The sequence below is a fragment of the Hermetia illucens genome, chromosome 1 (genome assembly GCF_905115235.1).
Source record: "Hermetia illucens chromosome 1, iHerIll2.2.curated.20191125, whole genome shotgun sequence".
NCBI lineage: Eukaryota > Metazoa > Arthropoda > Insecta > Diptera > Stratiomyidae > Hermetia > Hermetia illucens.
The window spans coordinates 65,282,025-65,407,242 of NC_051849.1; the positions used below are offsets into that span (position 1 = coordinate 65,282,025).

Consider the following 125,218-nt stretch of genomic DNA (forward strand, 5'->3'; position numbering starts at 1 on the left):
GCCCAGCATCCGGACTCACGTATTCTAACGGCACTGCACGCTGCAACATATTTAATGTGGAGGTCTAGGGGGAGGAGATGCAAGAGCACATTGAGAGCATCTGCCGGGCAGGACTGCAGCCGCAGTAGCACCTGCACACGCGGTTCTTTGAATCCTATTACGTACGTTGTACGTTGTCTTCTTCACATTTGCTAATAATATTAAACAATACATTACTTCCCAGTACAAACCAGCTCTTTCAGAAATAGAGGACAAGGAATTGTTAACTATGTAAACACTGAACTGTCATGAACCCATCGTTCCCTACATAGGGAAACGCAAAACTTTTTATACCTGAAGCGTATAGCTGCCAGTTTCCTGACTTGTTATGTATAGGACAGATAACCCCGTGTTTGCCAATCATCTCCTTTTTATGTATGGGGCAGATAATTTGATGACCCGCTTCGTGTAGTTGGTCGCCTCCATATTTAACCAGTTCGGCTGAAATTCCATCTGTTAGTGGCGACTTATTTTAAAGCCGATGAATTGCATAGACTATTTCCTCCATGCTTGGTGGTGGCAGCATTTATCCGTCGTCCACAGTTAGCGGAGCCTCCAACTCGTCGATATTTTGGTCGTTGTACAATTCATCAAAGTACTCAACCTATCGCTCCAATATGCCCATTCTGCCGGAAATCAGGTTTCACTCTCTGCTTCGGTAGGATGTGCATCGAGATGTGCAAGATTTCATCCTGCTGACTTGTTGGCAAAACTTCCGCGCCTAGTACGGTTGCTCCCTCCACATTTCGCGTTCGTTGCCTCCTAGACTTCTTTTTTCTTTCTGTGAAGTCGATTGTCCACTGGACGAAATTCATGATAAGTCTCCGCGGGTGTCCGCCTTCTTTGAGAATGAAACATTACCTTGTATGCAGCATTCTTCCGGTCCTTTGCTAGCTTACATTCACCGTCGAATCAATCGTTCGGTCTTTTTTTACGACTGGGGTATGTTTATAGCCGTACCACTGATAACGTTCTTCAGGTGGTTGTGAAGATTATTTGTTAATGCTTGATCTCCAGGACCTCTGTTAGTTGCACTTATTGCGGCATCCATTTCCCCCTTAAGACTCTTAAGACTTCTTTCCCCCAGAAGATTCTGTTATGGATGGATTCAGTATTCACTCTCACCTGATTGTCAGAGGAGACTCGAGGTAATATTGTTATTGGACCACATAGCACTATACCAAAGAGATAGTGGTCTGAGTCTATATTAGCCCCCTATATATTTTGACATTCATCAAGGCTGACGTTTTGATCGCTTACCGTCGACTTCGATGTTCATCTTGGCAAGTGAATTCTCGTTAGTGCGAATCACGTAACCATACCATCGAACACGTCTCGGTGCAACCCCATAACAATCGCGGATATCCTCATTTCGGATGTGGTCAAAACGTGCCACACCACTAGTCCAACGCAACATCTTCGTCTCCATTACCACAAGACGCCGTTCATTTTATTTTATAGTCGGCCAACACTCAGAACTATAGAGGGCGACAGAATTGACGACATTGCGTCGTCGTTCGTTGATACGTCAATCACAAAGAACACCAGTTGTAGAGCTGCACTTTATCCAGGTTGCGCTAATGCGTGAAACAATTTCACAATGCAGTTTTCCATTGGCTGATAGCATTAACCTGAGATGTTTAAATCGCTCAGTTCTGGGCAGACCACTGCCGCCGAATTGATTGATTGAGTGTGCCTGTTTGATAGGGATCGGTCGTCAAAAATTTAGTTTTATTTGTTGATTGTTGCATGTGGCTATTATTCCATTTTTGAACAAGTTGCTCGAGATCATTTTTGCTATTAGAAGCTAGGAAAACATTATCTGTATAAAGCAGTGTATAGGGCGCTGGATGTTGTTAAACCCAGCGCACGAAATCCTCTGGAACTAAGTGTTGTCGTAGAACATACCAGATAAGTTCGCGTGGCACAGGGTCAAACGCTTTCTTTAGAACCAGAAATGCAATGTAAAGAGAGCGATGCGTAGCGTGTATTGCGTCAGTAGTTCCGCAGTTCTTGACAAATCCGGCTTGATTCATGGTTACTTCAACGATTTCGCGAATACGGTTGTCAAGAATGCATTCAAAAATCTTCATGGTATGGGAAAGTAACCGGATCGGACGGTAATTTGAACTTTCTGGAGTACCTTTTTTTCTCCATTTTGGAATGTGGTACCTTCTTGCCAGTCAGATGGTGTTCTACCTTCCTGAATAACCCAGTTAAAGAATTCACTGAGTCACAGTATTGGGTCCTGTTGCTCTCCCGGATTTCATTCGTTTTATTCCTTCCTCGACTTCAGTTGCGCTGACATGAATCCTTGCTCCGCTTCCAAGTTCAACGTTAATCGCAATCACAATAACCACATTCGCGATTTGATATTGACCAACGTTCCTGACAATCGGTTCATGTTACTTCCTAACGATACGCCTTAAATTATAATTGATGCTCACCATCGGCTTTTCGAAGTTGATTTCTATGTTAATCGGTCCAACAAACTGCCGCCTCGTAAGGCTGAATGATTTTCTAGAAGCAGTTGACTAGAATACTGCGTTAGAAAATTTGTCATCCAACCGGGCAGTTTTAGTATTTCATGACTTTTTGGAAAACCTTTTTCTCTTTTTCGTCCCCATCTCTTATCCTAGTTTGCGCAAATACCCTGCCTGGTTTACTATAGAGATCTGTCATACTCTTCGTGAGAAACACAAAGCACGTCTGAGGTTCCAACGTTCCAGTAATGCCCAAGATAGGGCAAAGTTTATAACTCTACGTTCATCTGTGAATATTCTGATCAAAAATGTGCATTCCTAATATTTAAATGGCATCGAAGGCTCACTCGAGCGATGGGAATTCAAAATCTTTTGGTCTTTGCCCACTTCTCCATGTGTTAATATAAAATTGGATGATCATATTTATTATTCTTCTAAATCAGCTACTATAATATACGGTGCAAGGCATCTTAAGCAACGTTGTTGCATCAGCCGTATATTGGGACAGGGTATCGGCTCTTTCCTAATAGTATGGTCTGCACAGGGAGCGTGCATTCTGTCCTTTTACGTTGCTGAATTGTAAAATCCATCCAGACCGAGGTTCTTTTTGGGACTTCATAACAAATTGTTTTTCATGTAGGGTTGTCAGCCCTACCCAAGCTCCAACCCGGAGGACCAGTTGATACAATTTGTCCCGTTTTCAGGCGCAGGACACTCTCCTTCATCCTTCTCCGTCTTCAGTTTTTCATTAGGAAAGAACTCCCCCAGAGCTATTGGTTCAGCAGGCGTTTCCCAGGTTTTATGCTCCATCATGTGTACCAATCCCGATAGGATCATGCTCTTTATTATAGCCTTTATTGCTGCAAATGATATTTCATAATTCTAATATAAACTTTATTATAGTAATTATAGCAATATTTTGTTATTAACTTTGTTTGAACAAATATGGGTATGGAGGGTGTTTAGGAGCCTAGGCACCGTATAATAACAACTTGATGACTTTTTTTCAGATTTCTCGGTTGGTTAGGACCTGAGAATGGGTCCGTGAAATAAATGACCACTTTTTAGCCCCTGCCTTGCGCATTAACTGTCAAAATTGAGTTTTGAAAAGTACTAATCCAGACCTTTCATGACTAGATTCGGTGAAAAATAATGTACACCCCGTTTGCATGTATGGAGACCCCCCCCCCTTAAATTCTATAATTACATATAGGATTGGCGATGGTCAGAAGACCATCCTAAGTGGCCTGAGAGGGAGAGCTATCCTAGAAATCTGAGAAGATGTCGAAATTGACCGCGAAACTCCGCCAGAAAATATTGAAGCTACATCGAAGCGCTCCGTCGGCACGTGCATGCACGCCCGTTATAGACAAGCTCGGGAATGTGGGGGAGTGGGTCCTTTGAGTACTTCGATCCCTCACATGCCCTTTCACAAAAATTCACGTGTCCTTTCCGGTACGTGGGTCCGGATCCTAAAAAACAAGCACAAAGGGGATTCCCGTGAGCCTATCGAATGACCAACACTCAAGCTAAACCTGAAAATGAAAAAAAAATAATGGCTCGACCGCGTGAAGCCGTAAAAACTGCAGACCCGAGCGCCGCAATCGAAAGGGATAATCTATGACGGATCGCATCCCTGATGAATGTTGGCCCTGCCTTAGATGTATAATGATGCGTCGCTTTTGAGGTTCCCATCCTGCCTTGGCTTCCGAAGGCCATTCTAACGTTAGGTGTCTTTTAAAAAAGGAGATGTTTGCGGGACTAGAGAAGAGGGGGGAAGAGGAAGTCCTCAAATCAGAAAGGATTAGCTAAATTTCATGGCAATATATTCAAACCATAAAAAATGAAGAAAACAAATAAAAAAATAACTAAATCAAAACTAAGATTTGGATTGATCAAGTGTCGAATCCAAGCCATCTGCAAAGGTCATCACGAGCCGCATGCCGGAGATAGTATTGTTGACCTCTACATCCAAAATATAACCGAGACAGACTTCTACAAGTACCTAGCAATTCTGCAAGGAACCCAAGCTAGAGTTGGTGATCTGTAGGGTACCCTGCTGTCCGAATTCCTGCGACGTGTAAAGCTGGTACTCTCGGGAAAGAATAAATTAAGTGCATTGAATATATTAACTATCCCATCATTGACTTATGCATTTGGAATAATACCGTGGACGAAGAGCAATCTGGAAAACGTCCAGCGGCGGATACGGACTACTATGTCCAAATTCCGAATGCATCGTCCAAAATCTGTCGTGGAGCGGATGAACCTGCCTCGTGACATCGGAGGCAGAGTCGTGGTTGACGTGGTTGCACCGCGCTTATTTTTATAGCAAAGCGCAGGCGAGTCTCTTGCATGCGGCTGTCTGTAAGGCAGGCTGTGGGTTGACTCCACTTCGATCACCTCTGAGTGGGGTGAAGTTGGACGGTAAACACGTGAATTGACTTTGGCAGTCATTTATCAATTTGCATTTATCGAACTGCTGGCTATGTGCCGGGAAACTCTTTGCTGAGACGGAAGGATTCATGTGTGCCATTCAGGATGGCGTGGTTGCTTATGAAAAGCTCATACTGGAAGAGCGGGTGGAGAACGACTAGTGTAGAATGTGTAGTTCGGCGTTAGAGACATTGGACCATCTCATTTATGGCTATACTGTTAAGGCACCGGTGCAATACAGCAGGCATAATGGTGTATGTAAAGTGAATCATCAAAACCTTGCATACAAGCATGGGTTGATCACGGGACCACATCCAGTTTACCAAAATGAGCCACAAACAGTACTTGATCGTTCTGCTTACAGCATATATTGGAACCGACAAATTCGAACTGATCGCCACATACCAAACAAGAAGCCGGGCATGCTGTTAATTGACAAGACGCTACGTGTATATTATTGATGTTGCTATCCCTCATAATAGCAATATTGAACGGAGATACGTGGAGAAGAAGGTGAACTATGAGCCACTGGCTCGGGAAATCAAAGAAATTTGGCGAGGAGACGAGGAAGCGAACTGTTAGTTCATTAAATTATATGCACCTCCACCGATCGAGCTCTATTTTCTTCATAACAAGAAGAATCTGAACTGAAGGTGTAGTCGCCGTCGTAAGACTGAATACCTCCGTGCCGCTCAGAAAGCCATGGATTCCGATTAAGCAGGAAAGTGTGCTGAAAATTATATTTTTAAAATTTTCATTTGCCGACAGTGTATTTTTTATTCAATTTTTAAAGACTGATATTTTGAGATGTGATCTCTTCCTCTGACCCTCTAGCGTCTCATAGGGCAGGAGCGGTTCCTCAGATAATCTCTCAATATCCGTAAGAGGTAGTTCGGCACGTGGGAAGTATTGTCTTGTGTACCTAAAATGTCTTTCCATCTTACAGAATGCAACGCATTTCTGACGTCAAGCGTTACAAGGAGCACCACTCGTCGAGCTCCGCGGCTATGTGCTCACGCTTGATGAACGACATCCACGACTTGCATGACAGTATCGCCTGTGGATCTCCTCACTCTAAAGCCGAACTGCCGTTGGGATAAGTCTCCAATAGCACGTATCGCTTCAGCGACACTTCTGGGAAGTTTTGCGGCAGGGTTCAGTATACAAAGTGGTCAATATGAAGACGGTAACTGAAGATCGTTTTGCCCTTTGCTGATCAGCGCAAGCGCCGCGACCATCCAACGAGAAGGGAATGGGGATGTTAGAGTACCATTGTGTATACCTTTGCCGGGGTCCCATTGGATCCTAACGCCTTCTTATTTTTCATAAAGAGGACTGCTCCTTCATACTCTTTTTTAGTGAACAGTGGGCAGTCATTATCCCGTACGGAGTGCACGGGGAATAGTGCCCGTACAATGCGGTTCATCTGCTTGGCTTTAAGTGACCAGGTTTTCCGCAGAGCCCCGATTTCTCGGGTTACCAGTTTGTAGCCGAATTCCCACGGGTCCCTTCACCTCGTCGACCAGGTTTTGACAGTAGCGAGATTTGCCCCGATTTATTGCGCTACGGAGTCTGCTTTTAATTGATGTGTACTTTGTTATTATGATAATACTTCCTCCCGGTCATTTAGACGTTATGTCAAGCGGCGGAGTTTGTGATGCTCTTTCCGGAGCTCTGCAATTTGCGCCGTCCACCAATTTATAGAAGGTTTATCACGCCTCGATGCCCTCTTGGGCTTGGAAACTCCGCAGGCCGTGGTTATCGGGTTAATAACTGAATTTACGACCGTGTCAGCTTCAGTGCCACCACCCCGAGGAGTGCCCTTCAGCGCGGCTCAACTTGCTCAGAGAGTTTCGACAAACTTCCCGGTGTTCACTTTTGGGACGTTCCACGCACAGAAAGAGTGCCAAGGTGGCGCACACAGAGAACATGTATCAAACACTTCAAAGGCAATGTATTGACGATCGTTTGCTGAAAAATCTTCTAGAACTCGCCAACCGTCCACCAGCTTCAACAGTGATTCCGACGCGAAAGTTCCTTTGGGAATACTTTCCTCGCAGCCTCGCAAGTTACTGGCATTGAAGTCACCCTCTACCAGGATCTATCTCTGTGTGCTCAAGATGGCCTCCTTCAAAGCATCAAGCCTGCGTCGAAAATCCGTCACCGTCTGATTTGGTGTTACATAGAAGATGGAAAAACCGTTCTCTCGGCCTTGGGCAAAAACGCTAAGGTGGCTGCAATCCGGAACCCTGATGGCAGCGGTACCTGATATGTCGGTGTGCCATGAAGATGGGTTTTTTTTCGATACTGTTCGCTGATGAGCAATAAATCAGCTTTGGTCTTCACGGCAAACCGCGCTAACAACTCGTGAGCAGTTGCACTCGGATGACCAGGTCCTAGCTCTTTCCAGTTCTGCTCTGAAGACTGCATACCGCCCTGAGTCCGCAGTATGCGTAACACTATTGTCAGAAGCGCCATGATTCCTGCATAGAACACAACACTCCTTTTCGTTGCAACAATTCATATTCGATCAGGGCCTTGAAGTGTGTTAGAGCACTTTATTCAAGACCGTAACAGTACACTACAGTAGTACGATGTAGAATGCAATGTGGTCAGCATTCCGCTCGCCCGAGATTATTTGCCTGATTTGACTCTGGCACTCATTCACAGCTGAGTCGACTGGTATCCGACGTGGCCTCTTCTACCCCAGTCTTTTCTGTGAGGCAGTCAACGTCTCAGATTTCCTGAGAGCACGTGGGTTCCAGGGTAGAAACCAAAGCATTCTCTCCCAGAAGCCCTTTGGCTGCTTCACAGAAAGTATCTTTATCTGGTGTCGTCGGGTCTCATTCGGATAGGACTTCACCACTTTTCGTTTTCGGAATGGAAGACACTTCTGCTTCTGGTTTTCGCGCATCTTCTCTTACTCTCCATGTGCGCTTGTAGTACGAAATTCTATCCAGGAGCTACTCCAGCTTAATCAAGCCGTTTTCACCCCTTTACTGCCGTTTTTCTAAAGGATGATAAGCCTTTCCTTTTCGGCTTTCGCAAGAGTAGAGGACAGCGCTTTCACTCGGCTTATATTCGAAGCATTTTAGTCAGTTTCAGCAGTTTCCACTGTGCCTATCTCCGCAACAATAGCACCGCGTGGTACTGTCTGCGGTGCCATCTCGGTCACAGGTACCGCATCACTTGGCAAATCTTCTTCTCTGTTTGCGTATCCTGATGTCCGTTGGGTATTTCAGACATTGCTGTGTCTTTCATTGGGCGCCAGCCAACTCATTCTCCATTCCCACTATCTCCTCCTTCCAGTTTTTACTTTTACTTCGAGGCTTAAAGCTGGGGGGATGGTTTTATCTGAATTCGAAGTTCAGGGAAGCTAATGCCGAATGAGACAATGCCGGAGTTTCGACGCAAGCTGTGGAGGACAACGTTCCAGCACTTAAGTTCAGAAGGAAGCATTTCCGGCGTAACCTTTGCCCCGGGATTAATTGTGTTGCCAATAGATAGGTGGGGAACTCTGGAAGGCTTTTTGGCAAGCAACCACCAAGACGTGAACCAGTCCGGCGTTCTCCCTGTGCGTGGAATGCTGCGACGGTGGTCATCGGGGGCCGAAGTTTTTGAGACATATCGAGTCGCACCACCTCCTGAAGTAAAGGACACTTCAGGAGGTGATGGCGCCGCAGTTAAAACTGCCGTAAATTCAGTTATGAATCTGATAACGACAACCTGCCACGCTTCCATGCCCCAGTGGGGACCAAGCCGTCGTAAATATGCTATATATTGATGGACAGCGGAAATTGCCGACCTACCGAAAGAGTGTTACAGGCTCCACTGTTTGGCGCAACGTTTAAACGCCTGGGAGGAGGACACTTCGACCCTACTTTGGAGGACACTTATAATAGATGGACTGACTTCCATTAGCCAAGAGTTCATACGAAAAACCTGAATTCATATAAGTGCAGCTCAGCCGAAGTATCCCGTCGGTCGCGCTTACTATCATATTATACTTTTACACTAATCAGGCTTGGGAATGTGGGTGTGGTGCTTTGAATACTTGAGCGATGAACCTCAAATCCATATTTTGGGGGAAAATTCTAAAACTGCAACCGAGTGAATAAAATGTGCTCAAACGAGCACAATGAGCCGAATTCTTGTAAATCTGGAGATCGAAGGAAAGATTCTTCAAATCTTAGGGGCTATGAGGTATAACTGTGCCAGCTCCTCGGGAAGTCCTGGAACGACCTGACACACATTCCAGGAAACAGGATGGCGCGGGGATAAACGGAAACCAATGTAAAGTATGTAGGCAGGAAAGAAATTATAATTATAATCCAAATAAGAAGTGCAAATGTTGCCCTCTTGATTGTTGTCGAATTAAAAATCCCCAACTGAAATCTGAATGGGAAAAGATATTCCTGTATGATTGGTTATTGTCTCCACTACCCCTTCATTCACTCGACAATAGATGTCGTCCAACTCATTTTGCAGAATTTGCACTGGCTGAATGAACAGCTGAATCAAAATGTCGTCCGCGAGCGTAGTAAAAATACGAAATTCACCCGTCACAGTCGCAGTCAACTCTAGTCGGAAGGGGTCGAGGCAGATTTGTTTACGGAATTTTTTGTCACTGCGCCTCCGGGCGGCGAATTTCTCTTAATATTTTTTGTGTTTTCGCGACAGAAAGTGACCGAGATACTCGCGGCCACCGAACAAGTTCGAAATTTGAGAGCGCGCGTGGTAAATCTGCGAATTTTCAAGTGCTCAAGAGAAAGTGTCAGAGCGCGGAGACCTTCAGCTGACTGAGGTCTGGCATTTGTCTCGCACGACCGGAAATTCCACAGCAAAGCCTTGAGGCGTCAAAACAAAGCCGCGGCCGATGGCAAGTGCCGGAAAATCTCAGGAATTAAGCGAAAATCGCTGGAAATCGTCCTGAATTGGGCGCTTTTGACACTTCACGTTGCCGTGATTGTGACGTAACCGCGCGCGGAGGGCTGAGTGGTGGACGGCGACTGACAGTCGCGAAGGACGCGTAAGTGTCAAATCGGCGGCGCTTTCTGTTTTGGTTTCACGTCGAGTTGCGCGCGGGTCGCCGGGCGTGGATAAATGAATTTTTGTTTACAAAAAGGCTGAAAAGACCACGTGGGGCTGGCGGTGTGTAGGTGGTTGTGGCGATAGTGAGTGAACGTGTGTGGGTGCGCCTCGCCGCGATGTTTTTGTTGACTTCCGCGTTCTAATGCGTTGACGGTTGGGCCGAGCGATTCCAATTGGGAAGTGCAGTGTCAACTTGGAGCCTGAAAGTGGTTTTGTTTATCGCTGAATCGAGTGCGCTTTGTTGTGTTTATGTGGATTATGGCTCCCAAGTGCGTTAGCCCAGAGATGGGGGAATGAGGGGGCGGCGGATCAATGAAAGATTCAGATAATCGCGTGTGGATATATCGAAGCAATTTTGGATACCGCCGGGCGAGAAGGAAGCGCGGACGACATGCCGTCGTCTATCACGGGCTGCGACGATGCACCGGGTAAGTGATTGATATCGGTCCCCGCCTTGGCTAGAGCAGCCGCTCAAGGCCCACTAGCTCTAAAAATAAGTCTCGGGCTGTTCATTGCCACTGCACGCAGGGTGGCGAGATATCGCTTTGATTTGGTTCTATAAAAGTCTTCGACTTTTTTTGGCTGGGAGCAGCTGAGACTGCGGAGTTTCAACGGCGGAGATAACGAGGGCCACGATTGGATAAGTGGGTGATCCATCACTTGAAATGTCAACCGAAAATTGAATCTTGTTTGGTAATTTTTTGGTTGTCGAAGGCCTTTGGTCGTTCCAGCATGAACTGTAGAAACCCCTCAGTGATTGTGGGCAATTTTTTTCATTTGTTGGGGATTGGGGCATTGTCTATTGTTTAAATGGTTGGTTGTAATCGACAAACCACGCCAGAATAATAGCAATCGCGAATTCACATTTCAATCTTGCCCAAAATTTGATGGAAATCAACGTTTTGAAAAATAAAGTTACCAGTGGAAATCGTCTGCAATAAAGGGCTATCATCATAATCATCAACGGCGCAACAAACGGTATCCGATCTAGGCCTGCGGCCGTCACTCTCTTTAAAAAGTTATGGCCTTTGCCGTTTTTAAGGTTTTGTGCAAAACAAAACCTTATTAAAATCGGTTTACTGTCTGTCCGTCACACGCATTTATTTCGAATACGGTTATACCGATTGACACCAAAATTGGTGGAAAGGTGGGAACTGTGAACGCTCATGCATGCAGTGAGTTACATCCTTTTACGACAAATTAAAGAGGAGGTCCCCATACATGCAAAAGGAGGGTGTACATTTTTTTAACCAAATACGGTCATGTGAGGCATCAAATGAAAGATCTCGGTTAGTACTTACCGAAACTGGTGTTAGTTTTAAGATTTGCTGGGGGGTTCAAAGTGATCAATTCTTCTCAGAACCTACCCAACAGAAAAATCAAGAGGCTACCACTATATGGTGCCTTGGCTTTACATACTGATATATGTTTAGATAAGGTTAATAATAGTACATTACTATAATTTTTAATAATTAGCAGGAATGCCCCCTTTAAGTTCATCCCAGAATCAGGAAATTGCAGCAATGTTTGCATGTAGAGCATGATCCTACCAAATTTGGTGAAAATTGCACTATTACTAACAAAGTTATAATAGGTCAAAGCTGTCGCTTCTGTGCAAATTGAAGACTTTGAATGTCAGTATCACTTGGAAGTGGATATTCTCACATAATATTGGGTTAGGGAAAAAGTAATGTCGTATTTGTGATCGAATTTTAACGCTTCATTTAACATACTTAGAATCATCCGATTTAAGTCAAATATGCGCCGTTTTGTTCGCAAACTTTTTGCCATTTAGAAGGCAACTCCATTATCCCCCTCTTATAAAACCCTCCCTCCTTATTTACAAAAAACTTAGACAACCAGTTTTCGCAAGCCAAGAGCGTTTTGCATGGACCGGAAGGGATGGTAATCACTTGGTGCCAGGTCCGGACTATACGGTGGGTGCGATAGGACATCCCGAGCCCGAGCGTTGTCCTGGTGGAACAGAACACCAATCCTATTGACCAATTCTGGCCGCTTCTGGTCAATCGCCTGCTTCAAACAGTCGAGTTGCTGACAGTAAAAGACCGAATTGAGGGTCTGGCCACAGTTGAGCAACTCATAGTGGATGGTTCCCTTCCAATCCCACCAAACACAAAGCAAAACCTTCCTGGTCGCCAATCCGGGCTTGACGGTGGTTTGGGCCGTTTCGCTGCGTTTCGACCAGGATCTTTTTCGCTTGAGATTGTCGTACCTGATCCACTTTTCATCACCAGTCACCATCCGCTTCAAAAATGGGTCGAATTCGTTCCGTTTCAGCTGTGCATCGCAGGTGTTGATTCGGTTCAAGAGATTTGCTGGCCAATCGAGCCAGGGTAAAACTGTACACGGCCTTGAAAGAATTCAGTATCCCAACGAAATTGATAAGACTGACTAGGCTGACCCTGATCATTGTGCCAGACCAGATAAAAGCAGCAGGATCACTTTCGAGCCAATTCAACAACGGTATAAGACAAGGGGATGCCCTATCATGCGTCCTCCGCGATGCAGATGTAAATGCGGGGCACCATCTTCTTCAAATTCATCCAACTACTGCCCTACGCTGACGATATTGACATTATGGGAAGAATAGCTCGAGATGTACAGTCTACTTTTATCCAGATCGAGCAGGCGGCGCGGAATCTTGGGCTCCACATTAATGAAGGCAAGTCGGAGTACATGGTGGCAACGTCAGCGCCAAAAAGCAAAGAATCGCACTGGTCAAACGAAAACAATAAAGATAGGAGACTACAACTTTGAGACCGTTGAACATTTCTCCTATCTAGGGGCGAAAATCACAACCGATAACAGTTATGACGATGAAATCCGCGCCCGGTTGTTGGCCTATTTCAGCTTACAAAAATTGTTTCGCTGGAAACGTCTCACCATAGGGTCTCTTACTGTACAAGACTACTGTACTCTTACTGTACAAGACTATGATCAGCCACTTACTGTACAAGACTATGACTAGCTTACAGTGGGCGGGTTACTTAATCCGTATGGATAATGTTCGAGAAACGCTTTAAAAACAATAACAACAAGTCTATAAGGGCAATAGCTATGGCAGAAAAAGAAGACGAGGCAGACCCTGCCTGAGATGGAACGATGGCGTACGTCAGGACGCCAGACAGCTTTTAGGGATATCGAGTTGGTGGACCTTGGTGCAAATCCGCGATGTCTAGAGTTCCTTATTAAGGCAGGCCTAAACCGGATAGCGGTTGTTGCGCCAATGATGATCAATTGTCTACTCTTCTTCTTCTTTTTCTTTAGACTTTGTCTTGTTCACAAGCGGGGTCGTCTCGTTGTGATCGGCTGCGCCATCTGTTTCTATCAAAGACCTGATCTGGATGTTGTCGCGAGGCTTTCAAATTACCATCTAGCGTATCAAGCCATCGTTGTTTCGGCCGGTCTTTTGGTAGTTTACCATCAACTTCAATCTGCATACCAATCTTGGAAGTGAATATAATGTTTGGATTTCGTGTTTCCATTTGTTTCTCTGTTGCTGAATCTTGCCAATATATTCAATATGCTACCATACACCTTTCAATTCTGATTTGAGTTAGGTCTAGCACGGCCTAGACTTCAAGAATCCTTCTATCTGGATTAACAGAATGAACAGAAAGAATGATACTGTTTGGTTCTACGAAGTTCACACTGTTGTTACTGTACAGTTGGTCTATTGCTCCATGTCTCTTAACTATGCATGCTACTGAGTTTAGTTAAATGTAAATTGCCGTAGTTGACAAGCAGGCAATCGCTATGTAAGCTTTATGCCATTTTACGTTTTGAACTTGTGAACTTCGTATGCTGATTGGTCCTGCACAACCAATGGGTAAATGGCCGGGTGAATCTCATCCTTGCAATGGGTAGTAGATTCATAAGTTGCTGTTCCGTCTTGGAATGCTAATTCACGTCCAAATGATCCAAAACTTTTGTAGCAGCACGTTAATTTTACCCCAGCGTGTTTTAAATCTAAATGCGCCTGGTTAATTATCATTTTAGTAATGAGGCACGTCAATTAGAAAATCATCGGGTTCCTTTGGATTGGAGGCATATGTTTTGTGTATGCCTATGAGGTGGGGAAGAGGTGAAGCCTTTAAGCACTCAGACCGTAGTGGCCCATATTGTTCGCTTCTCCTATCTAATGGAATATCCTGGATTCGTTTGTCTATTGCAGGATTTCCGTTCGTGCCCGGCTGCAATTGAAGCACATCAGCACCAAGAATCTGATGCCTGTAATCCGGGACACTCACATAAAAAATGTTCCAGGGATTCCGCTTCTTCATTACAGGATGGGCACGTATCATGTTGAAGTACATCTATCATGAACATATAACATACATAGTGAATTATGGTTAGTCAGAATGTCCACAAAATAGTTCTGCAAGTCTTTCTGCTATTAGATACGATGAACTTTCCAGTATGTTTGTTTGGTTCTGAGAGGAAAAATTTGGTGTGTTCAGCAGCATTGAGACTCTGCCACCAGTCATTATGGGGAACTTGTTTCCGGTTTTTGATAGCAGCATTAGCCAATGTTGCTGATACCACAAACGCTGGTTTCGGTTCTGGCCTAAGGGAAATTGAACCCATTTTTGCTAAGGCATCCCAGATTTTATTTCCCTCTAGACCACAATGACAAGGTACCCAGAGTATTTCCACCGTATTCAATCAGAAATGGCATTCAATCGTTTTATACATTCCTGAACCATTGTTGTGGTGGTCAAAGGATTACTCAACATCGTCGATGCAGCTTGACTATCGCTGTAAATTGCGATGCGGGTGCCCTTTACCCGCTTCTGAATCACCCAGGTTGCTGCCCTTTGGATTGCGCACATCTTAGCTACTATTCGACAGATAGGCTCCTGACCCAGAATCCTGCTCTGTTTTTGAGTAGTTTCAGAACATTACAAAAACTGGATTCAGTTCCTCCAATGCTCTATGCCTCTTACGTCCCTTATTTCCTCATAGATCTAAACGAATAAGGTGATGTCCATTCAGTGCTTTGTATATATATATCCAAGGGCCGCAAATTGAGCAATGTTTTTGGAGCTGCACGGATGTGCTCATAACGCCAGTAATATCCAGAAAGCAAAAGTTCTTTTGTTTCACCTTAACCCACTACAGTACGGATGCATAAGCGAACATTTGCCTACTAATTGCAACATACATCCACATTACTACATCAGAACTAAGTCGCCATATCAAGACCAAGGTCCGCCAGGACAGTCTTCCCCTCAGGCTGTAAGAGCTCGTTTCATCTTTACCTCTACCTATTTGTTCCTAAGAAATTTCTTGTCTAGAATAAATCCCGGATATTTAACTTCTTCAGGAATAAAGGGTTGAAAGGCAAAGACCATTCAGTTTCCTCCTTGTAGTAAATAATACTTCTTCTTTTTCTCGTCGTGATCGGTTTCGCTACTTTGTTTTATCAGAAGCCTGATCTGGATGCAATCGCGAGGTTTTCAAATCCTCATTTAGCATATCTAGCAACCGTTGTTTTCGACCGGTCTTTTGCTCGCTTACCATCGACTTTAATGAGTGAATTCCCGTTAGTGCGAATTACGCTGACCGTACCATCGAAGACGCATCTCGCAATTTTTTCACTAGTCCAATGCAACATTTTCGTCTCCATTACCGCAAGAGGCCGCTCATTGTTTTTTATAGCCAACACGCAGAGTCATAGAAGACGACAGGGCAGACGACACTGCGGTAAATTTTAAATTTGAGACGTTCGTTGATAAGTCGATCACAAAGGACGCCAGTTGGGGAACGCTACTTCATCCAGGTTGCGCTAATGGGTGAAGCAATTTCACAACGTTGTTCTCCATTGGAGATGTTTAAATCGCTCAGTTCTGGGCAGAGCATTGCATGTTGCATGAGTCGTCCATTCCATTTTTGGACAAGTTGCTCGAGATCAAGTTTGCTTGCATAAACCAGTGTATAGGCTCTGGACGTTGGATGTCCCACGTGACAATGTCCATAACAAGAACAAAGAGGAGTGGTGAAAGGGCGCTTCTTTGCCATGCTTTCAACTTTACTTTTCGGATCGTGGTAGAGTAATTGGACCCACCGTACGAGTTCCTCTGGCACTAAGTGTTGTCGTAGAGCATACCAGATGGGTTCATTTGGCACACACACGGACACGCTTTCTCTAGACCCAGAAATGTAATGTTAAGAGGGCGATGCTGCTCACGATGTTTCTCCATGAATAACCGCGCAGCGTGTACTGTGTCAGTAGTTCCACAGTTCTTGATAAATCCGACATGACCCACGGTTATTTCACCGATTTCGCGAATACGGTTGTCAAGAATGCGATGAAAAATCTTTATGATATGGGAAAGTAACCGGATCGGATGGTAATGTGAATATGAATATTCTGCTGGATTATCTTTCTTTTTCCATATCGGAACTGTGGTACTTTTTCGCCAGTCAGATGCTGTTTTACCTTCCTCAATGATCCGATTGAAGAATTCACTGAGCCAGTGTTGGGTTCCAGCTCTTCAATTTACAGAGCACAGATATGAAGTCGTCAGTTTCTGTGACTCTCCCCGATTCCATTCGTTTTATTGCTTCCTTAACTTCAGTTGCGCTTACAGTTAGGTCACCGGGTTTTACGTGGCTACCTATCTCGTGGACTTAATTCCACGGTCTTCTTAAGACCCGGATTGATTTTGTGACCACAATCAGAGCCCCGCCGCAGTAAGCTACGACGGTACCAGTCTATAGCCAGTGCATGGCTCAGTTCATACTGGTGGGTGCGAGACTTGCCAAAATCTCTACCGAACTAAGGAGTACGGCACCCGTGTTGAAACGCAACACTACGCTGAGATCCGAAGGTCTCTGTCCACTTGAACGCAACCATTACCCCTACGAAGCGCCCATTAGGGGGACAACCGCAAACAACCGAGGTGAACGCACATACAACAGGAATTATGTGAATCCAGGGGCTATCCCGGTTCCCATGGTACCAGTATACCCCTGGTAAGGTTTCGTGATTATTGCCACTTCAGATGAGTCCCCGTGCAGACTCGGGTCGGTCGGTAAGCAAAGTATCGTTCTTGTCATTAACACAACAGAAGTATTCGATATCCTATGGGCAGATTTCTCTCGCCATTCCGAGTGTCCAGTTTATCGTAAAGATCTTTCGCCCGCTCGGGTGATAGGGATCGCTTTCTTTGCTTCCCAGTTGACATTCTTATAAATTTGCCACTTGGCGATCGTTTCATCGGCGACAAACTTGTGGTAGAGGCGTTTCTTTTCACGGACCTTCATTTCAACATCGTCATTCCAAAGCCAAGTATCTCGATTGATGAACCGCTTATCTGGGTTGGTGACGTCGAGGGTTGCAGAGGCGGCTTTGGGGATCATGTCTTTAATTTGTTTCCACGATTCTTCCACATTCGTAACGGTTGGTAACCGCGTAAGTGAAGTAATTTCTTGTTTCGCCACCATTTAATGCGCTGCGGGTCAGTGTTTATATATCGTTGGCTTAATTGGTGAGGTGCAATGATCTCATAGGGAATGGCTTTGCAATCAGTGACGGTGGTAAATTGTCGGTGTTTTATGAGAATATAGTCGATTTGCGTTTTACTATTCCCACTTGATGAGACAATCGTTTGATGAACCATGTATTCATAAATACAAGGTCATGGGTAATCCGCTCTAAACCCGTTTTCCTCATGGCACCTGTTATCGTCTGCCTTTTCACTCACATGGCCATTAAGGTCGCCTGCAATGATGATATAGTCATCATCAGGTACGTTGGAGGTCTTTGCATCGAGAAGTTGCCAAAAGGCATCTTTCTTGGCATCAGGTCGACCTGTTTGTGGTGCATTCGCGAGGAAGAAGTGAATAGTGCGTGCGATCAACTGATATAATGGTGAGCTTCATCATCACCTCTGAGATGGCAATGCCAACACCATATTCAGTGTATGGGCTACCAGAATACAGAAGTTGATAGCTATTTCTAACACGTTTGCGTTCTTTGTCGCAGCTTTTAGCACTAGACCATCGGGTTTCTTGTAGAGTGTAGATATCAATGCGTCTTTTCCGCAGGGCTCTAGCGAGTTCCTTGGTGTTTCCTGTAGGGGTACCAATATTTGCAGACACGTACATGTTTAGACTAACTTACGTCCTGACGCGGTTCATGCGTCAAGAACCCTTGCTCATTTCTCGACAGGACCGGGGCCCGTCCTGCCGCGATGACTGAGGTGGACGCCCTAGCATTTCTCTTAGATTCATTGTTATTTAAACGGATCGCTTTGTTTTTAACGATGTCGGATGCATTTTCTTGATCGGCCTGTCGGCAATAGAGATCGGGTAGGACTTAGCATAGTGGAATAACTCCAACTATACTTTATTTTTCTCTTTCCCTGATCTCAGCATTTGATTTTTGTCTTACTGAGAATAGTACAGTATGTGGCCTCAAACCCTCCTTCTTTACTTGGGCTTTTGGAGCATGCTATGTAGATAACATGGCGGAGTTTTTTTGGTAAATAATGATATTGTGGTTTTATCGGGATTTACTGGAAGCTCGTGCGTGATCTATATTTCTATACATTATTACGAGGTCTCGACAACGAATACAGCGAAGTTATCCAGACAAGCTTTGGAGTGTATTGGCGTATTCTGCAGTTGCTTCTCGCTCACACTTAATTATAATTTTATCGAGAGCGTGGTCCTTGGCGGCACCACAAAATTTTTGGAAAAATGCACAGTTGAATGCCCCTTCAATGTTCACGTGCACCTCCGGTCGCGTACTCGCCTTTCAGAGTTGCGTTCTCTATCATTGAAACCAAAGAGTGAGGAGCAGACTCACATGACTTTCTACGTTGGTAAGCATGCTGGTTTTCGATAATTGAGTGCGATCTTAGCGTATTTCCGCGAATGGCTTAGGCTCAGGTCTGACGACTACCTTAACCTTCTGCCACCAGATAGCCACATAGCCAGAGCAAATATTTCTTAGAAGTCGCTAATTCTCTCCTTTCGACTTTGGTCTTGTTACTTACAAGAGAGTTTTTACAGACTGATTACTGGAGTTCTTGGAAGTTCCATTCGTCTCTCCTCATAGTATGTCTGAAGGAGTCTCGTTTCGAGCCTCTTATATTCACGCTGTGAGTTCCAGAAGTTTAACCAGTGTTCCTTCTTATTGCTTCTACAGGTATGAGTCAAAAATCGTCTGGTTGATTTCCTGAGTTTTTGCAGTTCTCGGTTTCACCAGGGAACCGTTCTACCCGGCGGATCTTATACCGTCAAAGAAGTCCTTAGTCACTTGGGGAGCTGCACTTCATTGTTAAGAAGTTTATTGAACTTTTTCCAGTTTCTTTTCCTAGGATTTTATCTCTACACTACAGTCTGTTCGGCCGCAATAGTGAAAATAAATTCTATGTAACGGTGGTCTACGCCTAGCACCCACGCCCCGGTTGTAAGACCTGGCTGACTGCAGAATCGTGGAAGTGGATTGATGAACAGAAGGGATTGAAGTATCTATTGTCCGCTGTGAGTGATGGCGGACGTGACGGGTTCGAACTCTGATACCGCGCCAAATTCCGGGAAGTTCAGAATAGTGTGTGCCGTGACAAAAGGAAATTTCTTATTGCGCTGGTCAGGGAAGCGGAAGATGCCGCAAAACACAATGATTCCTGAATTATATACCACATCACGAAAGAACCTGCATATAGTCGGAAATCTTTCGATGGTCCTGTGTAGGAAGTTAATGGTTGACTCTTTATCCAGCTGAAGGGGTGGAAAAACATTGCACCACGATTCTTGCTCGTACCACATCGGGTGAGGTTGCTCCTCTTGTGGATGAAATGCCTAGTCCCCGTAATATGCGGATACGGACTATTCTAAACAGAAGAGAAGTCATCTCGGCCATCGATGTGCTAAAAAGGAGCTGAGACTTGCTGGGGTTGGCGGTCTGGATCCTGCAGAGTTATTTATTGCTACGTGTACAGTTACTGAAGACCTGCTACTTTCGTTTGTACGGGAATGCTGGGAATCTGAAATCTTTCCCAGGGTGCAGAAGAGGGGAATGATTGTTAAGATACGAAAGAAGGGCACTCTTTTTAAGTATGACAATTGGAGGGGTGCATGCTCCCAAATTCCATAAACTGCAGCGGACCGGTCATGTAGACTGGAGGCACAAAGATCGAATCTCTAAACGAGTTTTTAAAGATAGAACTGCAGAAAACTGATCGCAGGGACAGCCACCGAAGACTTAATTGACGTAGATTGCAGATCATTCATTATTCTGAGGTTTGCGAGATGTATGAATTTGGGGACGCTGGAGACGGGGCTTGATATGAGCTGTACGGGTATCGCACTAGCAGGTTGGAAATATATGTAGAGCTTGATAAAGGCAATTGAGCAGCTCTGTTCGGCACTGCGTAACTCCATAGTTGTGCATCAGTATGGTACAAGGTTGACATATTCCCGGTTAATGAAATGTATAATTTGGATTGGTGGATTCTAATTGTGTAGCTATAGAGTGGCAGGGATGGAGGGAGACGCTTTGCCTGCACATGGCATGGTTATTTTAACAAGAAATTACTGCTTAACACTAAGAACAATCAAGATCATTAAACTCAATTTTGAATGTCATCTTACCTACACACATGCCTTAATTCGATGTAAGAAATTTTGTTTACTTTCTATTCTTAATGTTAAACGTATTCTCAGTAAACCAAAGTTGCTAATTGAAAATTATTGAATATCAATTCCCGAGAATAGAATATTGTCTTCTCATATTAACGGGCGGGGGTAATGGTAGACGTTCTAAGTGAATGTCATTTGTAAGTCATCAAAAAAGTTATCTGAATTCAAATGTTTTGCAATAAAAATCGATTGGGATTTATTAAGCTAAATTGGTTGAAATGGTGGGACATGAAAATCTGACCCCCCAATTCAGATTTTTTTCTGGTTGAAGGAGAAATTCAAAATCTATTTCAGAATATAGGGATTTGAGGGAGGATTGGTTGCCCATTAGCTCGGCAAGGCTCTTTGTCCTCATTGTCCCCATTTCAATTTCCAGCAGGAGGAGTGATATTTCCTTTCATTCAAAGTGTTCCGACTGCTTCCAATTACCAACAACAATTGTGTCAAATAAGAATGATCGCTCATAAAAAAATTCATCTAATTTCTGGCATAAACTCCAGTTGCCTTTCTTTAATGAATTTCCCGCCCACGACATATGGGTCTGCAACGAGCTCATTACCTAGCAAATGGGAATCTCGCCAGAATTGGAAACAATCATTTGAGACGCATTCACACGATGTGATTCCATTGAAACATTTAGCATTCTCGTGTAGGTGGAGGAGTTTTTAACTGAATTTACGCCTGCGGAGCTGGGTGCAGATGGGGCCCAGCAACGCCAGGGACACTCAACGCTTCGAGGCAACCACCTATGGATGTAATTCGCGTAACCATTTATTGTCGTTTTCATTGTTTGTCGGAATATGAGAAAGACTTCATTTGGTCCATTAGCGTTAAGAATGTGGGTCGAACTTCGAGGTTACTGGCAACAAGCGAGTTCTTCATTACATCTCCAATTGTTGGGGGTGTATAGGGTGATGTTTAAAATTAAACCGTTTTCTTGAATACTTGACTTAAAAAGTATCTAATTACGGACAGTGATGCTTACAGGTCTGCAGCACCTCAAATATTCTTGCCAAATTCTTGGAAAATCCGTTTGTGCAATATCATAAAGTAACGTACTTTTGAGAGGTGGACCTTGAGTCTTTATTAAAGCTTTGTCTATTATTTCCCACGTCGTTATTGATGATATTCTACAACATAGAGTCGAACATGACTAAACCACTCAGCCGAGCTCGAGTACTAAATTTTAAGCTCCATATGAAACCCAAGGACTTCTATTATATTTTCCATTAATCTGTGTAGACACATTCGGTTCCGCATATTTAACTCCACCCTGTGACTTGAAACAATCAATTTGGTTGGTTTCATGAATGAATTTTTACTTTTTTATTCAAAAGAGTTGGTCGGTGAATGGCGTCTGGCTTGAAAATTTAAAGACAGCTAAAATTTTTAACTTCGGCACCATCAATAAACAACGTGTTCCATAAGCATACAGCCAGGCCATTAAACGACCGATAAATTCACGGTTGTCGGAAGAAAAAAACCAATAAATAAAATGGTTTTTGCGATTCATCTGAAGCACAAAGATACAGAGAAGAAGCTGCGCTACCAGCGTTAATTATCGATTTGAATTTATTGCTATTTTTGTATTTATCGACAACGTGTGGTGTGCTTTTGAATATTTACGAGTTTCAACAATGTTTATTCAATAGGAAGTCGACACGCAATATATCTGTTACTAATAGACATGTATGAAGATAGTGTTTCTGTGTGAACGGAATCTCCTTGGAAATGTGAGAAATGGAAATTCATTTTTCTTCATTTTGGTTCCTTATATGGAAATTGGGCGACGATACGAAATGAATGGTCCTATTTACCAGGTTTCACTATTCTCGTTATCTAACGTCAAGACATCAATATTTCCGTTTTGCATAACTGTCTCGTGGATGAACTGGAATTTGAATTAACAACCCACTTTAAGAATTTCCGTGCGCTATTCATATGATAAAGGAGAAATAGTAGGCACCTTAGATTTTTCTGAAGAAGTAGTAGAAATAAAAGGTCGTAGTCATTATTTAGAAATAACCTATGAATGATTGGTAGATAGTTGGCTTCATCGGCGACTGCTCCTTCCGCTTTGACAGCCGTCGGTGTATCAGATAATCAGTTGCTTGTTTAAGCCGTAGTTAGATGTCATACTCCCCCTGTCTTTTAAATATCTATTAGAAATGAAACTCGATTGTCATGCTATCCCTTGATATCAGTAATTTAATGCCAATCTTCCTTCGATTTAGGCAGATCTCCGCCTTGTTTAAATCCGCAGAGATTGCCCTCTTTGCCTGCATCTGTATGTAAAGATGAAGAGGAATCAATCTCAGAAGGATCTCCAAAGATATCGTTAGGCATGTCCTCATTGCCCCAGTGTGTGTTCAATTCGGTGCTATCTGTCTATTAAGTAGTCATTGACCTTACTATTGAAGCAGTATTTTCAGGGTGCATTCCCATCTGCCATAGAACTGCAAATCATCAAGTGATCAAGCTTTTTAGTGAATTGGTGGCCTTGGCTGAATTGATGCGCGGCCCCGCCCTGGGTGCTAGTAATTCTTAATTCAAGTGGTCCAAGTACCAATCGAGCCCTTTCATTTGATACTCCACATGATCATATTCTGTGAAAAAAAATGTGCAAGATGTTATCCACTCGGGATGATTTCAGTGCTTTGCAAGTTTCAACTGCCCATCTTCCTCTTGCTTCCGAGCAATCGTCTTCGATCACAAAGAAGACTAGTTGTGATCGCAATTTCATCTAGGTTACGCTAATGCGTGAAACAATTTCATAACGCAGTTCTCCATTGGCTGAAAGCAGTGACTCGAGGTATTTAAATCGCTCAGTTCTGGGCAGAGACACGAAACGGTTTTGATATATTCGCCACAATTCGGATGGAGATATCAATGCGTCTTTTCCGAAGGGCTTTTGTGAGTTCCTCGGTCTTTCCTGTGGGGGTATCAATATTTAGCGTGAAGAAATACATTTGATTAGCTCTGATAATTTACTTACTTTTTGACGCCGTCCATACGCCAAGAACCCATTTTTCGACAACTGTTCTAATATGCATCAATGAAGAATTTGTCTGTCTCCAGTTCCAGTAGTAGCCTGATACCACCTCTACCTCTCCACTTCTCCCATCGGCTTTCAATGGAATTTGGACAGCCACGGGATTTCTGGTGAGGAACTCTGAAAGAAATATATATATTAGGTTGGGGAAAAAGTAATTTCGAATTTGTAATCGAATTTTAACACTTTATTTAGCATACATAGAATTATCCGATTTAAGTCAAGTATGCGCCGTTTTGTTCGCAAACTTGTTGCCATTTAGAAGGCAACTCCATTATCCCTCTCATATAAATCCCCCTCCCTTATTTGCAAAAAACTCAGACAGCAAGTTTTCGCAAGCTTCTTTTGAGGGGAACTTAGCAGCACCAAGACCGTTTTGCATGGACCGGAAGAGATGGTAATCTCTTGGTGCCAGGCCCGGACTATACGGTGGGTGCGGTAAGGCATCCCATCCGAGCTCCCGTAGCTTCTGACGGGTCGTCAAACATGTGTGAGGCCGAGCGTTGTCCTGGTGGAACAGAACACCATTCAAATGGTTCCAAACGGTTTTATGGTCCTTACCCAGTTTCTGGCCAATCGAGCGAATGCTTACATGCCGGTCTACTTGGATGATTTCGACGATTTTATCGGGGCCTACCAGTACGGGGAGTATCTTCGACTGCACCAGAACGAAATCGATCGAACCAACGCTGTGCTGTGCGAATCGTTACAGTATTGGACCCATAAACTTCACAAACTTTTTTGGTCGCCTTCGTTGCATTACCTCTCAGGTAGTAAAAATGTAAAATATGATGAATTTCTTCCTTGGTGGACTCCATCTTTGACGCGCTATAACTTGAGACTGAAACGTATGATCATAAAACTGTCAAAGAGACACCTGTAGTCTAGATTGTGGTCTTCAAATTGCCGTATAGTATGACTCGATGCGATAAGTACAAGACAAGATATGTTTAGGTGTCGCCATCTATTGACAAAATACGGTATTACTTTTCCCCCAACCTAATATTAAATTGGATTTAAGAATGACGTAAGCTATAGGTTTTCTATAAAATGAATCTCAAATGTCTGCATACTTCTTCCTTGCAGACCACGAATCGCTCTATTTCCTAATCTAACACTATATCAATATTGGCATTGGAAGTTGCTCTTGCAATTACTGTAGACGCAGTTTTGCATATTGGAAGTTTGCCTAGGTTGGCTTAGTGCTCTTCTCCAATATCGTAGCACCATCCTTTTCCTCCGCCAAAGCACTTTTCTGTCATTCGCTGTCTGCCTTGAGCTTTACTAGATCCAAATCTAGGGCATCCACTTTCTCCTCAATGGGTAGTAGATCCGCTTGCTGACTCGGTCTATGTGTCCTTCTACCTAGCAATTCCATCGTGCCGTTCGTTGCACAGTTTTACAGTCCAAGACCTGATCGAAAGCATATGTCAATAAATACCAGCTATTCCTTCCCCATCTGCCTGATGATGAAGTCTTCAGTGATTTTTTTAAATGCTTGGGTGCCATGCCCCAAACGAGGGATCCGTGGACTAAAAAGATGTGAGAGGAAGTTGCTCTCAATTTGGTCCGGTCCAACATCAAGTGGATGTGGACTTAGGATCCCTCACTTATCCTAAACAATGATTTCGTGTTCCTCACTAGTAGTTGCTCCGCAAATGATTTTAATAGTATGGCTCGTCGGATGCTCTTCAGTACACTATCACAGCTAACGCCGAATCTCCTGGCTCCTACCCCTAACCTACCCGTGATCTCTTTCTTGGGTTTCTTTGGAAAATCCCTCTCTTCTCAGCTGATTTCTGCTTTCCCCTCCTCCTCGGTTCCGTTGTTAAAGGTTTGGGTTTATCCTGGGGCTACTTAAAGAAAGCCCTTTTTTGGTTGCAGGTGTTTTTTCAGCTAGCACAGATACCATTTAGCGCCTGCGTCACTGAGGCTTGCTTCTTTCTTTCCTTGGTTGCTCTTCGCAGCAGGCCAATATTGAGCTTGACTCTATTGTCTGACTTCCCGAGTTTTCCCTCCTTGGGGATAATCACCTGATTATCAGTATTACGGAGATGTGCCTCTGCCTGATGGACTAGTTTGTGGCGCTGTATGTGTTTACCCACTAATGCGGCCAGGTACCAGTGAGGCTCCGTTCGAATACTGTCTGTTACGTCCGACTGCAAACCATCCAATGGACACGTTTCGCATAAGCCCTTAAATTGGAGGAAGTGTCTAGATTCGTATCGCTTTTTTAATAGGAGAGACGAGTCTACAGGGTGGCTATTATCATCCACTAATGATCTTGGTAGACGAGAAGCTATTATATATTCCGTATCAGTCTATCCCTCAGGCCATTGCTTGGTCCCAAGGGAAACTTTAACAACTAACTTAATTTAGAATTTTACGTACGGAACTTAAGCTGGAAAATTAGTTGTTGCGGAAGAAGTTTTCCTCAGCGATTAAGGGATTGGGATATGATAATTTGTAATAAATTCACCACGTACAATATCTTTCGTTGAGGAGGTATAGACGGTGAGGCCGGAATGTGGAAAGCTTTTGATTGGATCATAGTAGGTAGCGGGATTAGGGATTTTTGCTGTAAATAGCTAGAAGGGTGTTGAAGAAAGGATGAATTCCATGAGGAATAATATATGGTGAAGGCAACTGTTGCTGAACTTTAGTCTGGGATTCCCGCCATCTAGAGGGCTAAGGATAATCTTTTAAAGGTGCAGATGGCAATCGGGGATGTTTTTCAGTCGAATTACCCTACGGAGGGAGAATACCAGGATATTGATATATCTCAAAAATTCCTGAAGAAGTCCTTTTGACGCATCTGTTTTTTTGTGGATTGGAACGTTACAAAATTCAATAAAATAGTACATTTTTCCTTGCCGAGGCTAATGCTGAAATTATAGCCAAAACCGTGCATAGGATCGACTCGCAGCACAAAAGTCCTTTACAAGAGTATTTAATTTCAATCGATCAAATTGCCTACCTCATGGATTTAAAAAGTGGGCCTCAAAGATTGCTTTATTTAATTTAAGCTTTAGTATCTGACGATGGAATTCTCGTCCTTGCTGAAAGTGTTTTCAATATCCTCGAAACTGTCGGTGATAAGGCTATGATTTTTTTTCGTGTTTTTTAAGAGCTCAGATTAAATCCACAGATTGCAGTTTTTATTTGAGTTACATATCTATCCGCTTTTAGCTCTCAGCATATAATCCCCTTCCTTGAAAATTACCCCACCCCAACTCCTATTCTAAAGACTGGCCAATAAGGTTCATACCAGTTGCACTGGCTTTACTCTTGATCTATCCTGTAGACTCTGGGATTAATACGATTTTAGTGTGTTTCTCCTCACTCTACGCATTAAGGATTGAAATGGGTGCAGTTGTTGGGGATAGTCAAAGCGATGAATCAGATTAAGTATGGTCAATCATGAAGGCATAGCTATCCCAAAAAAAAGAAAGGTGATGAAAGTTGGCTGTGCAGGTGCACCAACATCTCAGTAGAGCTTCAACCAAGTGCTCTGTCGAGACACGCTTGCTTGCTGTGTTAGCTAGGGTCGAGAATGTGGCAGGCTGCTTTGGGCACTTCTGTCCGCCTCAGTTCATGTTCACAACTTTACGTGTCTTATACACCATCATGATATTAAATCTCAAAGAACTGCAAAACGTTATCTATTGAGTCGAAATATATGTAAAATTGACCTTTGTGCCGCGCTTCAATTTATGGGGTCGCTTTTTTCATCGGGGTGTCTTATGGGCAATGAGAAGGTATAGGAAGGGAATATATGGGTGTCATAAATCTCTATGCACGGCATATATCGTCAATCACATATACGCGCCATTGTCGATAGTCAAAGGTCGTAGTCGTGAAGTCAGTCGTAATCCGGCGCTAGTGACATTCCAGTAGCAAGAAAGTTTAGAATTTTCCAGCGTATCAACCGACAAGTTCTATTCCTTTTGAGTGCAGTCTAGAATCCCAGTCCAATAGGAATGGAACCTGGGGATATTTGAGGGCTTATCTGCAGGGGGGTGAAGCCCATGAAGGCAGAAGGAAAAGTAGCATTTTTTTTCAGGTTTGCATAGCTTTTATGATTTCTCCATTTTGTTTGATGGCTTGGTTTTCTAGCTGATTTTATATGCTGGTAACTCCTTACCCGGAATAGTCTCCTCATTTTTGCCCAGTTCACGTTGTTGACATGTTTTTTGTCTCGAATCTGTATTCGTTTTTTTGTGGCCCCACGTATATTTCGTATTCTGAGCAGGAGTTCTTGGATATATCACTCTCCTCGGTCTTTTATTCCCAATATTTGATAGACTGTTATCTCATTTCAACTTGTAACTATTCGCTAGTTATGGCTGTTTGCATTCTTAATTTAGCCGGGTTTTCAGTAACCATTCAGTATCATTGACTGTTTATAGTTTGGCTCTATATAATCCTCTTCTACTTTTCCGGTTAGTTTACGTCGAAAGAGACCATAATTTCGTTGCCTCGTAAGTTTTCAACTTCACTAAGCCTTTCAATGACTTCATAACTATTATCTATCGCTCATTATCTTATTTGTAGGTCTAAGTTTTCATAGCCAAATCGCACATTACCCAAAAATCCAATTTCCTCAATATCAAATTCAAGTTCTAGTTGTACTCCGCACTTTGATTCATGATTTACCATTGTATCTATGTGTGTAGCCATTTGAACGATAAAACCGGCCCTATTAGTCACATCTAGAGAAACGTGATCTGGAACAGCTGGCAGCAATGAACTAAATCTGTTCATGTAAATATGTAACTCACATCTACTGGGTAGACTCGTACTTTTGGCATCCGTCCTTGAGTAAGATAAAGTGACGTATTGTGTGGAATTCGGAAGACAAACGAATGGCTGTTAGTAATGTTAACGGTCGTGTGATCTTTGAGCTAACACAGATAAAACCGAAACCAAAAACAAAACACTGAAAATATTTGCACAGATAAGATGGGAATTTCTGTCTTTTAAGGTTTCTGAGAATTTTCTAATGGTATTTGTTCAATGATATCCAATATATTATTTGTAAAATTATCCAGAATATTTCATGAGAAAATGGTGGAGGATTTTGTTTCCCATATATGGAAGTGCAAGTTCGGGAAATCAGGCGCCTCTTCCTTATCTAGGAACAATTCATTCGGGAAAACCATAAAGCCTGGAATGCGGAATATGGTGTCTAATTTGTGTTGAATTCTGCCGACTCCTTATCTGGTGTGCGAGTCTGCAATATAACAATTACAACACTCGACTGCACTCATTTGAAATACAATTATAAGTCCATTTACAGCCGATTGATTTGCTTATTTGCGAGCAGACATGACTTTTGTGTTTGCGAAAGTGTGCATGATATATCGCACCTACTCGGTAACATACTGCTAATAATCTAATTGAATTGCTAATCGACAGCTTGATCACTAGCACGAAATCTATACAAATAGAAGCACTTGATAAACTTTAAGTGGACAAATTTGTACCGCAAAGTGTGGATAGATAGGGCACTTTATTTTTATCTAATTTAAACTTTCCAGCCCTTTTATTCACCTCTATTGTAGTATCTGTGTCGAATCAAAATTGCCATTTTCTGTCCTATCCAGTATTCTTTCCGTCTTTTGATAAATGTTCATAGATATCAGGTACGTGGATCGACGTATTGCACAAACCTAAACAGAAATCGTTCTCTGCAAATGGAACCATTAGCGCCATCTATCGGGTGATGATTAATGCATTTATGCTGTGTGAATCTTTTCTGAATTTGGTGACATTTCGTTCAGTGGAAGTCGAAATACGACACATCAACCGAAGAATGTATAAAAAGCAAAGACACAATATTAAATTTTATGTTAAAATCGATAAAAACTTCTGAATAATTGACTGTATGGTGGTAATTGTGTATCTAAAATACGAGTGTCCGGGTGGTTTCTACGATTCGAAGAGGGCAGGGGACATGTCAAATTGTCGTACACAACTCGGGTGCCTCTCTTCGGAATCCTAACGATCATCGCTTTTTTCCAAAGGGAAAACCTCGTATTACCAGAATTTACGAATGAATGGAAGTAATAACTCTGCTGAGATTGTAGGGTCTGCACCACAAAGTTCGGCAGAAAGCTCTTCACTGTAAACCGAACGAAAATAAATTCGCTTTTGGTTAGAGGACTAATTCGTATTCTCATATTTTCGTGACTTATGGCATTATCCACAAGAAGTTGAAGTTTACTCGTAGTTATTCAATTGAAAATAGTATTGAAGAGCTCCTGCCACAGTTGCTGTTCATCTTGGATGGGAGCCTGTGGTTAATGTCCCTTATAATTGAAATGCTTACGGCCACCCGCATACTCCTTGGTGATGCGGTATGCAGTGGTGAAATCTTTGTTATTTGTGTTAGCTTCTGCCTTTTGTCACGTTCTCGTACTTTTCCAAGGAATGGTTTTCCTTACGTTCATCGATCCGCTTTCATCTATCCGCATTCGTGCAAATCTTGTGACGCCTCTTTTGGAACGTGGCCTACAACTTTATTCGCCCTGGAGATCAAGAATTTTTGATGGTGGCCCAGTGCTCATCTATATTTGGTGAGTTGTTTAAAGCTTGTGTTGTTCGCGTAGCAAGAAATGTTCCTCACTGCTCGACGATAATCTGATTGCGAAAACGGTTCGTTTTCGGTAGCAAAAAGGATTAGCTGCGAATCCCAATTCATTGCTCACGGTATAAAACACATATTTCTATTCCTTTTAGTTGCCTTTTACAATAAGCAGGACACATTTTAAATGATTTGTTCTTACCCTCGAGCTCAATGGATTTTGCTAGCGCTACCGATTCTTATCAATGTACTTCAGTTATCTCCACGATTTTCCGTGGACTTGCCCTCCACCATTATTCTACACTACGTAGTTCTAGGGCACCCCAATCGTCGGCTCTCCTGGGATAGTGGATTCCATTACATGGCATAACCTGCAATGGATTTGTTGCATTTCGTTAATTTTTTTATCTACTATTCGCACGTTGGAAATTCCTTCTCGCTTGCAAGCATCCGGGATTTGAAACTTTGCTTGTCCACTCGGTAGACCATGCGTTGAAGTTGCCCGTGATGATTGTGGGGATCATGTGTTTGCATCTAACACTAATTCACGTAACATTCGCTCATAGTCAACGCCTAGGGGGAGCAAAGAAACTATAGACATGAACACCGTTAACTTTGTCTTTTACAAATCCATTACCAAATGTTGCGATAATTTTTTCGGATGGGTATCCTCCTGTCGTCCAAATTACATACATTCCACTTCTATCGATGGCCCATACCGCTTCGTCCTTCCCTATGTGTGACTTGCCAATAATTGTCACGTCCATATCGAGCTCTAGGATTGATTGCCGTAAAAGACAATGTGCGGCCTCAGAGTGGTTTAGGTTTATCTGAATAAATCTCATCTAATCTTCGCTCTTGGAAATCTCTCTCATTTTCCGCTTGCTGCGACGCAATTCCTTGCCAGGCGCCTTTTTCGCCACAACGTCTACATTGATCAAATCTATAGTGATTGCTTGAGGATCTGGCTATATGCGCTTTAGACATAAAAAACAGATAACAAAAGGATATTTTCTCTGGAATCCTAAAGAGAACCCATACACTCGCTTCACATTACCCTGCTGAACTCAAATCGCCTATCGCTTTTTCGCAGGAGTCCTTAAAGTTTTCGGACCGCTACCTTAACGTGGCGGTCGACATTGTGCTTCGGGCTGAAGGAATTCGTAGATCGTATTCAGGGTATTAGCCGTTGGCTTCAGGCAGTTTTCATACATAATTTCTTCCCTGCTGTGCTCGGTACAGCCGTTATCACCTTCCTGGTCTTCCATCCGTTTGCACGAACTTAGGTGGAAAGGGTAGCATTTTATCTCTTCGTCTAAAGAGATTCAGGTTCGTCACTTTTAGAATTATCTATTCCGATGGCTAAATAATTAACCAGAGCGTTGTCAATATCCTCTCTGTCCTTCAATGTTAATGGTAATTCTAAGTGTAATCTTCGGATGTTTCCAGCGACTAAATTGTTTGATATAATTATGCTGTGGCGCGGCAGGATCTGCAGCATTCGAAATTTATTTCGGATGTTGCGGATGCGGACGGGTAGATGGCGCTGAATGCGGAAACTCTCCACTCACTCGTTTTCAGAACGCACCGGGGGAGTGGAGAACCAGCGGTAAAAAAATGCCGTTGGTTGGGACAGTAAGGACCGCATGGAAATAAGTCGGTCTCTTCTGTATCCAACCGCGGCTCCGAACACTTCGGCTCGCTCATAAAAAAATAGGAGAAATAGGCAGTGTGAAATAGTAACAAAGTGTGGTGCATTGTTTTAGATAAATGCTTTTGTAAATAAGAAGAAAACGGGTTATAATTTATTTTAAAGAAAAAGACTAAGTGGTTAAAAGGTAAAGTAAAAAATAGGCGATCGATATTGGAAGAATACAACAGAATTTAAATTGTATTTAAAAACTGTAACACAAACAAAACAAAGACACGCAGAAAATCAACTAAAATGCTGCTTTTGATTTTTTCGCTAGTGTTATGTATTTGATTTGCACATTCCGATAATTCGGGAACCATTTCTTTCATTCAAGGGGTTGTAGCATTGATGAATACAACAACAGCGAAAAAACCAAAAATAGTCTAATTATTTCAAAAAATGGTAATTCGTTTCTTACATCCACATTTTTGTTGAGGTATTTGCCCCAGATTCAGGCACAGGCTAGCATCCTCGGACCACAGCCGCGGCAGTCGCCAGCTTCTCACTTCCCGGTATCCCTCTGCCCCATGAGATGTCCTGTTTTTCAAGCCGGCCTCCCTCTATGAGCTGCTTATTTGCTAAACACCAGAAAACCGCCGTATGTTCCGCAGGGTTTCAGAGATAGTACCCCCTGCACATCTCCTAAGTTAACTAGATGACTTCAATATATCCCCTAGTTAAGGGCGTGCTATCTCTACTAAACCGTGAAATTAATGATTTTTTCAATTCCACTGTTATTAAGAAAGTTATATGTGAAAGTTGTCGCTTCTGTGCAATGCATGTCAATATCACCCGAAAGTGGATATTCTCACAAAATAGGTTCTTATATTACGTGTTAGGTACTAATGGAACAAATGTCCATTGAAATGCTTTTCTAAAAGAAATACACAAAACCTTTCATACCTGAAGCGTCCAGTTTTCGGTTTCTCAATTTGTTTGATGTCTTCATATGAGTGGAATCAATCAGACCATGTGCCAAGAAGTATTATAAGACGGCAGTGCCTCCGTCTTCGAAGAGTTTTGGCTTCCTTCACGTACTTGGTCATCGACATCGAAATCATATATGGTGGACAATATCTCCCAAATGAAACATTGCGCGTTCATAGTACTCACGTGCATTGCCTCTCTAGGTCTTCCCAAGAGTTCTGTACTTCTCTACTCTTTAGCGCCATGCGATTCTAGCACTACCCATCCGTCGACTATCTTGGGAGAGTGGGTTGTAGTGCGTGGCGTAGCCAATAATGGAATAGTCCTCTCTTGAAAGTGTGACCTACCCATTGTCCTTTCCGTCTTCTAATCAACTCGTCCAGGAGTAACTGGCCTGTGCGCCGCCGAAGTTCTTTGTTCGAAGTTGTGTTTAGACTGTTGTTGTTGGTTTCGCACATTAGTCAGGGTCAGCTTAGTCAACCTTATCAATTTTGTTTTTTCATCGCTTACCCCACAGAGAAAATCTGATCTGGAGTGAAGCCTCTGTAGTATGGGCCGATGATGTTCTGGGCGTATGGGGCTGGCATAGCAAGATAGTGATACCTCTATAATTGCTTCACTGTGCGATATAACTATTTTTATGTATGGAACAGGGAATGCCTCGTCGTAGTCGTCAGGCACTAATTTGCTTTTCTAGATTTTAAGCATCAGTTGATGAATTGCTTGGTGTAGTTCGTCACCTCCAGATTTAACCAGTTCGACTGTAATTCCATCGGCTACTGCCGATTTATGGTTTTTAAGCCGATGAATTGCACGGACTGTTTTTTCTATGCTTGGTGGTGGTAGTATTTGTCTGTCGCCTCAGTTCGCGAGACCTCCAACTCGCCGATATTTTAATTGTTGAACAGTTCATGAAAAAACTCAACCCATCGCTCCAATATGCTCATACAGTCGGAAATCAAATTTCCTTCTTTGTATCGGCAGGATCAGCATCTACGTGCACAAAAGTATCATCTGATTATCAGAAGGGATTCCTGGTGATGTTATTTACGCCCAGAGTACAAAATCAATCAGATAGTAATCCGGGTCTATATTGGCTCCGCTATATGTTCTGACATTCATCAAGGCTAAGAAGTGTCGTTGCGTTAGTACGTGGTCATTTGTTTGAAAGTGATCCCGTCTATTTATTTGTGGTACTTCTAACAATATACCATGTGCGACTTGGATAATGTGCAGTCCGTTGTCATTGGTAGTTTTATGCAAACTATGGGAATCGATGTATCGTCTAAATACGGGCCCCGTGCCTACTTGGCTTGTTAGAATCTCAAAGCATTTTTTTGATTTCATATTTCGAGCAGTTTTCGAAAGTTGATTCCACTGCTTCATATAGGCGCTCGGACGCTAATGAGGTTTATATTTCTGAATTTGCCTCGCAAGCGAAGAGTGCAAAGCTGACAACAGCAGGGTTTTTTTTTGTCTGACATCAGCCTTATATTGAATAGGGTATTGGCCAACTGCTAGGCAACTCCTTTTTTGAACAAGGAGCGTACTGTTCGGCCTTTTCGTTGCCGACGTTTAAGGACCGTCCAGTCCGAGATTCTTTTCGTGGCTCCGTAACCTTGGTTTTTTGTATAGGGTTGTCAGCCCTATCCAACCCATAACCTGAATGACCATTTAGTATAACTTGTCCGTTTGTAGGCGTGGGAGACTGAATTTCCGGCTATCACCGCTTGCAGGTGGAGATGAGTTTGATAGTAGAGTTGTTTGTGTTGGTTCAAAAGACGTTTCCCAAGTTGTATGCTCCATCGTGGGTGTCGCCCTGGGACCTATGCCATTTGAACGCCTACCCCTCCAGTCGGTCAGCCTCCTTCTTTACAATCCTCTTATACTCGATTGAGCGTCGAGATGAATTCCCTTTTGTTTGGAAATTAGTCGATATCCAAGTGTTACGATGGCTTAATTCGCAAGACGTAAAATTTTATTCGATTGAAGATCGGTAGAAATGTTCATTCAACCTCTTAAGCTGTTACTCGTCCTAGATGAGGAGGCTACCATTAACGTCTCTCGGGGCACTATCGAAAAATTGCGACCATCAGTCAGTTATAGTAGCGAAATCGTAGTTATTTGCAGTAGCTCCAGCTTCAGTTGCAAATTCCCTTTCGACATAGCACACGCTACTCTTCACTTCCCAAGATGGAGGGGCCGGGTCTCATCATGCATCATGTTCATACTCACTTTCAGCAGAAATAACAGTCTTCAGCTTCCGGCGGGCAGCCAAATCTTATGATACTTCGAGACGTGGTCAACAACCTGTAAAAAGGTGCGGATGCAATTCTCAGACGCAAGGAACTACAACTATAAGAAGATTGTCCCGCGCAAGGTCGGTGGCAGCGCCTTGTTTTGCCCATCCAGAAGACAATTCGTAAATTTGCTGTTGATCTTGATGTTGTCTATCTGATTAGAGGTATGTTGCCGGTCAGTTTACACCCGACTGATCTTACAACAGGATCTGTGCTCGAACAATGTGCTACCAGTGACGAGGCGATGGAAGCTGCAAAAATTCACATTCACCATATTTTCCAACCGCGTGAGGTTCGTTCCACTGATTCGTAGATGCTATCAGAGTCGATCTTGCCGTCCAGATCTTCCATCACGATCGCAATGTTCCCTTTAGAAAACCTCTTCAAGACTGTATTGAGTTGCTCATAGAAAACCTCCTTTTTCTTTGCAACTGAAGTCTCCGTTGCTGTCCTATTGAGATTCCTCATCCTGGACCGGAATCTCGATCCGGCATAAAGTTCAGTCTTATATCAGGCAGACTTGTCAAAATATAACAGCACGGTGCCGTTGTAGGGAAAGAAGTGTTTCCCATAGTTCTAGCATCTTACCTCACTTAACCGCAGATTGTTAAATCTGTACTGCTGAAATTGGAGGAGGCGTTCATTCTGTGGAGGCTCGATATCATCGTCGAGGAGCGTTCGCAAATTCCAATATCCAATCATAAACCGTTAATGAAAGCAAGTGGTTGTAACCGGAAGATCAGTTCGATTTCGAGTTTGTGGTAGCCGTTTCCTTAGCATAATTGATTTTGAGACATGCAGATTGTTAGTCCAAACATCTGCATCCCTTTTTGTCGCCTTTCACAAGTAGGAGATATATCACCGGGACAGCGACCTCGCGTTTTAATAAAAAGTGCCAGGGTGAGGTTGGCATTCGCCTTGTCCTTGAACTGCCAAGGTCAATACATCTAATAAGCAGTACTCGCACTCAATGGACCGGACTTGCGGATGCATTGGGGAGATTTATCAGCACACATTGTAAGCACTAAGCCATATTTAGATACTACCAGATGTTGATGCGTACCGTTAAGTTTCCCCAATACCTTCGCAAGTCGGGCCCATTAACTGTGGGTACTGCCTATTAGATAGACTATGGCCAAGGTGCTATACAGCCATTCGAACTAAAGTGCCCTCCTCCTGCCTCTCTCTCAAACGTGCTTGGGACCGTTTAGGGCGGTTCTCACATATCGGATCAAGATTGGTTAAAATATTCATCTGCCGTGAATTTTTGATTCGGCGGTTGATGGCTTTCCAGAAAATAGTCTTTCAAAAAGTTTTCTTGTTCCTATGGTACCTATTAGATTGGCTATCACAGACAAATCAAGAAAAACTGGAAAATTACCCCATTTGATGCCAGGCGAATATCCCCATTATTAAAAACATTCTATAGCTTCCTACAAATTGTCAATAAAGTAATATAATATTATATAAAATGCCGCGATAAAAGATTTATTACCCAGAATTTTCACCACTCAGACAAAAATTTGTTGCAGTATTGCGTTGTGGTAATTTTTAGCTGATAGGAACGTAACAGATATACGAGTAAATCTGTTACTGCGGACTGCTGAGAGAAAGTGCGTTAACAGTAGAGAGGTCGTGACAAAAACGGGATCACTTTCGTCATTGAGAATCGCTTTGGCTGGAATAGTTCTATTGCTGGCGTTTACAATTTTCATGGGATAGTGCTTTCGTTTTATTAGCATAATGAGCCAGCTGCTTTTCATCGTGAAACAATATCCTCCGGAAAATTTCTGCATTTTCACAGCGGTTAGGATGAAAAAATCGGATATTGAAACATTAAACCTGTCGTAATTTTAGGTATTTCAGGAACTATTTACTATCAAATGATAACACAAAGTTGTCGTATTGACGGAGGATTTTATGTCCGCTCTCCAAGTCTCCCCTAAGCGAAAAAGCATTAGTAGAAAAGTCTCATATAATCATTTTCGTAGATAACGCATGTATATTATATTTGCGTAAGGCTTCAGCAACAAATGCACCACTTTCGTCTGCTGATAACACAATTAACGACAAAACTTCATCGACTATCCGCGAAGCTTGAGTCAAATAAGCTTTCGCAAGATTTTAGTTTGGCCCCGACCTCAGAGCATATCAGCAATTATCACACTTTAATTCGTTAAAAATCTCGTATTCGCGCCATTCAGAGATGTAAACAATTCTCAAGCTAAAACTAAATAAATTAGTGAATCGACATTTCCCTATAGAGTGGTCAGTGCGCGAGCATGCATAACCATTGAGCCGTACTGCTGGTGCCCCTGGTAATTCGCCACTTAGCTTGGCTTCTTGGAGGTATTTTAGGTAGTGACTCAAAATACAGATGATTCATGCGCTGCTGAAAATTCGAAAAATCTAAATCCAAAAAGCTCAGTGCATTTGTCGGTCTGGTGGGCGCAAATAGGCGCAGTCAACGCGTACGCGAAACAGTGCGAAAACATGAGTTATAATCCCTATTTACGCTTTTCCTTCATCAAAATATTTTGAAGCGTTCCGGGCGTCTGTGATTGGCATCCTACGCGAGTGTCGAATAGTTCAGGAAAATGCGTCTAAAAGGTGCTTAGCCAAATTTCTGCCAATTAATAGATTTTTTACCATCATTAAGCGGTTTTCAAGTATATTTAGCGTATTACCGAATATCTTTGCATTTGTTGATTGTTTATTCAATTTTCTTCCCCGAGCAGATAAGATTATAACTAATCATGGTTTTTTTCATGTTTCTCTTTTCAGAACTGAACGGTGTTCGTCAAACGGACAGTATGTCGAATTTGAGTGATATGTCGGGTAATACAGCCATTCAAGCGGGCAGACCACGAATGGATGTCGCGCTTGTAATCGATATCCAACAGCCGGAAAATGTCACTCACCGTAAAGCCGCTCTAGAAGATGTGAAACAGGCCTGTGCCTTGGTCAATGGCAATTTACAAATTATACAGGTAAATTATTGTTTTGATGAAAGGGAAATGAATATTTGGTTCTAACAAAAGAGAGAGAGGTTTGCTCAATCGGTTGTTGCGAAAGGCGGGCTGACAGATCAGTTGCGGTTGACTCCTGAGTTGTCCTTTACTTCAACAGAACTAGTTTTTCTTACACAATTCTTCGAGTTAAGTCCAGTTTCCAGTTGATAAAAACTGCTAGGTGATAGTCGCGTAGCACATGATTCACAGAAGTTAGCTCTAAAACTGAGCAGGAATTTCAGTTCTACCTTGGTACCTATGACAATGTAGTATCATTGTCGCCTCTGGTAAAAAGACTCACGCCGGCAAACAAACTTGCATGAAGACCGAATTGTTCAATTATTCGATCGAAATTATAGCGCAGATACAGAAAATTCGAAGAATTTGGCATCCAAAGAGATGACGAAATTCCTACGTGTGAATTCCCTTTTCCTCTTAATAAATTTAACACCAAGAAAAAACATCCTTGAAATTCTTCAAATTTTCGCATCAGCAAACAGCAATTCAGAATATCTGTCTTGGACACTGTGGAAGCAACATATTCCTTTTGGTGGAATACACTTATGTATGCATCAATTGCCAGTCGTTTATTTTAATCCCCAATATATAAATGCTCGATCCATTCAATCAGAAATAAATTTTATTTGTGGTAAGCTTCAGCGAAAGCGACTTTTCTTGTGGGCGGTGGCTGAGAACTTATCAATATTTGTATAGCAATGGAAATACCTTACCTAAAAATTAAAAAAAAATTTAACATTTCCGAGCCATCAACCAATAAAATTTAAAATTCGATTGGTGCAACAGAGTTATCGTCGCTCCGAATGAGGGTGGGTTTTTCGTTACGACGTCGATAGTCAAGAATTGCAAGGTTGGATTTTTGAAATGTATTCACGCGTGTCGATACAAGTCCGCTAGAATAATAATTTCATTATCAAAAATAGCACAATCTGATTGATAATTTTTTGAATTCTGGGAAAAGCTAGTCTTTTTCAGCATTAATTGTGGAATGTTCCCAAAGACGCTGCCCTACATGTTAGGAGGGGAGTCCCGGTTTATAATAAAAACCATTACCACATTACAAAAAATACAAAGAAGAAGTCAAGAAGTCCGAAAGTGCTATTATGAAATTGGGTAACCTAAAAATTAAAGTGATAGAACGTCTGTGTCTTTGGAAAAATTAAAACTATTGAGAATTGTGAGCAATTATTTTCTTATCTTCCACACAAAAAATGGATCTTGTGCCAAACAAATCATTTGTTTCTTGAGGTCAACCCATTCGTCAAATCAAATATTCACTTGGAAGAATTTTCGTAAAAGTCCGTAACGCTTTTTATCGAAATAAGCAATAAACTGCAATGGGGCAATTCGGGTAGGGTAGGACGTCCTGGTTAATGTTTGCTTAATAGTTTTTTTTACATACTTTACAAAGTAGAGTCTATAGTTATCATATAGAAAAATTAATTTATTTGGTCTTCGGATGTCTTCTATTCCTCCAATACTTCCTTCAATTTCACTAATTGTTTTCGAAATTGTTTACCAGTAATGGTTTCATCAGGTTTTAGTCGTTCATGATAAACAACTACTCTTTTACTCCATCAAATACCCATGAAAATCTCGATTTCAACTCGATGCATACAAGGTTTTCTTTCGTGTCTAGCAACTCAATCTCACAAGCAGTTTTCCATCCTCTTATGGACCAAACTCCTTGGCAAAATGTCACCTGTTGGATCGATGTAAAATCGTAGAGGAAAATCAAACCCAAAGCCGAGTCCGATGAAGTTGTTGTTGGTACCTTGTCTCGTCCACGTTGAAGTGTTCAATGAATGATCTCATCGTTCCTGGAACACCTCGACTACGCTGGTGATATGTGCTTGTTCTCGCACCGAATCATGAACGTTGGCCTAGATTTGAAGAAGGAGGCAATTGGGTCAGACTGAAATACAACCGACACCAAAGTTCTCAGTCTGCCAGGTCGTCGTACTCTTCCTATCTGCATTAATGAGTAGAATATTAAGGGCGCCAGGTGGCAGGGAAAAGGTCACACATAAAGGAATTCCATTGCTGATTGCACCATGCAATGGAATCAAGTATCCCAGGACGACCGGCGTACGAGTCGGCCCAGAAACACATGACGTAGAATTCTCTACAATTAACTCTATAAATGACAGAAATTTTGAGGTGTTTCGTATTTCTAGATGTTTCTGCTTAGCATCTTGTATTAAGTATTTTCCAGGTGTCTTAATTTACTTTGCCCAGGAGTTGGACATTGTCTCAGAATATGTGTGCATGTTTCATCACTTTTCCCACAGACTTGCCTAGCCTCCCCAAGCAGTAATTTAGCTTGAGATGATCACAGAAGATATGATACAATGATCCCACGCCAGTTTTTGGGGAAGTTTAAACAATCTTACAAACGATTGGTTTGTATCCCCCATGAGCATAATAGGCTGTTCCATTCCTGGTAAGTTTGTACAGTATAGTTCCCTCAATCGTCCCTCTGCATGTATGTATTATTGCCATTACCTCCTTCTCGATTCCACAAAAGGATTCTGATCTATATATCGGCCCTCCTGCTCCTTTTCTAGCTAGCTCATCCGCTGCCCCATTGCCTTCCAACCCAATATAATCTAGAACCCAGAGTATTCAGATCTTATTGTACGAGCCAAGTTTATTCAATTAATAAAGTTTTCATTCCTGTTTTATAGTTCACCTGTTTGGATCTTGTGTTGTCTTGATAATCACTTGACTGAGAAGAATTCCAATAGTCGCCCCCTATGGTTTCTTTGAGGAGTAAAATAGGTAGGCCACGGATCAGCAAACCGACCTTGTAGTTTTCCGATGTGTGTCCTACAGGCTAGTTTCGAGTCTAGTATGATTCTCAAGTATTTAATCTCTGATTTTCTTGTAACTTTTATACTTGTGAATAGTACGATGGTTTCCTGGCTGAATTGATACACAATCCGGTCTTTCTGCACAAGGAACTAGTAATTTTCAACCATAATTGAATTCTGCCTGTAGAAGTTAGTACGATACACTACCCTGTGGACAACTTTGTTCATTGTGTTCATAATAATATAATTAGTACTTGTTTTTGTGTCCCTGGTATATCATCCCCAACACATGTCGTGTTCTGCTCCATTCCGGGCTTGCAATTGAGGGATTGTGGTCCTAGCCATTCCGTCGTGTCTTTCGTTGTGCAGTTTACCAGTGTAAGGGATGGTTGAAAGCGTATGCCGAGCTTGGCACTCCAGCGCTTACACATCTGCTTCACAATTAAGTATTTGCTCTGCAAATCACTTGGGAAGGATGGCTTGTTGGTTGCTCCTCACTGCACTGACATAGCTAACATCCAACCTCCTGCCTGTTAGCTTCGTCCTTGACATATCCGATATTTCCTCCTTATTGGACTCGGATTCAGGTGTCTTGTGAACTGATCTCTATTGCTCGAATATATACAATGTCAAAATGAGAAAACATTATTAAACATCTCCGAAAAACTTCCTTATTCGACATTTTAAAAGTTATGAGTAACTATATATCCTGTACAATAGGACTCTACTTCAAATTAATTTCCAATGGCGTGCTTTTACTTTCCATAACATGATTGATGTTATTAGCCTATACTAACATCGATTTTGAGAAGGATTTCGAAAGCGTCGACAGGGGTGTATCTGCAATGCTTACGCAGAAGGTTCACTGCGGGGAAACTATCATAGTAGCCAATATCACAAATGTTACGTGCTTCATCGAGGTAAAAGTTCAGAGGAATTCGACCCCGGACTGTACTTTATGGTCGATATTATTTCTTTTTATTATCGGTGACGCCCTCCATGCTGTCTTGGCTAAAGTATTACCAGTACTGAATCTGCCTTCAATTTTGTCGAAAATCTTACCACCAAAATCAATTTGAGGCTGTTTCGCGGACATGTTGATCAGAAGCTGGAAATTGAGGTGTATAGGGCACATTGAGAAAGAGCGACAACTCCATTGCAGGTACAATGGAATTCACTATCCGAAAATGGATGACGAGTGATGTAAGCACATTGCCAGGCCCTAACACCTATGGCGCTTAGGTATGGTGGACGCGGTATACTCTAAAAACTTTCGGAAAAACATATTCCTAGCTCCGTCTGCTTTTCCTCAGAGCGGTTGATCGCCCGATTATCGTGGTGACTTTTCGCGGGAGAAAAAAGACCTAGCGAGCTAGAAGTCCAAGCCGACGAGTCGTTGATTTTGAAATTAAAACTTTTGATTGATTTCCACGTGTTTATTTGTAATCCCCGATTACCCACGACCCTAAAGTTTTGGTTGTCCGGAATTGTTCAGTGGCGACTGGATTTGATGCCAGCCTTTAAAGTGTCCGCAAAAAAACAGCTCTCTTTGTGTCTCTCTCAAAGGACTATAAAAGGCTTTTGTCCCTTTGTCAAGAAGTAGATCGCAGCCTCAGTCATTCGCGGAGATTCTAGCCCCAACGACTTAGGCTTAGTACATAGCAACGTATTAACGATTGATTGATTTTCAAACTCCGACCGCCCTTTGATTACGACATGACTGCCAGTATTTGATATTAATGGAATCTTACGAGTTTACCTACATAAATCATTCAAAATGTAGTGAACGTATTTTTCCCGTTAATTATATCCATTGCAAAAGATCCCCTGGGAACCTATAATACGAATCAGTTGTCAGTGCAAATTATTCTTTCCCTCTTTAGTCTAAAGAGAGCTTTCATAAATGGAGACCCTTTTCCGCCGTTTTCTTATTAAAATCAATTTACTATCGGCCATCATCATCACCGCAACAACATATATTTGGTCTACTTACAAATATCTCGGTTTTGCATCGAGTTTCACAAATTGGATATCCAATTGCAGCTGCTTGGCGCCCTGAACTACTCCATCGCACTCTTATTCTACAATGGATATTATCACTTTGGATTTTCGGTAGCTGGATCATCTTGAGTCATACAGATTTTTTCATTCGTTCATCGCAACCTATTGATCGGTTGGTCATGATATTGACCATAGATTTCTTGCCATCCATCTTCTTGTAACGGGTCGAACATTTTTCAGAAGATTCTCCTTACGAACGTGGCCAACAGCTCACAGTTTTTCTTGTTGAAAACACAAATCTCGGTAGAATACATTAGGACTGGTAAGTTCACTGTCTTGTGTAAGGGGACTTTTCAACCTTATAAGAAGACGAAACAGCTTGTAAACTGAAATGGGCTCTATTGGATGCGAAGAACTATACGCGGATTTTATCATCATAACTTCTATCGGTTATTATTTCTGGCCTTAGATAAATGAAATTTTGAACGATTTCAAAGTTGTAGCCTTCTATCTTCATTGCTGTCAATTGCCCAGAGCTGTTAGATATTTGGATATTGTTGTTGTTTTTGTTACTGACGTTGCTGCCATGTATTGCCATCCTTAACGTACAATCTAAGATCTTGCGCTGTCTGCTGGGTCTGGATGAAGGTAGTCTGTACATCAGGGGTTGTTCTTCTCATTATGTCAATATCATGAGCACAATCCAGCAGTTGAGTGGAATTGAAGAGAATCGTATCTCTGGTACTCAGCTCAGCGTTGTACTCGTAGAGCGTTTTAGGTCAAAGATAAAAAGAATGTAAGATACTGTGTCTGCTTCCCTTAGATCGTTATTGAATTTGAAAGGTCAGAACCATTCGTATTAGTTTTTGGGGGTACCGAATTCTTTCATGGACCTATATATCATAGTTTCACCTTGCTATGCTACAGGCGGCTTTGAAGCCATTTCAACAATTTTTCCATTGATTGCTGATGGTAGAAAATTTGATATATTGCTGGTTTGTCTGCAGTGAAGCGTCGTTGATAAGGGCCGATGATATTCTGGGCACGTTCGATAAAACCTCCAACTCGCCGGTATTCTAGTTGTTAAGTAATTTGCCAATAATCCATCATTTTAAAATGCCCACACTGTCGGAAATTGTATAACTTGATAGGATGAGCAACGAGGTGTATACGATTTCATCCGGCTGACTTCCCCGTACCGCTACTCCTTTTATTCCTCGAATTCACAGACAGGTTTTCTTTTTCGTTTTATAGTCGCTTCTTCCTTCGATGGAGGGTGTGATAAGTCTCTGATATGCAGAATTTTTCCATCCTGTTATCGCCGTTTTTTGCGGCTGGGGTGGTGGTGAAGATGTAGATTCTCCATCTCCAAGGTTTCTGACTGACAGCTGAAGTCTCGGTGGCATCCATTTCTCTAAAAAGGAGTAGAGGACTTTGTTGTGAATGGCTTTATTGTTTGCTCTCGCCTGATTTGAAGTGGAGCACCATGATAATGATTCGAGTTTATTTTGATCCCTGTGAAAGTTTTACCATTCAACAAGGCTGAGATGTGGCGGTGCTCGATTAACACTTGGTGAATTTGATTGAAAATAGCTTTTTTGGAGAAACTCACGTTTGTTTATGGAACTATTTCCCAGCGAACCAGGATCTTCCAATGACAATTTCGTGTTTCACTATCCTTGGATGATTTATAATCCGCTGTCACTGGTACATTCATGCAAGCTATCGATGAGGACACCTAAACAAGGGCTGTTGAAATTTTCTAGTATTTGGTCTTACGTCTAGGGCAGGCTCCGGGGGTTCGCTCTGGTACCTCGTAGAAGGTAGCCTCCGACTTTCCAGTCTCTTCTGTGGGGGCATATGAGGCTTTATTTCGAAATTTACTTTCCAAACGGAGAGTGCATAGCTGTCTGCTAATGCCTTCAACAGATGGCAGTAAATTTCATTTTTTGGCTGACTAGGAAACCTACTTTGAGCACATGGTTTGCCGAATGGCCGCTATAATACCTGGGATCTCTTGCAAAGCTATGGAATCAGTTCTATCATGGGGCTGAGCAACGGCAAGCTGCTGAGCAGCTAGCTTCGATCTGTACAAGGAACGCACATTCCAAAAGAAAATGTACAAATAGTTTGTCCTTTTCTTTGCCAGGTCCGCCGATGTGTATTCAATCCAGTCCGAGGTTTCTTTCGTGTCTTCGTGACAGGTAATTTTCCAAGTAGGATTCGCAGCTTTACCCAAATCCCCAACCTGGAGGATCAGTTGGCTCAGCTTTTCGCATTTTTTTTTTAACATGGGAGAAAAACTATATACTCGTATAACTAGATAAACTATAGACCAATAGATAAATAAGTTCCACAGTTCGAATCAGAAGTTTGCTGAGCAAGAAGCTTAGTTCCATTAACGACAATAACTCAAGGGACTACTTCAGCATAGCCTCTTGCCTATTCGGCATATAATATTCCGCATCATTTGCCTTCATCTAGGATGTATTTACATCTTCTGAAAGCAAATTGTACTGCGGTAACAGCGTCGCCCTACAAACTATCTTTCCGGAAATGTTACTGTATACACGTTACGGATTCCTTCTGCTGTTTTCTGTTGGGGTTGTAAAACAAATCTTGAAGAGTTATATATCGGCCCCGGTCGTCGATTGTTTGCGATTTTTTGCGCTTGTTACCTATTATGAATAAATGTTATCAAATTATCATAACAGCTGCGCATTGTTTATTTTGCTTATTCCACCGTAAATAACAAATATAGAAAGTAAGCCTAAAGCACGGCTTTTAGCACTGAATATAATTACATAAAAGGTGGTTGATATTTTCCTTTTTTTAGTTTCAGAAATTGGACTTTGGAGAAACAAACGTTTTAGAAACGTTTTACAATGCCGACGTAGCCATCTTAGATCTGTCGATACAAGCACAACAAATAGCCTTATTTTATCATTTAGGGGTAAGAGAAAGTTTCGGTATGAAGGGTAATATTCTGCTGTACAACGAGTCTCAATCGGAGCAGACGTTTAGACTTAAGGTGGGTTACATTCTTCTTACTTTTCTCCCAAAAGGGTTTTACTTTGAAGACATAAAATTGGTACAATATTTTTATCTATTAAGTTTCTAAGGGATTATTATGGTTTATTTGTTTCAGGTTTCTTGTGGCAGCTACACATTTTTGCCATATAAACTTCAGGAGTGTGGGTGCCAGGTCATCAATGTAAAAGAAACTGACGCTCGGCCAGTTTCTTTAATGACAAGACTAAAAAAATTGCTTCAAGAAGTGGAAATACAATCAAAAACTCATATGCGTGAAAAATTTCTGTCAGACCTCCGTATTGCACGTGAACAATTCGCGGGAAATAGCGAAGATCTTTCGAAAATTCTGCGGAAGATGCGAAAAAGATTGGACGACCCAAATGTTTTATCAGGCGAAGTAGTGCACAGTTTTATGTGCTCTTTAAGGGATGTTCAAGACTATGACTCAATGGTCCACTTGGTGAACGAATTGAGAACAATCCCTACTAAAAGAAAGTATGTTGAAACAGGCAATATGTGTTTCCTTTATGCATTCGCATTGAATCGTAGAAATAAAGAGGGAGATAGAGTTAAAGCTTTAGAAACGTGTGAAAGAGCGCTTGAGAAAAAAGAGAACCAATTTCCTGATATGTTGTGCCTTTGTGGACGAATTTACAAAGATATGTTTGTTGAGTCAGAACACACAGATATGGATAGTCTTAAGAATGCAATTCGTTGGTATCGCAGGAGCTTTGAAGTTCAACCCAACGAATACGCGGGAATTAATCTCGCTACATTACTTGTAATCGATGGAAAGGACTTTTCAAATACTGAAGAGCTTCAACACATTGGAATGGTTTTGAACAATCTAATAGGGAAGAAAGGAAGCCTTTCTTCATTAAATGAATATTGGGATGTGGCGACATTTTTTGAGATATCGGTTCTAGCTGAAGATTACGGAAAAGCAATTCAAGCTGCCGAGTGCATGTTTAAATTAAAACCACCGAACTGGTACCTGAAGTCAACTATCGGAAATATCGCATTAATCGATCGATTCAGGAAACGTTCGGAAGATACCGTGTTTAGTCCTGAACAACAAATTTTCCAATTTTGGATGGAGTTCTTTATTGAAGCCACGAGATCGGAGCCAACTAGTGGCATTCGATTTCCTATTTTGGTACGATTCGTAAACACCATAGTAGCGAACTTCACTCATTAGATATTAATCATTTCAGATCCTTGAACCGCAAAAAATCTATATGCCTAGCCACGTAAATGTCAACTTAGGGGCCGAGGAGAAATCTTTGCAAATCATCAATATCTGCTTGGCACACTCCAAGGGTACTTGCAAGAAAGTTCATGATTTTTTGTATACTGCCAATCAGATAAAATCAGTGAGTTTATATAAACGTGATGAACGCTGCGCCTATCTTTATGTCCATCACAATTCTGACGATTTTCAAATATATTTTCCGTCGGTGCAATGTCGTCAACGCTTCTACGATTTGGTTTTAGAAATGACTGCGGATCAGGAAGTGTTCGTAGATTTATCAATTGATCAGACTGAAATAAAAGTAAGTTGGTCTTTAATTAGATTTAATATTCTCATTTATTTTTTGTATGTTGCTTCTCTAGTATGAATATGACTACGATGGTCAAAACAGAAAGACTGTTCTTGGAAAAGGCACATACGGCATAGTGTATGCGGCACGTGATATGAACACCCAAGTAAGGATTGCAATTAAAGAAGTGCCAGAAAAGATTACACATGACGTACAGCCTTTACATGAAGAAATCAAACTGCATTCGCAACTCAGACACAGAAATATTGTCCAGGTAATGAAATCAATTGGGATTTCAACTACTACAAAATTTTGAATATGAATTTTAAAGTTGACCGTTTTTTATAGTATTTGGGCTCAATTTCGGAGAATGGATATTTCAAGATCTTTATGGAGCAAGTTCCTGGAGGCTCACTATCTGCACTATTAAGAGAAAAGTGGGGTCCATTGAAAGACAATGAGGCTACTATTGCATTTTATGCCAAACAAATACTTGAAGGTGAGTACAAAAATTAAACATAGTCCATTTTAGTTCATTGAAGACATAGAGAGTAAAAAAAGTAGAAATATTTCCTATGAGCATTCGTTTAAACTTTGCATAGGCAGTTGGTGTTGGTGGTGGACATTTAGTTTTAGTCCATGGCGCCCCGTTCAGTTCGCTTGAATCCACGATGGTTTTAATCGTAGAATCAAACTAGCCCAATGTCCACGTCACCAGCGACATGATTACTTGGAAATTTTTATTCTTTGGGTTTATTACATCTAATACAGTCCGATGTTTGAGAGAAGGGGAGGGAAGAGTCATTGCAGTCTAAATGGCCGTGTTACACCTAGGAAAACTATTTTGTTGACAAGATGACAGGCACCTTGAAAAGCTCGTTGGAGAATATTGATAAACAACCGCAACAAAATTGCTGTTTTCTCTGGCACAAGTAAAGTTGTTGGCCATGTCCCGAAGAGGCGCCATGAGATCTGGTGGACTGCTGAAACTTTTAGGCAGATCGACGAACTCAGGGATCTGGAAGCTCTTATTGTCGCTATGAATGGGGCGAACGTGATGGCGCTTGAGCTGGGGTACCGCGCCAATCTAGGGAAGTGCACCGCGACAAAAGGGAATTTACTATTACAGTGGCCAGAAAGGCAGAAGCTGCCGCAAAAAATAGTGATTTGAGTACCGTATATCGCATTATGAAAGAGCTTGGTGGTGGTCGTAAGCTTATCGATGATCCATCCGGGGGCCTTAACGGTCAACTCCTCGTCTGCGGCGATGAGCAGCTTAAGAGGAGGAACAAACACTTCACAACGGTTCTCAATCATATAACATCCGATGAACCTCTACCTATTGTAAATGAAATGACCAGTCACCTTCAAACAAAGTGAAAGCATCTCTGCTTGATCATCCCTCTGCGGAGCTGTTTATTGGTACTTCCATTCACTCGTAAGTAATGTAAGTCTGAGCTTTTTCCCAATAAATGGAAGAATTTTGGTGTTCTTACCCACTCTAGCCATTTTTCGTCCAAAGCTTAGTTCAAGTTGAACATTTGCAATCGATAACGATCAGTATTTACCGTTTTGCCAAATTTACGATACACAGCACCCCTTTGGTCCTATCAAATACAAAGCGTTACTTTCTTCCCGAATCGACTTAGCTTCGCTGACGATGTTGCTGGTTGCCCACCATCGATTCATGTTTTTTTTCAATTTGGATTGTAGAAGTAAATACATTTCTCATCATTCGTCATGATTCAATGGAATAAACTTTTTTGTTGCACAAGTAGAATTTTTCGATGTGTTCTTCCTGTTCTCCATTTGTCTCAAAGCCAGTTGATAGGCTTCTCAATTTCCCAAATTGTGAATTTTTCCCCTTGCAAATGTCGTGGAGTTGACCGATATATCTCCCAATTGCTGTTGACTCAAAGTGGCATCTTCGCCCAAATCGGATTCCAGTTCTGAGTTTTCAAAGCAAAGTCTTTGATGTGAATCTGCTCTTAATCTTCTCATAAGTAGATAGTCGAGACCTACATTTTTATAAAAATACTAAGCTTCGTAAAAGCGTGGTACCAAAAATATTTCATGCGAAAATCGTTGCACCTTTCAAAGCGATTTGAAAAAAAAATTGCAAAAGCTATTGATAATCCTGCCCCGGAGGCTGCAGTCACCTATCTACATAAAAATGTGTATATAAAACACATTTGTGCAACGATTACTCGCCATGCACATTGCCGCACATGTTGTACTATTGCTGGACGTGGATTAGGTGGGTATGCGAGTGTCTGTATTCGGAACGAAGCACTAAATTTCCCGTACTGCATTCGCTCTCTACGTTGGCTCTCTTCGGGGTATTACTTCTTTTATTACTCATCATCATCATCAACGGCGCAACAACCGGTATCCGGTCTAGGCCTGCCTTAATAAGGAACTCCAGACATCCCGGTTTTGCGCCGAGGTCCACCAATTCGATATCCCTAAAAGCTGTCTGGCGTCCTGACCTACGCCATCGCTCCATCTTAGGCAGGGTCTGCCTCGTCTTCTTTTTCTACCATAGATATTGCCCTTATAGACTTTCCGGGTGGCGTCATCCTCATCCATACGGATTAAGTGATCCGCCCACCGTAACCTATTGAGCCGGATTTTATCCACAACCGGACGGTCATGGTATCGCTCATAGATTTCGTCATTGTGTAGGCTACGGAATCTTTTATTACTACGCACCAAAATATGAACCCCTTGACGATAACTTTCCATATCGCACCATAAGGAACATTTCAAATCAAAGCTTCCGGTGTAGAGGAAAAGAAGACTTTCAATCGTGATAGGTGATTAAATATCAGGATTCGCCATGACAAAATTCTGGTCGGACATATGATGATGAAACATCGTTTGGTGACCATAACGAGAGATTGATGAACATTGCTTGGACACAGAGCCTTCCACAACGCCAGTCGGATACCAACAGGCCGGCGACATACGACAAGTAGTCAGATTGACCACATTGCGATCAGCAGTAAATTTAGGAGCTATCTTCTGGATATGCGTAACGAAAAAATCGCTGAAGTTGGTCTCGAAAGAAGTCATTCGCTTGCGTGTTGCATCCGCCAGGGAATTATAACTCCCCAAGCTCAATATTGAGTTATCTTGCTGATTGAACGTTGTCTTGAAGAAACCGGATGAAAATGTTGTTGAGCTTTATGGCAACATTTCTTTCTCAGGCGCTACTCAGCTTTTTGGCAATGGCAGGAAGGCAGTCACAAGGTCTGTTTGATTGCGGAATCTTGGAAACGGATCGATGAATGTGAGGGATTGGAAGCGAGTGTCGGCGAAGGTGACGCACTCGCGCTCCGATATCGTGAGAAATTTCAGTGTGGGCCTACCGCGTTTACCGCATCACGATCAAGGAAGTTAACCATACACTCCTCATTCACGACGATATCCAGCTTAAAATATGTAAAGAGTATTTCACCACCGTCCTTAGCCGCACAATATATATAAGTTCCACCTACTATGGAACATATAGCAAGCAACCGTAACATACATATATGGACTGTTCTTCCAAATAAGAAAAAAATCTTTCTCATCATTGGGCCCAAAGAGTGGAAAGCGGCCAGCTCGGTGGACTCCCCACTGGATTGTTCGGCGTAGCTACTGCAGTTTCCTTCTGTACTGACCCTGCAAGTCATTTTTGAGCAGTGTGCGAGGCTCAGATCTCCACTTCACCTTTTACATCGCGGTAAAATCTCAGAAAAATTTGAAGTCCAAAGCGAGTTATATCTTGTCGCCTATATTATTTCTTCTGGTTATTAATGTCGTTTTACATGCTATCATGCCCGCGGGACATGTAGGGCCTCAACAAACCGTGCCATCTTTTCTGAATCTCCTCGATTACGCTGATAACATTTACTTGCTTTAGTACGGAGTCATGGGCCTTAGTCAAATGGCTTTAGATTTGGAGAAGGTGGGGCAGAACAGTGGAGGAGGAGACTAGGTATCTCAGAGAGTCCTGGTGGGAGCTGCTTCATTTGAGCAAACCACAAGGATATTGTGCATCCATGGTTTGCACACGACTTTTTATTTAGGAATTAATAACAACCATATTGTTAATAATGCTAGAAGACATCAGACATTACCCTGGTGAAAAAATAGAATAATTCGAATACATGTCAGTTAACAAGAGTCTCGAAACATTCTCTCGTTAATATGACATGGACGGCTGGCAGAGCAGCTTTGGATAAGGTGTTAGTTGTCCGGATACGGAGCGGAGTAGAAGTGTGGTGAACCAAGAAATTATTGAGTTCAATAAAAGAGAAAAAGTGAATAATGAAAGCTGTAAACAAGTCTACTGTGTTTATATTTACTTGGCTAATATACTGAGACTTGATTAATTTAGGGTCATTTTCGTTATAGGCTTCCTTTTACTTAGGCTTGGCAGCTTTTACTCAGTGGCGAGGAATTAACACGGCCAATTTATTTCTTTGGATCAACAGACATTCTAGGTAGCATTGGATTAACACTTCCTCCGTGAAGACCACGAAGAAATTATTTAAATGGATATATGATGGGTCATCCGTTAGTTTTCACAATTTTGTTTTGCTTTAGATTGGGGTTCTGGGGAGGACATTCGAAATTGCCTTTTAAGTCTCTCTTGAAAAAAAAATAGCAAAAAAACATTACCATCGTATTGGAACGAAGGTCTGTCCAATTTTAGCGAGGTGTTCAGCATCTGCTACAGGTACAAATATTGGCAGCCATACATGCACTGCCTGAAAAGGTACATGTTGGGCTTGACAGAAAGCGATCCTGACCGAGAAGAGAAAAAGTGGTGTTGTGGCTTGTAGAGATTTACCGGAGCTGTATTTCGTACGGATATGTACTCCACTCCTAGAGACGCGTACGCGTGGTATTCGTACCGAATGTGGGCAGCTGCGGCCATAAATCCGCGGAGGAATTTCGGTCAAAAAACTTCACCCTAGAGTGTGTCCTGAATGTCCATTTAAAGGCGATCATGGAGAGGACGCCCTTCAAATCTTAGCACGCCTACCTCAAACGAAAATCCATATAAACTGCTCTTCGCGAGGTAATTATCATGGCTGAGCGGTCGCTACACTACGACCAATATACCTCAATTGCCTTCTTAAAAATATAGAGAGAGCATTCAACAACGCCGGTATCGAAGCCATCAAGAAGGGTATAACCAGTATAGGACTGGAGGGGTGTCTTTCGCAATGGATAGCATCCATGCTAAGAACCAGGGTAATCAAATCTGATCTGGGAAGACACTCAAGGGTGGAATTATATGAATACTGCACAGGAACGCGGTGAAGATGGTGGCGTATGTCGACGGTATCCTGGACTCTAATTGATCGGCAGCCAAGCTTCCCTTAAGCCATTGCACTTAGTAACAACATTCTCCAGGGTGTAGAGCAGTCAAATACCCGCTGAACAACCTGAGCGGCACACTTAAAGTTACTCTTCTCCGGGTTCCCAGTCTGAGGATTATATAGAAAACATTTTTGCACATATAGCTGTTGTATATATTTGAAAGGGGACTATCAGTGATAATCTAGAATTTAATTTCTTCTTTCAGGCTTAAAATACCTACACGATCAGAAAATCGTACATCGCGACATCAAAGGCGACAATGTTCTAGTCAATACTTACAGCGGAGTTGTGAAAATTTCCGATTTCGGAACATCAAAGCGCTTAGCTGGCATCAATCCCATCACAGAAACATTTACAGGCACGTTACAATATATGGCACCTGAAGTAATAGATCAAGGCGTTAGAGGCTATGGTCCAGCTGTAAGTTCATGATATTTATTTGAAGAAAGTAACTTGACGAAAAATCAACAATTCCGTTTTCAATATCACAGGCTGATGTATGGTCATTTGGTTGTACAAATGTTGAAATGGCAACGGGAAAGCCTCCGTTCATTGAGCTTGGCTCAGCGCAGGCAGCAATGTTTAAAGTGGGCTACTATAAAAAGCATCCAGAAATACCTGAAGAGCTCAGCCCAATGGCAAAGAATTTCATTCGGCGTTGCTTTGAAGTGGATGTGGCTAAGCGAGCGACATCCACTCAACTGCTAGAAGATCCATTCTTGTCTGAGTGAGTAAAGCGGAAATACAATAATATTCTAAACATGTTTATCCCTTTATTGATATTTTAGTAAGCACCGCAAAGCTGCACGCCCGCCAGTAATCAACACTGAGTTTTCTAGAAGTGTTTCAGTCCCCGCCGATCGACTTATCTCAAAAACAACCCCAACGCCACAGCTTAGTGGAAGTGGCAATACGCCAACAACTCCAGAATTAGAGTACGTATGCCAGTCACTTTCCAAAGTGTTTTCTGAAACTCCTTTCCTACAATCCCTCAAATCGGCATGTGTATTTTTTACGAACTTTTTGTCGCTTTTGCGTCTTGCGTTTTCCAAGTGGAAATGGAAACGGAGCCGTTAAAAAACGACCTTAAGTCATTTTCATTGGCAAAAATGGTGCTGGGCAAATGAAAGATCGACAGGATTTGAGTTGTCTGTTCTATATTATTTTCTAAACTGCGTTTAACAGAAATAATTATACTGATCTTGGAATTTAAATTTACAACCCTTACTAATGTTTTATTTTGATTTGAATTAATATTTTTGCGACGAAGGTTTATGTGCTTGGATATGTTTTGAACTTCGTTTGGAAATGACAGTTTTCTAAAATGTTCCTGAGCGAGTTGTTTTCTTGACTTTAAATGCTTTTGGATTCACTGACGTATACCTTTTTTGAATTTGATTAATCGCTAACCGATGAATGACATCAATATTCAGGAAGATCAGCACAGGTAACATAAAAGCAATTTTGAGATGGCAATCCTTTGTAAAGGCAAATACCTTTAAAAGTTAATTGTCAGTCATTTATTTCAAAATAACTTATTTTCTAAAGATGGGCAAATTTTTAAAGCTTGTTTGAAACCTAGAAAACAAAGACAACGATGAACTGGATTCGTTTTTATAATTGCGTTCGAATATCAGATTATGTGTATGCAGAATAAGAAATTTTCTCATGTCGTTAAATGATGTAAATGTCAGAAGATACTCATTTACAAATCATTACGTAGACTTTATCCTGTTTTCCAAACATGATCCAGCACATATCCTTCACCGAAATCTAGTTTAAACTATGATTATTTAAGTAAATTTAATTTTGTTGCTATCTTCGTGTTTTTCGTTCCCCGGCATTTGTTTTATTTTAAAACACCAAAAATGTCTTATAGTATCTGTGTCACGAAATCATCACCAATGAAGAGCTCACCTCAAGCATATTTAGCTCCAATTCAAATACCAAGTACATCAAGCTTAAGGTAAGATACAAATCGTTACATCTTCTTTGGAGGTAAAGTGTTATATGCGTTAGAATCTTTATTAATGTTTTGAAGTTTTCTTCAATTGAAATGTATTTGCTTTCTAAGTATATTAATTTCTTCTCTAATTCACGAGCTTTCTATATTCCTTAGCTGCATTATTTCTGCTTCTTTCATGCCTACGTCTACCATCTTTTCGTATCCATATGTTTGTGCTGTTTAAATTGCAAAAATAGTGAAACTGTTGACATTAAGCTTGTTTAATACAAATGATTTTTTCTAGTAGCTTAGCAAATTCACCTTGTATCGATACTGATGCTGAAGGGGATGCATTCGGATTAAATCGGCGCAGCTCATCAGGCGGGCTACTATCGCCGGAAGTGGAGATATCAGGAACCCCATCTAAAACATCACTCAATGAGGCCAGTGAAAGCGACGGATTCTATTTGTTGAAGAAGGATTCTCAGCGACGTGCAACACTATCCAGAGTTTTGAATCACGACGAAGAGAAAATTTGCAACATTTGGATGGTGAAAATTGAGAGTAATCACAAAGTTGAAGTCGCTATAGATAAGGTAAGAAGGCTTTTCCGTTTAAACTCATTACTATCGATCCCGCTCAAAGCTTATCATGATGGTTTGATTTGTTATTTAATATAATATTTATAAGGAGAGAAAACGGAGCTGAACACCAATTTGAAATTTATTTGTCCTAATTTTGTAACCCTTCTCATTCATAAGCAATCGGTATAGGTATAATTCCTTATTTATTTTTAGTTGTGTATCATTAATCATTGCATAAGGGTCGTTTCACAGTTCCGATAAGTGTAGCCCTTTTTAGCATAGTACGCATGATGGACAGATAGCCCGTTAATCAATTTTAATAAGGTTTTATTTTCCACGTCGATGGACCATATTGCGATTAGCAGTAGATTATAGGAGTTGTTTTCTGAATATGCATAATAAAAGAGCTGCTGATATCGGCCTCGAAAAAAAATGAGGGTGAGCACTGGGCCGCCATAAACAGTGTCTTTGTCTTTAGTGTGGACGAAGTTGTCAGCCCTGTCGCAAAACAATGTCACAATTCCTATCTGACTGCGGACTTCCCTCGTGGTATTTCCTACTTGTCGTTAAAAGGTATAGAAATCTGTGAGCTTGCAACATGCAGGTTTCGAACCATTTTTACTAATGAACCATTTTTCATGGCCCAGATAATGACGAACCTACCAGGCTATCTACTAATCAGGACATAAGTCGGCTTTTAGAATATGCATATGCACTTCGATAAGGGTATCGAGGGTAATTAAAATGTTTTCCTTTTCCAATTTGAGCGTGAGTTTCAGTACTCCAAGCAGAACACTCTGTAGTTAAGTGAGGTTAGTTGGTGAGACTCTGGTGAGCACTCCTGCCTCTCTTGTGGTAGTGTGCTATTGTACTCTGGATAGTTTGGCAAGAGTATGCATGAATCTCGTGTTGTATAGATGCGACTGCGAGATTCCAGTCCAGAACGAGACGTTATGATGGTGATGGATGTTCTGAATGCAATGGTGTGCTGTGAGAATACCTTAGCCGAGCATGTGTTGAGGGAGCCACGGATTCGCGATCGTAACCATGAAGGTGAAAAGTTTATAGATTTTTGCAGTTGCTGCCGCCTCGTTATTGGTGGCACATTATTCGAGTACAAAGCTTTCCATAAGGTCAGTTGGGTGTCACCTGATTGACAACGTACGAGTAATTAGGTTGACCACATCATGAGCAGCAGTAGATTCAGGAGGTGTCTTCTGGATGTGTATAACAAGAGAAGTGCTGACATCGGCCTCGAACAGAATCATCACTTGATCGTCGCTTGCGTGTTGCATCCGGCGCTTCTCGCAGGGTTGGGGAGCTGCGACCCGCCAAGTTCAACATGAACAACTACAGGGGGAGAATTATTTTGCTGATGGGACGGCAGATACCTTAAATAATCCGCCTATGGATATTGATGAGCATCACTCTCAGGTTCTGCATCATCACGGAATCATGGAAGCGAATCGATAAATGAATGATTGTTGCGATTGACGCCGAGTGTGTCGCGCTCAGATTCTGATATCATGCGAAATCGTGGAAAATTCATTGTAATGTGCGCCGTGCTAACAATTAATTTGTTATTGCGCTGCAAGGGAAGCAGAAGCTACCGCAGATTCCAGTGATTTCAGAACCGTATAACGCATCACAAAAAACGTGCACATGGTTACAAATCTATCGGTGGTCCTGTGAGAGTCATTACCTATCGGCCTTTCATTCACGAGTGTGAGGAGCTGAAGAGCAAGAAGGAGCAAAACACCACGCTTCTCAATCGCACCCCTTCCAGTTAAGCTCCGCTTCTTGTGGATGAAACAACTAGTTCCCGTTGCATGAGCAGTCGGACTGCTCCTCTAAATAGAAGAGAAATCATCTCGGACAGCACTACGCTCAAGCGGAGTAAAGTTGTTGGACATGAAGCCCTTCCGCAGCTTGGCATCGATACTATTTTCTTCTATTGTGTCAATGCTGCCTTGTCTGGAAGACGTGGAGACTTCCATGGGCCATGAAATCTTTCCTCAAATATGTCAACTACGATCATGATATATTTTTATCTCAGAAGCGTCGTTTCTGCCGGTAGTACCAGCGAACTTGATGTCGCTTGACGCATTAACAACATTAGATCCACCTTTCCCGTTTTGTCTAAAATCGGGACATGCAATTCTCTCAACACTCGGAACAAGTTCAGATTATTCTGTGCTACTATATGAGAGTTACACAGGGAAAGTGATCAGCATTATTACTCAAAAACTCCAACCTTGCACTTGCTGCGCGTTAGGATATGGTATATTGATGTAAGTTGGAACGAAGAACTTGCTCAGCGCATAGGCCAGGTTTCCGTGGACGTGTTAATGAGAAGACGAAAGTGACAGTAAATAGCTCCAATGCAATGGAGCTCAGTATTCCAAGGCGCTGGACAATCACCTCACGAACACATGGCGTGTATTTGACGCGCTAATGGTCCATTGTACTCGATATTAAGGGGTAAATGGTAATTATGTATGACACATTACGGATGAAATTGCAGGTGATCGGAAGCCTTTTGATGATTCTATGATGAATGTAAACAATAAGTTTCTAATTCACAGTCATGAGCAGTTGAAGAGGTGGAAGAAGCAGGTGAGACTTTGAATCGTAAATCCTACCATGAGGATAAGGACTACTCCAAACAGTAGTGAAATTATCTTTCGCATTCATGGCCGGATGAAACTTTTCCGTGCAGCTTCGACAGTCCCTGCAGAGTCCCGACAGAGTCCCTGCAACTCATTTGTAAGTGCTGAGGGTCTGAGATGCCTAGTTCAGTTCCCCAATGAGGGAACGAAAAGAATGATCGTTAAGAGCAATTTGAATTCGGTGTCCGCCAGGGTTGCATCTTGCCACCGTTAATTTTTCTTCTCGTAACCGGTTTTCCATGATGCATTGGCTGGGGATAATGGAGTGCTACGTTACAAACACCTTGACTAGATTGATATATGTTTGTTCTCTTATCGATTCATGGACCTTGGCCAAATGCCAAATGTTTTGGATTTGGAGTAGAAGTCAGACAGAATAAAGATAAACTCCAACAAAATCAAGGTTCTTTTAGTCTTACTGGTCATCGCATTCTTCTTATTTGTATTGGTGGGTGTAACATCTAAGTCGTTGATCAATTTAGCTAGGAAGCGTTATTCTGCGGACGGTGGTACAAAACTTGATATCGCGCGCAGTATTAACAATGCTGAATCCGGATTCGTTGTTTTATGCAAAATCTGGAAATGCATTTCTCTCAACATTAACTCAAGTTAAGGTCGCTCTGTGCCAATGATGTTCTGGCCTAAAACAGTAAATCATGATGTACTTGGTCGGCGTACATAAAGAAAGTGTGACAACTGCATTGCGGGTTACGCTATGCTATTTAAGGATGGTCGACGAGTAAGTCGCCCTATAATTAGGTAGTATAGAACAGTGGAATAAGAGGGCAATGTTTTCGGATAATTATGGATGGAATGACGCACATTGCCGGGAAGAGACACGAATGGTGCGCGAGTATGGCGCTACATCCCACATGGTTTCAATAAAACTTTTAAAAGGAAGTCAATAGTAAGGTTCAATATTTTTTTTTTTTTTTGACGTCACAATGAGAAGTTTAGGAGGGCTTACATCTTACATTGACTATTCGTACCGGCAAAGAAATTCAACGACGAGAAGAGTCTCAATATGGCAAAATGTGTAGATGAATGTAATTCGCTAAGGCTAAAGTAAGTATTAGTGTCGGGATAGCTGAGTGGTTAGAACACAAGGCTGTCATACGGAAGGTCACGGTTCAAATCTCGCTGGCGGCAGTGGAATTTGTATCGTGATTTGACGTCGGATACCAGTCGACTCAGCTGCGAATGAGTACCTGAGTCAAATTAGGCTAATAATCTCGGGCGAGCACAATGCTGACCACATTGCCCGCTACAGTGTCCTGTAGTGTACCGTAACGGTCTTGAATGAAGTACTCTAACACACTTCAAGACCCTTATCCAATATGGATTGTTGTGCCAACGATTATTGTATTATTATAAAGTAAGGTTTCACCGCAACCATAGACGTTTTCACATTTAACACCTGAGTTTTGGTGCTTCATGTATATGTTAATACTGATCATAATATATTGAGTTTTCGGTTAATAGAAGGTACACCACTCTTTCCAGAAGCTTAGCTAACATCTTACGAATTGATGGACTTTGAATATAGGGCATAAGCTTATATGTCTGAATCCACGTATTTGCTATTTTTAACTTTATCGATATTTGCCAAGCAGCTTGCTGTTGGACATGTGACGCCCTTGGCTTTGAATAGATGACTTCACATTAATTGGTTTTTATTGATTTCTGGAATGTGCGCACATTCCCCAACAACGGCATCAAGGGCGACCAGAACACTAGTCTTTGCCAATTTGATCGAAAATTTCGGTGATATCGACTGGATATGAAATTAAACCAAATAATAAAAGGGAGAATTCTATAAAGCATTCCTCTTCCCTTATGACACTGTACTTTCATATTCTGGAAACTCTTGCACCAACAAAGAGAAGGATGCTTTCTAATGCAACTACACAAAGCTTAGGAGAGGTTTCCTAAAGAATAACCGCTGTGATCGTTCTGAGTGACCTTAACGCCAAAGTGGGCTCTGACAAAATCTTGTTCGGGAGTGTGGGCCTTGGTGATGGCAGCAACAACGGCGACAAATTGTAGAGTTCTGCATCATTCATCGGCGGCACACTGTTTGGGACTCCTAGTTGGATATTTATCGATCAGCATCGACTATTTAGTCATATCGATGGCAGACGGCGGTAACGTGGAGGCGGGTCGCTGAAGTAAGGAGTTGTTCTTTGCGGTCCCTAGATTTTCTAGTTTTATTAGTTATTGTTAAGGCGACATATAAAACCGCAAACGTCATGTATGTGCTGCAAGGAAGTATACTCTCGGAGAAACTTGAAGTCCAGAATGGAATCCACTAATATTAGACTTTCTAATCGACATTTTTCTTTTTCGTTATCAGTTACGTCTTCCATGCTACCTTGGATGATATGGAAGGATTTAATGAACGATGCCATTTTTCCTTAAACACACTTACTATACTATGATATCCGTTTGCTCTCTCATTAAATCTTAGATGTTGGCCAAATGAATCTGAACTTGGAGAAGGTGGCGAAGATAGTCAAATTGAAGACGAATACCTACAAAATTAAGGTTATCAGCTTGATAGCTCATTGTACTCTTCTCATCTGAATTAACGAACAGAATATCAGATGAGTTGAACAGTTTGCATACCTAAGAAGTGCATTTCTGGTTCCGTATTAATTGTACTAAATCCGCCTTCACCGTTTTGTCCTATCTTAACACCAATGTTCTCTCTGTACTGCCACCTATTTTACTCGGAAGCTCCAAGCTTTTATCAAATCATGTTTACGTCTTATGTTTTGTGTATTTTTTTTATAAAAACATCCCATTAGTACCTCACATGTAATGTATATGCTCCCCTTAAATTCCATGTAAAAAGATGAATTTGTGTGTGTTCACAGTTCCCACCTTCCTATCAAATTTGGTGTTAATCAATATAACCATTTCTGAAAAAAATCCGTGTGACAAACAGAACGACAGTAAACCGGTTTTAATAAGGTTTTGTTTTACACAAAACCTTAGAAAGAAAGAAGGAGATTTTAATTAATTAATAATAATAATTACAGCTATGTTGCGATGAAGCAATTCGTCAAAATGAAAGATCTTATGGGTAAATAATCCTTTTCTGACCTAAAAGCGTGTTCGTTAAGTCGTGCAAGTGCACCAATTCGCGACCAAATTTTAAGACAGCCCGTCTGTCTCGCCGGTCAATGTAACTGGCTCCTTCTTCGCTGTTCACGTGTTTTACCAAAAAATTAGGTGTTTATAAACTAAGCCTTTAATTTATCCGCGCTGGCTAAGCAACATAATGCCTTCTTTATGTCTGAAATCTAGCTTGGTGATAATATATTAAGACTCGAAGCTTCCCGAAGGGTACTCTATTTTCCGCTGTGGGATGCATCACGTAGGTCCAGAGTTAGCCTTGGCATTTAGATCACCCATCATAACCACAATGTCACCTTTAGGAAGAAACTCCTGAACTGCGTGCAATTGTTCATAAAAGACATTGTTTTCCGCTATGTTGGAAATCTCCGTTGCTCTTTAACCTGGACCGGGATCTTGCAGTCAGAAGTCTGTCCGAAACCGGTTTTTAAGTCAAGAGAGTGTGTCTTGCGGTAGCCGTCAGTAACAATGCGTCCCCGGATTTCCGTCTGCTAACCTCAGACAAAAGCCCAAGACCATAATTCCGACCGATTTCTGAAAGGAAGTATTTCACACATTCATGATATAGCGCACCCAGGCTTTCTGGAAACGAGTGAGTTAGTCACCACAAAGTTTTTCTAGCGCCCATGACTAAGGACATTAATTCTTGGGCCAGACTGCATCGCATGTCAAAAATGCAAGACTATAAGACATGTGAGGAAAGGGGTAGGCGTGTTCCCTCGGTAAAAGATCCACTCCGCCTCGAATTCATCTTCTCCTCTTGTAGCTCTCCTTAGGTTTGGGTTATCTTACGTGTCTCCCCATCCAACTCCCTGTCCTGCTCAATTGGTCAGATCATCCTAGCTTTCCAATTCCTTCCAACAGTCTCCCCTACTCTTCCCTTTAATGAATACTTGTCCTGCCCTCCAATTAAACACTACCAAAAACTCTCTTGTCTTTCAGTCAAACTCCAAAACCAGCTAAGTTCAACTTTCGCAAAGCCAACTTTGATAGTCTCAACTCAGCCTTAATTTCCACTAGCGGGGATCACTTATTATCTAACTCAACGTGTGATCTAGCTCTTAACACCTTTTACAATATCTTTCGGGCACTGTTAAGTCGCTGATTCAAAAAGCGCATAAGAGATACTTTTTGAGAGTCGAGATCGTCTTTGCTTGCGGTGTTTTCAAATCATTTTTATCCAACATTCGCTATTCCCGTCACTCCTCCCAATCTTTTCCTTTTTCCATCGGTTTTGCTGATTCCACTACCAACTCCCCACAACAATCTTGTTTTTACTTCTCTTCCATGCTTATTTCCCCGACCATTACGTCCTCTTTTAGATGCAGGCTGCATCAAATCTCTGGTCATTCCTTATCTTACCCCTTCCCTAGTTGAGTTCCCCATCGGTAATCTTGACCGGATCATCATTATCGGACCTGGTTCCTTCTACCTATCGAACCATTCCTGCAGAGTTGCTTTTCATGATTACTCATCCTGTTCCTTTTCTCCTTTGGTGTTCTCTAAGGTTCTATACTTGACCTCCTACTATTCCTATTTATTAAATACCTCCCTCTATCCTAATCTGCTCGTGTTTGATTTACGCAGATGACCTTTAATTATTTGCTTCTGTTTGGTCTCCGCTGGACTGTGCAGCTTCCCTGCTTTAGATCCTCAATTTCCCTCCACTGTGACAGCTCCGCATCTTCCTTGATATGTGTATCCTTTTCAAACTCTATAATAGCCTAATGGACTGTTCTGCCAACTCCCATATTATATTCCGTATCGTCTCCCCTAGTACATGTGGTGCGGATATTTTGGAAGTCCTGTTCGCGGAACTCAACATCTACTTTCACTCTCCGATTCCGAAATTACACCGGTCCTACAACTCACTAGAGTTTAGGTCTTTTGGCTCTGTCTCCTTCCTTATTTTTAAGCGCAAGTTAAGCCACTTACTTGCTCTTCCTTCTGGAAACAATATTTAATTAGAAATTTACCTACTTTTTTTGTGTTTACTAAACAAATTTATTAATTAAATAAATGTCACACAATGTTACCATTATCCGCAAATTTATAGTCGAACACGCAGCGTGTACCATTCAATAGTCACCGAATTCACCTGATTTGGCTCCTTTCATTTCATTCTGTTCCATCGAGTAAAAAAGGCAACTACCGACGACACTTTTCACCAAATGTCAAGCCATAAAAAATCGAAGAAAACACCAAGTACCAAAAATGGATCAACTGCTATCATAAGTGCGTTGGAGTCGATAGATATTACTTTAAAAGGGACAATATCAATTTTGATGGATGATCTCCTATTTCAAATTTTCTGATTCCTTTTTGGGCAAGGTGGTATGTCTAAGTGCGAATGCTCACCATCTGCATATCACAAATTCTAGTCATTCAATTCTAATTGAAGCTTGTATAACATTTTTATATACAATTAAAAACCGTCTTTCTCGAAGAGGGTCTGCATCTGCAAAACCAAATGAAAAATGATCAGTCTTTAAATGCATTTATGAACGAAATTTGCAATCCTACTCGTAAAGGCGTTTCAGGCGAAACGCTTAAAGTAGTTAATAAAAGTGCTACCTCAGGGTGTCAGGGAAAGCGTTCCCTGGAATGGTGCAGGGCCAATTGGCTAATGCGTTTGGGTTGTTTTTGGTAAAAATGGAGTTGCTAAAGAAAGAATAACTAGCAAACCGTCTTTCTCTGTATGATCAGCGTGAACAGATACATTTCAACATTAATGATTCCTATTCTTATCCTTCCAGTCACATTTAGAAGTTATGATTCGAGCCCTAAGAAATTACATCATGGAACAAAACAAAACTACATTGGAAACGAAAATGGCTGATCTGAAAAAAAGTCTGGACTTTGATTCAACAGCCATCGATCATTTACATTTGGCTCTCTACTCGTTCCAAGTAAGTAAAATATTACTCAACGTTGGCAAGCGAGACACATAAATTATATCTATCTTTTTGCAGGATGCAGTTGTTACAGTATTACGCTCACATAGCATCAAGCCACATTGGATGTTTGCTCTCGACAATCTCGTGAAAAGTGCTGTACAGGCGGGAATAACAGTTTTGTCACCAGGTAGGTGTCTTTCATTGAAAATATCTTCCAGACATTTTCATAGCCATGCACCCTAATATCAGGTGGTGTATTTATTCAGCATATTATCAGAAGGATTTTCAGAGTTCAAACGGAACAATTTTCTTTAAAAAAGTCTTTATTGTAAATTCGACATACCAATTCAAACAGACCGTTTTTACTCTTACTTTACACTCAAATATATAAGGAGAAAATCGAATAAAACAAATGCATTAAAAGTGATTTTTCCTAACTTTACCACGCTTATTCTTTCAAACAGTCTATGTACATTGAGAACTTAAATTGTAACCTGAATTAGGTAGTCGTTCAGATCTCATCCTGTTAATATTTTCGGTCCTTCCATTTGCGCAAATCAACTTTAGGTAATTCTGAACATCTCCTCAGACTATTCCTGAAATTGTTCATTGAATTTGGTACTTTAACATAATTTCTATTCATGCGGATATTACCTTCCACGTGGATGTTCAAATGCCCACCGTTGCATTTGCTCAATGTCCGCATTATCACACATCAAACGAGCAGCACTAGCCTTTCGGATTTCCGCTAATTGGTCTGAAGAACAAGAAGGAATTATTCATCAACATTTCAATTGCTCTCAGCTTTGAAATACCTGGAGTGAAGGGGTAGGGTTGATTTCCATTTTCGAAAAAGTATCTGTCACCCTTCCTGACATCGTGGAATTGAATTAGATTGATACATAAGAATGTAGGTCCAACCAACGAATAGGGTTCGTGTCGTTCCATAGCACCACCTACGAGCAAGTCGACATCCTCGTGAGATTCATAAAGCTTACGTAAAAGTTGAACATCCTAAAAGTAATAATTTACCTCCACTGAGGACCCTGCATAAAGTCTTATTTTAGAAAGTTTACCTTTTCTGAAATGAAATCTGTGTAATCAGCCCAGCTCTTTGCTCTTTTCAAACCACAAAATTCCCTGTAGTTATTATATCTTGCTATTCCATGATCTCGACCACGTTGAATATCAAACGCTTTCAAATCTTTGCCTCGTAAACCTGAACCAAGGACAAACCGTTCCGCAGCCTGAAATCATATCCATTGACTTGTAACTATTTGAACGAGAAATTGAAAAATGGAGTCTTACTTCAATGTCAACATTCATGTCAGTTAAACCCATGTGTTGAGTGCACATTCCACGCAATACTTTATTGAATTTGAGATCTTCTTCAAGGACACCCGGTTTGTCTTGATATCTGGTTAAACGCAAAGCTTCTTTCTTTACTCTGCGTGACTCGGTAACCATTCTGAAAGGGTTATTATATTGTCGAAATAAGTGAATTCTCTTGAAATGAAGTTGAGTTGAAAATTGAGGAACTTACTCATAATATCCCATAATTTGGTGGTGGAAGTGTCTAAACGTTGCGTGTTGGAATTCTTGGATGCTCCTTGGATCGATACATTGATCGTAGTCGTTAACATATTCACCGCCACGGGTTTCGTAAATAAGTTTGTATCTTTTCATTCTTTCATAACCATAAAAGTTGGGATTCCATTCATAGTAAGTAATATATTGATATTGAGCAATGTTAATTCTACGTGCTTCTTGGAACAAGGTCTCATCATCCCAATGCCTATTCATTTCAGCCAACTCCCGGGCAATTCGATTATGCTCTCGCAAGAAAATTATAGAAAGAGTTGTTAATCCAAGATTTTGGTTTCCGCGTGGATCGCCAAACTCGTAACATACGTCCCCTGGATTACCCAATTGACACATATACGCTGGTCTATCGCTTTGTGGGGGCCACTTTTGGTTGTAATCACTGGTCTTCAAGAAACCTCCTCTGAGTTCTCTCACATGTCGACTTTCTGCAATACTGTTTCCGTAAATAAGATTCAAATCCAGATAATGTGTGACACCGTTAAGTTGTTCAGCTGGGACTGAGCCTCCGGCTCCACGACATCCTTGATCCTTTTCAGTAACAGATCGATCAAAATCAATGCAATCATAATTCTTGAAGTATGGATCACTATTGGGTACAGGAATGGGAGCACAAGGAGTTGAAGAATTACGAATTTCGTAGCGACCGTACGCAGAACAACATTTTTGAGTTTTGACTGGAAATAAATGAAATTTAGATCGGTATTTGCAACATCTCTTTTATAAGATACCAAACAAGGATTTCCTTTAATACTCACCTTCAAGCTGATTTACACCATCTAAACCGTCCGGCATTCGAAGCGATGTGTCATGTGTTACAACTTGTCCCCATTGCTGATTGAGATTTGTATAGTAAGGATCACCAATCGTACGTCGACCAAATGCTTTGTAAGATAGAAGCCTTGCACTTGGTAATTTGCTGCCGCTAACTGAACGTGGCAATGAATAGACTCTATCATTATAGTCCGCGGGCAGCAATCGTTTGAACCTGGGTAAAAGCAATAAAGGTGAACATTAAAAACTCAAAGACAATTTGGATTTATCTTACGCTGTAATAGACATTCCGATCGCTGGATTGCGTAGATTATTGCAGGATCCATCCATTGAACGATATTTGTCATTGCGACAGTTTGTCTTTGAGACATCGACACATCTAATATTTAATTCTTTTGTTCCGCACCATCTTCTTTCTATTGTAAAATTGCTGGAGCTACAATGGAAAAGATGTAATTAAATTCAGATTATTTGCCCGGGGTCATTTGGAAACAATGCTTAATGAGGAAGGGTCTACCTATCCGTTATAGACTAGTTCGTCTTTTATAAATCATTCACTTCTGACACATCAAAGTTTGTAACCTTCTCTTTAAATCAGTAACACTAATAAACTTGCCACAGCGGTAATGTTACTCGGTCCCTGTTTCTCAGTATAGTTCATGTTGAAGGGAACAAGGGAATTTTAGAAAGAGCAAAACCAACGAAACTAAACCAATTTAAAGCTCGATAAAGGCAGTAGTCTTAACACCCACATCAAGTTGAGGCTGTTCCACATCTGCGCTGCTATATGGGAGTAACACATGAAAAGGGACAGTTACTTTTATTTAACTCCAAGCTTGCATCAACTCGTGTCTACATCGTTTCTTGGGGGTGGCTTGAGACATTCAACGATTTATGGGTTGAACCCGTGGACGTGTTGATGAGAAGTGCAAGTGGTAGTCAATATGTCCCAGATTTAGAAAGGGCAACAATTCCATTGCACCTTACGTGATGTAATGGGGCCCTCTTTTCTATGGTGATCAATGAGTGAGGGTCCTAGAACTACATGACGCAAAACGGTGGAGAAAGAAATAAAGCTTCTCGGAAAGTTGTGAAGAGAGTTAAAGTATATCTCCAGGAGCCGACCGCGATGGCGCCTAGGTGCCGTTAATGCATTGTAGTTATACCAAATTTCCTGGCTTTTTTTTGTCACACTCAAAGCGCGCCCAGTTCTTTGGGATCTTGACGATCATCCCCTTCTTCCACTCTTTGGGATCTTGACGATCATCCCCTTCTTCCACTCTCTGGGATCTTGATGATCATCCCCTTCTTCCACTCTTTGGGAAAGGTCTCGTATTCCTAAGATTTCCGTACGAACGGAAGTAGCAAGTCTGCAGTAACTGCAGTTGTAGTGATATATAAGTTTGCGGGGAGACCGTCAGGCCCAGCGGCCTTATTCCGTTTGAGTGCATTGATGATGTTTGTTCTGCATCCTCTGCGTCACGCCCGACGTTGGATTTAGAGGGTCGCCGCTCTCCAACTTTACGAGAAGTGGCGGACGCAGCACGCAAGCGGATGTAAGCGACCATAACATGGTGATCCCTTTCCAGCGATAGCGAGTACGGTATCGATCAGTTTAAATCTAACTGAACCCTGGCAGGCTCTGCGCTCAAACAATATGCCGCCAATGACGAGCCGGTGGAAGTTGCAAAATTCCACGAAACTCCCACCACTACCGTTACGGTCGCCAAGACCATATTTCCCCATTACAAGTCCGAGCAAGGTAGGATTCAGATTATCCATGATGATCACAATGTCACCTGTAGGAAGGGTAATGACTGTAAATTCAATATCTGACTGATTCAGTTAAAACAAGCACCATGAGGGGCAGTAAAAGCATGTTTTAAATAGAATATCTTAATGGCAAGCAAACAGAAACGCTAAATGGGACCAGCATTTGAATCACTTTTATCGGTAGATAAATTACCATATGTGTTTTATCTAACACTCATGATAATGAAGGGTAAATATTGTCCAAGAAAAATTGCAATATTCCGTACAAGGTCTATACCATGAAATCAACAAGGCAATATTACAATTAAATAAATTGATAATAGTTTGCTAAGCGTAAAAACGTTTCTATTGTATGAGAAGGTAATTATCAAACTGGTTGTTTTTGTAATAGAACTTGCGAATTTCTTTGATAGAATTAAATGTTTAGTTAAATGAAGTCGTTCAGGGAATCTGTAACCAATCAGAAAGTACTGGCATGCAAAAGGGCTCTGTAATAATTTTCAGTAAGATTTAACTCGCATCTACAATATGCCTTAATATAACAAAGCTATAAGCTCTCCCCTTCAAAGTCTACTGTCTGATTTACTGTCCGCCTAAACTGGCAGCAAACAGAGATAACTTTAACACGTACAGCGCCGTATGTATCAATCTGATACAAATTGAGTTTATATGTTGAGGCCGCATGTATAGATTTGATACATATTTGGTTTACATGGGAGGCCACATATATACTAATACTTATTTAACATCATCTGTAAACTCGTCAACAGTATAGAGAAATAAAATACACTCCTGGCCTGGGAGTGTGACCTACTCAAAAAAGGCTGGCCTTAAAGAGTAGACTTGTTTTTTTGCTTTGGCGCTATAGGCGTTAAGGTACCCAAGAAACAAATTCAGGGTAGCTTAACAAGGAATTTACTTTTTAAATCGTACTAATTGAAAGCGTTGTAAGGAAGAAGAGCGGGGGGGGGGGTATCAGTGTGTATCGCGCCCATTTCATTTTTAGCAAAAGTGAGTTGCTATACTGAAGAACTGCACGCGTTCTGTGTCAGCGTTTATTACGGAAAACTTCGATACTATGTAACTGTTAAATACCTTTTCCGTGCCAAATTCATGGAGCGACGTATCGTAAGTGTCCGAATACTATTTTTTTAACTTATAAGTTGATAAAATATTTAATGCCTTCCTTGACTCCAACAACATTATCGTCTCCGATGAAGCACGTTGTCTTGTCGACTGTTTCCAATATAAACAAAACTGTATCGGACAGCACATCCAACACATCAGAAGTCACTTATCGGTCGCACAATGTTGAGGAAGTAACAAACGAAACCTCAGAGGAAAGAAGCTCTTTGATTTCAGCTGGTTTTATTAGTGCGAATGTAGGGTATGCCGCAACGTTCTTTAGGCCACAGAGAAGTGAAGTATTTGACCTAATAGTTTTTACTTCAAAAATGTTAGAGTTGATTAGAGACTGGAGGATGCTTGATCAAATCTCATTGCTAGACCACCGGTATTTAGCATTTATTTTGACTATTACGGATGGACAGAGTGAGACCAAAATGGAGTGAACTTCTTGGTGAAAAAGTGCAGCTTCTTAGGCAATAGAAGCTACATTGAAAACTTTGAATCGTATACTTCTAGATTGCTTTGAAGATTCTTGCATAAATATATAAATGCAGTAAAACAGTTCCTAAGACAAAGTAAATCAACCAGATGACTCCTGAATCGTACTTGTAAAACCAATAAAAGTGAAGATTGGTTTAACTTCAGGAATTCAGAGTATGGATATAAGAGACTTGCAAGAAGTTTGAAGCAAGATGTGAGGAACTGGAAGGCAAAAGAGAAACTTTAATCCTACGCAGAGTCATTAAATGGGATAAGTTGGGCGAGGTGGACTTTCTCAGAAAACGGGACGGTATTTTTGCCATCATCATTTGGGGGAACAGATGACTGAATTGGGAAGAATTAGCTATTTCTAAATACCTCCTAAATACCAAATCGTTCCAAGAGCGGCTGAGTTCCTGCGAAGGTAGTGGTTACCAGTAAAAAGCAAGAGCGACCATACTATATTTTGAGGATTTCAAATCAGCTGGCATCTATTCAACTAGGGTATAAAGCTCCTAGACTAGGCAATATTTTTCTGGCAAGTCTTGCTCTCGGATACCTCCCTGCCTCTTGGCAGATGCTTGGGATAGTCTTCATGCGAAAGGCTAGAAAGCATGACTACTCAAACCCAAAAAGAAATCTTTAGAATTGCTTGGAGAGACTGATTGAGTGCCACATTCGCGAGAAGGCTCTAAGGCCGCACCAACTTGCTTATCAGCGGGGAAAGTCCTGTAAATCTGCTCTTCATTCTTTGGATTCAAAGATAGAAGAGACAAATCTGAAAGGGGAATATGCGATGGTGGTGTTCGTGGCATTGAGGGGGATTCTGCTTGTACGAATTTCGGCAGCCAGACAATGATGTTGATAACACTTTATTTAAGTAGATCCATGTTGTACTAATCCTTGTTGTGTACCGAAGTGGGTGTTGATCACTTTTTCACGACAGAAGCAACGAAAGATTCTCTTAATGAGGTGTGCTACCGCCAATTCTATGGCGTATGTCGATCGACTCATCGCTATGTTAGTTTAAATGGTTTTGCCTTCCAGAGATGAGGTCAAACACCCTTCAACGCCCTTCGAGTTTGTGTTAAAAATACACTCAAAGTATTCTCTGCTTGTCATAAAAGAGATATTTGGCTGGTAACCCGGAAATTTCGAAATTTTAAAATTACCGAAACGTTAACAACGCCTCGAATAAGGACTGGCCTTACTTTAAGTCCCTTGTCTATCGAAAACGGCTAACGATTGGTTTGTGTAATGTACACGCGCTCCTCGACAATGGTGTTGAGTGCCCGCGGGATGCTCGCTTTCATCATTTCGAACAAGAATTACAGTGAGATGGTCGACTGTGCAGGGTACTCCTCTCCCTCTTGCACTTTAAAATCTACTAGTAACAGGCACGGACTGTTATTGACGGCTACCGCAAGGCGCGCTATCTTGATCTAGAAACTGACTTTTGACAGGATCTGAACTCCGAGATTCCGCAGAGGATCTCATTTGTACCGCGCTGTGAGAGATTTCCAATATAGTGGGGAAGGAGGCTTTCTATTAGTGACGGATAAATTGAATGCCAAGTTGGGCTCTGGCAACACCTTGCTTGGACATTGGAGGCATGGTCTTGGTGACTGGAACAAAAACTGTGAAATGTTGACTTCTGCAACTTTCAGCACGCAGTTCTAGTCGTTGTTGACCGCACATCCCAAATGGATGCTACGAACATGGCTGATTGCGGAAACGTGAAGTTATTATAAATTGATGAACGTTAAGAGCTGAGAGCCTTGATATTGGCTGCAAGCAGAGGTGAGCGTTACGTGCTACAGCTCCGTTACCGTGAAATAATGCAAAAAGTTCGACGTAGTGTGCGCCGTGACAAAAGCAATTCTACCATTGCTCTGGGCAGCGAAGCTGAAGTTGCCGCAAATAGCTTCAATTTTCGATGGTCCTGTCAGGGATGATAATGGTGGAATTCTGATAAACGCCAATGAGCGACTGAAGGTGAAGGGATTCCTTAGTAGAAAAAAGATTGCAAGGGGCAGTAAGCCTTTCGATAGTCTTGTGAACATCAAGAAAAAGTTAAATCGACAGAGAGCAGGCTAGTTTCTGTTGTGGATCCTCCTGTACCGGCCTTATTAACATCCTCTGGATCATTGTGGAACGGCGTGTAGGGTTTTGATTACCGTCCCACCTGCTTTTCATCGACTTCGACCACGCTGATCCTGATCTGTTAGCTCCCTCACGGAGTTATGGACCTTGGCCAAATGGCTCTAGATTTGGAGAAGGAGGCAAGCAGAGTGGAACTGAAGGTAAACCAACTATACAAAGGTTCCCAACCTGGCTGGCTATGATATTCTTTCTATTTGCATTGGCGTTGATCAATTTTTGTATTTAAGAAGCGTTGTTTCTGCCGGCATCGGCACCGAATTTGGTGTCATCCCCCGCATTAACAGTTCTAAATCTGCCTTCGTTGTTTTTTGAAAAATTTTGAAAAGGGACTATCTCAACACTAACAACAAGGAGAGACTACTCCGCGCCAGTGTTTTTTATGCTATTATATGAGAGTAGCACAGTGGTCTAGACTGTCATTCAAAAGCTGCAACCTTTGATTAACACATGTCTGGGCATTTCATCGGGGTTTTCTGACTTAAGATAACAGCTAGCGAAAAACTTGGTTGAGGTACTTGACACTTTAAGGTAGGTAGGTGTGGATAATGTGCTACGCTCCACATATTCAAGATATGAAACTTCTGTGGAACAAACATGTAGAGACAAAGATGAAACGAATCCTCACAGCCTAAGGAGTGTCCTGGCGGACCTAAGCCTCGATGTGGTGACTTAGGTCTCTTGTAGTAATATGGATATACGTTGTAGTAATGCAGATAAAATGGTTGTGATGCTTGTCAATGTATTTGTGATGTGCGTTAAGGTGAGACTAAAGAGTGTTCACTGTAAACCAGCCTTTCTGAAAGCAACTATATGTCTGGATATTACCGGCGCCATGAGCACAACAACCGACGTAACTCTTGATGTGCTAATCCATTTGCAGCCCTTTAATATACTTAGAGCACTAGAATAAGAGCAGTTCATAGACTAATTCGTTTACGTCCATGGGGAAACAACGGGCGCGAGTGGCACAGTGCGCTGAAGAGATATTGGTAGAATTGGATCTATCTGCTTAGTGTAATAGATAATATAGAGTTATCCTTAAACGGAAAAATAAAGCTATACGGACCAGAAAAATGCGTGGCAGGGTATACTGAGATCTGCTACAATATCTCGTCTGAAGCAAGGGTCTACATTTCAGATAAAAATAAAAAGCCAAGTTTCTCCTTTGGGCAATACACAACGATCTATCAGCCTGAAATATATGCAATCCTAAGAACGCAACCTGCGTAGCAGTGTCTTGTCTTAATCATCTTAAAAATTGTTCAGAAATGCAGGGCTTGTCTGAACTCTCTTCTTAAATTTCATATGGTATAACTTTTCTGAGAACCTGATCAGTATGGTGTGGAGGGAATTGAAAATGAAAGGGATTCATTTTTTTCCATACTGAACAGGAAGCGGCTATTAAGGAGTCAGTGGCACATCCTGCTTCTATCAAAAGCTTTCTTGTCAGAATCAAACGAACTTACTTCAAAGTTTATTCCACCGAAAAGCAAGAAGATATGTAGAGGTATTATGGATATTCTGACTAGCCATTACTCACTAGTTGGACATATGTCCAGAATAGGAGTATTAGCATATGATACATGTTTATCCTGGAACGAAAAACCGAAATGCTTCTTATTTGAGTGTTCCACCTACGGATGAATTAGAAGTGCTTCTACTCCAGTTGCAGAGGGTAGCATCACATCCTCTAACGGAAATTCTACGAAATGAATTGATCGTCAGATACACATACCCCTGCAAATTTAATGAAATTAACAAGAGAATTGAAAAATCGATACATCGAAGTTCCTCTTCCACCAAGAAGTGTACCCCGGAAATAGGAGGGAACCATTATTTTATTTGACGTCAGGCTCGCCTATATTACATATAAAATATCAGCACCCATAGAATATAGGAGAGCTGGAGAAATTATCTATAAATTACATGATTATAACTTGAACGCTTCTGTGTTGTAACACAAACAGACGGAATATTAAAATTATTATAATAGCTACTTCCACGATTTCACTAGTGCAATAATAGCACGATGCATTGTTGCGTTTTTTCGTAATATTATCTACGTACACTCCCACGTGACAATATAGCTTATTAGCAGTGGTTATCAATGTTGAGATTTTCAAAAGCGATTGAAGAGAAAATAACCCAAAATTTCATGATCTTCCCTAAAAATAAGCATCGCATATTTTACATCAGCTCTTTGGCACTTAAAATATTCCAATCTTGGAGCAAAATGTTCGGTCCGCGTCTTTGGAAACATGGGGATAAAAATTAAAAGATGAACGAAATTTAGAGGATTTGAAATGGAAAACGAGAGTGGTGGGGTCGTCTAGCCAAACCAAATTAGCCAATGAGTTCAATATAAATCGATCAAATATCAATTTTGGCCATATTTTAGTGCATATTTTTTGGATTTTAATTCAGAAAGTACCTGGCATATTACAGGCTTTTATCGGAGAAAATGTATGGTTGATGCATTTACTAATTTTGTATATTCCACTTTTAAAATGTGATGATATCCCCTATGATCATTGTAATTTGGACCAAGCTAAAACCTTGCACAAAAGAACGTTTCTTCAGGAATGCAATAATCATACAAACGCCCCTAATTTTATAATTTCATTTATAATATTCTTTTGAAATTATACTTCTTGATTTTCATTTCAAAGTTAATGGACTGCATTTTTGGCAAATGGTTCCAATCGTTTGCTTCGAGCATAATTTATAATAGCACTTCATTTCTGCATTTCTTCTCTAGTGAACTATTATTATCTTTATTAAATTTCGAACCTAATTTTGCCAAGGAGTTCGGAATCCTTTTAAATTCATAAATATAGTCATTAGTAAAGAACTGAATTAAGCCACTATCATCGTTGGCCTTTCACTATCTTCTTGCTTTCTACATAGAATGAATGTTGTAAAACTAACATCAACCACCTGAAATAACGTTTAGAATAGTTTCAAAACCAAAGCCAATTACCTTAAGCACAGCACCAACTGCCACAATACACTGAATAGAACAAAGCTCACTAACTTACTCTCCATACTGCCTCTGGGCGTAATGATGAAGTTTCCCACCAGCAGCCACTTAAATATACCTTCGAGCTGCGCTGTGAAAATTCTAATCACACTCGAGTAGTCTAATTGTCTAATTTTCTTAACACACTTAGATAAATTGCTGAAAATTTTCCCTTCAATTAGGAGTTTAGCCATGTACGCAATTCAGTTCTATCTCCCTGAGTTTGTTGCTCCCTTGCGGATCTGAAAACTCCTTATTTTCACTAAGTCCATTATCTAGAACACTACCTGTTCTATTTGTCCGCAAAAAAATACATCTAAAAAATTCAAAAGTTGCAGTGAGCTTTGTTTAAATATTCATATTAAATTCTTATCGCAATAAAAACCTCATCGGCGAAAATACTGAAATTATGTTTAAAGTGTAATAACAATAAAAGAAATAAATAAAGTATGAGCATAATATTGAGCCACGACAAATATTTATTGTCTACATTTAATGATAGCGAAGATATTTAAAATTTATCCAGTAATTTAGAAGCATATATTTCCCTATCATTAATTTAATTTGTAACCCAAGGTTTTCATTACTCTAATTGAAAATACGCTCATAGTTTCAGAAAATAGTCTGCATCTCTGTCACTTTATGAAAGCTGAATGATATCTAAGTACACAAAAATAACAAAAAATTCTTCCTTAAATGTAGATAAAAATCTTGACATCATTTTTCCGCTTTAACATTTTTCTTTAGTAGGTTAACACTACCATTTACATCCTTATTCAACCATTGCAACTATCCCCCTCGTTTTAGATTGATTGACTCCTTCTCGCAATTTCATCATTATCAAATACCATTTATGGTTGCCATAATTTGTATTTGATGTCTGTATTTGCATAATTATACAGTGGCCATTAAGCTGGTTAATTCCCCTACTTCTCTCTAGCAAAATGTAGGTATGTCTATATTTGCTAGTAGCATATCTGGCCAAACGCCCACAAGATCCACATTTAATTATATTTTTAGGGCATTAGCATATTCTGAACTTCCTGGTGCTTGGTATATACATGCAGAGGCCAGCATCCGTATTCGTGAGTATTGAGGGAAAGAATTAAGTAATCATGAAAAAATAAAGAATTTTAAACATTATTTTTACATTGCGTAAATTTTATTTAAATACAATATCTAAATCCAATTAAATTTACAAAATAATATTCAAATTCAATTACTCAACAATAAAATAAAATCCAAAAATTAAGTATTCAGTTAAACTGTCGTATAACTAAACGACGCATTCGTATTCGTACGTTATGAATTTCGAGAAAAAACAACGAGAAAATTAAGCATTTAGTATTTAGTCGGGTAGCCTTTGTTTTTAATAACATGTTTTAATCGATTTGGCATCGACCTCACCAATTTTTCTGTAAATAGATTGCATCTTTCAAGTCTGCCGCGTTTTTTATATTATATTTTTTTAACCCTCTTTTAATTTCCGACCACAAATGTTCTATCGGATTAATGTCCGGTGATTGGGGGGGTGTCTGTAATACTTTAGGGCAATTATAAAGTAACCATAAACGCGAATTGAGAGCCGTGTGTTTCGGATCGTTATCTTGATAAAAAATAAAGTTATCTTGTATTCGTAATTTTTCCGCGCTTGGGTTTAAATTACATTTTAAGATATTCACATATTTGGCAGCATCCATTATTCCATCAATGAAATGCAAATTGCCCGTTCCTGCTGCAGAAAAACACCCCCACACCATAACAGATCCTCCGCCATGCTTTACGGTGGGTATTATCATAGGTTCTTCGGATGCAAGCTTGAATTCTTCTCTCGCCAAATTTTTCCAATTCCGTTCGAGGTGATGATATTAAATTTACTTTCGTCTGTAAATATTACCTGTTTCCAGAAGTCGTAATCCTTGTGAATATATCTTTTCGCGAAATCTAACCGTTTAATTCTATTTACTTTATTGATATACGGTTTCTTTCTTGGTACAGAGTTAAAGAGACCATACCTTTTAAGTGTCCTTCGGACGGTATCAACAGAAACTATTTTATTAAAATGTTGGTGGAGTCTTGCGGTTATCGTTGTAGCACATTCCTTAGGATTTTTTTTTATTTGCCTTAAAATAAAACGTTCGTCTCGCGGTGTCAACTTTTTTCGTCCTAAATTTCTCGGCTTATTTCCCAGCATATTCTCCGACTTGAACTTTTGAATTATATACTGAATCGTTGATTTAGCTCGACCAACGATATTACTTATCTCGCTTAACGATTTTCCCTGATTATGTAGGGATACAACGATTTCACGGGTCTCTATTGAAGTTTCCTTGCCTTTTCTGCCCATCCTGCACTTTTTATCACTCCGAACACTTGTTTCGAACTACAATGACGTTTTTGAGTGCTAGAAAAATTCTAGAACAGAAATCAGTTCTAAGAATATACCCAAAAATTCAACAGCTGAAATATAACGGGACATTTTTTGCTCGTACGAATACGAATGCGTCGTCGAGTATCGATCATGATTTTTGTTAATTGCTGTTCTTTCGTCAAATACAGTTTGTGGTGAATTTAGGAAAAAAAAAATTCACAGCATAAGTGATCTTCTGTATATAACTAAGACATAAATGAATTTAGGTGTGCATTTTCAGTTATAACTGTCGCGAAGAACAATTTTTATTTTATAGTGTCTCAAAAGAAATATTTCATACGAATACGATTGCTGCCGACTGTACATAATTTTGGATGCTGTTGGTACCATGTATGGAATTGATTCAGCATGCTATGTTTGTCCGCTCTCGCATAGAGGAGGGGTTATTTAGAATTGTTTGTCTGCCAGTTCCATTCCATCGAGTCTCTTGTGAATCACCTTCTGTAATAATTGAATTAACAGTTTTCCTAAAGTATTGACACCAAAATTTCGAACGGCCGAATCCTATGAAAACACAAGAAGAAGAAGAAGAAGATTTCTACTTTTGATATTGTGTTATCCAGCAAATTAAACGAGGTTTGGGTTTTCAATGCTGGTTGTCATAAACTCGTTTGCGGATTATAGCATCAAAATACGCCCATGTTCCATCGCTGCTCCCTCCCATAACCTTCCGAGGAATTTTCCCTCCTCCTCCGCCGGTCAGATCACGTTCGTCTGAAAAATCGCTCGGCCATCCCTACACAAAAGAATTGTCGTCGAACAGTCTCAATTTTAAGTAGGTGTCGAGATAGCTACATTTGCAGATTTTAAAAATGTCATCGTCGTCAAAAACAACACTACCAATATATTCAAGGCTTTCATGGATTTCTCTACTAATAAAGATAAGGAGAAGATATAACCCATCGGAGTAAAAATCTTCTTTTAGTTTATGTTCATTTTCAATCCAACTTTCCTTAATTCCAACCTGGGTTAAGTTCCATGATTCCATGAAAACGACCAGCTGCCGTTCAGGTGTCTGAGGAGTGATGATTGGGCCATTGAATTCCTACACGTCTTTCACGTAAGGTAACATATAGGATGCCATAAATAATGGAGAGAAGGGATATCGATGACAGAATTCAGCCTACCTAATATCCCCATGTCAGGTATTCCAATGTCATTAGACAGTGGTATCTCAATAGGCGCTTACGTAAATCAAGACACGCGTGGACTACCAAATAAGAAAAGTTTATAGCCACTTTTACCGCGTTCTCGTTTCATGTCGCGACTATGGGCACCAGATCATCGGGTTTCTTGTAGAGCGCAGATGTCAATGCGTCTTGTTCGAAGGACTCTTGCGAATTCCTCGATCTTCCCAGTGATGGTGCTAATATTTAGCATGCAGACACGTATTTGTTTGGCTCGGATTAATTTACTTACGTCCTGACGTCATCCTTTCGTCAAGAACTCTTACCCATTTCTCGACAGAACCGGGGTCCGTCTTGCCGCGTCGACTAAGGTGAACGCCCTAGCATTTCTCTGAGGCTTAGAACCCGACACGATCATTTTGTTTTTAACGACATTGGATGCATTTTCTTATTCGGCCTGTGTCAATAGAAGGTCTCTATTAGACCAATATTTTCTTAGTGGCGCTTGCCTCTTTCATCATCTTACTGTGCTTAGTCAAAGTTAGTTTCTTGCCTGGCAATTTAGGCACTGTAATGCATTGGCGCTTGGTGGAAAAGCTGACACTAAACGCCACACGATATTATTCGCTAAAATTCGCACCCATATCCATCTTCTAGTCTCCTTGTTGAAAAACTCCATCAGTTTATCTGTCTTCCTCTTTCGAATTTACATTAATCAAGCCCTCTTCCATGGCGCAAGATTTATCGGTCTCAATTGCTGTCTCTACGATTTTCGTTACCGTTTCAATTTCCTCATTAGAAAGACCCTTGAATATTGCTCTGTAAATTGATCTCCCAGTTGCGGTTATGACTGCCTTCTTCTCATTAAAAATAACTTTTCGTGTATAGGCTATCCTTCCTTGCTCTGCATTCCCAATCAAAAACAAACGTCAGTTCCTTGGCTCTCTTCAAATTTTACTCTCAACTCTATGTTCTGGTTTTTCATTTTTTTATCATCATTAGTAATAATAATAATAATCGTTGGCACAGCACATTCAATATCGTAACGGTACACTATAGTAAATTGTAGGAGGTAATTTGGTCAATTAGGATAACAATTCCCTCTGCTACCAAGGAGATTTGAATCGCGACCATCCTCTACGACAGCCCAGCAGGCCTACCATCATCCGGGCTTGTCATCGATAGAGCGAAATTATGCATAAGTCGTTACTTAAATGAATAGATTCAAGGACAACAGATTCTTGCAAGTTTTCTGTTCATATTTTCTTTTACAAATTTCAATTTTTCGGCTGATTGAAGTGCTATTTTATTTACCTTTCTAATAGTCTTTCAGCTTTGAACTAAGTCGAAAATATTGTAGGCGATTTCATCTATGTTATTTATTTACGCCAACTGTATAAATAAAGCTAAAGCTTGAGATTTGCTTTTATGAGTTCAAACGTCGGCGTAGTGTTGCACAGACTACTAGAATCATATGTTGTCAGAGGCCCGTTGAGTAATTCACTGCTCAGAATTAATTCTAATAATTTCGCTGTAGAGATAACGGGTGTAACAGTTCCTCTGTAAATGACAGGGACTTGCCCAAAGAATCGGTCAAAGATCATCTAAATAAGCGACTCCAGTAATGGTCGTGGAGCTCAATGTAATTTAATCTAATATCGTTGGCCATATAGACATGATTGGATTATCCACTGAAAAAGGGAACATTTGACTCACGAATTGTCGATATATGGGTGAACAGTAAGAGGATCGTTTCTGCCCTTGAATACAAGAAAAAAATCTTTTCCTTGTACTTCATGCAGTCTAACATTTGTAACAATTTATCAAATACGTGCACATTGAATTCCAAATTATAAAACCCCGTTGAGGTCATCGATCCCTCACGTGTGTCCTTTAACCGATGCGTGGGTCCGCACCGGATCCTGAAAAATATCAAATCAATTCGGGATGCCGCGTGCTCCTACCGAATGATCAACACGCGAGCTAAACTGGAATTCAAATAAAAAAATAACAATTCGACTCCGCATGGAACCGTAAAACTCCGGATCCCACTATTGTAATCGAGAAGGAAGATCCACGACGGATCGCATCCTCAATGGATGCTTCTTCTCCCTCAGATGTACTATTAGGCGTATCCTTTGAGGTGGCCATTCCTGTTTTGGCTTTCTCTCATCATATTGGAGGATGAGCCTTAATTTTTATTGTGAGAGTTACGGGGTTAAAGAGGAGGAGGGAACGAGGAAGTTCTCAAATCAGAAAAAAATTAACCGCAATGCATATCAACTATTATTGATTTTTTTCCAAAAAGAATCGCAACAAAAAATAGGTATTTCAAAAAGAAATATTACTAAAGCATAAACTAAAAAAAATAATAATACGATACTAAAAAAATAAACTTAAAGCAATAAAAAAAAAACAAAAAAAACATTTGAAAATAAAAAAAAATAACAAAATGAAAAGAAAAAATAACTCATGGAAATGTGGACCTGAATTAAGTATGAAATGAAGTCTCCTTTCCTTGAGAGCTCCGAAGGTTCGGTTACCAAATAGTTTAGATTTCGCCGAAAGTAAAATTTCATTATTATATAAACAAATAAATGATAAAACTACCATCACCAATTAATAGTAGTGTTTTCATTACAAAAATCTCTTCGCAGCTGAAACCATAGACGTTTAAGACCAAATTGCTGATGGCCTTGTTATAATTGTTGATGCCGCATCTGGTGACACTTTATAACAGGACAACCATTTTCATTATTAGAAATTATCTGATCGAATGTGAAAAACGTATTGAAATTCTTATTGTCGTCTCGACCGCATGTGCTCTCGATTATCACGCACAATTTCCCTATCACCGGAGCAATGATGGACAGATGTAACCTGTGGAAGTATCGCATAAAACTTCCAATTAATTTAGAAATTGCTATTAACTGCGCTAAAAGAATAGATGCACAGTAGATACACAGTCAGCGGCTTGAAACAAAGAAATCCTAATCGGTATGGATTTCATTCAACGGCCAACACTAAATTATTACAATTTATATAAATTCAAACAGAAGGAATATTCAAAATTTTTATAACCAAAACCCAAGAAATTGCCTCAAGTGCTTCACTGATATCCAATCTAGTTTACAGAACTCTCTCTTCTCAAACACAAAGATCTCGAATCCACACCTCACCCTGCCAAAGATGCAAACGATCTCCCCGCCGAGTCCATGCTAATTCTCAATTTTGCTGACCCCGAACTTGAACTTCCAACTCCAATTCGACGGCAGCAGAAACAAAAATTGCATAGAATTTAGTTGAAATTTGGGTCCGAAGCCGGTCTTAGTTTTGACATTTGTTGGAAAGATGGGGAGTGCGGGTTCGGCTCCCCGCATCGTGCGCGATCATTTCTTGAATTTCCCAACCGAAAAATCAAGATGCTGCCACTATTTGGGCCTAGGCTCCGAAATACTCTCCATATCGTTATCTATTCAAATAAAGTTAATAATAGTATTTTACTATAATTTTTAGTAATTGGCTGCAAAACCCTCCTTGAGTTCACTATAGTACCACGAAATAATGTAGAGTATAATATGGTCCGGATAGCTGAGTGGTTAGAGCACAAGGCTGTCATACGGAAGGTCGCGGTTCAAATCTCGCTGGTGGCAGTGGGATTTGTATCGTGATTTGACTTCGGATACCAGTCGACTCAGCTGTGAATGAGTACCTGAGTCAAATCAGGGTAATAATCTCGGGCGAACGCAATGCTGACCACATTGCCTCCTACAGTCTACTGTAGTGTACTGTTACGGTCTTCAATGCGCTGATCCAATATGGATTGTTGCGCCAACGATTATTATTATTATAATATAGAACATAATCCTATCAAGTTTGGTGGAAATCGCACTATTGCTAACAAAGTTATAATAGGTCAAATCTGTTTTTTTGAATATTCCCACATAATATATGCATATATTACGTGCTACGTACTAATGGGACAAATTCACATTCAAATGCCTTTATAAAAGAAATACACCAAAATTTGCAAACCTGAAACGTCCAGCTTCTGGTTTCCTAACGTACGTGTCTACGCAGAATTGTTATGCGTTGCTAAATGCATGTACATTAGCTCCAGCTAAAGGCACAACGTTGGCTTGCACTCACTCTTTGTCTGATCAGAATTAGTATTACGTAAAAATTCTCATTTTTAAATGAAAATGGATTTTAAGTTTTGGGGGAAAGGTACCAATTACTAGGTTTCTTTGAAATAAATAAAATTAATCATTTTACATATTAAATTTTGAATATAAGTCAATGCTGGGATGGGAATTAGGTAATTTAGATGAGTAAATTGGGAAATGTTGCATATCATTAAATGCATTCTTTCGTCTGATTGTCCCAGGACAAAGGGAATGAAACTTACGTTGCATATATCGCAAAGCCGGGGACACTATAATCTATTCAAGCTCCCGAAGCTTCTGGGGCGTCGTTAAAGATGTTTGTGAGCTGACGTTGCCTTGATTGAATACAACATTCTTCCTGTTGGCCTATTTTGGTCGCTTCTTGTCGGTCGCCTGCTTCAGTCTGGTCAGTTTTTGGCAGTAGATGCCAGAATTGGCCAGATGAAAGCAGCTCATAGTGATTCCTTTGCAATCCCTCCAAACACACAGCAAAACCTTCTTCACCGTTAATCCTGGTTGTTCGATCGTTTGGATCACATCACCGCAATCGGATCACAATCTTTTGCGACTGGTATTCTCGCTTCAAAAATGGGTTGATTTCGTTACATTTCAGCCTAGATTCCGTCTAAAATGATTTGTTCACGCCAATTCGTGTGGCATCCATGCATCGAGCGTCGTCTCAAGACCAGCAATATCAAATGGTTTTAGACGGATTTCAAATCGTCTCGATTTCATCGAGTTTTCGACCGCCTACTAGAGCGTGTCTCATCATCCATATCCCATATTATCAGAACAGAATAGTTGGAACTGCCTGCTCCGCCGTTTCACTTTGGCTGTAGTAGTACTAAAACTATCGATTTTTTTCTTTCTTCAGCTCCAAAGTAATGTCACCTTTCAATCCTTGTTTAGTGTGACCCAATTGACGATAGCTACCGGAAAACACTCAGAACTTTCTACTTCAAACGATATTTATGTGACCAGTTTGAAAATCATATGAAATATTTTGGCACACTCGATTTACTCTGGAATAGGCTAACGGTTTTCAACTGTTGGTGATCTCTTTACGGAAATTCGATAACTAGTATTCCCTAGTAAATCTTCTACGTGCCCAGAATCCGGTATCCGTTGACATCTATCCCAACAAAAAGAGTGGCCTTCTCTGCGTTTCCCTAGTGAATGTCCTTCAATGAATACAATCGAATTTACAGTTTCCCTACCAATTCTCCTGTTATTATGGAGTACGAAGATCATTCGTCTCGAAAATATTAGACATCGAAGTTCGACTTCATATTATTTGTTATCGCTAAGTGCCTGGTATTATTTTTTCTCGTTTCCACCTTAAGGCAACACGTGGAGTTGTCATTAGGGCTTAAAGGCATAGCCCTTAACATTATACCATCACGCTGTTTTCAGTAGTTGACTGTAATCATGAGCGATATATTTATTGCTCTTTGAATACCGAAAACACAAAATATATTTCTACCATTTCTTAGTGCATAACAATTGATAATCACGTTCAATGTTACTTTATCTTCCAGAATTAGGAGCTAATCTCGCTGGTCAAGAGAATGTAGGGGCAGCCGAAGAGGATGAAACAGAGGAGATATCCACATCCGTGAGTACGGTGAATTCAACAAAAATCCAGCCAAAATCCTCCGATATGAAATACCTTACACAAGAGATGACTTCACTTCGTATGGAAAACTCGCGAATTCTTCAGGAAATTATCGAGTCGCAAAAATCTTATCAAAATCTATTGAAGTCAACAATCGAAGAGCAAAATCTAAATTTAGAAATGTTAAAAAACTTCAACAGTCAACTTTCGGCTGTAACAAACATTTACGAACGTAGCTTCTCTCAGGGGTAATTATCAGAAATCGCTCCTATTCCTTCAATATACGAAATGCACCAATTCTAGATATTTCAGTGATATAAGCGAAGGTGCAGTGAAAGCGCGCAATGCAGAGGATACTTCGCCATCATCTGTCACCCCACCTGTATCAACCACAGAAGTCGACGGGCTCTCTCCAACAACGACAAATCCATGTCCCAGTCCAACAGGCCGGAAATTGTTGGTGAAACCAACATTGCCTTTGCGAACCAACTACAACAATGATTTCAATCGTCCCCCGAGCTGTCCCGTACAAGGGCGCCGATGGCATTATGTGACCGAACGCCAGCTCAGTAACTATTACAATACTCAACCGCCGGAAATTGATACAAAGTTGAATAATTGGTTGGCTCGGAACAATATTGATCCTGTGTCGCGGAATTTGATTCTACAGGAGGACTTTTCGTACGAGGACTTCATGTATTATCTGGACAGAGCAGATTTGCAAAGAATCGGTTTGAAGTAAGTACTTTCCGCAGTTTCTATTATTTAGCTTTGTTCTGCTCAACTATAATTAATTAACTCAGTTCAGGGAGAATAGGAAAAAGCTCCCATTACTTTGTCATGATATGAAAGCTTCTATCAGCTACAAACAAGCAATGTTGCATGCGTTTTCCAGAGCTTCTCTCTCATTCTGTACAGAACAGAGCGTTAAAGATAGTTTGCAGATCTAGAAATTTAGAAGAATGGAATGGAAATGTTCGACTTATGGCGTTGGTTGTTGCATTAGTTAACTTTCGTTGGGAGATGTATAGATCATAATTGAGCAGTTGTTATCGAAAGCTTTAAATTTTTCTCGCGATATATCTAAGACAGCTGTGAATAAATGTGTTATACGGCCTCTTACTCTCTGTAGATAATCAAATAATAAATTTCTTTAAAAGGAAATTAAAATACAGGAGATCTGGTGAAATGATGTTGAACACCTACAAACCGGTCACCTAACGGTCACCTGGAAACTGAAAATGTTTTCTCATTCTGTTATTGAAATAGAAATGAAAAGGTTAAGTTAATAACATATTAAAGTTTATATTATTAGTAAGGTGGGAAGTGACGATATTTGACATCAAATGCTTCAACTAAAAATTCGAAGTAGGTTAGTTGGAACAAGTAGAAGGGGCCTTGTGAACGAATATCTTCCTCTTGTCGTGACAACTTCTCGAGTTTACACCAACTCCCCTCATATGTTCTCGAAGTTGCTGATCAAATAATTTCGAATCCGTTGACATATTTTCATTAGAAATAGATTTTTAGATAAACTGGCCCTGTCGCTGTTTGCAGCATATCAATTCAGGATGGGGGGCAGTAGTTCGAGTCTTGTAATCCACCAAATGCGTCAGTGATTGAAAAATCAAGGGCACAAAGTGAGATTTTTTATCTGATATGTGCCCAAATCGTGCAAATCCGTTTGTGAAGATTGATATCAACTGTTATCGCTTAAATAGAAACCGGTTCGGATCATTCCGTAAATCTATCAAACATCAGTGAAACATACGAGAAACTCTTTGACTGTGTTTGCAGTCCAACAATCTCAATATCTAGTCCGATATTTCGATTTGCCTGTATAACATAGACGTATACGAACCTTGCCATGTTGACACGAAAGACATGTACAAGCCCATTTAAGAATGCCTTTGAACCTGGTAGGCCAAACATATTTGCGAGATATCAATTTCCTTACAGAGCATCCAATGGGGTGAGGAGGTCGGTCGATAATTTTTAAGATTCTTATCCTGAGAACTTTTGTAAAGTCGTATTTCATGTAGTATCGCTGTCATCAACTTGAAGTTCTCGCAGGATCAGTGACATATTGGAGCAAAGTAGCTTTTTCTAGTCATTCTTTCGCGCTAACATTAAGCATCATCAACGACGCAACAACCGGTATCCGGTCTAGTCCACTAATTCGATATCCCGAAAAGCTGTCTGGCGTCCTGATCCACGCCATCGCCCCATCTCAGGCAGGGTCTGCCTCGTCTTCTTTTTCTACCATAGATATTGCCCTTATAGACTTTCCGGGCTGGATCATCCTTATCCATACCGATTACGTGGCCCGCCCACCATAACTTATTTAGCCGGATTTTACCTAAAACCTGACGGTCATGGTATCGCTCATAGATTTCGTCGTTATGTAGGCTACGGAATCGTCCATCCTCATGTAGGGGGCTAAAAATTCTTCGGAGGATTCTTTTCTCGAACGCGGCTAACTGTTCGCAGTTCTTCTTGCTAAGAACCCAAGTTTCCGAGGAATACATAAGGGCTGGCAAGATCATTGTCTTGTACAGTAAGAGTTTTGACCCTATGGTGAGACGTTTCGAGCGGAACAGTTTTTGTAAGCTGAAATAGGCTTTGTTGGCTGCCATCAACCATGCGCGGATTTCATCATCGTAGCTTTTATCGGTTGTGATTTTCGACCCTAGATAGGAGAAAATGGTCTCAAAGTTGTATTCTCCTTTCTTTATTTTTCTCGTTTGACCAGCGCGGTTTGTATTGTTGATTGGTTGGTTTTCGGTGTTGACGTTGCCACCATATATTTTGTCTTGCCTTCATTCATGTCCAGCCCAAGATCTCGCGCTAATCACCGCCTGCTTGATCTGGATGAAGGCAGCTTGTACGTCTCGGGTGGTTCTTTCCATGATGTCGATATCGTTAGCATAGGCCAGTAGTTGGGTGGACTTAAAGAGGATCGTACCTCTTGCATTTACCTCAGCATCACGGATCACTTTCTCGAGGGCCAGGTTAAAGAGGTTGATGTCGAATGGTCTTGAGAGTGATCCTGCTGCTTTTATCTGGGCTCGCACATTAGTCAGAGTCAGCCTAGACAGTCTTATCAAGTTCGTCGGGATACCACATTTTCTCTCGTGGCCGTGTACAGTCTTACCCTGGCTATGCTATCATAGGCGGCTTTAAAGTAAATGAATAGATGGTGCAACTGTTGTCCATATTCCAACAGTTTTTCACAGCCTGTAGTGGGGTATGGGCCAGTAATGTTCTGGGCATATGGGGATTCGCTGTCCCATACGTTGAGCACACGTTGATGAACCATTTGGTGCCACTGGTCGCCTCCATATTTAACCAATTCGGCTGTAATTCCATCGGCTCCTGGCGACTTATGATTTTTAAGTCGATGAATTGCACGGACTGTTTCTCCTATACTTGGTGGTAGCAGTATATGTCCGTCGTCTTCAATTGCCGGGGCCTCCAAGTCGCCGATGTTCTGGTTGTTCGGTAGTTCATCAAAGTACTCAACTCATCGCTCCAATATGCCCATTCTGTCGGAAATCAAAGTTGGTAAAACTTGCGCGCCTGGTGCGGTTGCTCCCTGTACTTTTCTAGTTCACAGACTTGTTAGTTTTCTCAGGCTTCCTTTTTCACTATCACTCCGTAAAGTCGCTTCTCCGCTCGATCGAGTTCGTGATAAGTCTCTGCGTTTTTTGAGAATGCAATGTTACTCGGTATGTGGCATTCTTCCGTTCCGTAGCTAGCTTACATTCATCGTCAAACCAGCCATTCCGACTTTATGATCGTTGTTGGCATATCAATGATAATGTTCTTCAGGTGGTTTTGAAGATCATTTGTTGATGGTTCATCTCCAGGACCTCTGTTGACTGCGGTTATTGCGGCATCCGTTCCCCTCTTATAGGTGTTGCGGAGGGCTGTGTTGTGAATGGCTTCAGTATTCACTCTCACCTGATTGTCAGAGAGGATTGTAGGTGGTTTCGTAATTCGAGCTCGGAGCACCATGCCAACGAGATAGTGATTCGACTCTATATTGGCCCCCCTATATGTTTTTTTCATCAAGACTGAGAGGTGGTGGAGTTCAACCAGTACGTGGTCAATTTGGTTGAAAGTGATCCCATCTGAAGAGGCGCACGTATGTTTATGGACCGCTTTCCAGTTACTTCGAACAACCACTTCGTGCGATACTACTAACTGAATAATGCGCAGTCCGTTGTCATTGATATCCCTATGTAAGCTATGGGAGCCAACGTATCTTGTGAATACGGGCTCCGTCCCTACTTGACTGTTGAAATCTCCAAGTATGATTTTGATATCATACTTGGGACAGGCTTCAAGGATCCGCTCAACTGCCTTGTAAAAGGTATCCTTCTCCGACTCTGCAGTCCCCTCTGTAGGGGTGTGAACGTAAATGAGGCTTATATTTCTAAACTTGCCTCGTAAACGCAGAGTGTATAGAAACTTACTCCGAGCACATGGTTTACTGGATGGCTGCTATAGTATACGATGTTGTGGCTGTTCTCCAGGAAACCGGTCCCTGTCCATCGCATCTCTTGCAACGCTGTTGCATCAGCCCTCTATTGGGACAGGGTATCGGCTAGCTGCTCAGCGGCATTCGGCCTGTACAGAGAGCGCAAGTTCCAGGAGAAAATGCGCAAATCGTTAATCCGTTGCCATTTCCGGGTTCGTCGTTTTGAAATTCATCCTGTCCGAGGCTGCTTCCGTGGCGTCGTAACATCGGTTTTCCGTGTAGAGTTCTCAGTCCTACCCAAACCCCACCCTGTAGGACCAGTTGGTACATTCTGTCCCGGTTTTAGGCGCGGGAGATTCGCCTTGGCGCGGGAGACTCGCCTTCATCCTTCTCCGTCTGCAGCTTTTCATAAAGAAAGAACTCCCAGCGATCACCACGTGCAGGTGGAGATAGGGTTTGGTTGTAGGACTGTTGGTGTTGGTTCACCAGGCGTTTCCCAGGTTTTATGCTCCATCGTGGGTACCAATCCATGTTTCGCCCTGGGACATGTACTGTCCTTTAACCGCCGCGCTAACATTAGTTTGTCAAAAGTCAATCCAATAACGAGGCAACGCGGCTGCTGTTACGAAAATATTCGTTGAAAATTCTATGATATAATCCAATTACAGTAATTATCCAGAAATCGCTTTATCGGCTTTTTTGTTGGCGGTCAACGTTATTGACTTGTGGTCGGACTTCCTTCAATTATGTAACGAAAGAATTGACAGTTCTGTGCAAATTCCTCAAGACTATGCGCTTTATTTTGACTGGGTTTCGGAGAATTTCTGAGAAAAGAATCCAAGCCGATTTCAAACATTGTTTTTAAATTGCCCGAGTACTGCTTCCAACGCTATATTAAATGCATCCGATTTGATTGTCAGAGTGCTTTTTAATGAAATGTTGAGAAGAGAAAATTGTCAATGTATTTTCACCTCTTAAAGAACATTGTCGATATATCGCTGATATATTTGCGTAGCGTTAAATAAGCCAAATATCATCACTTCAAATTCGAATAGTCAAAACGGGCCTACGATTGTCATTGTTAGGGTATTTCCTCATACGCGACTAGCATTTGATGGTAAACTTTCATTAAATCGATCGTTGGAATCGTGGAGTATTTGTCAGGTGTTAGCATTATGGGGTCTGCATTGGCTGGTCTTCTTTCACACCAAGCGGAAATCGCTCTAAAAGTTTCACATATGCCCTGCTAGAGCGTAAAATCGAACTTGTATTTTACTTAACAGAACTTTTCAGATGGTGACCATATCGCTCTTTCGGCAATTAGTAATCCTTTCAGATTAGAGATAATGATGATAGACACCGTGGTCATAATTTTCTTTGTGTTGGATGGAATTGTGATATCGATGGATAGGTCGCAGACTCCTTTTGAAATGAAAGTGCTACAACAGATTGACGCCTTTCATTGGCTGTCTGACATCCGCAATGACGAATTTTCACGTGAATGGTTGCCGTGAGTCAAGTTCGAGAGTTATGATTGAAATATTAGCACTAATATAGTATAGTACCAGGAAACACATTCCATTCCTTCGACCGGAAGCTAATAATCGGATAGTTTGATGGCGAAATAGGTTATCTTCGGTTGCCGAAATCCGGGGAAATCTGCTTATTTTCGTAAACGCGCTTTCGCATCATTTTCCGCTGACACGGCGGTCGGCGATCTTCAGGGAATTAGGTTGTTAGCAACGAAAGGGGAGAACTTTCAACTACGTTCGAGAGAGGGATGCCTTGAAGAATCTTTGACTCCTTACAGGAGGATGGACAATTCCGTAGCCTATGTAACGACGAGATTTATGAATGATAGCACGACGGTCTGGTTGTAGATAAAATCCAGCTCAATACATTGGTATGGTATGAAAAAAGGAAGAAAGTTGCAGATGTGATACGGGTAAAAACAGTGGTGAAGTGTTTCTTCCACATCCTCAGCTGCGCATAACAGTTACCGTTCCTCACAGATTCATTGAAAAGTTTGCGAGCACATGCAAGCTCTTTCGTGATGCGGTATACAGTTCTGAAATCATTGCCCTCTGCGGTATATTACGCTTCCCGGACCAGTGCAATAACAAATTCCCTTTTGTTACGGCGAACACTACTTGCAACTTTCCGGGATTGCCATCACTCGCAGCGGCCAATTGAGCCTTCATTCCACTCCGTAGCATCCCGAGAAAATAGAATTTTTGATGACAGTTCCATACTCATCGAGATTATTAGGCGAGTTACTCAATGTATTTGCCGCCCAAGCAGCAAGATAGCTATCCACTTTGCGGCGACAGCTGGATCATATAAGCCTTCAATGTTGAGCTTGGGAGTCGAAGCTTCCAAACTATGCGAGAAGTGATGAGCACAACACACAAACGAAATCCACCGACCATCAGATGTTGATCCTTTCCGAGGCTGATGTCAACGCCTCTCTTATTACGTACATCCAAAAGGCGCTCCTACATCTACTGCTGATCGCAATGTGGTCAATCTGTTCGTTCATATGGTGTCGGTGAGTTGAAACTTAGCTGACTTTATGGTATGCTCTGTGCTCGAATAATATGCTACCAAGGCAAGGCGGTTCACAAATATCCCTTCATTATCGTTATAGTCACCAAGAGAGAAGGTAGTCACTGTACTGTCTTTTACTTATTCTGAGGGGTCCTAGTTTCCTGAGCTTTTAGTTAAAGTATTTTATTATTATTCATAGCTCAAATTTACGAATACATGAAACAAAGGGAAGTAGCTGATTTTTCATATTCCCTCCTTAAAGTCGAAATTAACATTTTTTTATTAAATTGAAAATTAATAATCGAGATATTTCGGCGATCAAAGGCAACTTCATAATAATTCTATTCAATTATTTTTCTTACAATCTAAATTAGTTGTCAAGGCCTACTACGCCACGCAAAACACCGGTGGTGGCATCTGTCAGTCGAATTAACAGCATTCGAAATAAATTTCGAATGTTGCTAACCTTGCTGCGCCACGAGTCCTTAATAAGTGTTAATGGCACAATTGCCTTCAGTGTTCTTCTTACCATTCTTCTTATTGGGTATAATTAAATCAATTTTGTGGTTTTTCTCGCTTGCTAGGACCATTTTTAAATCCTTGAAGAGTTAATTATGGGTAGCCTTAACTTCTGCCAATCTGCATTGATTTTCCCTTTAATTTTGAAGAGATGCAGCATCGTGGTGTAAAACTCTTATTTTATCATTATTTTTAGGACTGGCTTATCTTGTAGATTCGATAATAGTTGTTATTGGTAGAGGGATGGAGAGAGTGGTGATTTAGCGTTACAGTCCCCAGTGACTAGACTAGATACTATAGTATTAAAAAACCAAAAAATGACTGACAGTTTCGTCCAGGGCAGAGGCAACTCATCAGACGCTGCCACACCTCTGCCCTGGGAGTAGCGTGACCGAAAGTGCCAACAGGTGGAAAAACGCTCCCTTATATCATCGCAAAAACACTACAAGGTTGCGAATTATATTGGACTAAAACGCCAATTGTTTTAGTCTAAGCTAGAATAAAGCTGGGTAGTTGCTTAGGATATGCGGATATGATGAGTTGCCTCTGCTCTGGACGAAACCGTCAGTAATTTTTTGGTTTTTTAATTTTGAGTGCTTGGGTGCTACGCGCCAAACTAGGGATTCATGGACTATCAAACGTGGGAGCAAGTTGCTCCTTATTTGATCCAGTCCACCATCATGTGGATGTGGACTTAGGATCCCACATATCCTAAACAACTAGATATTATAGAGTTGAAGAATTCATCAAATTGCCCCGGCCAACCGTTGGCTAACTCATTGGGCATTCGCCAATTTTACGCTTATTTGTAAATGGCGATCCTTACAGTTGTCCGAATAGCTAAGTGATTGGAGTGCTAGGCGCTGTCACAGAGAGGAATTTGTATCGTGACTGGATACCGGATACCAGTCGACTGTGAATGAGTACCTGTGTCAAATCAGGGTGTTAATAATCCCAGGTGAGCACCATGCACCACATTCATTGTCTCCTGCAGTGTTCTAAAGTTATTTACTTAGGGGGTGAATTTCATTTGCTACTGAGAGGCCCGTGTTTAAGATACTGTAGTAGTTACTGTGGCTTGTATTATCGTCTTTTGCTAGTGTCGAGGCTTCCCTTAGGGTTCATATATTGCGGGTTGTGCTTATTTTTTTCCATGATCTCGATGTAGCGTTTAATTCCAGTTTGTAAGATTTTTTTCTTCACACTTGCACCGGCGCCGACAGGTGCCACGAAGTTGTCAAGATTTAATCGGATGTTCCCAGGAGGTTAATGAAACTACTTGCTCAAAGAATAATTTTTAAAATTTTTCAATAATTTGTTCATCAGTCGTGAAAAATTTCTTTATTTCCCAAAACACCAAACCCACTCTCAACAAGAAATTTATTTATATGACTTTTTAATTAATTTATTTTCACTAAACTTTTAAACATATTCCACAATCTAGGTGACCACAATTTTGACTATTTACAGGTGCGGAGTTGAACTTCGAATATGGCGTCTTCTAACCAATCATCGCTTACAATTCAAAAATCTCACCGAAGAACTTGCCCATCAAAATCTCAACAACGTTGAAGATTTGAATCAAAATTGTCTTCCTGAATTGCTTAACTCACATCACCTAAACAAGTCTGGATCGAATTCAAATTCGAATTGCAATAGTTACGATTCATCCGACGACATTGATTATGAATCGTGCAATGGAAATGAGGAAACCAAGTAGTTTTGCAGAAGCAAATGTGCATTAGATTATGAGAGAACTGAAATAATGTTAGCGTTTTATGCGAATTTAATATTCTAAAGTGCCTTCTAATTTTAGATGAGTAGTTATTATGATTCAAATTTGGTCCTACTTTGTAAATACTTTCTTTTTGTTTGTGAATGTAAAACTCTTTGATTTATTCATTAAATTTCAGATAATTTCTCGTTTGGCTTTGTTTGCTTTGTGCAAACATCATATTTTCTACATAGTGTTCGTTCTTACCCTAAAATCTTGATCGTTGTAAATGATATATATATTTTCGTTTCTTTCTTGTGATAAAATAGTGTTGCTAAAAGTAGTGATGTAAGTAAACAGAGCACGATTCTGATCGTGATACTAATATTAAATGATTGAAAAAAACTAGTTTAAAATGTGAAAATAAAATACATATTTAACTTGCGTTAAATTACTCTTTTATCATTATTAAGAATTATTTATATTCACGATCAAAATAACCGCGGAAAGTTAGGTATCGTGGCCATATCCGATTACGCATGTACATTGCAAAGAGTCTGACCATGTCCTAAGTAGATGATACTTGGAACAAAATAATCAACTTCGATAACTTGCAAGCGAGGTCTAGGCAGGCTCCACGTCTTAATAGTCCTGTCTTTTTTCAATCCTGCCTTTAGATTTTCTCGAAGAACCTTCCGAATACAAGCATATGTCCCGCCTTTGCTATAAATGTTTAGCTTCCATCTCGTCAACTTCCATTCTCATCGTTCCGACTGAATCTTTTAATGCTTCCATATCCAGTTCCTTCCCTGCCCCGTCTGGAAATTCCCAAGGCTCTATACTGTTTTCACTTCTTATCAATGACGTTACCACTTCCCTTGTCTGCTTAAGTTTTTGCTCAATGCTTATGTTACATATATTGAGTTGAAAGGCTATGCCAGCAGAATGCATTGTAGTATGTGTCATTCCTTTATTTTGGAATTTAACAAATATCTAAGTTATATATAATGGAATATATAATGTTCAAATCTTTTCCCCCAAAACGTATGCACCGAAAAATTGAATCAGAAACATCCTACACCCTCAATACAAGCCTCCGGTGGGCAGCAACATGCATTTCATAAAAACATAGCGGAAAAATTAGCTCCCAAGAAACGGGTGAATAATAGTCCAATGAATTATTAAAAGTACGATTTAAAATGTGAAAAATTGCTGCTTGGAATGACGGAACATGTTATTGATGAAATGAAAAATGTCCACTTGTGTGTTTCGGAAGGTTCAGCCCATTACAATCACCAGGCAATGTTTCCTAGTTCCAAGATAATTTATAGTTTGGAAGAATACAAAGTATTCTTGCTTGTCGTAAAAAGAGGACTAAAAGGAGTAGAGCTTTGTGAGCTAGCAACCTGCAAATTTCGAAACTTTATTCCTACCGAGAGAGCACCCTTCTCCTTCTTCCGGCACTGTCCTTTTGCATTCTGGAAAGTTTACTGGGAGTAGACATGAAGTCGGTGTCTTGCTGCTGCTGGCAACTCCCGCAGGAGGCGGCTTTTTATGAGCATTTAGATGCAGTTCAGGAGAGGGTTGGTAATGGAGGATCTGAAAGCCAACACTTTCCTCGGATATGTGAAGGGGGGTCATGGTGAAGTGTGAAATGGAGTGAAAAGTGTGTAGACTTTAACAACTGTTACTGCATCATCTTCGGTAGACGAGATTTGTGGTAACTCTCCGTGCGTACCCGAGTTCTTTGAGATTGCTGCATTGCCTGTTATCAATGATAACTTTTTTAGGTGGTTGTGAACATTATTTATCGATGTTTCTTCGCCAAGACCTCTGTTAGATGCGGTTATTGCGGCTTCAGTATTCACTCTGCCCTGATTGGCAGACAGGATTCAAGGTGGTGTTGCTACTCAGGCGCCATGCCAACGAGTTAGTGATCCGAGTCTATATTGGTCATATACGGGTTATGACATAACTCCGCCATGCTATTAACATAGTATGCTGGTCCCAAGCCCAGGTAAAGGAGGAGGGTTTGAGGCAACGTACTCTGTACTATCCTCAGTAAAACAAAAATAAAATGCTGAGATCAGGGAAAGAGATAAGTAGAGTATAGTTAGAGTTATTCTACTATGCTAAATCCTACCTGACCTCTCTTGGTGACAGGCCCCGCGACAGGTCGACCAAGAAAATGCATAGAATGTCGTTACAAACATGATGATCGGATTAAGTCACAGGCCTCGGAGAAATGCTAGGGCGTCCACCTCAGTCGACGCGGCAGGACGGGCCCCGGTCCTGTCGAGAAATGGGCAAGGGTTCTTGACGCATGGACGGTGTCAGGACGTAAGCAAGTTAGTCCACACAGAACGAACAAAACAAATACGTGTCTGCACGCTAAATGTTGGTACCCTAACTGGAAACACCGAGGAACTCGCAAGAGCCCTTCGGAAAAGGTGCATTGACATCTGCGCTCTGCAAGAAACCCGATGGTCTGGTTCCAAAAGCTGCGACATTGAACGCGAACGCGGTAAAAATGGCTACAAACTTCTCTATTTTGGTAACCCACACACTCAATATGGTGTTGGCATTGCCATCTCAGAGGGTTTCCGTGATGCCATTAAAGAAGTCGAACGATTTGATGATCGGCTGATGAAGCTCACCATTATATCAGCTGATCGCACTATTCACTTCTTCACCGCGTATGCACTACAGACAGGCCGACCTGATGCCGAGAAAGATGCCTTCTGGCAACTTCTCGATGAAAAGACTTGTCACGTGCCTGCTGACGATTACATAATCATTGCCGGCGACCTTAATGGTCATGTGGGTGAAAAGGCAGACGGTAACAGGTGCCATGGGGGAAAGGGCTTCGGAGCGCGCAACGAAGGTGGCGAGCGTATAATCGATTTTGCGGACACCCATGACCTTGTACTTATGAATACATGGTTCATCAAACGATTGTCTCATCTTCCCACATTTTATAGTGGGAACAATAAAACGCAAATCGACTATATTCTCATAAGACGTCAACATTTTACCACTGTCACTGATTGCAAAGTCGTTTCCTATCAGACCATCGCACCTCAACATCGGCCGTTGATTGCTGTCCTGCAAATTAAGCCACCGATAAAACGGCGTGAGGAACGCACTGGCCCGCCGCGCATTAAATGGTGGCAATTTGGTGAGAAGAAAGAAGAAACGGTCTCACTCATACGATTGCCAACCATTACGAATGTGGAAGAATCATGGAACCAAATGAAAGACACGATCCACAAAGCGGCCTCTGCAACCCTCGGGGTCACCAAGCCGGGTAATCGGTACATCAACCGAGATACTTGGCTTTGGAATGATGATGTTGAAATGAAGGTCCGTGAAAAGAAACGCCTCTACCACAAATTTCTCGACGATAAAACGCCTGCTAATTGGCAAATTTATAAGAATGCCAACCGGGAAGCAAAGAAAGCGGTCGCTGTCACCCGAGCGAACCATTTCAAAAATCTTTACGATAAACTGGACACTCGGGATGGCGAGAGAGATCTGTACCGACTTGCTAAAAGCCGTGATGAACGCACACAGGATATCGAACACTTCTGTTGTGTTAATGACAAGAACGGTACTTTGCTTACTGATCGTCGAGCCGCGACGGATAGATGGCGAGAATATTTCGAGCAGATATCAACGTAAGAATTCGTTCATCCTCCACTTCCACAATCATTGCCGACATTTGGAGCAGTTCCACCAGTCAGCGCAACTGAAGTCGAGGAGGCAATAAAACAAATGAAATCGGGGAAAGCAACAGGACCTGACGACATCGCATCTGAGCTCTGGAAAGCAAAGAGCTGGGACCCAACACCGTGGCTGAGTGAATTCTTTAACCGGGTTATTCAGGAAGGAAGAACATCATCTGACTGGCAAGAAAGTACCACTGTTCCAATATGGAAAAAGAAAGGTAGTCCAGCAGAATGTTCAAATTACCGTCCGATCCGGTTACTTTCCCATACCATGAAGATTTTTGAACGCATTCTTGACAACCGTATTCGCGAAATCGTTGAAATAACCGTGAATCAAGCCGGATTTGTCAAGAACTGCGGAACTACTGACGCAATACACGCTGCGCGGTTACTCATGGAGAAACACCGTGAGAAGCATCGCCCTCTTTACATTGCATTTCTGTATCTAGAGAAAGCGTTTGACCGTGTACCACACGAACTCATCTGGTATGCTTTACGACAACACTTCGTGCCAGAAGAACTCGTGCGCTGGGTTCAATTGCTCTACCACGATCCGAAAAGTAAAGTTCGAAGTATGGCGGGTGTATCAAAACCGCTTCGTGTCTCTGTTGGTGTTCATCAAGGAAGCGCCCTCTCACCACTCCTCTTTGTCCTTGTTATGGACACCGTCACAAGGGATATCCAACGTCCAGCGCCCTACACACTGCTTTATGCAGATTATGTTTTCCTAGCATCTGATAGCAAAAATGATCTCGAGCAACTTGTTCAAAAATGGAATGATCGCCTCATGCAACACGGTCTCAGATTGAATTTAAACAAAACTGAATTTTTGACGACCGATCCCCATGAAACAGGCACAATCACTGTCAGCGGCAGTGATCTGCCCAGATCTGAGCGATTTAAATACCTCGGGTCAACGCTATCAGCCAATGGAGAACTGCGTTATGAAATTGCTTCACGCATTAACGCAACCTGGATGAAGTGGCGTTCCGCAACTGGTGTCCTTTGTGATCGACGTATCAACGATCGTCTCAAATCTAAAATTTACCGCAATGTTGTCCGTCCAGTCGCTCTCTATGGTTCTGAGTGTTAGCCGACCATAAAAGACAATGAACGGCGTCTCGCGGTAATGGAGACGAAGATGCTACGTTGGACTAGTGGCGTCACACGTTTAGATCACATCCGAAATGAGGATATCCGCGATCGTTGTGGGGTTGCACCGATCGTGGAAAAGTTGCGAGAGAGGCGTCTTCGATGGTATGGTCACGCAATTCGTGCAAACGAGAATTCACTTGCAAAGATTGGTCTGAACATCGAAGTCGATGGTAAACGACCAAAAGGCAGACCTAAGCAACGGTGGCTTGATACGCTGGATGGGGATTTGAAATCCTCGAAATTGCACCCAGATCAGGCATTCGATAGAGCCAAATGGCGATGCCGATCACGACGAGCCGACCCCGCTTGTGAACGGGACAAAGGCTGAAGAAAAAGATACGGGTTATGACATAAACTAGGTACTTTCAGGAACCATTCCATGCGAAACTGCTAGTTGAATAATTCGCGGTCCGCCGTCATTGGTATTTATATTGTGAGTCATTGATGTTTATGTCAGTTAGGTACCAAAATATTGCCTGAATACAGGATCCGTTCTTACTTGGCTGTTTAAATCTCCAAGGCTGTCGTACGGAAGGTCGCGGTTCAAATCTCACTGGTGGCAGTGGAATTTGTATCTGATTTGACGTCGAATACCAGTTGCTCAGCTGTGAATGAGTACCTGAGTCAAATCAGGGTAATAATCTCGGGCGAGCGCAATGCTGACCACATTGCCTCCTAGTGTACCGTTACGGTCTTGAATGAAGTGCTCTAACACACTTCAAGGCCCTGATCCAAAAATGGATTGTTGTGCCAACGATTATTATTATTATTAATATGATTTTGATATCTTACCTGTGGCAGGGTCCTAGGATTCGTTCTATTGCCTCGTAGAAAGTATCCATCTCCGACTCTGAATGTTAATGACCTATATATATAGTTTTGCAAGTCTAATTCAGAATTTTTCAAACTATAATAAATTCAGAATTTTTCCAATATTTTATTATGAAATTTGAAAAAAAAATCATCAGTTTTCTATCATTATTTGCTTTATTGATTGATTTAATCATTGCATCCGCTCTGAAAATATGATATAATGGTCCTGTTTTATACTCCTTAAGCATACACTCATTTCCAATATTTAATTAACCTCTAATTTAGAATCTTCCAAAGCACCTTAAATTCTCACCCTCCCCCCTCTCCCGACTTCTCGCTCAGTGTCTGAAAGTAATTAAATTATCTACGCCACAATTTAAACTTTTTAATACTCTCGGTTGTCAGTGAACGTTAATGAAGCCTTACACGGAACGTAAAAGTCATGAAAAAGCAACAAAGGTTGAAGGGATCACATTTTTTCAGACCCTGAAAGCAAACAATGATATAAATAAGCTACATCCTTTTCCAGTGGTGAAAAGTTAGTACTTTATAGTAAAATATTGAAAAAAATCTGAATTTGAAGTGAACAATTCTGAAATTGATTTTGTCTGTAATTAATTTGGAAAGGTCTGAAATTTTTTGGAGCATTCGGAATTTGGTTTATAAAATTCTAAACCAGACTTGCAAAACCTATATTTCGAAATTTACGTTGCAAGCACAGAGTGCATAGCCGTTCATTTATGTTTTCAAAGCCGATAACAGCTGGTTTAATTTTCTCGGCTGGCTAGGAAACCCACTCTGAGCATATGGTTTATTGGATAATCACTATAATATCTGGTGTAGTAGCTTTTCTCCAAAAAACCGGTCCCTGTCCAGCAGATCACTTGTAACGTTGCTACATCTCCCCAGGGTTTCAACTAGCTGCTTCTTTTCATTACAGGAAGTGAACGTTCCATTTAAAAAATAAGCAAATCATTCGTCTCTTTTTGTTGCTGGGTTCTTCATTGTAGAATCCATCCAGTCCGCGGTTTCTTTGTTTCTCGTGTATGATTATCAGCCCTATCTAATCTCCAACCTGGAGGACCGGTGTTGGCTCAGCAGGCGTTTTTCAGATTTTAAGCTCCATCGTGGGTACCAATCCCTTGGCCGCAGTATATCATTTCTTATACTTTCCGGTGACATCTAGTGCTAGAGGCCTGGGGTGAAAATTGTGCGGATCCCTCTATTATCCCTTTAGCGTTAGCTACTTCGTTATGTGTCTCTATTCCCTCCCCCTTTCATGAGGCTTGAGTAAGCTACTTGCAGGTATACTACACATTTGCTACTTTTGCCATCAACCTCACCTTGGCTTTACTGTCACTGTTTGGTAAACCATATACTGCAAGAGCTAGTTAAATTTTAACGGCCCCGCATGAAAACCCGCCCAAAAGTGACGATATGATTCTCAATGCCAACGAAAAGTTCTCTCGTGGTGCTTTATGATAATGAGTATTGTTTATACTTCTTGCCTCCCAATACTACTTTTGGCATTATCCACTTGTTGAACCTGTGAAAGTGCTCTTTTAGTCCATCATTATATTTGCTGTGGGTAGCTGTCGAGAAAACCAACGAAGGATGGGAATATCAACATACATCTCAGTCTAATCTGCGATCCATACATTATTAAGAGAGTTTCAATAATGGGAAAGCCAAATCTGAGGGTCGTCAAGAATTGAATTAACTTTGTTAATTATATTTTTCCGTTCCAGTTAATATCTATCTCAATTCCGGGCATATGGCACTCTCAGCAATATGCAATGTAAACCTCCAATTCCATCGCATAACATGAATTTAAGGTTTTGCCGCATTCGTTGACAATGTGACCTAGGTCACCATGTTTTCTGCTTCGAGCAAACCGATTAGTGTCCTAGCATATACTTTCGTGAAATATTCATGCATGATAAGGACCGTACACAGAAAATTTCGACCCAAAGTGAATACGGAGCCCTCTGTTTTAGCAAACAAACTTAATCATTTTAAAGTCTTTTTTCCGGACGTTTGACCTCCATATCCGGAGGGAACCAACCTTTTTCCTAACCCTTCATCAGACCTGCCTACTCTTCACTAAGTATTTAGAAGAAAACGTATGATTTCGCTGTGAAGAGGAGCGTGAAAGTTGTAAGATATGATAATCGTTGGCCCCAAAATCCAAATGGATCAGAGCCTTGAAGCGTCTTAGAACACTTCTTTCAAAAACGTAACTGTTCACTGCACGACATTGTAGGAGGTAAACATGTTTACCGTGCTACAAAGCAGTTTGACTTAGAATCCATTATCCTTATTAGAGTTTATAAGCCTGAACTGACTGAAAAGAAGGTTTGACTTAACATTTTTTCGTAACCCATTTTTAAAGAATTATCCTGTACATTGAAATTCCTGTATTTAACGTTACTGGGTCTTTAAAGCAAATGTGACAAACCTAATTACCTATTGTCTTGAAGAGTGTTAAAGCACTTCATTTCGAGACAATTACTGTACCCTTGGATTATTATTTCAATTTGACTCAGGCAGTCATTCACAACTGAGTCCATTGATATACCGAAATACGAAATATGGTCTACAGTTAAAATCCTTTTGCCAACATTGAAATTTGAACTGCGGTCTTCTTAGTGTTAAACATTAGAGCCATGTAATGGTAAGCCATTACGCCATTCGGATATAGTCAAACGAATTTGTAGCAGCCTGGCTGCCCTAAATCTCGTCTACGTCACGTCCCCGACATAAACAAGTAATTTAAATTATAAAACGCAAAGGGAAATAAGATTTCACCAGAAAATATTATTTCGGCAAATCAATGGTTCTACCAGAAACTATGACACGAATCTAGCTGGCATTGAAGATATCTCGGAATATATGTAACATTTTTGACGACTTTTTCAATTAAAGAGGCTTAGCATATCTCCTCAAATTGTGTTTTCTGAGGAAACAACCATTGTCATCTTCAGCATTTTCCGATCATCGTACTTACTTAGGTCAAGGAGTGTCTTATGTTAATCAATGCGATAATGCTAAGAAACTCAGCACTGCGACCATTTAACAATATGCAAAGCAAGGATGAGCAAATGTAGTCAAAAGAAGTAGTCAAGGACAAAAAAGATAATATCTGACTGGGCAAGAAATGAAAAATTCAGAGGAATCCCTTTGGAGTTAACAATTCCCCTTGTTCAGCTTAGATAGCCTTAGATAGGGAAGTTGGCTCGTCTGAGTCGGATTTTCTACTTCTCTTTGATTGTTAACGGCAGCAATAAGGTTTTCAAAGCATTGCCGTTTTGGACGGCGTTTAAATTCTTTCCCGTCTACTTCGGTGTTCAGGCCAATGTTAGGTTACCTATTTTTTTTGTTCGTACACGGAGGTCGAAAATCTTAGGAAGACACGCACGCTTCAGCTCCGCCGCACAAACGGCAGAGCTGCAGCGGGCACGTGCAGGATTCGTCCCTACTAAAAACTACCCCCGGTCTCTCCAGCCCCAGCCCCGCAAGACCTTTCGACTTTCCTTCTTCAGCAACTCCTTTTCTATTTGCACGATTGCGTAGCAAACCGTAACCGCTCTGAACACCCTCCATACGTCCTACATCAACCAGTAAACCGAGTTCACCTGCTTCCGTCTCTGAGAGTTTGCAAGCGCCTGTGCCCACACAGAGGACAAGTAAAGCAGGATGGAATGCATCACTCCGGTGTTTCGGCCCATCAATATTCGCCAACATTTTTGCAAGTGCCGTGGTGGCACCGGCTGCCTTTTGGCATTCCTATTCTAGATGTTCCTTAAAACTCAATTTGGTGTCGATTATCACCCCCAGGTATTTGATAGCCCGCTTTGATATGACCGTATATCCACCGACTTCCAATACTATTTTCTCTGAGGTTTGTTATTAAGACCGCTTCCGTTTTCGTGTCCGCCAAGCTCGGCCCGGCTCTTTCTAGCAAAGACTTCGCGCTCATTTTTTCCGTTGCGTTGACCTCCACATCTTCTGGGGTTTTTTGCTCTAATAACCACAGCTAGGTCATCAGAAAAGCTGACAATCTGGGACGGGAAGAGTAAACACCCCGTTATACATCATATTCCACAACAGGTTACCAAGTACCGATCTCTGTGGTACCCCGGCTGTGACAATGTACTCTTTGGGGCCCTCATCCATCCCTTACCAGAGAGTCGTCTCTGAAAGGTAGTTTTCAACCAAATTTGCTAAATACCCGGGAACACCTATGCCAGCCAACCCCTCTTAAATTCTGTTCCAGTTGGCCGAGTTGAATGCGTTTTCGACATCCAGCGCCAGTAATCATCGCGCCTTTTGTCAGGTTTACTACCATGCTGATTGCGTCCACCATAGATTGGGTAGGTCGGAAACCAAACTGGTGGTCCGGCAAACCATTGCTGGCTTCGACGATGGGCAGTATTCTGTTGTAGATGACTCTCTCCATCATCTTGTCCATTGTATCCAGCAGGCAGATAGGACGATACGATGCTGAGTTTCTAGGTGGCTTGCCAAGTTTCCGAAGCAACGCCAACTTTGTTTTTCCACTGGGCAGGGAATATTCCTTCTTTTAGGCAAGGTTCGAAAGTGTTGGCGAAAAGGTCGGGCCTGAAGACACTGCCAGTTTCAAAGCTCGGATGGGGATGCCATCCAAACCAGGGACTTTGTTGTCACCGATCCTACCACGTATTTCCCGCAGCTCCTCTACAGTTAATGAAGATATTATGCCCTCATTTAGCTGGACAACCGTTTGCCTTCTCTTATTTTCGTAGTTTAAGGAGGCGCAGACAGGTCACCTGGGGTGATCTCCGTAACCTTTTCATTACCACCCTGTGGGCCGCGCACCAAGGGTTTATGTCGGCATGCTCACACAGCTGTTTGAAGCAGTTTTTTCTGCTCCTCGAAATGGCTTCTTTTAGACGGCCACACAGTTGACTCTGTGCCTCCTGTCGAGTGTCGCCACCGGGCTTTCCCCTGAGCCTCTGCCCGAAAATAAGCGGCTCGCACCCTCGCGATTTCGAAGGCAATCGCCTTCTGGGCATAGTCGCTTCGCATGCTTTCGTCACGCATCGGGTGATTTGGATGTCTTTTTCTCTAGCCGTGCCATTGAAGGATATGTCGGGTTTGACCGCACTCCTCTGCGTGCTCCATTATTTCCTCGAAGGCTGTTCTTCACAAGCCTATACTGCTGCTTGGCCCGTTTGGTCTTTGACCCAAATGCTGCTACCGCGGTTTCGATATGGCTCACTAATTATGGCCAAATCGATGTGACCGAAGTCAAGGCATCTAAGGCATCGCTTCAACGCCACCTGCTGCATTTGCATCGCTGACTCTTATTGTCCGACAGCTTCTCCAACGCTTTGTGAACCTCCTCCTTCGTGGTGATTTCATCTATATCTTTGTAGACTATAGTGATTTCCGGCTTGTTAGCTCTTATGTCGGCTTCCTGTTCTAACGACTTTCCGATTTGGTACAAGAGCGAAGAGAGAATATCAGCATATGAACCTTCACCTCGTTTGGAAATGATAACCACCTCCGCCTCCGCCTTTGAAGGTCCAGTCCCTTTTTCCGAGGTCGCCGCTGCAATTGTTTCGCCAACAGCTTCAGTCGTAGTCCTTATGTGCTCTGCCTATTTGGGGGTCGAATCCTTTTTTCTCTTTGCGGGGTTTGCTGGCCTGTTGAGTCGTCAGGTTTTCACGCAGCGTCTTCCCTGGTTTCTCTTCTATCGTATTTTGAACAGGGCGTTACTTAAGTCTGCTGGTTCACTTTTTCATTCGACAGTTTCTCCCCATTTTCATCCTGGACTTTGCGGTACGCCAAACGGATGGCTCTTATCATGGCCCTTATATTCTGGTGAATGTCCCTTATGAATTCACACAGCTCCATGATGGCCGCGAGCCCACTTGCACACTCCCAGAAACTGCCACACTGTGTTTTCGAAGCTTTACACCGTAACTTTATTCTCCTTCTGTTCCTCCATGTTTGGTTTTACTTTAGGGTATCTTTTCCATAGCCAATTTTTACCTACGAGCAGGGTTTTTGGTCCCATATACACGGGGTGCGCATAAGCATACCCATACAAGCACATCTCCGGATTCATGCATCTGCATGCACATGACACATCCGCCGAGCATTCCTTTATTCGCATGAACGGACGTGCCTGAACCCTTTTGTCATTGCAATTTCTATTATGGGCCCAAGGAAACTCCGGGCCTGGGGGGACACCCTCTTTCCACCCGCTCTCTTCGGGGATGGTTAGAGGAACGAGTTGGGTTCATTTGCTTGACCGCACATTCGAAGAGTAAAATTGGAAGTGTGCGGGTTTAACAAAACCGCTGGCTTTGTTAGTGTTTATCAAGGAAGTGCTGTCTCGTTAACTGCAATGTTCATTTCACACAGCATGATCTCTCACTCAATCCAAGCAAAACAAAATCTCAGTGAAACAAATACGACCTACCATAACAAAGCAATTCAAGTATTATGGATCAGTGCTATCATTCAACAGAAAACTGCGCCCATGCATCAGCGCAACTTTGATGAAGCTCCACGACTGTGCGTTCTTGGTGATTGACGCATCAATGAAAGTCGTTCGTCTTGACCGCCTCTATGGTTCTGAATACTTGAAAACTATCCCGCCTCCTGGTGTTGGCAAATGGTCACATTCGAAATGAGGACATTCACGGTGGATAGGGGGTTACATCATTCGTAGAAAAATTGATAGGGGTGATGGCATTTGATGGTATGGAAAATTCGTAATGACGAAAAATCGCTTGTTAAGATTTTCCAGAGCATTAAAGTCGATGGGAAACGACCAAAAGGGCGACCGAAGCAGTGATGATTTGACACGCTACATCGTGATTGGAAAACCTCTCGATTTCACCCAGATCAGACCTATTACCGAGCAAAATGGCGTAATCGATCATGACGAGCCGGCCCCGCCTTTGAATGCGACCAACGCTTAAAAAGAAGGAAAACTTAATGAGTAAGTGCAATTTATATACAGTATAAAAGTCTTTATTGATAATTTCGGTGTATCATTTTAAAATAATTGTACAAGTAACAAAATATTAACAAATATTTTGAGTTTTTCAGGCTAAATGGATACTTATCTTTCCTTATGCTAAATTAACTGGTTCTGTGGGACTAACTTCTTCAGTTTTGACATCTACAGGAATAACTTTTTCAACATTGAGACCGGTGGAATTAACTTCTTCGGCCTTGATATGCTTCCAATCTAACCATTTAAGTAAGCTAAGTTTAGGTAATTCTGAACATCCTTCCAGATTATTTCTGGAATTGTTTGATAGATAAGTTACTAGCATATGCATATCACTCACAATTTTGACATTACCTTGGGCATATAACTTCAAATGCTCGATGCTTAATATCAGCGTTATAACACATTAGTCGTGCGGCACTCGCTTTCCGGATTTCATCCAGTTGTTCTGCAATGAAGGGAAAGGCATAGGACATACTGTTCTCTGTTGAAGTACTTTTGTTATGTAACATACCTGGTGTGAAAGGATAGGGTTGTTTTCCATTTTCAAAGAAATATCTGTCACCCATTCTCAAGTCATGAAATTGTATTAGATTAATGCACAGAAATGTGGGGCCAACCACCAACCATCGTAGTCGTTGACATACTCACCACTACGAGTTTTGTGAATTAGCTTATAATTTCTGAGTCTTTCATAGCCGTAAAAGTTAGGATTCCATTCGTAATAAGCGATGTATTGATACTGAGCGATATTAATCCTACGTGCTTCCTGATACAAGGTCTCATCGTCCCAATGCCTATTTACCTCCCCCAACTCACGAGCAAGCCTATTGTGCTCACGGATGAAAATAATAAAAAGCGTCGTTAATCCAAGATTCAGATTTCCCCGCACATCTTCAAAGTCGTAGCACATATCGCCAACACCACCCAATGAGCATGGCGAATCCTTTCATGGAGGCCACTTCCTATTATAGTCGCTCGTTTTTAAGAAACCGCTTCTGAATTCTCTTAATCTCTTGCTATCTTTATCACTATTCCCATAAATAGGGCTCAAGTCCAAATAATGGGTTACACCATTAAGTTGTTCTGCAGGAATTGGATCACCTGTTCCACGGCATCTTTGATCCTTTTCAGTGACCATTCGATCGAAGTCAATGTAATTGATGTTTTTGAAATACGGGTCAATTTTAGGAACCGTGAAAGGAAAGCAAGGAGTGGATGAATTGCGAATAAAACGACCGTATTCAATGCAACATGTTTGGGTTTTGACTGGAAATGGAAGAAATGTAATGAGAGCACAAGAACAGTAAAGAAAAGATTTATTTTCCTACTTACATGTTAACGGTTCTAAACCAATGAATCCATCTGACATTCGAAAAGATGTGACATAGGCTACAAATTGACCCCATTGCTAATTGAGATTGGTGTAATAGCGATCATTTATTGTTTATCGACCAAATACTGTATAAGATAAACGCCTAGCACTTGGCAGCTCATCTCCTGTGACTGATCATGGCATCGAATACACTTTATCACTATAATCTGGAGGCATCAACCGCTTATACCTAGAAAAGGGTAATTGGTACTAACATTGATAAGGGCGACTTGCCATCAATATTTCATTACGTTGTATAGGCCATTCCTATCGCAGGATTCCTGAGGTTGTTACACGATCCATCCATGCTGCGATATTTGTCATGGCGGCAGTTGATCCTTGCTGCATCAACACATCTGATATGCGATTGCTTACTTCCACAGAACCTCCTCACTAGTGTAAGGTTGGCAGTGCTAAAGTAGACAATTTTATTATAGTTTAGAGACTATACCGAAAAACCTTATTTGTTGATACATTCATTCCTTGGTAACCAATTCACTATAGGCGCCATCCCTACCAGAAAGACAAATCAACGGAGACAGTACTCCATGGGCTCACAGAAAAAAATTAGAAGGCGTTGTCCGAATTATGCCTCATTCGACGCAATTTGTGATGTAGTGAGACAGCATGGAATCGATCCGCTGGTAATCTGTAAGTCTCTTGAGGCTGGATGTCTTAGGGTTTGCCCACAGGGAGAGGTTTCCGCCTCTGTTTTGATTCCTGGTAATAGACCCCAATGCATATGCCAGCTCGAAACTATTGGCTCTTGGAAAAACGATCAATCATACGATGCCTCTGTCTGGAAATCCTTGACAAACATTAGGTGGCTCTGGTGTCCACTGATTTTATAGTTTCCAGATTTGTTTTTAAAAAGACATACTCCATCGTAATGACTAAAATCTTTTGGGATTACATACTTAATAATCTTCACTGACGAGTTGGTCATGAAAGACAGATCGACCTTAGCGGTATTCTCGGAAAATTCTGGTACTTGCCCCAAATTCCCATATTCCTGACGGAGATATATTTCAGAAGAGTGTTTACGACAAGATATCAACCCAGGTGGAGTGGAGTTGCAAGCCATTGCTGCCGAAGCTTGGCTGACTGAACGAAATATTCCTGATTTAGGTATCAGAGCGTTCGAACACTGCAAGTAATAAGGAAGCTGACAGAGTGGCTCGCCAAGGATCTGGATCCTTAATGGTGAGGCCAGAGCCAGGATTTGGTATCCGGCCATATACTGTAAAGTCTGTTCTAAAGCTAAACATATCTGCCTGGTGTTCTAAATAGTGGTCGTCCCTCCATATACGCCGGTTTAATTTATGTTTGCTTCCATAAATTATTAATTAAATTTTTTAATTTCCGAACACCGTCTTTTCAATTTTGGTTGCGGGTTTGATTTCGCCTCACTCGGTTGTAAATTCTTTGTCGTTTTGGCATCATCTCTGCATCTTTGGTCCTTTTGCTGGCCTACTCTACTATGAAAGGCTGGCATCCAATGTATTTGCTCTTTGCTTTGGCTTTGGCGACACCTAGAGGCTCAACGCTCGTTCTTTTATAACGTTTAAAAATAATAGCTTGAATTTTGTTCTAGTATAACAATCAAAATTTGTGCTATCCCTCGCTTCTCATTTTGAACAGATCTATTAACTTCCTGATAATTCTGCTTTGCACCCAAAATAGTCATTTCATTCCAGAATTACCCTAGATTCAGTGCCTCAAAATTAATTGTTTCTGCTTGCTTTCCGTCATTTTTTGCTTTATAGAACATCCTCCGATTCCATAAAATGAAGACTAACGCACTACCCTTTCCGAATCATCTATAGATCTTGAATAATGGACCGTCGGCTGCCGTACAGGCTAAGTGTGAGTCTCTGCTTCCTATCTAACATTTGACTTTTTCTTCATTCATTTTTAAGGAATTGTGGAACATTAAAATTGGTACACGGTCTGCTGATCTGTTCGACTGTCTGTCTATCTTTTTTTTTATTAGAGGATGGAAATTATCAAAAGTCTTCTTGAACACCCGAGTTGATGGGATTTTTACCCACTTAAACCACCAACGACTTCCACCCTTGCCTGGGACCACATTTAGGACCATCGCAGGACGAAGTTAGTTCACTTTAACGAGGTCTTCCTTCTTCTTGCCGGATCGTTTGTAACTGCCGCTTTCTGACCTTCTCCGTTTTTCGCATTTTATCCTGTATCACTACGATCATTAAATTGATCGTATTTCAATCCTCCTGACATGGCAGCATTCTTTTGAAAAATTTTTACGGTGATAGCATTTTACCAACAGTTTCCTCTAGGTTTCTCCTTTCTTCCACGAACCTCAGGCATTGGAAGAATACGTGCGCTGGGTCCTCCCCGGGCACATCGCAGTTTGGACAACCAGGTGAGATGTCTAATTTAAATCAGCACAAGCAGCGCTGGTATCCTCGGTGTGAAACTGGATGAGATTATAATCTTCCCATGCCTTCTCTCCAGCCACTTCTTTTTTGAGTGGTCCTATCGCTGTTGCCGTCTATTTATAGCTGTCTCGCTTACAGATACACTCGATGCTATATATGTTTGGTATCTCGTCTACGAAAATGTCAGTCGGCAATATTGACGAATGCCGTATTATCTGAACCGGTACTGAAGGCAAAATACATCCTCAATGTTGTCCTTCTGTAGATTGCACGCACGTAATGCACATAAAATACTGCACAGGACATGCTAGAAATCATCGCTCTGGTACACCTAGAAATATACCGTGGTCTCCAAACATTCGGCATCATTTTTGCTTTGGAAGTAATGATATAATTCCCACTTCTAATGCGAGCATAATTTCTCTTACCAAGCTTCGTGGTGAGGAGCGCTTCCGTATTTTCCTCCGTCAATTGTAGTCCAGCTCTCCCCAACCAGCCATTAACAACACTAATTGCTCCGCTGGAGTATGTTTCAAAATCTTCGAGATGCTTTGCGACCACAACCATTGCCATATGCCGTCGGCGTAACGCACCATTGTGCCGTTCTTCTGAACTTGACACCCGCGGAGATAACGTACTTTCGTTGCCGGCCATCATCGTCATACCAGGGTCTCCATTCTTGCAAGAAGCCATCGGCAATTGCAGCGAAATATGTGGGAACATCAATCACATCCAGGGAATTTGGCCGAATTGGCCATATTGAAAATGGGCTTCACTTGCATGGTCATTGCCACGCAATATTTGCTGGTCCTACCTCTGTATTGAAACCAGTAATAAATTTGGTGGCAACCATGTTTTACCTAACTTTACGGAACCTGTATCGCCAATGTCTCTCGTCGATGGCTCTCAACAACCCTGTCTAGAATATATGTTGGTTTATAGGAGGCTTATCAGCCTAAGGCGGCGATATCAACTTCTGCCGCTTTCATGTTGTGGAAAATAGACGCTCCGACATGCACGCTTTGAACAACTTAGCGAACACGACTGGTTTAGATTTCACTACAAGGGCAGTATAAGTCCCAGGGCGAAACATGGATTGGTACCCACGATGGAGCATAAAACCTGGGAAACGTCTGCTAAACCAACACCAACAGCTCTGCTACCAAACCCTATCTCCACCTCCACATGGTGATCACTGAGAGTTATTTCTTTATGAAAAGCTGCAGACGGAGAAGGATGAAGGCGAGTCTCCTGCGCCTAAAAACGGGACAAATTGTACCACCTGGTCCTCCAGGTTGTGGTTGGGTAGGGCTAACAACGCTACACGGAAAACAACTTGTTACGAAGCCACAACAGGAGCCCCGGACAGGACGGACTTTACAACGATGGACCCGGCAACGACAACGGATCAACGATTTGCGCATTTTCTCATGGAACGTGCGCTCCCTGTACAGAGATGAAGCTGATGAGCAGCTGGCCGATACTCTGGCCCAATATAGGGCTGATATAACAGCGTTACAAGAGATGTGATGGACAGGGACCGGTTTCCTGGAGAAAAGCCACTACACCGTATATTATAGAGGCCATCCAGTAAAGCATGTGACCGGAGTAGGTTTCTTACTCAGTCAAAAAATGAAACCTGCTGTTATCGGCTTTGAAAATATAAGCGAAAGGCTATGCACCCTTACGTTTGCGAGGCAAGTTTAGAAATATAAGCCTCATAAACGTTCACGCCCCTACAGAGGAGATTGCAGAGTCGGAAAAGGATATCTTCTACGAGTCAGTTGAGCGGACTCTCGAAGCCTGTTCCAAGTATGATATCAAAATCATACTTGGAGATTTCAACAGTCAAGTAGGGAAGAAGCCCGTATTCAGCCGATACGTCGGCGCAACCTTGATGAATGTCAGAATTTATGGGGGGGTCTATATAGACTCGGACCACTATTCCGTTGGCATAGTACTCCGAGCTCGAATTACGACACCACTTACAATTCCCTCTGACAATCAAGTGAGAGTGAATACTGAAACCATTTACAACACAGTCCTCCGCAACACCTGTAAGGGCGAAATGGATGCTGTAATAACCGCAGTCAACAGAGACCCTGGAGATGAAGCATCAACAAATGATCTTCACAATCACCTGAAGAACGTTATCATTGATACGACCACAAAGATACTTGACCCCAGCCGCAAGAAAAGTCGGAACGGCTGGTTTGTCGATTAATGCAAGCTAGCTACGGAAAGGAAGAATGCCGCACACCGAGTAATGTCGCATTCTCAAAGAATGCGGGCCCGTACAGAGACTTATCACGAACTCCGTCGAGCGGGGAAGCGATTTCACAGATGGAAAGGAAGCTTTGCAATTCAACGGATAAAAAACCATAAGTCGCCAGGAGCCGATGGAATTACAGCCGAATTGGTTACATATGGAGGCGAGCAATTACCACAGCTACCCTTTAGCTTAAGCTTAAGTACTGAGGAAGAGAGTAAGTAGCTCTCGTAATACATATATACTAACTATTGAAATATATTGTAGTAGGAGAAAGCCACCTAGTTTTATTTTTGTTTACAAGAACTACAAGCATCGGAACGATAATTATTTTTACTCCCGGCTGTTGAGAACTAGGGAGGCCTCTCAGATCGACAGCATGGGTTCCGTTTGATGCCATCAAAATGGTTACTGGCCTGGCCAAAGAAGCAATTCACGGAAAGGGAAGTACTAGCAAATATTACCTAATGGCGACTCTGGATGTATTCATTTCGGTCAATTGGAACCTAATACGGAAATCTCTGGCGAAGATTGATGTTCCGGCCCATCTCGCAGCTATTGTCAACAGCCATTTGCAAGAACGGAAGCAATGAGCAGTACGTTGTTTCCGCGGGTATCCCACAGTGCACTATACTGTCCCCACTGCTGTGAAATGTACATGTACAACGATATTCTTAATCTTCCGGTTCCGGAGGAAGCCTCGATGGTGGGTTACATCGACAATTTAGCGCTGGTTAAAGTTGCAAAAGATCTCAAAAATGCTGAGTTATACTCATGTGAAGCGATCAGTGCTGTTAAGGGTTAGCTAGATAGTTCTGGTCTGACGTTTGCGGAGGAAAAAGCGGATACGGTCTTCATCACCAAGCGCCGTAAAAGAAACTATGCCCGTATTCAAATTGGGAATTATATCATAACTTCTAAGCCTACCATCAAATACTTGGGATTGATGATAGACCCGAAGCTCAGTTATAGGCAACAAGTGCAGTATGAATGCAACAAAGCATTTACAGCAAGGGTGGCAAAGATGATGCCGAACGTGAGAAGGCCACGGTATGTTTCCAGGTTGCTTATAGCTAGGGAAGTGAGCTCGATATTGCTCTATGCAGCTCCAGTTTGAGGTAAGGCATTTCAGGTCACAGAAGAACAGCTCTAAGGGTTTGCTATGCCTTGAGGACTGTCTCAGATGATGCAGCATTCGTCATCTCTGGAATGATGCCGATTGAAATCTTGGCAGATCAGATAACGAACATATACCGCACGAAGTCTATCTCTTCTTTATCGCAAGGGAGAGAGATCCCTAAATAGATGCAAGAGCTTTGGAAACGCTCGGGAAAGGGTCAGTGGACACACAGCCTTATTCCTGCTGTCCATGACTGGTTGGAGAGACGGCACGGTGAGATTGTTTATAATTTTAGTTAGTCTCTCACGAAGCCTGGGGAATATCCTATACAGGTCTAAACTGAATGGCTCATCGGATTGTCCAAACTACAATGAATTCCCAGAGAACCCAGAGTACCTATTTTTCCACTGTCCAAGATTTGTAGAAAAAGGAGGAAGAGGAGACTCTAGAGATGCTGCTAGCAGAAAATGCTAGCATGTTAGGAGGACAGGGACGCGATCAACACCACGCGCATATGCGCAGATTTCCACCTTTTCAGAGAAAAGAAAGAAGGACAGACAGACAGACATTGAATCTATTATAATAAAGTTTTGTTTTACAGAAAACCTTAAAAATATGCTAATAGTAAATAGAGTAATATACTATTATAGGCTTTATTTAAAGAGATGTTGCTATGGGGGATATTTCGAAGTCTAGACACCATGTAGTGGCAGCTCGGTGGTTTTTCAGATTTTTCAGTTGGCCAGTAACTAAGAGCAGGTCCATAAAAGAAACTGTCACCCTAGATTTCTACATTCGGTGAAAAAAAAATCACTCTCCTTGAGCATGTATGCAGACATTCCCTTAAATTGAACGTAGAACGATATTATTCATTGCATGCAAGAGGATTCACAGTTCCCGCCTTTCCATGAAATTTGGTATCCACAGGAGTAACTATTTCTGGGAAAGTGGAAGTTGCAGACAGACGAACGGAGAAACAGACAGTAAACCCATTTTAGTCAGGTTTTGTGTGACACAAAACCGCGAAGATAGTAGTTATGGTAAAATAATCCGGAAAGCATCAAAGAACGCTTCGAAAACTGCGACAGAGAGAGTTTACGCTACTGCTGCATCTACAATTCAAGGTCAATAGTAAGTGTATTTGGCGCCCTCTGCAGGAGATGCATTCCGGAGAAACTAATAGCTATTATCAGTGTGACATATGACGGGGCAAAATATAAATAATGTGACATATGACGAGGTAAAATCTTAGAGGAATTTGATTTGACATTTGACATTTGTTTAGTCTCATACTCATTCATCTTGGTTAAATGGTACTAGATTTGGAGATTGAAGATACATGCACGTACTATATCTACAGAACTATGATTCTCAGTCTGATTGGTCATGGCACTTTTTGCATGGATTCCCGACCCGATTTAGTCGACCTCTACCCTTTGCTGTACAAAGAAGTTTCGAGAAAAATAGAATAGATAACACAAGAAAAGATAGGTCCACAAGAAAGAAGATTGTGCTAACAATACAAATTATACAGAAATGACAGAGTTTATAAAAAGTGGATTTCCAAAACTCTTCTTTTGCAGGTGCAAAACACTGAATAAAAAGTAATGGTTTAAGCGTTTGTATTACGATACAAGACTTTATATCTACCTCAAGCAAAACGCCAGCTGCCAGAAGACACAGAGTAGAATTAAATTCATTAATTTATTCTTCATAGTGCCTTCCAATCTGCAACTTTTCCTTACTTGACTAGTTACGTAAATATACACTCGAACTGATGTAGACATTTTTAAATTAACACATCTTATATATAGTGCAGCGGAATTCCGCCAGTAATAAATTTTTAAAATACTTTTCACAAACTCCAGATCATAACAATGCCTAAATAGGGGAAATATGATTTCATGAATTATGTGGATCTTAAATATAAACTATGCGATTCCATTAAGCTCTAACATAAGTTGAATGCTTCCTTGCGATTCCAAAAGGCACTTTTGTTATGCAGCCCGCACTACTCGGAACATTACCTGATGTATTTACGAATAAAACCTAAAGGCTAAAAGTTAGATTGAACGATTAAGTTTATTTATTTATTTCCTTAGAGAATACTTATGGCAATAAAGAGTTCAACGAGGTGAGAAGTGGAATTTACTATCAAATTACACTACAATAAACTATGGAGATAGGGTGTAATGTTCCATGTATAATACCATACGTTGAAGTAGCGTGTGGTACATGTACATGCATTTTTTAGTGTTTATTCATCAACATAGAACAATCTTAACATTGCTTAAATCTGAGCAAAATCAGATAACAAATATTCACAATCGCTTGAAAAGCTTTTGAGAATGTTTTATGATAAGGTTTTATGTGGATATTGTTTCATATACTTAAGCGAAGGAGCGTGGAGGACTGGCGAATATCTTCGAATGGGAAGCAAAAGAGTGCATTGTGAATTCTGAAATTCACTTACCTGATGAGAGGGAGGAAGAAAAAGGTGACTGCCCGGGGTGTGTAGGATACGAAGTTACAACATCAGGGTCCGGTTCAGAGTCGCCCATCCTGTAACTAAAGATTTCTTTGGGTTACCTAGATAATTGTTTACCTAGCGTCCGCAGCCTGGATCTAGTTCGTGCTGGACAATCACAGAGAAAGTGTCTGAGGATGTCTTCCGGCGCAATCCTGTACGATCAGGTCTTGTTAAATGAGGGCCTACTCCTCCTTGACTTGACGGAGGTGGTCAGTCTGCCATCTGGAGGCAGCGGCCGTTATATCGCTAACGGGACGCAGGTTGTGCCTACTAAAGTACGCCCGCTTATTCCTCTTTATATGGCTGGGAACCCTGAAAAGGCTGACTTTGAGCGTGCAGTGCAGTCCGGTCGGAACGTACCCCACCAGCCTGGAGGATATTGCCATTAATTATAATGCCGGTCAAAATGGCTATGTTACAGTTAGGTCTCGAATCATGTCCCAGCTATCAACGGGCTTCCAGTGCCGCCAATACTTTTTCCTGGAATACACTGGCGAACCCACAGAAACCGTACGACTTTGTTAAATTGCGTGTATTCGAGAAAACCGCCGCACAGAGTATCTTGGACCCGTCGCCAGTCCTCTACTCTTTCTTTTTTGGAAACCGCACCGCAAAGTTTTTTCACGAAGTTCGGCTGCATGGGGATTAGTCTCTTGGGAACGCCCAGAGTTCCCGAAGTTATTTGTCTAGAATATTAAGATGGTCGTTGGGGCAGCCACGTTACAGCATTTTGAGGTGAAGATTGGGTGGGGGGGAGGATAGGGAGGTGGTATAAGAGCACATTGAGAGCGTCTGCGGGACAGGCCTGCACCTGCACACGCGGTTCTTTGAATTCCATTAAAGTTGGTTCTATTCAACTTCTTACTTAGCGCATGCTAGCCCACGCATGTTAGGTTAGAAATAACCACGACTCCATTTCCAGGCCTTTTTAATCTGCAGGCTTTAATTCAACTTAGTATCCAGGATTACAACCAGATTGGAAGAAAAAGACAATACCCATTTAGCGGTAGGAGGTGGAATTCGGATTTCATTGCATTAGAGATAAATTGCATCAGCTCCGTTTTGGTTGGATTTATGTCGAGTCTGCATCTTGCAGCACATAGACACATTTCTGAATGCAATATCACCGCATGCGTAGAATTTCATCCATCACTCTCAATGAGAGTAACGAAGAGGTGGCGTCACCCCTGGGCATACCTTTGCTCATAATTCTGGTCTAATGGCTACCTCACAAATCAGAATAGATTATCCTGATTCGTTGCATGGACAATGCGTAAGTTACCCCCCACCTATTCTGGTTAGGGCTTTTTGTTGTTAAATCTTCCCCTACTTCTTTACCCTTTGTCCCGTTCACAATCGGGGTCTGCGCCAATTTATAATGCTATTTGTCAGATCCAAATGCCGTCGCGAGGCTTTCATATTATTCTCCAGCGTATCAAGCCATCGTTGTTTCGGCCGGTCTATTGGTCCTTCTACGTTCATACTCTTTTACACAATATGGGTGCGAATTATATCGAACGTAAATCCGCGTAAATCGCTTCGTCACTTTGTTCGCAGGGCAGAGGTCAGGCCGCGTTTGATGAGTTGCCCCTGTACTGGTATGAAACCCTAAGCCGTCGCCTTCCTCTTTTAATTTTTTGAGCCTTGGATATTAAACCCAAAAAAAGGAGTCCGTAGACCAAAACGAGTGAGAGTAAGTTGCTCTCCACTTAGCCCGGTACGACATCAACTGGATGCGGACTTTGGATTCCTCAAGCCTTATTCAAAAAAATGTGCTTTTTACCTCTTGGAGACCTTTTCTGTGGATTTGCCTTTGAGGTAGTCCTCCAGCGACTTGGAGACGAGCGTTCTTTGTATTATCGTCTTTGGCTAGGATCGCTTCCTGACAGTCTTGATGGCCGACTTGTATCTTTTCGGCAGTCCTTGTATGGCTGCCAATATTTGTGCCTGTGGTAGATGTTTTAAAGCTCCCTGAATCGACTTTCTGAGGTAGGACAGGTCTTTGGCGGTTTCGAATATTTTTTCCAGGGCTCCGGCATTTAACTCCAGTTTGTCCATCGTGCCATTGTTTCTGATTCGCACACGGAAGAGTCTGTTGTTGATAACTTGGTCGAGCTTCTTTCAGTCGTTACTCTTGGGACACCTGAAAGGGCAGGAAACTCCTACAGTAAGATTTAGATTGAAAAATACTTAACTGTGTTCTGAAAAGGATCTCTGGTCAGTTACTCTTCAGTTCTCCATTCTCAAAGTCCCGTTGCCAGTTAGAAGGGTTATATGGGTGATAGCGAGGACCTCTCTCCAACTGTGGAAGTTCTCCGAATGGAAGTTTTATGTACTGCCTTTGGTACCCACTGATAGGTTTCTGATCACAATAAAGTCAAAGATAAGCTCACCTATTGCGTTGATTTCCGAGTTGTCTCATAATATATGGCTTGAATTCGGGTTGGTCTTTTTATTACGATGATTGTTGACAAATGTTGAAATTTTTCTGGTGGAGCCTGGTGGTGAGCCATCTAAGCCGAGGGGATATATACGTTCTCCTCTCCTGCCTGTTCCAGTTTGACCAAGACTATGTCGCTAGAACTCAGATCTAGACACAGAAAAACGTGCAGGTTCTTCCTGGTGAGGGTATATGCTCCAGGTCTAGCCCGATCAGCATTCCTTATGCTGTGGAATAAATTGTGAAATTTGCTTTGGAACCTTTTGATGGTTCGGCTTCAACGGCTCCTGTATTCATGCAACGTCGATGTTCCTTGTACGAAAAGCAAGAGATTGCGGTGGTTAAATCATACGATATTGTATAAGGCAACTTTGTCTTAACTATGATAGGCGACGTGTTTATGTATAGCCATTATGCTCTTCTTTCGCAGCCTACTCTACGGCGGCTTTGACTACTGATGATTAGCGCAAACCAGTTAGGAGAGTGTCTAACACTTAATTGACTGGCATTCATTATCGTTGCGTATGGACATAATATACCTATGTTAAAGGGGATTATCCCCACAGCGTCCGTCAAGTAATTATATTCTAGCTAGGAAGGTGTAAGGTGTGGTAAACCTATTTAACGTTCGTTCCTGTCAAAACTGTTCCTCGGGTGCTCAAAACTTTAATCAATTCATGATTCCGCCATGTCATCGGAGTATTATGTCTGGAGTCAGTTATAATGGAAGAACTTGACCGGAGTACTGGTAGAACACACGTGAATATGTTGATGAGAAAATGGAGAAAGGGAGGTAACTCCATTTTTGGGTAGAGAGGCCAAATGGCAGGCAGGTTCATTACCCTAGACGAGGAGCGCAAGCATCTTGGAAAATCGTGCGGTAAGTTGCAGCACACTTTCCAACAATGACAACGATGGCATGTAGGTGTGGTTGACCTACTGTGCGTCAGATAGGGGCACTCGGTCCAATATTTTAAACTTAGTATTCAAAAGATCCAGAGATGTGTATAACAATATCCACATGTCTATTGCCAACTTAAGGGATCGGTACTATATCTTGCCGTTTCGATAGTGGAGCAAGAATTTCATCTAAAATGCATGCCACAAACAACGCTGGAATTACATACGTTCCACCACGACATAGGAGAGAGGACTCGAACTTTAGACCTGATGCTTCGTTGCAAGTTTCCAGCAGTCCATCCTTCGTTACTGGCCAGTACAACCCGATAAATACTAAAATTGGTTAATACTCGTCTTCACATTGAGTTTTTTTAAGTTCTTGTTCCACTATATACGTAGCTGGAGATAATCTTTTCTTCCTATTCAGAGTCAACTTCTTCTGGACCACTCGTGAGATACTATTCCAGTAACAGTTGGGTTCACCCGTGGCAATGAACTCTGTCACATCTGTTGAGATGTGAGAGAGTTGCTCTCCCTGATAATGCGTCTAATATATTAAACTTCTTTAGTGACTCCTGCATAAATATTTTTCCCTCCATTGCTTTTTAAGACCAGTCTGAAATCTTCCTTTTTTAGATGTTCAGCCCCCTATTGCCACGTTGATAATTGTTTGGTGATTTCTGTCCTCACTATCGTTCAAAATATATTCTGAGCCAGGATAAAACGAATGAAAGCTAGGTCTACCGAACCGGAAACTCTTTTCTCCTTTCTATCTACATCCCACTTAGCTTTTCTTTACCAAATCCTTAGAAGCTTGCAAAAAGCGTCTTTTTGCCTTCGTAAGGGTACTTTTCTTTTCTTAAGACCACTTATTGAATTGTTCTGTCTAAAATATCCTTGAATTGCGCCAATGGGACTAATTTCGCATATACATGCAGCTGCATTCATAACTGGAACTCTCATATACCCTTGACCAATATCCCCTTCCATCTATTGAACTGGTTACCTATACGCTATTCTTAAGATTATTTGTGGGTCAATTAGTATGCCAATTTATACGTTCTACCGTAAATAGTTTGCTTGAGTAAATCTCAGGGGATATGGACTGGCGTCATTTGACCTCGGTTTTCCACTTGAAATGTTGCTTTTTGTAATTGATTATCTTGGCATTTCCGGTAGTTGACAGTTTGTTTGTTGATCATCTGCTTAGTGTTCTGTGGAGGACAGCAAGTCCACACAGTTTCTTTGCTGTAGCTGTTGTTGTTATTTTAATAAGGTATAGCGCGGCAATCATACCTGCGCGCTTTCGCTTGCGGTTACTTAAAATGCGATTTAGCTCTCTGTGCGATTTCCCGAGGCGATGGCACTCTTACTCTACTGTTTTGTGCCAAGTTTTCTTGTGGAGACCTACTCGTCGTACCTTTCTTGTTTTTGCACATCCAGGAAGCAGCTCCTAAATGCACTCTTGATCGCAAAGTGGTCAATCTGATTGATGAGGCAGTGTCGGTAGGATCTGTACTCATGTATACCGTCACGAAAGAACTTGCCTCTTTCGATAGTCTGTTACGTGCTGTATCGAGGGGAAACTTCGGACGATTTCGATGTGTAGAGTGGGATCCACCAGGTTTACATCATTCCTTCTTTACATTATTCCTTCTTGTTATCGGTGATGTTCTTTTGGAAAGAAAGGCAAGTTGAGTTAGACTGAAAATAAACCCAAAAGAAACCAAGGTTTTGAGTCTGACGAGTCATCGCACTCTTCGCATCTGCGTTAATGGGCAGAGCATTGAAGGCGCCGACCAATTTGTATATCTAGGAAATGTGGTTTCTACCGACGTTGGCGCCGAACTGAATGTTGCCCGACGTATTAACAGCGCTAAATTCGTCTTCGCTGCCCTGTCTAAAATCTGTAAATGTAACTATTTCAACACTAAGATGAACATGAGACTGTTCTGTGCTAGTGTTCCTTCTAAATACTTTGCTATATGGGAGCAGCATATGGAAAGTGAATGCCACTGCTATCCAAAAGTTCCTTGCTTTCGCCAATACCTATCTGAGTCGTATCATCGGAGTGTGCTTGCCTGACATTATCTCAAACGAAGATCTTGGTTGCCATAGGCTTAGCACTCGTACGCACTGTGATCGGATCGGTGGAGAGGTTACATATTAAGCGGGCTACGCCATGCAGTGGAATCCACTCTTCTAGCAGTGAGTCGCTGCAAGGACACTTAGCGTAGAACAGTAGAGGGGAGCGTCTCGGGGTGTAGTGGGGTGCTGAAGGGAATTTCAGGTAACCGCGAGCGATGGCCTGTGGATGTAGTTATACCCCACCAAGAGGTGAATGGCAACTTTATATTTAAACAAATCGTTTTCGTTAACAAAGCTTCTTGGGGATGTAAAACTTGGTGGCTTCTCCACGGAGTTATTTCATCAGTCACTCACCTAGAACTGAGTTTGTCTTTCCTTTTACCATCATCATCATCATCATCAACGGCGCAACAACCGGTATCCGGTCTAGGTCCACCAATTCGATATCTCTAAAAGCTGTCTGGTGTCCTGACCTACGCCATCGCTCCATCTTAGACAGGGTCTGCCTCGTCTTCTTTTTCTACCATAGATATAGACTTTCCGGGTGGGATCATCCTCATCCATACGGATTAAGTGATCCGCCCACCGTAACCTATTGAGGCGGATTTTATCCACAACCGGACGGTCATGGTATCGGTCATAGATTTCGTCATTGTGTAGGCTACGGAAACGTCCATTCTCATGTAGGGGGCCAAAAATTCTTCGAAGGATTCTTCTCTCGAACGCCGCCAAGAGTTTGCAATTTTTTTTGCTAAGAACCCAATTTTCCGAGGAATACATGAGGACTGGCAAGATCATAGTCTTGTACAGTAAGAGCTTTGACCCTATGGTGAGACGCTTCGAGCGGAACAGTCTTTGTAAGCTGAAATAGGCTCTGTTGGCTGACAACAACCGTGCGCCGATTTCACCATCGTAACTGTTATCGGTTGTGATTTTCGACCCAAGATAGGAGAAATTGTCAACGGTCTCAAAGTTTTATTCTCCTATCCTTATTCTTGTTCGTGTTTGTGTTTGACCAGTGCGGTTTGATGTTGTCGGTTGATTCGTCTTCGGTGCTGACGTTGCCACCATATATTTTGTCTTGCCTTCATTGATGTGCAACCCAAGATCTCGCGCCGCCTGCTCGATCTGGATGAAGGCGGTTTGTACGTCTCGGGTGGTTCTTCCCATGATGTCGATATCGTCAGCATAGGCCAGTAGTTGCGTGGACTTGAAGAGGATCGTACCTCTTGCATTTACCTCAGCATCACGGATCACTTTCTCGAGGGTCAGGTTAAAGAGGACGCATGGTAGCGCATCCCCTTGTCGTAGACCGTTGTTGATGTCGAATGGTGTTAAGAGTGATCCTGCTGCTTTTATCTGACCTTGCACATTGGTCAGGGTTAGCCTAGTCAGTCTTATTAATTTCGTCGGGATACCGAATTCTCTCATCGCCGTGTACAGTTTTACCCTGGCTATGCTATCATAGGCGGCTTTAAAGTCGATGAATAGATGGTGCAACTGTTGTCCATATTCCAACAGTTTTTCCATCGCTTGCCCCAGAGAGAAAATCTGATCTGTTGCTGATTTGCCTGGAGTGAAGCCTTTTTGGTATGGGTCAATGATGTTCTGGGCGTATGGGGCTATCCGGCCTTGCAAGATAGCAGAGAATATCTTATAGACGGTACTCAGCAACGTGATACCTCTATAATTGCTACACTGTATGATATCTCCCTTTTTATTTATGAGACAGATAATGCCTCGTTGCCAATCGTCAGGCATTGATTCACTGTCCCACACCTTGAGCATAAGGTCATGAACTACTTGGTGTAATTGGTCGCGTCCATATTTAACCAATTCGGCTGTAATTCCATCGGCTCCTGGCGACTTATGATTTTTTAGCCGATGAATTGCACGGACTGTTTCTCCTAAACTTGGTGGTGGCAGTATTTAAATTAACGAAAAATAAACAACAAGTTTTTATTATTTCAAGTATTTGTCCGTCGTCTTCAGTTGGCGGGACCTGCAACTCGCCGATGTTCTGATTGTTCAGTAGCTCATCAAAATACTCAACCCGTCGCTCTAATATGCCCATTCTGTCGGAAATCAGATTTCCCTCTTTGTTTCAGCAGGATGATCATCGAGTTGTATAAGGCTTCATCCTGTTGACTTGTTGGTAAGACTTCCGCGCCTGGTGCGGCTGGTCCTTGTACTTTTCTAGTTCACAGACTTGTTGGTTCTCCCAGGCTTCCTTTTTCCGTCTGTGAAGTCGCTTCTCCGCTCGACGGAGTTCGTGATAAGTCTCTGCGCGCGCCCGCGTTCCTTGAGAATGCAACATTACTCGGTATGCGGCATTCTTCCGTTCCGTTGTTAGCTTACATTCATCGTCAAACCAGCCGTTCCGACTCCTTTTGCGGCTGGGGCCAAGTATGTTTGTGGCCGTATCTATGATAACGTTCTTCAGGTGATTCTGAAGATCATTTGTTGATGCTTCATCTCCAGGTCCTCTGTTGACTGCAGTTATTACGGCATCCATTTCCCTTTTATAGGTGTCGCGGAGGGTTGTGTTGTGAATGGCTTCAGTGTTCACTCTCACCTGATTGTCAGAGGGGATTCTAGGTGGTATTGTTATTCGAGCTCGAAGCACCATGCCAACGAGATAGTGATCCGAGTCTATATTGGCCCCCCTATATGTTCTGACATTCATCAAGGCTAAGAGGTGGCGGCGTTCGATCAACACGTGGTCAATTTGGTTGAAAGTGGCCCCGTCTGGAGAGGCCCACGTATGTTTGTGGACCGCTTTCCGCGTAAACCAGGTACTTCCAACAACCATTTCGTGTGACCCTGATAATTGAATAATCTGCAGTCCGTTATCATTTGTTTTTTCGTGTAAGCTATGGGAGTCAACGTATCGCCTGAATACGGGTTCCTTCCCTACTTGGCTGTTAAAATCCCCAGGTATGATTTTGAAATCATACCTGGGACAGGCTTCGAGGGTTCGTTCTACTGCCTCGTAGAAGGTATCCTTCTCCGACTCTGCAGTCTCCTCTGTAGGGGCGTGAACGTTTATGAGGCTTATATTTCTAAATTTACCTCGCAAGCGCAGAGTGCATAGCCGTTCGCTTATGTTTTCAAAGCCGATAACAGCAGGTTTCATTTTTTGGCTGACTAAGAAACCTACTCCGAGCACATGGTTTACTGGATGACCGCTATAATATATAGTGTAGCGGCTCTTCTCCAGGAAACCGGTCCCTGACCTTCGCATCTCTTGTAACGCTGTTATATCAGCCCTATATTGGGACAGGGTATCGGCTAGCTGCTCGTGAGCTTCATCTCTGTACAGGGAGCGCACGTTCCATGAGAAAATGCGCAAATCGTTGATCCGTTGTCGTTGCCGGGTCCATCGTTTTAAAGTCCGTCCTGTCCGAGGCTCCTGTTGTGGCTTCGTAACAAGTTGTTTTCCGTGTAGGGTTGTTAGCCCTACCCAACCCCAACCTGGAGGACCAGGTGGTACAATTTGTCCCGTTTTTAGGCGCAGGAGACTCGCCTTCAT

The 125,218-nt window shown here is 41.6% G+C and overlaps 2 protein-coding genes across 8 annotated transcripts; one reads left to right on the plus strand and one right to left on the minus strand.

The window, feature by feature from the left end:
- Nucleotides 1–9,526: 9,526 nt before the first annotated feature.
- Nucleotides 9,527–94,299, plus strand: LOC119649648 (mitogen-activated protein kinase kinase kinase 15). 7 transcript variants are annotated; one of them, XM_038051905.1, is made up of 17 exons: nt 9,527–10,477; nt 38,066–38,271; nt 45,961–46,155; nt 46,273–47,313; nt 47,372–47,710; nt 47,772–47,972; nt 48,047–48,197; nt 53,280–53,494; nt 53,566–53,801; nt 53,863–54,009; nt 54,954–55,040; nt 55,324–55,615; nt 64,167–64,319; nt 64,383–64,494; nt 84,509–84,833; nt 84,889–85,323; nt 93,605–94,299. In XM_038051905.1, exons 1-17 carry the CDS (start codon nt 10,441–10,443, stop codon nt 93,852–93,854), a joined length of 4,422 nt encoding a protein of 1,473 aa, XP_037907833.1. In that variant the 5' UTR covers nt 9,527–10,440; the 3' UTR covers nt 93,855–94,299. The 7 variants fall into 7 exon arrangements, with proteins under 7 accessions (XP_037907833.1, XP_037907847.1, XP_037907840.1 ...); XM_038051919.1 differs by having other exon boundaries at nt 84,898–85,323; XM_038051912.1 differs by having other exon boundaries at nt 55,327–55,615.
- LOC119649685 (peroxidase-like) lies at nt 64,539–75,571 on the minus strand. The gene is made up of 9 exons (XM_038051951.1): nt 75,208–75,571; nt 66,958–67,119; nt 66,668–66,897; nt 65,851–66,586; nt 65,616–65,775; nt 65,384–65,554; nt 65,123–65,321; nt 64,962–65,064; nt 64,539–64,903 (listed from the first exon to the last, which is right to left on the minus strand). The coding sequence occupies exons 1-9, from the start codon at nt 75,438–75,440 to the stop codon at nt 64,834–64,836; spliced, it is 2,064 nt and encodes a 687-aa protein (XP_037907879.1). The 5' UTR covers nt 75,441–75,571; the 3' UTR covers nt 64,539–64,833.
- Nucleotides 94,300–125,218: the final 30,919 nt, after the last annotated feature.

Coding starts and splice junctions, on each gene's coding strand:
- LOC119649685 (XM_038051951.1), bottom strand. CDS start 75,440: ATGGCTAAACTCCTAATTGAAGGGAAAATTTTCAGCAATTTATCTAAG. Junction 65,555..65,615: donor ACATGAATGTTGACATTGAA/GTAAGACTCCAT, acceptor ATATGATTTCAG/GCTGCGGAACGGTTTGTCCT. Junction 64,904..64,961: donor TTTGAACATCCACGTGGAAG/GTAATATCCGCA, acceptor GAACAATTTCAG/GAATAGTCTGAGGAGATGTT.
- LOC119649648 (XM_038051905.1), top strand. CDS start 10,441: ATGCCGTCGTCTATCACGGGCTGCGACGATGCACCGG. Junction 53,495..53,565: donor TTAGAGGCTATGGTCCAGCT/GTAAGTTCATGA, acceptor TCAATATCACAG/GCTGATGTATGGTCATTTGG. Junction 64,320..64,382: donor TGGCTCTCTACTCGTTCCAA/GTAAGTAAAATA, acceptor ATCTTTTTGCAG/GATGCAGTTGTTACAGTATT.